The sequence below is a fragment of the Misgurnus anguillicaudatus genome, chromosome 9 (genome assembly GCF_027580225.2).
Source record: "Misgurnus anguillicaudatus chromosome 9, ASM2758022v2, whole genome shotgun sequence".
Classification (NCBI taxonomy): Eukaryota; Metazoa; Chordata; class Actinopteri; order Cypriniformes; family Cobitidae; genus Misgurnus; species Misgurnus anguillicaudatus.
In genome coordinates, this window is record NC_073345.2 from 4,468,953 (window position 1) to 4,606,305 (window position 137,353).

Genomic DNA, 137,353 nt, shown 5'->3' on the forward strand with positions numbered 1-137,353 from the left:
AAAAGATAGAGCAAAAAAATGTCTAATGTTCCACTGAAAACGAGGCATATTAGAACATCTCTAAAAGGGTAACCATAGTTACTACAGAGAATATACTACACTAGAATATTTGGCTTTGTTCAACTGCAAAATGAGTCAGCCATTTACTCACTCATGTTGTTCCCAAATAATATGCTGTTTTATAAATGCAACCCAAAAGAAAAAAAATGTTAAGTTAATTTTTAGGCTGCTATTTCCTTTAAAATACAAGTTTATAAAGACCATTATTAAAGCACCAAATGGGAAAAAGAAAATAATTTATAAAAGTAACTCGGATAGTAACTGCTCAGTTACCAACATGCAAAAACCAACAAGCATTCACACAATAGTAACATAAAGTATGATGCACAAGATCCGGTGAGAAAAGACTCTAGCGGGAACGTCTCAGTTACGGATGTAACCCTCGTTTCCTGAAGGAGGGAACGGAGACGTCACATTGTGACCGACAAATTGGGAACTCGCTTAGAGGGACCAATCTGCTTCGATAACTACTAAAACGCCAATGAACTTGGCATTGAGATATTTGCATAATGCTGGCGCCGCCCCGCCAGGTGCGTACATAGGCAGCAGGTGCAAATATGGAAATTAGCTTCTTTTCGCTGAGAAAGCCAGGAGAATGTGACCGGCTGACAGCAGGGAGCATCACCTGTGGCGAAGGGACGTGACTTCTCCTTTCCTTCCTTCAGGGAACGAGGGTTACATCCATAAATGAGACTTTCCCTTTCAGTCGGTCACTACGACGTCACGTCGTGACCGACGAATTGGGAATCCCTACCAAAACGCCACTAGGGGCTGACCTCTTCCAGTGTCTGCAAAAAAGCCCTCCAATTCCACTTAAGGAATGGAGAATAGGATAAGGCAGAAGGCCGGGCACTAGATGTTTCTTTAACCCCACAGAAGTGCCAGCGACTGGGAAGCGCCCTACCTGAGCGGGATAGGAACGCTGCGGAAGCCACCGCCCCTCTTAAAGCCCCACTGTGTAGGATCTACTCCCATCTAGCGGTAAAAATCTATATGACAACCAACTGATAATTACGCTTTAGCCCCCACCATTCGGAACGCGTTTTAACTAGTACGGTGGCCCTGTCATGTCAAGGTTAACATGGCTTCCAGTAGCTAAAGCTAAAGCAATGAAAAAATGAACAATTTGCAATCGTGTGATCCGTCAAAGCACACAGATTTATGTTTAACATGTAAAAAGTCTGATGGTCATGATATGTCCGCTTAAAATCACATACAAAAAACAACCATAAACGTAGCTTAGACACTCCTTTTTCATCCACGCGAGGAAAAATATCACAGGGGCTGTTACACTTGGTATTTAGATGTGTTTTCGTCGATCAGATCACAAGTGGACGAGAGAGACACATTACGTTTACACTTGGTGTTTAAATCCGTCTCTTTTTGTCCATTTTCGACCGCTTCTTTCCAGATTACTGAGGACGCCTGTAAAATGAAACGAACGACGCGCAGATCAGCGGCGTTTTATCAATGAAAGGCTAAAAATAGCGCTGTCACCGTGTGTTTGTGCTAGAGTTCAGAAAATATGAAAAACATTTATCTCAGTAACTTACCTCAGATTACATAAATGGGCGGAGAGACGGCGTGTGGGTGTTCGAGCACTCAAAACCACATGCGTGTTTACACTAACTGCATAACCATGCTATAGTTAGCCAAGGAACTATAAAACTTCAAGTTTACAACATAGACTGTATAGATGTAAACGAATATGCTGAATTACCTGTGGTGAAAATATAAAGTAGCAACTTCATTGTCCATTGAGGCTCATCTTGGAAAACTAACTCCAATATGACTTTGGTCTTGATGTTTTTCCTGTCCCCTTGTCGTTTAAAATACCCGTTTCGCTTCCTTGGCGACTTGTTTTAATGTCCTCGAGAATATGTCTTCAACAGGCTTTCAAAATCAAAGCATTAAATCGCAGGTTTATCACGGCGTGCGGCCGAAGGATTCAGTCTACGCAGGTCGCAGGCTGCATACGTCATCAAGCCTGGTTTATTTAAATTAACTGAGCATTACATTCGCAAGTCATAAGCATATTACATCAATTTACAATTAACTAAGAATAATTGTCAGCTTTATAATTGTTAATATTCTGAAATAAGTCTGTCTTGATGACGTATACCGCCTACACATGCAACCTCCGTGCAACTAGCGTGAGTGTTGTCTGAAAGCGCGAAAGGCGGAGCTTGAATTTCAGGAATGTCCCTCGTCGGCGAATGTATTTCAAAGATGGAGGCACAACATGGATTCAGCCAGAGAGCGCTACGGCGGTATGTATTTTAAATAGCAGATTCTACACTTACGAGAATACTTTGATTAGTGGGGTGGAAGTAATTACTTTTGAAAGAAAACATGGGTTTTTGCTAAGAATTAACTAAAAGAAGTACACAGTGGAGCTTTAAGGGCTAATGGTGGATGAAAGAATATTTTAGTTGATAAAGGACAGCCGTGGCTGGTAGGATTAACCCCACAGAAAAATACTCACAAAGGAACCCCGCTTAGGGGACAAAATGTGGAGCCCGAGCCAGACACATAGGTTCGCGAGGATACAGCTAGTGAGAGGCTGACAGCTGAGACCTGGACAAGAACAGTGGCACAAGTTGCATACAAAGATCAAACAAACAAAGACAATGTTTACAATCATAAGTTATGCATACTTCCTTCTCACTTCCTTCTTTTTGTTACGGCTGACCCCTAGCGGTCGTAACAGCGTGCATCATCCACATAAATGTATTCATGGCAAATTCACAATAGCCGTCTCTTGTTCTTCAGTGAACATGTGACCTCACCCACCATGAAACCTTCGCTTTTACACTCTGTAGAAGAATTAAGTGTGTGCCATAAACTGTAACATAATATATATAATATATGTATATTACAGTAAATTGTTGCATGCCTGTTCTTATTTCTAAAGGTTTGAATTATACTGTAAATAAACTTAAATTAGCCTGAACTCTCTGTCCAGCCTCTCTCATTGTTAAACCGTGGATGATCACATGATCAATGGCAGTAGCCGAGAACACTCTTCTTGTGGTCTTTGTCCTCTTCCTCCTCTTCCACGGCCGTCATCCTATTCCTCCATTTCCAACTCTTCCTCTTGCTCCTCTTTGAACTCCTCTAACTTGAACTCGGCCTTGTCCTTTTGCTCTTAACTTTTTATACTTTGTCTGCATTGTTTGCAACAAAAACCTATTTTGTTTGTTTAAAACCTATAACTTGACTCTTGGCCTAGTTATAGGTCTATTCTAAAGTCATGATTAGTTGTTGTTAGGTGATGAGTGCACATGTGAGGAGTTGGTGTGAGGCACTAACATTTTAGTGTGGCATTTTGAATGGTTGTGTTTGAAAAAGTCAAGATTAATCCTTATAGATTTATGTGTGTTGTGTTTTGCAAAATGTGTTTTATAAAATTGAATACTGACTCACAGACCGAGAATTTAGAAATTGTGTCACAATTAAGAAGTTTGTGTGTAAGCAGTGAAAAAAACTGTAGGCCTGCAAGGTCAAAATTCAGTCTCTTAGTTTACATTTCTTTGCATAAACTTTGCATAAATAATTGAATTAATTGTGCATTTATTTGGGAATGGCATTACTATCATTGTCATCTGCAATGTTTATATAATGTTTCATCGGATGAGATTAGCAGCATACAAATATTTTAGCTGGTTAAGCTGGGGTTTTGGCCACTTTTTAACTGGTCAGGCTGAGGGACCAGCTTAACCAGCTTTGCCAGACTGAGAGGACCGTCTTATACCATACTTGCATTTTAAACCAGCTAAGACCAGCCAACCATTTTAGCCCAGCTTCCAGCCTGGTCAAGATGATTTGAACTGGTGGGTCAGCTAATTTTCCAGCCTGATCGACTATAAGACCAGCTAAAAGGTGGCCCCTAAAACCCCTCTAAACCAGCATGCTACACCCTCTTAACCAGCCAACCATTTTATACTGGATTAGATTTTATCCTTCAGTAAGGTTTTTACATAAAGAAAGCTTTAAAATGACTTTTAAAATAAAGAAGTACTGCTGTGTGTAAACAATGCAAGAACATACATTAGCATTAACAAAACTGTAATCCCAACTGCTTTTGGAGTTATATACAGTATTTATTAATGATTGATCGATTTTTATAGATTATAAACAAAAGAAATTTTGCCTGTCAGTACATATGCATCTGATAACCCTCTTTTTTTTGGTTTCTGATATTGTGGGACATCATGGTCTCCGCTGTGAAAAAGCTAAGGCTTAATATGTGAACATGTGCAAATACATGCACTGTCAATTTGCTTTCTTGACTCAATCGTTCTCAAATAACTGCAGGAGCATTACAGTACAGCACATATATCAAATATTCATAAAAATAAGTGGCACAAACAAAAAGCAAAGCAGACCAAGCAAATAGTTGACAGTGCATTTTCCTCAACAAAAACAAATGTTTACACATTCATACATTTTTGTTTGTGTGGTTCTCTTACTGTACATAACACACGCAAGCTTACAAAATGTTCTGTTAAGATGACTAAAAGGCATTGCATTTAGCAATTATGTTTTTTTTTCAGAACCTGAGATGAATAAAACAAACAAAGTAAAATAAAGGTAATAAATAGCCTTGTAAAGATTGCATGTAAAGATGGAAAACATTAGTGAGAAACTGAAGTTAAATTAAACATACAGTAACAGTACACGTTTTCTCATTGTTGACTTCTTAAAGATAACATTCTTTTAAGACTTTAGAGCAGGCAAAAACAATAAAAAAAGTGGAAGAACTGTCAAGTGGATAAACGAGTACTTGTTTAGATATGGTAAGCAACTTGCAAAGTATTTACATTATTGATTTTTCACCAAGCATTTTCTATACAATTGCTTTGTGATAACTTCTGTGTAGGCAGTAAAGTACAAACCAGAAAGTTTAGAAATATTACAGTGCATGTTTTTAGAAAGTGTTTCATATTTACATGAACATCTGACTCCAATTGTAGTATTTCAGAATGCAATTTTAGTAGCATTCTGTATATTTATTACATATTTTTTTAATATATTAAAATAAGCCCTAATGCCCAAGTTATTCTTTATTTTCTCTTATGATATATGTTGCAAAAAAATCTCAGCTGAAAGTAGATTATCAGTGTAGTGAATGTATTTACACTCTTAAAAAAAGAAGGTGCTGCATGATGCTAGAAGAACCATTTTTGGCTGAATGGTTCTAAAATGCACCTTTAACATCCAAAGAACCTTTCTGTTTCACAAAAGTTTGTTTTAAGTGAACAAAAAGGTTTTTTACAGATTAGAAAAATGTAAGAAAGAAATGCTTCTTTTAAGGAACCCAAAATGTTTTTTGTATGGCATCATTGTGAAGAATCTTTAAAGCACCTTTATTTTTAGGAGTGCATGAATACACAAATGACCTGATAAAAATGAATGAATGTACAGAAATGAAATATACTGATCTTGAAAATGATGCAAATAATTGTTAGTATGAGTATCTTTTTACCTCAAAACTCTAAATTATTACACATAATAATTTAAAGAACCTTTATTTAATTATGGTTATTAATAAAAGTCATTAATATTTCTGATCTTCAAGTAATGAACGCGCTATTTATTCTTGTTAATTGAATGCGTAGTTCATCATAATCACGAGGGGGTTTGGCAATACCAATCTTAGAATATGTAGTCTACAGGATGATATAAATATAAAAGTGCATGCAGTAAAAGGGAAAGTTAGTGATGCATGATTTAACATAATAATAAACCGAAGAAATGTTGATTGATTTCCTGCATGCACAAGTTTATACATCCTTGAATATTATATTACAAGTATCATAAGTGCATTCAGTATTAAGTTTGGGATTAGGGCATTAAATTAAATCAATCTAAAATTAATGTAAGCATTTAAATTGTGCATTGTTTAAGCCTTGTTATTTTAGATTTTTAGGTTAAGAAGATTTTTAGTTTTGTCAAACATATTTTGATTAGATGAAATTTTTACATGCTGGTCCATCATGGTTATACATATTTATAAATCAATATAAATGTCTTTTGAAAGTCAACTGAATGTGAATGCACTGTGTATGTACAGTACTCTCCTCATTTACATCTGACCATTATTGTGCTTTTAAACTGTATATATTTTCAGGTATTGTACAACTATGAACATATGCCCTTTACACTGGTTCCTCTTTCAGAGGAAAATCATGTCATGATGAAAGAAAAGTACTGTCTCTAAACCAAGCTCCAGCAACACCATATCAATATTAATCCATATGTGTAAACACATTATGCCGTATGACATCTCACTTCATACAAATAGTATTTTTAAACAATCCTATACAAGATATATTTCCAATACATGGTGCAAGTAAATTATTTAAATACGATTTTTACTGAATAAGCCTGGGAATTGCTTAAATGCTGGGTTTTCAAAACAAAATCTCATTGAATGTGTTTATAATGGCTTGTGACATTCTAAATGTGTATGTTATGCATCTAATTCAATGTCAGACTCGAAAGGTCAGCATTTGCTATAAATTACACAAAAAATGTCAATAGTTTGGCAGTTTTAAAATCTAATCTTATTGGCAGGCTTCTATATAATTTCCAAAGATCAGGGCGCACAAATTCACCCCAAAACAAAGTTGTGCTGACACGATACCAAGTTCATAAAAGTATTTGCAAAGGGTCATTTGTGGCAATAAATCTTAAAAAAATATTGCATTTTGATGCAGATATAAGCATAGGTTTTCAAAAATAAATTTGAAGTGATGCAAGTTCTGTTTGGTCTTGGTTAGAAGATCTCTCCCTGTCTCTGTGGGTGGTGCTTGGCCAGTGTGTATGCTACAGTGTGAACCAGAATTTATGTTGATAGCTAGATGTCTGTGAATATAAGGTTTTGCTTGTTATTGTGGTCCAGTGAGCCCCTGCAGGTAAACCATAACTACACTATTCTTTCTTTATTAACAAAAGCAACTCTGTAGGTAACACAGTTACACTATTTTTGCACACTTTAGATATTCTATTAACTATAAGTAACTTTGCAAGTAACTGTTATTAGTATGTTATAGACTGTTAGGGGTAAGCCTAGAAAAATGGGTTAGGGTACAGTAAGTAATTAAAAAGTTACTTACAGTATAGTCAATAAAATATTAGCAGAAAGTAAGTCTATAAAACACCTCCCTGCTAAAAACAAAACAAAACAATAGACACCATTACAGACATTCTATTGGTTTTATTGGGAATTTTATTGGTTCTAATGGAATATGGCCCAAAACACACTACAGTGTATTGGTCTTTGTTGGTCTCTAATGGTATGTATTGGTTCTATTGGTTCTATGTATTGGTTTTAATGGAATATGGCCCAAAACACACTACAGTGTAGTGGTTTTAATGGTTAAAGCTAATGGTTCCTATTGGTATTTTAATGGAAACCATTAGAATGTTCTGTAATGGTTTTATTGTTTTTTTTTCAGCAGGGCTGATTCAACACACTAGGTTGTGTGTGTGGTAATTAGGGAAACAGGTTTGCTCGACTTCAGCTTCAATGTACAGACCAATCGCTGTGTGACATCACAGTTGTGCGAGAGTGATTTGCTTCCGTATGCTTTCTAATCGCTATTGCGGTACTGCAATGTCACACACTGCTCGTTCTGCACGGCACCGCATGAAGTCTGGGAGGTGGGTTGCGAGGACTGGAAATACTGGACTAACTGGTTCTTGCCGTGAATATAGCCATTGATGCTGGAATGGTGTTAAGAAAAAATACAATAAATCAAATTAAGAGTAAAAACATCGTCCACATCCTTTGACATCATAGTTCAGTGCAGTCACTATTGAGGACATTGTGCATGCTTAGGGGGCATAAGCCAATCAGTTTTTCTTTTGTTGCTACTCCAGAGTGATTGGCTCCAAGAAACATGGCTGCAGTATTGACTGCCCATGATTAGAAATGGCAGTGTGCAGGCAGTAACGTTTTTGAGAATTTAAAGAAGCTAATGAGAGTTAGTATTTTTTTGAGATGAGTTAGTTGCTTGTCTTAGTAGCAGACAACTTTCAAAGCATGCAGTTATCAAACATCAGACTAAACTTAATCATAAACATCAAGGGGTGGTTTCCCGGACAGGAATTAGCTTAAGCCAGGACTAGGCCTTAGGTAAATTAGGATATTTAAGTCATTTTTAAAAGCATAATTCATAAACATTACTGGTGTGCATCTTGAGACACAACACATTTTAAGATATGTTGTAGCAAGTTGTTTTCAATCAAGACAACACTAACATTTAAGTTAGTCTTGAACTGGGCTTAAGCCCTGTCTGGAAAATCACCCCTAAGTTGTTATGGTACCATGACGTGACGTAGCAGAATAATGTTTTCTAGAACAGTATATGGATGACATGATTTACCATATAAATAAAGTATCAGAACATATGTAAAGTATAACATTATATAGATGATCACCTCTATGTGGAGAAGTAAAAAATGTTAAGTATTTTTATATGGCCTGTTTTCAATAGCATTTGAAAGCAAAAATGTCCTAATATATCAAAATAATGTATTGAAACATTATTGAAATGTACCAGGTTCAATACATGTTAAACTCTGTCAATAACAGTTGTGAAATACTCTTGAATAAATAATTGTATCATTTAGTATACTCCATTTCATGGTTTGCTCTTTGTTGTAGTACTCTTAGTTTCACACAATCAGCCAAATCAGCCAGTGATCTCAACATGTTTTCATTTTTCATGTTAAAAATTAATACAAAATATTGATCAAATAAACTTTACATTACTGCTGTTAATCTGTCCAGCGGTCCTTCAACAGAGTTTTTGTACAGTACTGTGATTAGGCCACCACCAGCTTTGCTGTTTTAGCAAAGTTTTGAAGACCATCCATACTTATTTTGGTCTATTTATCAAGATTAAAACAGCCCTCACTACACCAACTCTCTAACCCTGCCTAATAAATACTATAATTTTTAATATACACTCACCTTAAGGATTATTAGGAACACCTGTTCAATTTCTCATTAATGCAATTATCTAATCAACCAATCACATGGCAGTTACTTCAATGCATTTAGGGGTGTGGTCCTGGTCAGGACAATCTCCTGAACTCCAAACTGAATGTCAGAAGGGGAAAGAAAGATGATTTAAGCAATTTTGAGTGTGGCATGGTTGTTGTTGCCAGACGGGCCGGTCTGAGTATTTCACAATCTGCTCAGTTACTGGGATTTTCACGCACAACCATTTCTAGGGTTTACAAAGAATGTTGTGAAAAGGGAAAAACATCCAGTATCCGGCAGTCCTGTGGGCAGAGGAGGTCAGAGGAGAATGAGCCGACTGATTCAAGCTGATAGAAGAGCAACTCTGACTGAAATAACCACTCGTTACAACCGAGGTATGCAGCAAAGCATTTATGAAGCCACAACACGCACAACCTTGAGGTGGATGGGCTACAACAGCAGAAGACCCCACCGGGTACCACTCATCTTCACTACAAATAGGAAAAAGAGGCTACAATTTGCAAGAGCTCACCAAAATTGGACAGTTGAAGACTGGAAAAATGTTGCCTGGTCTGATGAGTCTCAATTTCTGTTGAGACATTCAGATGGTAGAGTCTAAATTTGGCATAAACAGAATGAGAACATGGATCCATCATGCCTTGTTGCCACTGTGTAGGCTGGTGGTGGTGATGTAATGGTGTGGGGGATGTTTTCTTGGCACACTTTAGGCCCCTTAGTGCCAATTGGGCATCATTTAAATGCCATGGCCTACCTGAGCATTGTTTCTGACCATGTCCATCCCTTTATGTCCACCATGTACTCATCCTCTGATGGCTACTTCCAGCAGGATAAAGCACCATGTCACAAAGCTCGAATCATTTCAAATTGGTTTCTTGAGCATGACAATGAGTTCACTGTACTAAAAATGACCCCCACAGTCACCAGATCTCAACCCAATAGAGCATCTTTGGATTTGGTGGAACGGGAGCTTCGTGCCCTGGATGTGCATCCCACAAATCTCCATCAACTTCAAGATGCTGTCCTATCAATAATATGGGCCAACATTTCTAAAGAATGCTTTCAGCACCAATGCCACGTAGAATTAAGGCAGTTCTGAAGGCGAAAGGGGGTCAAACATGGTGTTCCTAATAATCATTTAGGTGAGTGTACACTGATTAGGCACTTTATATCCACTTTTCAAACTTTTTTTCCATTTTTATGGACAATAAACACTTTTTCAATTGATATGTGTTAGGAAAAGGGAGATGAATGAGCGGGTTTAAACCAGCGACATTGCATCAAAAGCCAGTTTCACAAGCAATATACTCTACTCCCTACATCACAGAAGCTGTTGATTTCTTTCATTAGTGGTCCAACTAGACAGTAGTGGGCGGAGCTAGTGGAAAAGCATTTGCTAACAAGGGTCACTATTTGCAAGTGTAAACAGACATTATTTGCACTCTAGTGTACAGATTTCCTCTATTGGTATTCTAATAGAGACTTCGAAATAATAATATATTGTCATTTTATCATTGCAAAAACAACAAATCTAATAGTGGCATGGTGGCCTAAGACTTTTGTGTAGTACTGTATGTGTAGTGCATTGAACCCAGAACGTTCCTTTAAATTCTTTAATTCGGCTTCTTTGTAAATGACCAAAAGGGTTGACAGTGAAATGCAGTGGATATTTTTTCCTCTATCTTACTAAAGACACTGGCATTTCTATTGGTAAAAAGATGTTGTTTTATAATAGTTATGATCATTTGGCAGCAAAGTAAATACAGCTTTGTCCTAATAGAAATAATTGTTAAAAATAAACCAAACATTTAAAAACACACAAACTCACGCACACACTAAAATCTATCACAACATAAAAATGTGATTTTTGGAGCAGGCACCATTTGTTTTAAACCCCAGAAGAACGTGTGTATCAGCCAGCAATTAAGGTGAATCCAAGGATTAAACAAAATAGTCCTGATTTAAATCTGTCCTGCTTGTATTGCAAAACCAACCGGCAGGAAAATGGAAGAATGTGCTGACTTAAAAATGTGGCATGGATTTAGTTGACGTAGTAGAGCCAGTAGATGACATTGAAAAAAGAAAATACGGTAGGAAAGATCATTCTTGACCATTTGTCAATTGAATTGACATCAGTTAAGTCAGGAATGGTGATTTTAAGCTGTGAAGTACGCCGTCGTAGTCGGCTCTTCTTCTGTGCCACATGGCATTCCAACGCATTGCGTCCAAAGTTGTGCCTGGCTAGGCCGGCTTTCCGATACTGCAACGTGGTGCTGTCATAGCCTAGCATGGTTACACGTGGGTCACCCAAACCCAGGGTCAACTCTGATGCACCCATTTCATTCTTGATTTCCATGGGACTAAGAAGAATGTTTTCATGAGGGTCCATCTAAAAGGTAAAGGCAGAAAAACAGGATAGTAAAGGTGGCTTGCACAACAACTGTTTTACATGGAAGGTATTTTTGGACTTTTTAAAATTCATTAATTAAATGATAAAATAAAAAATAAAATCGCAAAATATGTCCCAAATTTGAAAATTAAATGATAACATAAAAATTAAAACATTATATTAAATTATTTCATTTTCATTTTTAACGTGATGAAGCATCATTCCGGCCAAATTGAAAAATAAAATAAAATTGATGATTTGACATTTCATTTTCCATATAATCTTGAATCAAGACTGACAATATTAAAATAAAAAGGCAAGCTTGAAAAGGAATCTGTAAATAATATTTTTTACGGCTTTTTATTCATGCCCAAGCAAAAATAGGGACAAAATTAAAATGTAAAGTTCTAATTTTATGTTCTCTTATATTTATTGGTTTTCATTTTCTTTTTCTTTTTCAACTTGTATGCAAATTTTATGTTAATCAGTGGGTGGGGTTTACTTGCTCAAAAAAAGGGGATTGGCTGAAGCAGTGTTGCCAACTCAGCGACTGTGTTGCCAAATTGCTACATCTAGCGACTTTTAGGCCCATTAAGACAAACTAAGCGTCTGTTTGGATTAATCTTAGCTTCTCATCTCATCTGTACAGATAGGCTACCAAGTCTAGTGACACATCAGGGCCATTTTATGATTAATTGATATACATTTCTTACATACTGTTCCTTTAACTGATTTCCTTAATTTCCTTAAAGCTGAAGCCATCCAGTAGGTCTAATGCCGTAATATTCATTGCAGGAAAATAGTATCTTGCAGATCTAATAGATATGTAAAATTTTATTTTTGAAACTGAAAACTATTTTTGTGCTCTGTTTAGGAAAGCCTTCAAACAAATGAAAATGAAGAGTCATATTTTAGGTATGAAATGTGTATCAAATGTGTTGCAGTGCCGTATGCAATAACTCTCTTGATAAACATTTCAGTTAAGTACCTTATTTTTTGAATCGCCTAGTCCTAATGCTGCATCGTCCACAAAGATTGGTTCCCACATAGAGTCATGAGCGTCAATATCCCTCTGTTTCATTCGGGCGTACAGAGCATCCTCTCTCTGAACTACATTTCCCACCATCCACTGAAAGCATACAAAATCAGCACTGTCAAAGCATTTACTTTTCAAGAAAGGTGTCGACATTTACTGTTTGTTCAGGACAATTTTTATATTGAATGTCTTGGCAATTTGTGAATTATGCCTTTAAATAAAACAAATTGCAGTTTTAAAATCAAAATGTAAATGTCCCTTTCTCAGTGAAGTCCACAAAAACAACACAATTCTACTGATTCTTAAAAGCAACCAAAATTCTGATTCTTCTGATTGTTCGCTGACTGGTGTTATTCTGCCACCCCAGGTGTTGGTGTTATTCGCCATACGTATCTCTGCATAACCTGAAATATGTTTTTCCTGGTACATATCGCTCCATTTTGTCCTGTCCAATTTGATGGAAGATTTTTTTTAAATTACGAAGCATACACATACACAAATTTAAACCTGCTTGTCTTTGTTAAGTAGATTTGGTACTTATTCATGGTCCTATGTTCTGATGGCCATAAACACGCTGGTCCACCAGAGCATTTCCATTGCAGATTTGCGCCAAACTTTAAAGTTTTTTTTAAATGTGGACAAAAGACGTTGACGACTACTGCATTGACAGTGTATCCATTAATCAATGATATGCACTTGAGCGATAAGTCATTCCAAATATCAAATCGATTGATGTTGGTAGGTTTACTAATATTATATCCATCGCACTATGCATTATTTTTAACCGAATGAGATAAGAGTAAGAGTATGGGAGAAACGGGGTGAAAGTAAGGTGGGACGAAAGTATCAAAGTGATTTTCTTAGAGCCCTGACTACATTTGCATTCCAAACTATGACAGCATCTTTAGCACACAACCCTTGACAGAGCTGACAAATATAGCACTCAAAATCTATCTTGTTCTGTTGTGTTACTTTCGTCCCAGCTGACAGGGTTAAAAAATAACAATGCACTACCAAAACCAAAAGATGCAGTGATATGTTGCAGGAGCAATGTATTTCAGGTTATGCAGAAATGTAGGCAAAGGTAAGTAAATCCAGTGAGCCTGTGTACCATTCTGATGTTAAAATATAAATAAAAGACTGTTTAGAAGCAATACAAAGTTATTATGACTGCTGTTGTTGGTTATGGCAGTAAAATCTGTGGGAATCAGTGGTTACTGCCTGCAGTTATGTAAAAAAAAAACAATAGTCTTGATTGACAACATATATTAAAATAATTATGTGTCATACTTCTTCCAAATCAATCTAAACCCACACCTACCTGTTATATAGTCAGCAGCCAAAACAATCTCCAAACTCATAAAAACGCCAACCTAGACACAACGCATGCTGAAGAATCAGCAACACTTTGGTTTGACAAACAGCTTCTTTGTATGGCCTTTATATGCAGGATCATTTTTGTTTAAATACAAACAGGACATTGACATTGAAGTCATGGTGATATGAAACAGTGTTGAATGAGAAAATAATTTTCTGGTCACATTAGTAACAATTAGCATTGTGAGTAAAAATAAAGTTGAAATTTAAGCAAAAGATCAGTAGCATGATGTGGCAACTACCAATTTGAGTGCAGACATTAAAGGCTATATCACCTAAAATGATTAAGTACTTACTTGCGACCAGCAACACAGTGATTCAATTTGTTAGTGAGAATAATGTTATATACCAAAAACAGTATGTTTACTACATAGAAGAAATGTAGTGATATGTCTGGTTAACTTGTCTTGTATCAAATAAAACTGGTTAAAAAATTAATTAATAATAATAATAATAATAATAAATATGATTACAGCAGAAATTACAATAAATTAGCTTTCTAAGACAATAAAACCATCAGTTATTATACCGTAAACCCTGTTGTGAATTTCAAACATACTTTGTTTGGATCCATTCTCATTTTCTCATTGTTGGCTGTAGTGGCTTTCTCGGCTGCTTTCTTCTGCCGCTGGGGTCCTCTGCCAAAGAAGATGTAGTTGACCAGTGCATACTCCAGCAGAGCCAGAAAGACAAAGACGAAACAGCCCATAAGGTACATGTCAATGGCTTTGACGTATGGAATCTTTGGAAGAGTCTCACGCAAATGCGTGTTGATGGTGGTCATGGTGAGCACAGTGGTGATTCCTACAATCAAGAGACATTTCCGGTTAAGGGCATACTAGTATGTACGTTAAGAAAAAGATCCAAGGGTATCTACATCTGATGAATCTTCGCTTTAGGGACTTTACTATAAACATGTACATACATACATACATACATACATACATTTATACATATATATGATAATCCTACTAAATGATCCTACTATACACTATAGGATTAGGTTTCTATAGGGTATCAGTCTCCTGAAGAAAGTTCTTGCAAATAGGTCAGCCTGCTTGTGAAAACCCTGCTAAAGTATTTTTTTAGATTTACAGTTTTTTACATAAAACCATCCAACATAATGCATAGAGCAATCTGTGAAAAATATCCTTAATATCTTTAATATTGACTGACTAAGGTCATGTCAAAGATTACAATCATCACATTGTGAAATCCTGGACATAAATGAGGACAGATTACAGGACTTTAAAAGAGTTGCTTCACCTGTAGCCTGGTAAGCAAAAATGTTTGCCCTTAAAACGTCCAAATATTGCGTTTCTTTTAAAATGTTTTTTTATAAAATGGCCCGTTCTGGTTCTTCATTCTGATTGGTTGAAACGTGTTCTAAGCCATGATAAAATACACCGGTAACCCCACGGTTCAGACCGCATTACATAAGTATCACTGCGCCACTGTTGCTGCGTACTGATTTATGAAAATAAACACCACAGTCTTTAATCATATTTTTTATGTGTCTACAATTGCACAATTAACGGCGATATCCAGATAAATTTCAATAAATATTGTTGAGTCATCTCGGCGATAAAGAGAAAACATTCTCTGAGGAGTTTCTAACTCAAATTCATAGGTCCGCTATATCCACTAGATGGCGATCTTACCCAACTTAAACACGGACACATTCATTTAACACTGAAAACACAGTGTGTAAGTTTTGATGGATTTGAATCTGATCTCGTACAAAAGTTCTTCACAAAAATGGAATTATCTCCACTTTTAGCTGAATATTTGAGAGGTGACAAGAGAACAAATGAAGGTAGGATGAAACTTTTTTTTTTAAAGCGGAGCGTCTGTTCTTTCATTTGATATTTTATGTTTTATTTAAAGAAGAAAATTTTTCTGTAGGGCAATCAATTAAAACTAAAAAAAAACGCTGACGGGGAAAGAGTTAAGCATGCTTCCACGCATATTTGATCATCACTTTAACAGTTGCACGATATAAATGTTAATGTATAAATTAGATGAATGTTGATTTATAAAAATAAACACCACAGTCTTTAATCGTATTTTCATTGTGTCTTTGCTGCGTCTGTGTTGTTTGGGAACTGCGTTCTGTTGATTCTGAGGAACTACTTTGTTTGGCGAAAGAGTAATATTTGTACTAATATAATTACAACTTATTTGTGTTTTATTTAATGAAATCCTGCTAACGTTATGCATATGAAGTAACCGTTTTATAAAAGCAATAAACCCCGCAAAGCAGTGGGGTTACAGTGCATTTTATAACAGCTAAGGGGGTCGTGCCTAACAACACCCCTTAGCTGTTATAAAATGCACTGGTAACCCACTGTGTCTTGGGGCTTTTTGCTTTATTTTAATGCTGCACTGTAAAAAGTAATACCTAAATCTAACTTATGTGAATAAACATTTTAATTGAGTCCTGGCTATAACCCTGTTTTAACAATCTAAGCGCATTGTCTAAAGCGTACGGCTCACAGTCTAGAAGGGTGTGTCTGAACCTTTTTTGCTAATTTAACGACGGAAAAATGGTCTATGCACCCAGTGCACAGTCTGAAAGGGTTGTTCATATTCTTGTAATGAGTAATGGGTGTGTTTTGGGCGTAACTTGCAATAAACCAATGAGAGTCTCATTTCTCATCCCCTTTAAAAGTAAGTTTGGCTAATCCTAATGCCTAATCCCTATTTAGAAAGTGCAATTTGTAAACTGAAAAACTAAGTGGAGGAAGAAGACCACCAGTTTAAGATTAATGTTAAATTCAAATTAAAATGGTGTTGTTTTCATTTGTATTGAAATTGTTATTTTTTATTCAAACTTTTAAAATCCGTTTTCATTAAGTCATGGAAGTAAAATTAGCAGGCTTTAATTGCTGTAAATGTATTGATATCCTACATAATCATTGTAATCTCATAAAATAATTTGCAAATATGTAAGAAAAGGTTTGTACTCTAGATTTGTAACAAACAAGAGATAAAGAATTTACAAACGTGCGGAGAGCCATTTCAGCACTCGGTCTGCGCCATGAATTATTTAAAGCATTGCTTAACAACGGTTCTCATCTCATCATATCCACAGGTACAGAGTAGTGCTGGGCAAAGATTAATCGCATACAAAATAAAAGTTATTTTTTGCATAATATATGTGCGTGTACTGTGTCTATTTATTATGTATATTTAACCACACACACATTCATATATTCATTTCAAAATGGTTTTATTTATATATCATTTTTTTAATTTATATTTAATATAGATTATATAAAAATATAAATAAATATATATAAACATGTAAATGTTTCTTAAATACATACATGAAAGTGTGTGTATATATTTATACATAATAATAAGACACAGCACACACTTATATATTATACCAATAATCACCTTTATTTTGTATGCGATTAATCGCGATTAATCTTTGCCCAGCACTAGTACAGAGTCATCATATACAAAAAATCTGTAGGGTAGCATAAAAAAACATTTAAAAGTAGATGCATTTGTTTAAAGCAAAGCGTTTATTTACTTACCAGGCTACAGTTGAAGTAGCTCTTCACGCCTTCTAACGTCTCATAATCGGGCCACGTTTATGTCCAAGAGACTCAATAATAATCTTTTACATTTGAATCATTTAATTTTCCATATTTAAAACGTTTATGTGCTGCTGCGCATTCATATATATGATAAGCAAACGTGTGTTGTCCTCCTGTTTATAGGCGCATATTTCTAATGCGCTCATTAACAAAAACACTATTCTACCAATGACTTTAGACCAGCTTTTGTTGGTCAATGGCGTAATCTATTTTAGTTGCCTCAAAATAGCAGCGTGCCAGCAATGCGCCTGAACACACCTCGTTTTCAGACCAGAACGCCCATGGGCGCAAAATTGGGTGCAAATGCATTTTCTATTTAAACAACAAGGCGCTAAACTTGAAAATGTTAATTGCGCCGGATTGCAACTAGTAAAAGACACTTGCATCGCGCATTGCGCCGGGTGTATGATAGGGCCCTTAGTAGTTATGTTTGAAGTTTTAGTAGTTTAGTAGTTATGTAAAGTTTTAACAAAACATTTTATATTTGATTAGGATTATCAAAACATACACAGAGCCTAAAATTAGTAAATAATTTTTTGCTTTAGTTTTTTTATAAAATGGGTAAGTGGATAATCGCGGTATTACAGATTAGCATAAAACTTCACCAGGTCTCAAGGTGGGGAAAGAATTTATGTCAACAGGTGTCACTTTTAACAGAACAGTCTATACACAAGCACCACTTTTCTGAACAATGGCAGCTACAAAACTCAAAGAAGAAAATGTTAACAGTGTGGATTTATTGCAAATGTTGACTTTGTACCCTTTGGATATGGTGAGATGAGAACCATTTTTAAGTAATATTTTTAAAAACACTCACAGTGCTGTCTCAGTGCTAAAACGGCTCTCCACACGTTTGTAAATTCTTTATATCTTGTTTGTTACAAATAAAGTATTTTTACGACTTTTAAAGAGAACCAAAGCTTTAATTAATAAAAAAAAAAATAATAATAAATTCAATAAATCAAACACAATGCAATGTTTTTAACATCAGTCTTAAACTGGTGGTCTTCTTCCTCTGCTTACAGCTTTTCCACTTACACACTCCGCTATGTAAATAGAGTGCCGCAGGGATGATATATTTTTCTAGGCTAACCCGGAAATTAGTTTCGTTTGGATAGATTTCATAAATTATTGTGACGCCTCAGTTGTAAGGCAGAACGTTTGTATTTTTCATAAAGCAATGTTAGCAATGATGCAAAGGACAAATCATTTAATCCTCTTCAGATATTTTCACCTTACTCTGTTTACTATTATCACCATGCTGGGCTGCTAAGTGCCGAATGTGTAATCTGCATACAGGTACATACATATGAGACCAATATAGACATGATTATATTTGATCAATAGCACTGCAGGTTCTCTCCTACTCTCTACTCCGACTCATGCGTTTTAAGCAAAACACATTTATCACACTGTGGTAAATAAAACACACAGAGAAACCTATCCATGCAGACACACATGTACACATTAGCATACATTTGTTATACAGAACAATTAAATGCTTAATGATTTTAAATATCAAGGGCTTTAAACACCAACATACATCTGCTCATCCTAGACTTTCTTGCTCTACTTTTCATTAAATGCTACATCAGTTTGCTCATCTCTGAATAAATAAGGCCAGAAAGCAATCAAGAAGAGTGCTCTGTTATGAACAGTAAGAAGCCTGCACGCTACTGTCTACCATCAGCCTTGTGTATTTAATGATAACAGGAACAAGCAGAGGCTTGAAAAAAATGAGGGAGATAGAGAAAGTGAGATGTAAAAAAGGCATTAAATCACAGCATAAACTAAGGACACAGTGCTTGCAACAACACTTTTAAAATGATATTATCTGATTTCATATGGACTATGCTGGAAATCTAACCCTAACCTAATAAGAACAAGCAAAGGTCACAAACCCCCCAAACTTAACAGAAAACAAGAAGAAATACCTCTCGTTTAAAATAATCTCATTACTGTAACACAAAATATAGGGGTTATCAGATCAGTGCCTACCTAAAGCAACCCTGGCAGCTGAGGCATCATAATTGATCCAGAAGGAAACCCAGGACAGGATGGTGATAAGGATGGAAGGCATATAGGTCTGGAGAATGAAGTACCCGATGTTTCTCTTAAGCTTGAAGCTCAGGGAAAGGCGAGGATAGGAACCTAGGTGAAAATATACCCACAATGATATTATACTCTAGTAACCAAAACACTTATACATTTTTGTACAGTTTAATGTTTAGGTACATTTAGTTATAAAAGGAACAAGCTTCAGCCACTGAAGCATGACATCTACACATTTTTACAAAAAATGCATTAAAATTGCGTAAGCAAAAACATGCCATTTTGTGTCTGTCTTAATACACATGAGCTGTTCTGCCTTACACAATGCCCTACACCACACTATAGCAAGTGAAAGCCTTTTGTCTTTTGAAGGGCTGTGCTGTTCCTGGCTCCCTTTCCAGAAGAGGGCAGAGTTTCAAGAACTAATGCTATGACACACCGGCAACAACAAAAAAGGAAAATGGCATGCAACAAAACCATGAGGTGTGTTTGACTTTATGTGATGCCACGCAGACAGACTGGCATATGACATCAAAGTACCGCAAGAGCAATTATATGGAGTAGTCTGTTCTCAAATTATTTATGTTGTACTTTGCCTGTCAGTCTGTGTGGAGCCACATTAAGTCAAATACACTTAAATCTCACAAAACTCAATCTGCTACAGATACAAAATGGCAGACTCGTCGCTGTGTTTGTGGAATAAATAAGATCTTTGCCCATTGTGGGTGTGGCATCACCCTATGATCTCATCATTGTAGGGGAGAGTCTAAAATGGCTCATTTGAAAAGACTGCTTCTGATTTATGGGAATTATATAAAGTGAGTTGAAATTTTCTATTATAGTATGGTTGTTTACATACATTGTGGCCTCACACTGGTGTTCAAATAATTTTTCGAAAGTAAATTTTGCATTTAGCATGTCTGTAACCACTTTAAGCAACACTATGTAGTTTTTTTACCTTTAAATAATGTCTCTAAAATTATTTCAGTGATAGAACAACTTTTAACTAGACAAATTGTACTGTTGCTGCAACCTGAGCAGCCTCCTAGCTGCTACAAGCACACTCTGAAAGTGGCGGTGGAGGGTAGAGCACACAGCCCCGCCCCTCCCCCTGCCTGCAGAAGAGTGTCTGATACCAGGCACTGTTGCGCTTTTCAACCACATGGGGGTGCTGTAAGTCATTTTTACATGGAAACTACATAGTGTTGCTTTAATTACATCTAATAGAGGTTCAGTTCATTACATTCGTGCACTAAAATATAGTGTGGTTTCAGTAAAAGTAAATGAAAATAAATGTCAATCTTACAGTTTTTACAGAACCTAGGACACATTTCTCAATACTTAGGTCACTTTTGCAAAACTCTTAACACAGTGAGCACAACAGAAGTCTATGTGGGCTAAACTGAGGATCAATTATCATTGCTTTGCCACAAAATGCATTTAATGACTACGTCTCTAAAATTTCATGAATTCTTTTCTCTCTCAGACACAACAACTGCTAAAACTCTTCATACGTACAGACCAATTTGCACATGCTTACATACTGTTTTCAAAACTGTTAAACTTATGTTCAAGACAATAACATAATACAAAACTGAATAAGACAGCAATTTGCTACATTTCTACAGTAATATTTTAATGAAATATTTTTAAATCTTAAAATTAAATGCTATAAAAGCAATTGGACAATTGGACCAGCCACAGCTGTCCACAGCCAAGTAGATTAGCATTACTATTGTATCTATCTGTATCAGTGGGTGGTGTATATACAAATGCTTTTATTTTGGAATTACTCAGTGGAAAAAAAAATATACTACATAAAATATTGATGAATTCTGCATCATGTCTGATTCATTCCAGTAACATATATTGCAGTGAATTATAAATAGACATGCGTCCTTGTTTTACACAAGAAAAAAATTGTATATGCTACACAGTGTTTTTAGGTCGTTGTTTTTTGGGTGACAAAGTGTGTTTGTCGGCTGTCAACCTTTGCTAGTGTTCTGGAAGAATGAGTTGATTTGAGACCTGAATAAAGTGTTTTGGTAGTTGTAATGCATTTTGAAATGAACTGCTTTGCCAAGCTGAAAGTTGGTTAGGAGAACTGTGTGAAGAGTTTTACAAAAGTGACCCCTAAGTATTGAGAAATGTGTCCTAGCGTCTGTAAAAACTGTAATAATTGATATTGAATTTGATATAAAATAAATCCTCATATATGATACTTTGACATATTTATATTTAATTTATTTGTAAGTATTAAACTCTACCGGTCAGGATAACTAGGATTTCTTGGATAAGGCTTGTTATCAGTTTTAGTTGGTTGTTATTTGGAACGTTATCACCACAACTTTCTCTTCTGTAAATGCTGTAAATATTACACTATAAAAAGATTCTAATGACGCTAAAGAGTTTAAATGAAGTGCTAGATATATAGCTACATGTTTAAAGCTTGCTAACTTGATAGAGCGGTTTATTTGTCATTCGTAAGGTCAGGCACTGCCTGAAAAAAGAAAAATGCTAGAGTAAATCTAGAGTTAACCTTATGATGTGAATTTATGAATATGAAAATGTAGTCAATAAATAAACAAAGTGGTCACACGACATTTTACTAATTAACTTACAGAACACAGCTTTTACTCTGGAGGGCCATTTGCTGCTTCCACTCAGCACACCAAGGCAAATCAATGTTTTTTGCTCTTTTCTGTATGGTTATTTAACTTGCCTCAACTACTTACTACTAAATTAGATCTATATAAGAGGTCCTGGTGGTGGAAACATCAAAGTTTAAAAAGCTCTAGTAAATGGGGCAGTTAGACAACCAAGGGGACAATTCACTAAGAATGAATTGCGTCCCTTGATAGCGCTATTTTCATGTGCTGTCTTGCCTTTTTGTCATTCCCAATTCACTAAATCAGCAAACACTGCAAATGTGCTTATAAAATGTGTACAGTTTGGTCAGTACAGATTGGCCTGTCACAAAATAGATCTAAGAGCTGGGTTATGGCAGATTGAGTAGACTTTACCAGGACTGTTTCTCTCAATCGATGTACCTCTACGATCCAGGCACTTGAACTGGCTACATAAAGTGCCATTGTTCGCATAACAGATCTGGATTTGTCCCTGGCTGCCTCGCTATAATACTTTAGCATGACATTAACATACTGTCAGTATTGGCAAAATCTATAGAATAGCTATGGGGTAAAGCTTAATTTGTGAATCAAATGATGTGTTTTTAAGTGACCTGTAGTTACATTTGATTACCTGTAGAGAAAACCACATTCTTAGAGATTAGCTTGTAGTCTACGATGGAGAACTGAGGAAGCTCTATCCTTTCAACTCCTGTTACTGCATGATTTCCACCTCGCCAGTAAAACTCAATATCATCTGTAGTGTAGCCATCTGAGGGTGAGACAAAAGAAAAGATTGTGCAGGATTAATTGTTTAGAGTATGTCACAGAATAAAATGTATGCAAACAAGGCTCCAGAGCAAGTCTATAAATTAATCATATAACATTAAAGGTCATTTCCTGACATTGAGTAAATATTGTAATATTTGGTCCTGCTTCAAAAAATTGTGTGCACAACATTAACTCATGACAATATAAATCTGTGTAAAAAAATCTACATAAACAACTCCTACACAAATATCTGCAGAACACACTCACAAAGGTCAATAAGTTGCTGACCTGAAAAAATCTAAATGTTTTGTAGCCTGTCTAGTATTCTAAAGATATTTTGCCATTTAATTCAGCAATCAATTCTGATCATTAAATTGTTAATACATACAGTACACTGTGAGACTGGACATTTCGGGCATTTTCTCAGGAACACAAAAAGCAAATAGTCAGAAACACTACTCTTTATCCATTATTTAATGTGTTCAATCATTTAGGCCATGCTTAGAATTTTTAAATGAGTGGAACCACTGCACTATAAGGCTGTTTAAAGGAATAGTTCACCCAAAAATAGGGTGAGTTTGTGTTGGACAATGCGGGACATTAAACTAAAACATTGAAAGATAAGCTAAAACTGTGATATAATGTTTAATATAATAGAATAAAAACATTTGATGACACCTTGATGATGACAACTTTAATTTGTATCAATGGTAAAAAGTGGTCGGAAAAATATTCATGACCCAGTTATAATAACCTCATGACAGCTAATGTCAAAACAAAGCACATGACAGTTTAATGTAATGTTAACCCATAAAGCTAGATAGTTTCTTAAGTTTGATAATTAATCTGCTATGTCAAGTTATGTTGTCTTGGTAATGTCAAGTTGTCATGACAAGTTCTGATGTATTGGTTTATGTCAAGTTGTCATAACAACACTTCAAACAATATCATCTTTGCATTAAAAATGACACAACTGAGCGAATGACATGACAGTTGTCATAAACATGCAGGAAATCTCCTTTATGTTCATGACATGATTATGAAGGTGTCATGTCAGTCTTATGCACACCTCTTCAAGTAAAGTGTTACCAGAACGTTTTATACACTTAAATTTTCTTACTTTAAGTGAAACATTCAAGGTGAAAAAACTTTCAATTTTCTAGAAAATCTAAGTAAAAAAATATATATATTTATATGAGTTGATCCAAACCTTTTACAGTGTATATTATGCTAATTATATATAACATTTAAGTAGGATGTTTTGATACATTGTCTGCTCATAAAAAATAATGGTACTATTCAAGCACTTGAATAAGTTTTGCTAATATACATCTTGTGTAATATAATATACGTTGTAAAAAAAACTATACTCTTTATATTTCATAATGTTATATTAATTCCTATCTACTGTCTATATGTATTTACTGAAATTTTGCTGCTTTGCAACAACGCAACAACAAATTTGTCAAAAGTGCTATAGAAATACATTTGAATAAAAATAATTTCAACACATGTTTTGTTGTAAAGTGCATGATCTCCGCCTCTCTGCTGCCCTCATTACTCTTTACTAGGTTAGAAGACCTCTCCAGCTCTCTTAAATAATTTAGGAGCTGGGCCTACTCTTAACACTTGAGGGCTTTATAAATCACATTTAAAGTAAACTTCATTCTTAGATTTTTTTGAAGTGCTTACACAGGGCTTCCAACTTTTGATTTTAGCTTGGAGTGCTCAGCTCTGTATTTTGATTGGCTGAAATTAGTGCTTGGCTTAAGAAACTCCCATTTTTTTCCATTTGATTGGCTTGGCTCCTGTGAAGAGAAATCCATGTCTTCTTTAATTTGATTGGGCAACATTTTGACATTGACATTTTGTTTAATTCCCTGCAGGAGCATACTTTGTTGTGACGCATCCTAAAAGAAGTATATAATTTGTCATTCGATTTGTATTCATCTGGAATGCATCTTATTAAAGAAACATGTCTCGCTGTCATTTTAATAATAACTGGCTGGATGATGATAAATACGAACTGTGGTTGCATTGAGAATCAATAGACAAAAACAACAAAACAAAATGCATATTATTTTATATGCAAGAAAGACATTGATTTGTGCGCTCCATGATAATCAGCAGTCACCAGCCATTCCAAAGGTAAGCAGAAATAAATATTGAATTAAAGATTAGAATAATGATATTTAAAATAGTCATGTCAAATGTATTTGTGGAGTCTTTTATGTGATTATTTTTTAGAATTTAAAGCTGCGGTCAGCAACTTTTTTGATCATATTTTTTGATTATATTCACTGAAACCAACACTTTGCTCCGACAGAACAACATAAATTAGATTGTTTAAGAAAAAAAAACAGCACTTTTAGCTCCACCTAGAGCCCGTTATTTGTTTCGCAACAATCCACTGCTCTTAGTTCATTTGATCCAATCAGCGCAGGGCTGTGTAAAATCTGCCTGTCAATCACAGTTCCTGCACACGCCACAGATCCCCCGTCGTGTGCATAACAATTTCACATGCATCCGCCTGAAATTCACAGGTGTGTTGGATTAAACGCAGAGAACATTCACTAACAAACTCCCTATTCCTCGGTTAACAACCAGAGCTAGGAAACCAATGAAAAGAAGAAAACAAAGATAGAAAGCAACCGTGCCCGTAATAAAACTAGGATCAATATCGGACCAGCATTTGAAAGGTGGAGGAATCTGCAAGATTTTAAAGGGTTCAAGCTGGATGTAGAGCTTGCCACATTTCTTCTCAACAGATAATTGTGCTTTATCAACCATTGATTGTATTTCTAAGTGTTATGTAAGTAATCTAAGTATTCTTGCTAAGAATGCGTTCACAATAATACTGGTGCACACTCCTGAGGACGAGCTCGAAGGGAAGTTGCTCGGTGGTAGTGGGGCAGAAGCATGAAAATTGTAAACATTTAAAATCAGCTCAATCCTCCCGAGTTGCCAACGGCAGCTTTAAATATGTGACATATTACAGCGTTGTAGCCAACAGGCGTGAGGGGTAAAGGACCACCCACTATTATGAATATGTCCTCCAAATTATTATACAAATATTCTATTTATTAAAGCAGTGGTCTTAAATTGCCATCCCACAAGCCTTGTTTAAACTTACTCTAGTTTAGTTCCAGTCCAATTTGTAGTCTTGCTCCTGCTGCCCCAAACTAATTTTCTTCACCTGGATCTTGATACTTTGAGAAATGACCCTGGATGTAGCCAAAACCGCACTAAAGAAGTTTCCAACCGTCGGGTCGCGGTATTGTAGCTCGAGTGAAAACTACAAAAACTTGCTTACGGCAGACCTACAATCCAATCAGGGCTAAATTATTTACAACAGTGGTAATGGACAATTCCGCTTCCAACCTGTAGGAGGAGCAAAGAGCAAAAACTCTTTAGTGTTGCTTTAAATGACTTCTGTACTGGCTTCATCAGAAAGATTGAAAGGTTGGCCCTTGTTCATATATCTCTCAAAACTAGTCTGAAAAAAGTGTCTAGTTTTTCACGAGATCATACTTACAAATAAGTCAGATAGATTAAATTTGTAAACGTATTTGGCATGCTGTCGGGGGAGAGGGCTCTGAGCTCGAAACACAGGGTATCCCCCCTAGGTTTAGGGAGTAACCTAGTTAGTGAGAGGAGACGGGGTGCTGGAGGGATTCTGAAGACTGTAGAGAATCCTTAGGTGAGTTTGACTGTGATTAAATATGGGCTTGCCTTCAGGCTGATTGGGTAGATATGTTGATTACTGATTGTATACAGCTGGAGGCACTTGAGTAGTTTATTTGACATCTTCCTCCTGAACTATGTTAATAAAACACCATTTATTGTGTTCACTTTAAAAAAAACAAAATGTTCTGCTTTTCGCAAAATTAAGAAAATAAACATGCTTCGCGGTCTGTTCTCTCTCCCTCAGTGAAGTCCTTTTAGAAACGCATCACAAAATTAAATATAAATTAGCGAATACTTGTCAGACAAACATATATTATGTAGAGAAGATATATTATGTTCGTAATGACTACTTTTAACACACAGAATGTAACCACCAAGTTACACAAGTAACTGACACAAGTGGCCAGCCCTCAGACTTTCATCATATAACTAAACAAACCTCATACACCCAAGAGCAGAAAAGCTATTTGAATATATAATTACTCTGTATTGTCACTCTTTAAATAAATATTACTTGAGATAAAAAAACGAAATAAGAAAATTAGCTACTTGAGAAAGGTTTTCACACTTGCATCATATTTTAATATAACGAATATTACCACTGCAGTGTCTCTAGCACTTTATAGGCATATTAACAAGTTACATACAGATTTTGCAAACCGTTCTCATTAAAGAGATGAGGTAGCTGAATCTGTGAACATACCCCAAAAATGAGTTATTTTTGACCCATAATAGGTAAATATTGCACTCTAAAAAATATTTAACCCAGGGCTGGGTAACTATAGGACAGAACACATTTACCAAAACAACCCATTATTTGGGTCACTTTAACCCAGAAATGTGTTCTGACATATAGTTACCTAGCCCGGGGGTTAAAAACAACCCAATATTTTTTAGAGTGTGGACAGAACACATGCTGGGTTAAAAATAACCCAATGTTTGGTTGTTGTTCTTCAACCATGAGATATAATAACCCACCAATTGGGTTAAAACAACCCAGCATTTGATCAATTTTAACCTAGAGTGTGTTCTGTCCAATATTTACCCATTATGGGTCAAAACTAACCCAGCCATTTTAGAGTGCAGAAACTTACAGAAGTAAAATTCAGCCTGCAGCTAAAAACATCAACAATTGTCAATCTTAGGAAGGCAGAACAAAGTGGGATTAGAATTGTTGCGAAAAAGCAACTCTTCCACAACATCAGAGCTAGATTAACAATAGATGGGATTAGGCATGTGCCCTGGGGCACCAGGCAATAGGGGACAACAAGGGTTTCAGACTGTGACCAAATGGATTGAGTTTGTGTGTGCGGGCATGTGTGGGGCACCTGCGCGACCTGCTTTTTACCGCTCATTTGCACAGCGCATCAATCATTTTATGTCACCATACCGATGGGACTACGCAGCCCCGCGTGAAGTCAACGCGCCTCACATCTCACTCAGAACTGTGAGAAAGCGTGCAGTCATTTAAACATTGCAGAAAAAAACAAGAGAACTTCTATTAACACAAAAACATTATAGATGAGATTGAGAATAAAGGTCTAAGACTTTAGGTGCCCAGGTCAGGAAAACTGGATAGAAGACGAGAAACGTGTAAAGCAGTGGTCACCAATCCTGGTCCTGGAGGGCTGGTGTCTCTGCAGAGTTTAGCTTCAACCCTAATAAAACACACTTGAAGCAGCTAATTAGGGGCTTCTGAGGGCTATTTCATAAAACTCGCTTGGAAAAGCGAGGATTAAAGTTACAAACTCGACTTGAATTAACCTAACAAATGAGGCGAGGCTAAAGCGGTTTCAAAAAAGGTAAATGAATTTTACGCAATCCAACTAGTTTGATCCAGATTTCCCTAGTCAAGATAATTGCATGTGCACGCCCATATTATGAAACACATGTCTATATTGTATTAATTATTATTGTAACAGAATTTATCAAATTTAATATATAAGTTGATTTTCTTTAATTGTTAGATTAATAGTGGTTAATAAAGTCAAATAAAATGTCAAAGAGTTCATTGAATTTACATTTCAGTGTTAGTGGAAGTCAAGTTAAGCAACAACTGAGGCTTAGCCTGACAGTTAGGCTGCCCCGGACCAGGCTAGTTTCCAAGCATAAGTTTCCATTGTAACCAGGGTTGAAATAGTTCAAGTTTGTTTTATGAAACAAAATCCACTGGCAATAAGCCAGACTTAACAAAATAAGCCTGGCTTATTTTGAAATCTAGTTTTATGAAATAGCCCTCAGGTGTGTTTGATTAAGGTTGGAGCTAAACTCTGCAGAGACACCGGCCCTCTAGGACCAAGACTGTTGACCACTGGTGTAAAGGATGAAAGAATGTATAGCCAAGCCACTCATCTCATTACAATATGCTAACTGATAACACTGGATGTAACTAATTGTATATAGCTAAATAAAATAAATATATAGGCAATAAAATAATGCAAGTTACCAACAACAAATCTACAATCTAAATATATTGATTGTATTTACTAGCATATATACATATGTGCAAGCCGCTAAGCCCCGACGCCCACTGGAGCTATCAGAGAGGGAACGATCAAGTTGGCTCAAGTTGGCGGCAGCCACGCTCGATTCATTCCCCGGGGTGGTTGTCGCAACCCATGAGGCTGTTCCTGGAAAGCTTGAGTGTGCTTAATTGGTTCCTCTGATGGTTGAATCTTCTGGGTCGATTCCTGGGATGACCGGCGTCGTACTCGATGCGGTTCTTGGGTCGGGCGCTGTCATGCTCGATTTATTCCCTGGGATGGTCGCTGCCGTATACAAGGCTGTTTCCCAGAGACGGGTCGAGTTGGTTGCTGGGATAATCGAATCCTCGTCGGTTCCCGTTATGGTTGAATCTGCTGAGTCGGTTCCTGTGATGGTTGAATCTGTTGAGTCGGTTCCTGTGATGGTTGAATCTGTTGAGTCGGTTCCAGTAATGGTTGAATCTGATGAGTCGGTTCCTGTGATGGCCAATTTATCAGAGACTGTTCCCGTGATGGCCGTTCTGGTGTTGCCAGATTCACCCTGGTCTCCTGTTCTGCCGAATCCGCCGTGGTCTCCAAACCCTTCGTCCCTCCCCCAGAGTCGCCCTCCCAGACCTTTTGTTTATGTTTATGTTGACGTGTCTTTAAGGGGGGGGTAATGTCACAATCTATCCGTGACATGTTTTGTTTCTGTTCCGATTGTCGTCACCTGGACTCTTGTTAATTCATTACCTGCTTCATCACACCTGTGTGTCATTAGTCTGTGTATTTATACCCCTGTCTGTTCCATACTCACTCACTGCCGGATCATTGTCGCAACTTCCATGTTTGTACCTGCACTTCATGTTACATGTTACCTGTCCGTTGTTTTATTTCATGTTTTATGATTAAATGTCCTTATGTTATGTGAACTCTGCACTTGTGTCCTTACTCCAGTTCCCAGTCGCAATGCAGTCCCAATACAGCTGTTGCTGCAGTTGTAATTCTTGGAAAGTGTCCCTTTGGAGGTACAGCAGATCAACAGTAGTTAAATTATCTTGAAATTCAACAACTTAAAATAAAAGTTAAAAGGGCTGGAAGTTATCAGTACAGACAACTTATTTATTTAGTTTAAAGTAACATTATGGGGCGGTTTCCCAGACAGGGTTTAGATTAAATTTAGGGCTAGTCCTATATTAATTAATTTAAGATATGTCAGTGCAAGTTGTTTTCAGTTTAGACAGCTCTTACATCTATTTTATAGGACTAGTCTAATACCTGTCCAGGAAACTGCCCCTACGACATTTAAGTTGTTTTTACAAACAAACCTTACAAAAAACTATACTGGTGTGCATCTTGAAATGAAACAATGGCACTGATATATGTAAAAATATGTAAGTGCAAGATGTTTCGGAATTAAAGCAGCTCAAAAATGCATTTTAGTCTGGGACTAGGATAAGCCCTGTCTGGGAAACTGCCCCCAAGTCTGATTATACTTGATGACAGTGGTAGTGTTATAGCTATCCTCAAGGCAAAGCCAAAATGTATTTTTCTGTGAATAACATATACAGTACAGCCCAGCCAACAACTATATGGAAATATAGTGAAAGAAAATAGTGATGGAATGTAAGCCGCACAAAAAATGGTGTAATCCTGGTCATCTATTTAATGTGACCTTCATGATGTTTTACAAACAACTGCACTCTACTATAACCTCATAAGTCCAGTTAAAGCAGACACTTTTCTGCTTTTATGTTCACACTAATTAGGATGAGTTCCATGCCCTTTTGAGGTGGTCTCCCAAATCCCCTGTGAAGTGAAAATTTTTTAAGATCCTGTGAAATTTTATAACAGTGGTGATTTTGCTTCGATTTCACGTGGCAACATACTCTACAACATCCATAATCTGTATTTAAATGAGTGACATCAGCCCTGTAATGAATTTGTGTAAAAGTGCTGAAACTAATTTCCATACTGTAAGTTCACACATAGCACACTGTGCTCCTAGAAGCCTCTGTGATATTCACTTACAAAAAGTACAACTTTTGAACTTAGAAGAGAAAGCACTTAGAAAAGTTAAAAAAGATTTAGGATCTAACATTTTTGTAAGTAGAAGGCATTAGATATTCACAACAGTGTAGTCAGTGCATTTAAGTTCAGGGGGACAAAATTAGCAAGTGCCCTACTTGATCGAGCTGCCATAACTTTAATGACATCAGTCAATGGGCCATGGGTAACGGCAAATGTTGAAGGATTCCTGCTGGATCTCTGCTGCTTACCAGTGTACACCACATAAAAGAGTCACAATTAGTTTTGATTGAACCTTTTTTACTCATGGGTTTTGTAACGTGAAGCCTGGCATATTATCTTAACCTCTTGGCTTTATAGAGATGAAGGTCATCCCAATTTAGATAATTGTAAAGTATGACTGGATCTTTCCACCCACACTGTGTTCTTAGTAACCTCTCTAAACCACTATCTGCTTGAAACAATAAGCTTAGAGCCTTTCATTCAATATGGTTATGAGATAAGGATGAAGATGGAGATTTTGTGTGTGCATGGATTTCTCTGCGACGTCATCACTGCTTGCCCATGCAACCGAGAGGCAGAAAAAAGAGACGTGTCTCGTGTTGTTGGCTAGTAGCGGTGTCTGTAAGTCAAAATGCTAAGGAGTTGTTGCGTGGATAATAGTACCAACAGAGCCAGTGCTGAGTGCTGATGTTTAACATACAAGTAGATGCGGCTATTACGTTACTAGCCCAACATTATAATTCATACATGTATCACAGTAACACTGCAAAAATAAAGACAGAAAAACAGATCCAACTAAAATCAAGTTTTATTTATATACAAACAATAAAGAAAGCTTCAATACTTAAGGTTGTTGCAGTAGCGGACCAGCTCACCAATCGGGCTTTTTGCCTCTAGGATACACACGCACCCTGTAATGTTTGTAAACAGGAAACCCGTGTATGTGCCTGTGTACATGCATACATGCAGGTGTGTGTGTGTGTGTGTGTGTGTGTGTGTGTGTGTGCATGTCAAGGATGGGCATAGGTTGGGTTAGCTCTGACCATAATCAAACATACCTGCATGTTATCACTAATCCTTAGTGTAATGAACTCTCTCTGTGTCTTCCCTAGTCATGTCTTTTATTTTGAAGTTCTGTCTGTGTCTTTCATATTTGTAGTTTCTTGTAGTTCTTTTGTTCATTGGTCTTTATGCTGATTGTTCCCAGGTGTGTCTTGTTATCCCTAATTACTCTGTCTATTTAGCCCCAGGCTGCGTCCGAAACTGCATACTATAGACGGTTTCAGCAGTAACAACATAAGCAAGCGGCTGTCGCGGTCCGCATGAACTTCCGGTAAACTCCGCTAAGAATAAATAACAGCAAAGTACTTTAAACGTAATAAGGTTCGGATTAGTGATGCAAAGTCCGATTCATTTTCGCGAACCGGCTCTTTTCGGACAGTTCTGCTCATTGAACCAGTTCAAAAAGCCGATTCACCGGTTCCTGACGTCATCAAGAAATGACATTACTATACGCATTTATTGTATCAATGAAACATTCAAATAAAGTCGTTTGTGTCAACACATTAAAACATTTAAATAAAAATGTGTTTTTTTGAAGGCATAGCTGATTTATTGCCTTGCATTCACAAGTTAGTAATGTTTGTGGTCACAGTTTAAGTCGCGGATCATAAATAATTAATAAATCGTAAATATTTTTTGACAAACCTACAACTTGAATAAGATTCCTAAAAGACACTGATGCACAATTACAGATATGTGTAAGTATAAATAATAAATAAACTTGTGTGTTAAACTCATTGGTCTTCCTTAAACAACTACAATATGATTTGCATGCAAAATAAATCGTATCATAACTAAAGCTTTCTAATAAAACAAGCATATCAAGAAACTAATAAAACAAAAAACTTCGCGCATCAGGCTCGTTCAAATCCTCGGTGATTCACACGCAGTGTCAGCAACTCATCCGTCAGAATCGTCGGCAATCCTCGCGCCTCGGCAATCATCGACAAACTTCGTTCGGTTCTTTATGAGTCCGACGTGCTATTTTGGCTGTGCGTCCTGCGTCATCAACCCGGAACCTATGCCCAAAACTAAAGTTCGATTCAGTTCGATTTGAGAACCGGTTCGACCGGTTACTTCCTGAGAACCGGCTCAAAAGAACGATTCGTTCAAGAACCTAACATAACTAGTTCGGATCCAGACGTGTATCACCTGCGTCCGATGAAACCGTCTATTCAGTAGGTATTGAATGAGATGAATCCTAGTAGTATGAATGCGATTCAGACATACTACATCCGCCATGTTGATACATCACGTGACATACATCGTCATCACGTCATGTCATACCATAGGTATATACGCTAGATGTCGCCTTGGGGTTCTAAGCATGCATCAAAACCACTGCAATCTTGAAACAGGGGTCTTGTCATAGGAAGTATCTAGGTAAAGCTGCTATCTCTACCTGTACTTTAGAATTCATGGATGATGCCGGACTTTTGTGCTGTGTATGGATGTTAGGGCTGTTAGCACTATGCATTATAGTTAGAAAAAGTAGATTTTCAAAATATCAAAACTTTTATTTTTTCTGGAATGCTAAATACATGTCTGACTGTTGAAACGAACCAAAAGAAAACCAAGAAAATCGCATTCATGATGATTTATGGTGATTTTATTTCCGTTACACCATTGACTACAATGACACTGATTGCCTACAATGACACTGTTCCCCTGTATCAAGATGGCGGCTCCGTTTGACGCATTCGGTCCAGTGAACTGCCGAGGCCAAGGCGACATCTAGGCTGCGTCGGAAAACTCTAAATTGCTGCCTTCTGAGGGACCTTTCCAAGGCAGGAAGGCATCAAGGCATGTCCGAATTCAATGTTAGGTTTACTTCCTGTCTCCTGATATACCTATGCGTGGGCGTACAAAAAGAATGTGATTGGTCGAGCCTGGTCGAGTTCGAAAAAATGGTTGCCAAGGAAGCGACTGGAGCACAAATTTAGTGTAAATAAAGGCATATTTTCACTTTTTACACATTTTAATTGCATTTCTAGCGAGAAATGAGTATTGTAGTTTTCAAATATGTGATTAGTTATCATAAAGGCGCTCTCTGTTTATATTTCAAACACGCTGCCTGAAGTGTGCCTGAAAGTCTTTCTCTGAGCTGCCTTCATGCCTCCGAAGTCATTTCCTCATGAGGCAGCGAGGCAACAAGTCACTGCCTTGAGTTTTCGGACGCAGCCCTAGTGTACATATCTATGATGTCATACCAGCTTCTTCGCTGCAATAGTGAAGTGTCCATCGTATGCACGCTGTAAAATCTAACCGGAAGTAGTAGGTCATCCGGGTACTTTTTCGCATACTGTTTTTGGAATACTATGTATTTGGACATACTACTCGCCCTGCCTACTGCTTTTCGCCTACTATATAGTATGGAAGTAGGTGGTTTCGGAGCAGTCGTTCTGATATCAGTCATTGTTTGTATCCTGCCATGTTTGCCTGCCCTGTGTTCTTGTTTTACCTTTTGGATTTTCTATTAAACTCATTAAAACTGCAGTTGGATCCGCTGTCCTTGTCATGCCTTGCTTTGCTTCTTCATTACACTTAGATATCTAGTAGGGTTATTATTTGTGTTTAACATTGGTACACAACCGGTACAACTTGGCCTGGAGGCAAGAGCTGAAGAAGAAATGTTACTTACTATTAAATCAGAAATATGTCATAAATCTGTTTGATTAAAGGAATAGTCTACTCATTTTCAATATTAAAATATGTTATTACCTTAACTAAGAATTGTTGATACATCCCTCTATCATCTGTGTGCGTGCATGTAAGCGCTGGAGCGCGCTGCGACGCTTCGATAGCATTTAGCTTAGCCCCATTCATTCAATGGTACCATTCAGAGATAAAGTTAGAAGTGACCAAACACATCAACGTTTTTCCTATTTAAGACGAGTAGTTATACGAGCAAGTTTGGTGGTACAAAATAAAACGTAGCGCTTTTCTAAGCGGACTTAAAAGAGAAACTATATTTTATGGCGTAATAGCACTTTTGGGAGTACTTCGACTCGCCTGAAAAGTCCACTCCCCTTCTCACTCTCATAATGGGAGAGGGAGGGTGTTCCTGCGCCGAGTCGAAGTACTCCCAAAAGTGCTATTACGCCATAAAATATAGTACAATCCTTATTTAGTTGCGTCTAAGCGTATATCTCCGCACAGCACGTTTATTAAACACAGGATCACTTGCATGTGCACACATTTACTGCTTTTATGATCAACACGTGAGGTAATGGAGGCGGCTGTAAACAAACATTGATAAGTTTATCACGCTTGTCCCTTGCTGTGTTTCTACTATAATGATTACAAAAACACAAATAAGAGTCCAGGGGCCCGTTTCAGAAAGGTGGTTAAGTGACTTACCCGGGTAAGTTTAGGAGTAAGCAAGCGGATAACCTCTGCTTTCGGTTCCAAAAACGGAGGTAACTTTCGGGTTATGTAAGTAACCATAGCAACTGACTCTCTGAAGATAACCTGCTCCGGACCAGGTTATGTTGCAGGGTAAGTTCATTTTAGTTAATAAAACGAGGCTCCGGAGGATGTCTGCGCATGCGTGTACATATAATGAGGGTGCAGCGGGCGTGGAAGCATATATTTTGCATAATATTACAATGTTAAAGCATTTATTTTATTACATTTACAGTCGCAAATATTTATTGCTTTCTTAAAAAATTATGATTTTTCTTTAAAGAAACAGTTTTTTAATAACATGGATTGATATTTGTGATTGGACTAATTACTATACATTAAATTATGTCCATTATTAATAAAAATGTATTCATATTTGTGTGTGGACTAAATACTACATTTAATTATGTTCATTATTAATATATCTACAAATATCAGTGGATGTATGAAACACTTTCCATCAGTTAATTAATGTTAACAATAAAGTACATTTCCGTATCAATTTTGTCAATTCATAAATAACCTCATCTTTCACTTACTAGATAATTTGAGATTAATCTAAAGTTCCAAGGTGATACAGTGTCATACAATGGAAAGTCCAAAAACTAAACAGGGTCACACAAAGGAGCAGAAGTGAAATAAGTACAATATAGTAAATATAATCATAGTGCATTTTATGCATACACAATACAATCATATCAACAAAAAAAAAAACTGTAAATAAGCCTTATGACAGATTATGCACTTGATGTGCCACAACCTTTACGAAAATTTAACCATGGTTTTATTGGTGTAAAGTTGTGGTAACCATGTTTTTTTTTGGGGGGGGGTTGCATTGATCAGCAAAACCATGGTTTTACTACACTAACCATATGGTTTTTGAAAACCACAGTTGTCAAACCCATGGTTATTTTGTGGTTACCATGGTTTTACTGTAACCATGTTTTTTTTTTAACTGTAGTAAAACCATTGTTAATTTTTGTAAGAGAAAAGATAATCTTAATTAAGTCTAATTATATCTAATTCGATATAATTAAAATATTTAAAATCATATATAAAATCTATAATTATTTTTCCAGGCTTTTAAATAATATTTAAATAATATTGTGTATATTTTCGTTGAGACACATATAATATTGGACTTAAATGGGGTAAAATAGGTTCGTATTAATTATTTAATTAATTAATTTTATCTTTTTTGTAATCAAACACTTCTAAGCCGATTATAAAACATTGATTTTGACAGAAATTATTGGTTTATAATGTTATTTCTCATTTAAAAACGTTTAAGTTCTCTGACGTTTCCATGGTGACTCGTGAAATCTGTGATCCATTTGTGATTTATGTTGTTACCGTGAGTGCGCATTAACTCTGGGTTACTTTCAGTGGGTTGATTGAACTAACTCTTAAACTGTGTTTTGGAACCGACATACTCAGAGTAAGCAAGTTTGGGGTTGATCAACCAAAAGTTCAGGGTTAATCTGATGGTAAGTTAACCCTGCTTTCTGGAATACACCCCAGACAACTATAGGCAGTTGTTCTTTGGAGCTTTTTCCTGCACAAAAGTAAACCTCTCGCTGGCCAACCAAACACAAACCCTGTGTTCACTTTACGATGGCCAAACAGTAACTTTACCATGATTAGGCTACTATGGTTTTTAAAAGGTAACTTATACTTGTGAAATTAATATAATATCAATAGAAATATATATATATATATATATATATATATATATATATATATATATATATATATATATATATATATATATATATATATATATATATATATATATATATATACAGTTGTGTTCAAAATTATTCAACCCCCCAATGCTGTTAAGGGTTTTAGGGAATTTAGTGTACATTTGTAATTGTATTCAGAATGAAATCCTACAATGACTTCTTAAAGAACCATATGCAACTAAAATGACATCAATTGGTTTTGTAATATAGTAGTAAATGTTTCTTTTGTGAATTCTTCATTGACACAATTATTCAACCCCTTAAAGAACTACCACTCTGAAGAACAGAGGTTCATTGAAGTGTTTTCAATCAGGTATTGAAAACACCTATGGATGTCAGGGAACAGCAATAAAGCCTAATAAGCACCAGTTACACTCTAAAAATGGTTGGGTTAAAAACAACCCAATTGGCAACCCAGCGCTGGGTAAATATTGGACAGAACACATGCTGGGTTAAAGTAACCCAACACGTTGGGTAACACATTTTAACCCAGCAGGTTGGGTTGTTGAGAAAACCCAACATGTAGTCATTTTAACCATTTATGGGATTAATATTCTGGGTTTTGGGTTATTCTTGCTGGGTTATTTTTATCATGTGCTTTATTGTAAATCAAGACCATTGTTAACAGCAAATAAATGTTTATTTGATTGCAAAATAACTACAAACTCTTACATTTTTACAGTTGTAAGTTGCAAAATCATTTAAAGGACTGCTTACTGACCCAAGTATAAATATATTTATAAAATATCATAAATTATGCACATTGAAGTAACAATGTAACAGGTTGAATCAATTCGTTTGAATTTAAGACAGAATTTGTAATTTTACAGTATATATATGAAATACTGAAATGTACATAAACAAAACTACAGCAGTGTAAAAAAGAAACAATGTAATTGTTAAATTAAAAGTAAAATCATTCATAGATGTGTAAAGTTTTTTTAAAGAACAAATGTTTTAAGTTTCACAGAATGGAATGTATTTGACTAAAAATACTTCATTTATTAAAGTTACTCGTCGCGAACAAAGATGTACAAAGGAATCGAACAGGAGAGGATTCATCCATTTAAAAAATGACAGACTACAGGAATTCCCATAGAAGCACATTGCCTGGGGTATTTATTTTTTTAAGCACTTAAAATGCCTTTAAACCAGAGACTGTAAAAAATATGCAAGTAGTGTCCGTGACGTCACCTATTGGTTTGTGAAGAGCATTTTTGAAGCTTAAAGTAGGCGGTGCGTGCCGTCGCCATCTTGGCCGAATTGCAGTTTAAGTCACTTCCGTATTCAGAGAGACTGATTGAGAAAAAAGATTGAGAGGTCTGCTGCATGTTTCCCATGGCCAGGAAGAAAGGAAAGGGTTTCGAGGATTCTGTCCAGTGAAGAAATTCCACCACATTTGTTGCAATCTACAAAAGAGGAAAACACTTTTAGTGGTCTGAACTGAATGATCAGATTGAAGTATTCAGAAAACCATGTGGGCCATGTGAATTATATATTTTATAAAAATTATATGGGTTTCATTTGCATCCCTGGCCGCATTACCACCACGTGTGAGATTTTTTTTTCCAAAAATGCAATAGCCTGTTTACAGTTTGCATAAGACTTTGGTGTTACACTCCTTTAACTGTTGTGCCAACAACAAAGGCTGCAAACCACACAGACTGACAAATAGGATGATCTGATCTGACTATAAAGAATAAAGTACTGCAGAACTAAAATTTAGCAGATAATTAAGACATTCTCAATATATTTTAAATAGGAATTATTAAATGTTATACTTACTGGCTGAAGTTGTATGAAGGTCTTTCTAGCCTCATCAATGGATGGACGTTAAAACTCTGCACACTCTAAAAAAGAATAGGAAAACAACATCACATCTAATCTCTGCTAAAAACATAACATCTCTGTTACAGTATCAGCCACAGATCAGAGGGTTGGTCAATATACATTTGAAATCACAGGAGACAACCCAAAAATATTATGAAATGAATATAAAATAGTAACTAAATACGACTCAATAACACATCTAAATTCATATAACAGTACACATATACATGTTTGTTAACAGATAACGTTAGTCACTTCCACGCAGCCTCCGTCTTGGTGACAAATACGTTTATATTTTCAAGTTCATATTCAAACACTTAAATTATTGTTTCATTTTAAAAGAGAGGAACAAGCATACATATAAGACACCAGTTCTTGGAAACGCTGTTTCGTTTTAATTTATCGACGCGTTACCTGCCGTACCGACTGTGAAGTGAATGTGCTTCTTGTCTTTGCCTCAGTGACAGACGGCGGCTCCGTGATCCTCCGCCTCGGCGCCGCCGGTAAAGTTAACATGTGCTTCTGCTCGCGCCTCGCCCTTTGCGGTCTGTCTTTACATATCGAATGACAAGAAAGCAAGTCGTTTGTCGCTAAATTTAATTTAACAGCGTCGCTATCGCTTGTTAAGCTGGGAAAGGGAAAACTATGCGCGTGTGTGACACAAAAAGCCGAAGTGGGTTGCGGAGGTCCACTCGGTACCGGTTTTGACTCGCTTTGTTAAAGGCTTACAGAAATTGTCATGAGTTAACGTAATCAACCGTGTGATGTGGATTTTATAACATGTTTTATTAATTTTATATGCCATATCAAACATCTTAGAACGATTATTCAAGTCAATTTGTGTAAATGGCGATCTGAGGTAACAGTCGTCATTCCTCCAAATTACACCCGTTGTCAGTATAAATTAACACGTTGCTGTCTCGCAAAATGTTATAATCTTGTTTATATTCATGAAATGTTCACAAAAGCATATAAACTTACCTTGAAACAACTGCTTCAGTGACTCTGTCCTTTCACGACGACCATTGCTGAGCACATTCAAACATCAAGGGCGCGAAGCACGTGAGCCTCTTCAAACAACCCAACATAATAACCCAGCAGTTTTAACCCAACACCTAGAAAACTGAAACTACCCAAAAAGTGTTTAAAATGTAAAAAAATAACCCAGCAAAACAACCCAACAGACTCAACCCAGCATTTTGGGTTAAAAAATAACCCAGCCATTTTTAGAGTGAAGGCAGCTTTAAAATGACTGTGATACTCAACTCCTTCTAAACATTTACTGGTGTGGTTACAAACATGGTGAAGTCAAAAGAATGGTCCAGGAAGACAAGAGAAGAGGTGATTAATCTTCACAGGAAGGGCAATGGCTATAAGAAGATTGCAAAGATGTTAAACATACCAAGAGACACCATAGGAAGCATCATTCGCAAATTCAAGGCAAAGGGCACAGAAGTTTTGGGATAGTGTTCTGTGGAAAATTAGAACTGTTTGGGCCCATGGATCAACGCTATGTTTGGAGGAGGAAAAACAAGGCCTATGAAGAAAAGAACACCTTGCCTACTGTGAAGCATGGTGGGGGGTCAATCATGCTTTGGGGCTGTTTTGCTTCTGCAGGTACAGGGAAACTTCAGCGTGTGCAAGGTACCATGAATTCTCTTCAGTACCAGGAGATATTGGATGACAATGTGTTGCAGTCCGTCACAAACCTGAGGCTTGGGAGACGTTGGACCTTTCAACAGGACAATGATCCCAAGCATACCTCCAAATCCACTAGAGCATGGTTGCAGAAAAAAGGCTGGAACATTTTGAAGTGGCCATCGCAGTCACCAGACTTAAATCCGATTGAGAACCCCTGGTGGGACTTAAAGAAAGCAGTTGCAGTGCGCAAGCCTAAGAATGTGACTGAACTGGAGGCTTTTGCCCATGATGAATGGGCGAAGATACCCGTAGATCGCTGCAAGACACTTGTGTCAAGCTATGCTTCACGTTTAAAAGCTGTTTTAACTGTAAAAGGATGTTGTACTAAGTACTAAGATTGAATGTCACTTGGGGGTTGAATAAAACTGATAATGATGTGAGCACAGAAAAGACATTTGTGGTTATTTCATTATAAATGTTATGTTATATTTGTCTGACCTACACATGCCTCTTTGATGTAATTGTAAGCAGGATGACTGAATGATCAAAATCAATGTCAAACCGGACAAAACAATCAATTTCAGTTGGGGTTGAATAATTTTGAACACAACTGTATATATATATATATATATATATATATATATATATATATATATATATATATATATATATATATATATATATATATATATATATATATAAATAATGTGTGTGTATTTACATTATATTGAAAAGTAAACCTTATCATGGTTTTGCTACAGAGAAAGTTACATTCCTGTTGAACATCCCCACAAGGCTCATTATGTGGCTCATTATGCAACCCTTTTGTCTCTCAGCTGTCAATCACTGATTATTCAGGAGCTTTCCCGCCTCCACGCATACAGCCTTTCCCAAGCAAAACTGTCTTAGAAATTGTAAATCAATATCTTGCTTTATGTGAACGAGTAGGCCGAATGATTTTCACATCATTTTGAAGAAAAAACTCTAGACTACTAGATCCTGTTTTGAAAAGTCTTGGGAAAACATGTTTAGAATTAGTTTTGTGGACTTATATCAGTGACTTAAAATTTTTGCTTTTTCAAAAACCACGCATAAAAATTTTTCTCTCAAAAATACAAACATGTACATACATGTTGATTATATGATATTGTAGCCCAGTTTGTGATGAACGCAGTGTTATGAAACTTTTGCCATTTATATGTTTTAAGCAACTGAAAAAAGCACAAATGTCAGTGCATGTCAAAACTTCCCCAGGGCCCTAAAAACCCCTTAGACCCCAGAGGGTTATACATCAAGAGGTTTGATTTTCGAATATAATATGGCATAGGGATGATCACTTCCAATTGAAATTCACCCCAAGTGAGGGAACATCCCTCACTTATCTCTCACATTTTTACTCGTGTTTGGACCTATTAAAGTCTCATGCTTTTGTACCGCACATTACATCAGCATGTGTGTTCTCTGGGTTTATATATAATAATATACATCATAAATCTTTATTTAGTTTCAACAACTTTCTCTTATTTTGTTTCTTTGTTTGGCTCACTGGTTTGTATCTTATTTACTGTAATTACATATTTGATATGACAAACAGTATTTGCCCTTCTTCATGGCAAAAAAACATTTAAAATGTTTGTTCTGTCTTTACTCTGGAATCATCCATAAAGCTTTTGACCTTACTCCATGACTAAAATAAAGTTGGTGGCAGCAGGTGTTAAGAGCAGAGGTAGCAAGATTAGGCATGTACAACTTCATGCGGTACTTTATGGAATGATCAGCGTATGACATCAAAGTACTTAATGTCATACGATGATTGATTTGCGCAGGGCTGCAATTTGCTAATTTGATGTGACTAAAGATTATTCTCCCCTTACGATTATAATGACAGAAGAATGTAACACATTTACAAATGACTGAAGAAAAAATAGCGCCATAAAAGTACTTTTACAAAACGTACATTTTTGAACTACTTAAAAAATATATAATTCTTGAGAAAAAATACTCTTATTACAGTAACGGGACTATTTGTAATTCATTGCTTTACATCCCTGCATAATCAATTTAGAGTGTTGGCCACTTTAAGCCACATCATCCCTCTTTAAAAATTACACATGAACTGAAAATTGTACTCAGTAATTTTTAAAAGTAATGGGGTCTGGAACTGGGAACATGTGCTTACAAAAATATGATCAGAATTTTGACTTAGCAAATGATTATGCACACAGAGTAGTTCTGTGGAGGAAGAATGTTATCTCTAATGTATCCCTCATGCAAAGCCAGAGATGTGAAATCCTGGGAAACTCACAGCTTTCGATTTCCAGTGTGCAGTTCTGTTCATCTAGTGGGTATCTGCGCAGGTCCATCATGCAGGCTGCTGTGGTCGTGATCCTGTGGACACAAAGAGTGCAACTATCAGACACGAGCGGCTACATCATCTCAATGGTTTTGTACATCTGTGCTGGAGTGAGTTTCTGAAATGTGACGTAGTCTGTGAAAAAACAGCTAAAGTAGTTCTTTTGAGATTTACATAAATCATTGTACATAACATAATGTGAAAATATCTTTGACTATATTGACTAAAGCAATGCCAAAAAAAAATCGATTTTACATTTGATAGAGAGCTATTTTAACATAAAAACACAATATTTCTGTATATATACTGCATTTAAAATCTATTATTTGACATATAATAATATTTAAAAACTATAAACAGTACTTTAAATCTTTTTTTACATTATAACAGTATTTTATAACCTTATCTTAAATAACTTTTCCCTTTTAAAACCTTGCACTAAACTAATTCAATTCCTAAATACATTTATTGACTATTACTATTTGCAGCCAGATAGTGTTTCTGTTTTCATTCATTTTTAATATTAAAGTTACACAGGCATTGGAAAGAACAAAGAAGCACTTTTAGACGAGACATCTGAACGGCCCCTTAAATGTTTACACCAATAATCAACGAATATAAAACCAAGTAAATTATGTTGACAAAAGATGCTGGGACTTTGAGACCACTGGGTTACAGAGTTAGGGAGTTTGTATTTAGTGCTGCATATGTTTACTGCAGCATCCCTCCTGGATTGATAGATGAGTGAAAATATGTGCCCTACTTTCTAGCTGGGCCTGAATCACCTTGTATCTGTGTCTTGCAGATGTAGTTCCCATAGCTAGTGGGACTTCCAAAGAAAAGAGAGCAAGCAGTAGTGCTATAAATGCATGATCAGATTAATATATTATATTATTAACACCCTAGGTCAGTGTTTCCCAATCCTGGTCCTCGAGGCCTCCCTCCCAGAAAGTTTTAGATGTCTCCTTATTTAAAACACCTGATTCAACTTATCAGCCTCCTTCCAAAATGGTAAACATGTCTCCCTAACAAGCTGATGAGTTAAATCAGGTGTGTTAAATTTAGGGTGGCCATTTGTGCCAGTTCCGCCCGACACGTCCCAAACATGTTTTCGGGTTTGATCTCCGGAAGTCGCGTTGCTCGATTGTATTTCTTTTAAGAAATACAATCATTGTAGTTTCATTCTTACCTTGAAATGTAACGGTAGCTTTTCTGAAATTAAACCCGAAATATTAAACCTTGATGACGTATGCGGTCGACTAACGCGACTTCCGGAGAACGAACCCGAAAACATGTTCAGGACGTGTCCGGCGGAACTGGCACGAATGGCCACCCTAGTTAAATTAGGAGACATCTAAAACTTTCTGGGAGGGGGGCCTCGAGAACCAGGATTGGGAAACACTGCCCTAGGTACATCTAAAGCAATAAGGACTTTTGTATTTAGATTCTCCCTTTAATCTAAAGGTTTCATTATAAAACGCTGACGAATCACAGCAGGTGACTCAGAAATGAAAAGGAGTAAATACACTGCATTAATACCTATATTCTGCCTCTACACAACAACAAAAATTTACCAACTTCTGAAAAGAGGCTTGAAAGAGAGGCAGAGGCTGCTCTAGCTGAAAGTGTCGTTGATGGAAGCAGCAGCTGCAAACATGAAACTAGAAAGTGAACAGTGTACTCAGTTCCCACCTGAGCAGAGCACAAAGCAACGCACTTTAGACTATGTGAGTAAACACAGTTGTTGTAGCAGTAGCAGCAGCAGCAGCATACATTTACCCAGGGATGTATCTTCTGACAACAAATGCGTGCCTAACATGGACCAAGGGAGTCGGAGCCTATGGTGAAGTGGATGGTGCTCCGACACATGGTGGAGACGCACTTCTGGCGACCCGAGTTCGAATCCCGGCTCAAGGTCCTTTGAAAAATTCTGTCTCAATGCTGACAGGAGTTAACTTACAGGCTGAGTCCAGGCGGGAGGAATTTTGATAATGTCGGTCTTGTCCACGTCAGGACCAGGACGTAAACTGTTGCCTACAATCTGTGTGTTTGTTGTAGTCCAAGAAAAGAGATTTACGTTGGAAACGTTCTAAAATCTTCATTTGGAACACCTAAAAGTTGGAGTTAGAGAAGTAATGTCAGGCAGCCAGTAGGGTGAATCACTTACATTTGACACCTTTCCCCTCACAGAGGTGATAATGTGCACTATGCTAGTTCCAAGAACAGCGGACACTAAGAAGCTCTTCTCTAACATTTTCGATGGCAGACTCAGTGGAAGAGTTACGCCATTAGGCCTGGTACATGTGTGTATGTCCCTCTTTAGGTAAGCCTGTGTACTGTGTTTCTTCTATGCTACTTAGTAATTACTTGAAGGAGGCCACACCAAGTTTATTGTCCTAAGTTTATTTAGAGGCTTTTTGAAAGGAGACAGTATAAACTTGAGGGAATGTGAAAACAAAAAACTATTTAAAAAATTATTTGCAAACTGTGAGATTGCCTCATCCACACAAGGTGTGTTTTGTCCAAATTGAAGATAGATGTAATTAGCTTTCACATTTATTGTGATCACAAATGCTGTTTTGGTGTGTCACCGAACACAGACTGTTAAATAAATCTTTCTGATTCAGTATATTGCAGGATCAAAATGAATATTGTGACTGACAAATCTTACAGCAAATTCTCAGCAGATGGTGTTGTTCAAATGATCTGTTTATATTTCAGATGAAGCATATTCTTTCAGCTGATTTTTAATGCCATTATAAAATTACAGCAAAATCATGTCTTGTTTTATATGAATTGCTCAGTTTAATAGTTGAAAAAAGGGCTACAAAACAATCAAGGAAAATAATATGCTGTGGGTGAACCTGGGTCTAGTTAACACAGTGAGTCATGTAACTTTTTTCAATGCACTTGGTGTAGCATTTGTAAATTTTATGTCAACTATGATAAATAACACTTTTCTGATAACCAAAACTACTAATTTTTGTCCACTGTAAGTCTCAAAACATTTAGTTGTAATCTTTAATGCTAAAATGGTTGCAGTAATTTTGATTAAACAAGCTAATAGATTATATACTATATAGATAACAGGAGCACTGATGGATTTGTGAATGCACAGGATGCACTCTGAGCACATATACACACACTTCAGGTAAGTGGAATGCGCAATTGCACTAAAGACATTTTAAGTGTGTGTGCAGAGAGAGCGGATATTAATTCATAGCTCAAGTCAGAGCACACATCCAGTTTTGTGTGAAGGCTAAAAAACATCTGGGTTACATCTGTAAGCATCTGTAAGCACTGTTCCCTGAGATAGGGAACAAGACGCTGCGTCTTAAAATGACACCATGGGGAAACACGAACATTGCGCACACGCCTGAATAATGTATTGAACTATCTTGTTGGGAGATGACGTTGTGCATGACAGTGGAGCCAGAAGGTATAAATAGGGAGGTCAAAGAGAGCATACTAGCTCTTGAAAAAGCAAGCCCTACAGACATGATAATTTATGGCAATGAGATGCAACGTATTAGGGAACAGAGGTTAGAGTCGTAACCGAGACATTCCCTTTCAAAGGAACTCAACGCTGTGTCATGACATGACACTATGGGAAACAAAAATCTTACTATACCATACTGTTATGCACAGCTCAGGACATGAGAACCTGAGGTCCAGGTAAGGACGGGAGCTCCTAACTATAATATCTCATAAAATTATGCAGGGTAGGCCACCCCACAACACAACAAATATCCTGCATTGAGGGCCCAGCGAGCAGGGCCTGAGAGGAAGCCATACTCCTTGTGGAATGCACCCTAATTAGCAGAGGCGAAGGCATCCCAAGCACCTCATAAAATAATGAAATTAGCCTCTACAATCCATTTACTGATTGTTTGTTGAGATGTTGACTGACCCCTACTAGAGGATCCAAAGCAGACCAGTAAGGGGTCTGATCTTCTTCACAGATATCCTAATATAGTCCCATCCAGAAGTCCAATAAAGAACTGGAAGCTTGGCTCACCAAGGTTGACAAGTCTGGGCTGCCTGGTAGATTTAAAGCCTGGATCTACCAGCATTCCACTTGCCCCATGTCTTCTGGCCCCTGCTGGTCTATGCAGTCCCAATGACAACAGTTGAGTCCCTAGAAAAGAAGATCAGTGGCTTTCTTCAGAAGTGGCTGAGCCTCCCACGCAGTCTTACCAGCGCTGCACTGTATGGGACAAGTAACTCCCTGCAGGTACCCTTTAGTGGCCTCACAGAAGAATTCATGGTGGTACGCACCAGAGAAGCCCTACAATACAGGGACTCCAGGGAAAGCAAGGTGTCATCAGCCAGCATCGAGGTGAGGACAGGAAGGAAATGGAAGGCTGGGAAAGCAATGGAGCTGGCAGAGTCTCGCCTGAGACAGGCACTAGTCGGCACTGTGGCAACAGGCAGAGCAGGCTTGGGCTACTTTCCAAAGCCTCTTGTCAGTCAGGTCCGTAGAAAGGAAAGACACCTGCTACTCCAGGAAGAGGTCAGAGCAGGCGTGGAGGAAGCGCGAGCTCTCTGGCAGCAGGGAGCGTGGACTAGGTGGGAGAGTGCAGTGCAACGCAGGATTACCTGGTCAAACATCCTGCAGGCAGATTTCTATCTGGTCCGTTTCCTGGTACAGGCTGTATATGATGCACTGCCAAGCCCAGCAAACCTTCATGTTTGGGGAAAGAATGAGACACCATCCTGCATCCTTTGCTCTGAAAGAGGCTCTTTAGAACATCTCCTCAGCAGCTGCCCAAAGGCTCTGGCGGATGGGTCCTATCGTTGGCGACATGACCAGGTGCTCAAAGGTTCAAAACAGCTGATCATGCTGGAACTTACCATGCCCTGGGAAGAGCGTATTAAGGAAGCAAATGAGAGGAAATACTAGGATCTGGTTGCGGAGTGCAGGGACAGAGGCTGGTAAATCTTCTTTGAGCCCATTGAAGTCGTCTGTAGAGGCTTTGCAGGTCGGTCTTTTTGCAAAGTCCTCACCAATTGGGGAATTACTGGGGCGGCCAAGAAGAGAGTAATTCAATCCGCAAGTGAGGCTGCAGAGAAGGCCACAAGGTGGCTTTGGATTAAGAGTGCTGATCTGTGGACTGCTACTGGGACGCAAGTCGGGGCCTGATCAACCCCGGCTGGGTCGCTTGGGAAGGGTGTATGATGTTGCGAGACCCGAAACATCTAATGATCCCAGGATACATCACTGAGGATGCATCCCAGTTCATCCATGAGATGTTTCTTGCTTATATACATTAATTTTACACAGTAATGTTAGCTCAGTGTAAAATTTGATCAAATGGATACGTTTTAGTTCAGTTTGCTAATGTAATCACACTCCTGTCAAATACTAAGACATTTTAGAAGTGGACAAAGTTGTAGATTCATTGCTTTTCTTGAAAATCTAAATGTGTGTTGCTTTACATGTTGGACCGCAGTGCAAGGAAATAGTTCATAATAACATTCAAATGTTTGTTTATTCAACCATAATCATTATTCCAAACCTATATATTTTTATAGCACACAAACCAATTGTATGGCTTCACACAGTGGTGTAGTCTAGATTTTTGTAGTGAGTATACTCTGATTTTTCACCTCTCACCCTTATGCTAACTCGTCCCAGCGCAACGCACCACCAAAATCACAGATGCATACAGTATGGATCTTCATGTAACAGAGCATTCTGAAAGTGTACTCATGAACACATAAACTGAATGTGTTATCAACATGTCAGTTTATTATAAGAAAAAAAAAGAGTTTAACAGCCAATGGGTTTACAGCTGGGGAAACTGGACTGATTTTTAGACTGGTTTAGTGTGAATCAACATCTAACTCGGGGCCAAAACTTACTCAACTGTTAATTAAAATTAAATAAACTCTTTACAATCTTCAATACGTGGCTAACACATGCATAACTATGATAACATTACCATGTGTAATTTAATGGTGTAAATGTTTTTAATTAATACACATTTAAGATGACCATGAATTAACTCTAATACAGCAAATTCTAATAATTAAATTTGCATAGTCATTGATATAAAAAGCTTATTTTTTGCATATAATACAAGCATTGTCTAAAAATGAAAATAGGCTTTTACTTAATTATCATTACAAGACCACCATCATGTAGCCTAGACACCAAAACCAAGTGAAGAAAATTATCTCTTTAATTTGCAAGTCTGAACTGAACATCAACGCAGACATGAATTTCCTCACAGAAGTTTAAGATCATATATCATAGAAGTTTAAGATATATACGATCATATCTTGAACGTAGATATATAAATGAACACAGAGAAGGGAAGTTTAACACTGTGAAGCACAAGCAAACATGCTGAAAGAGGCTTAAAACCATCAGGACATAAACAGGCTTATTTTATTGCACTTGAAACCTTACCTCGAGATAAAGTATTAAACTGGACTGATGATTTAAATGTTTTTTACTCACATGTGCGTTGTTAACTCTCCGGATAACTCTCGTTCACTTCTCCACGGTCAAGGACTGTTTGTTTACAGTGTCGCGTGAGCAGCTACACTGCAGGTTCGAGTTCATTTGGCGCTAAGCAGACCTCTTGGTGATGTCAAAGTACCGCGAGAGCGATTCAAAGCAGATTTCTCCATGTGATAACTGTAATCGCTCTCGCGGTACTTTGTTGTCACTCGCCTGTGGGTTCTTGTGGCGCCACAGCAGTCTGCTCCCCAGTCACTCTAGCGCCGCTATAGTAGTAATTTGATTACATACGCCGATCGGATCGCGCAGTTCGGCAGGAAGTCATCAAATATATAGCTTATGTATATCCATTTAAACCCGCTAAAGCAGCAAGTGCAGCATGCTAATGGTTAGTGCTTCACATCTAAATTATGACTAAAAGTTTGAAATGTCAGAAAACCATGCTGTTACGCATCCTCACGCTATTTTTAGTGGGTATACGGAAATCCTTGACAATTTCTAGTGGGTATACGGCGTAGTCCTGCGTATCACGTATGACTACACCACTGGCTTCACAGCGTTCATAAAAATACAGACTTGAACTATAAACTTTTGATTTATAAACTGTTGATCTATAAAACCCCCATAATTCCTTTAGCTCAACCGGATTAGCAATCCTTGTGTTTGACTGCCAGTGAAAAAGGGTATGCTGTAAATTGCTTTGGATTAAAGCATTTGGCAAATCTGTAAATGTAAACATAACCCTTTGTCCCTACAAAATCATAAAGGTTTGGAATAATAGCAGAGGCAAATAGTAAAAAAATGGATGAAGTGTGCGAAGAGTAGAGCATCTGAAATACCTGAGCCCATAAAGCACTGTACCATCGGGATGGAGACGTATCATTCTGTTCTTCACAGTTACACCATGAACAAAAGATTTCTTGTCATTCAGGAAGTATGTGTCTGGCACCCACAGCTGATCAGCTACTCTGTTATCCAGTGTCAGATTGAGGGGAATCTCAGAATAGGACAGGCGCTTGTCTCTCCAAGCTTGCTGAAAATACATGGTCAATGTATAATCCTGAAAAAAAACAGAAAAGATGTAGCATGAAAGCAAGATTATTACTTTATTTCAAAGAAAAAGTTGACTTGCTGGTTAAAAAGTGTGATGTAGACACCAAGGGTTGTATTAAAACAAACCAGATAGCAATAAACATATATAAAAATATTAAAGTTTACTCTTAGCATAGCTAAAGGCGGTAGGTATCTGGGTGAAATCTCCCAAGAACTTAATCTTTTAACTCACATACATTAGTACATGCGATTCTCAAACGCGAGCTGTATGAGTTGATGATAATGATGACAAAACCGTCAAAATTTGTTTTTAAGACTGCATGCAATGTGCAGCTGTGCAGAAGGAATTATTTATGAACCTACAAAACTGTATGCTTACTGTTCAATCATTTTATATTATTTAGCTCTACAATATATCACAATACAACCAAACGGCATATTCAAATTTTAACAAACAGAACTACCTCTAAAAAATATACAAAAATATTGAAGGGTGTGCAACTGGAGACTTGCTATTGGTTGTTGTATTTGAATAAATAATGAGGTAAGTCTTAGACAGGATTATAAGGGCTACAATGGGTATGTTTTTATAAATATAATTGTTCAGTGTTTTTTTTTTGTTTTGTTATATTATTATGTTTAATATAAAAATGCTTTAAAATTTTTTATTTATATTCTAAAGATGCATTTTTTATGTTTTCTATTAGTAGTACTTTTCCGATTTAAATACTGCTGAAGAGACAAAGAGCCCCATTATACACCCAGCACAATGCATAACACAAGTGTTTTTTTTTTGTTAGTTTCAGCCCAACAAAGTTATCAATTTTCCGTCCAGCACCACATTGTTTAAATAACAAATGCATCTACACCTATTTGTGCACCCATGGGCATGCTGGTCTGAAAACTACGTGTGTTCAGGAGCATTGTTGGCGTGTGGCTATTTTGAGGCAAATGAATGGTGCAACATTTTTTTTTTTTTTTTTTTTATTTAAAGAGCGAGTTAGTAATATGCATATACACTTTGCTTAATGGATGCGCAGCAGCACACAAACATATATTAAAAATATTAAAAATTTAATAATTATAATGTGAGACTTTTTTGCATACTTGTAAATTATTCTTATAAAAAAATTTGAGATTACAGTGATAATGTATCATACTTTATAATCTTATTTTACTTATTACTTCATGATTGTAATAACGACTTTTAAAGAGAACCAAAACTTTAATTACAAAAATATCCATTTCAATAAATAAAATACAACACAATTTTTAAAATTCAATTCAATTCCCAAAACACATCTAACCCTTTTAGATCATGTGCCGGCTGTGCCAACAATTTTCCAGACAATTTTTTTCTGTCGTTAAACTAGCAGATTCAGACACACCCTAAGTTAACTTGCACAATGGCTTTAGACCATGCGCTTAGATTGATAAAATATGGCAAAATATGTGTACACACCGGCACAGTTTAAGTTGCTTATTCGCAGATCATGTCTCATCAGCGCTGATGCTTGACTAAAATTAAAAAATGTACATAGTTTTTGTCACGGAGAGCTGATTTTACCTTGTTTTACACATCCATATTTTGACACTCTAGCCCAAAGAAGAACAAACACAAACTTCTATCCAGGTCGAATTTCGATTCTGATTCTGGAATGAGATAATCTGATCCATAATCCAAAATTAAAATTCAGATTCCTTTTATCAATCCTGTGTTTGCATTTTAAAAGGATAGTTCGGCCAAAAATGATATTAAACCCATGATTTACTCAGCCCGAAGCCGTCCGAGATGCATATGTCCATTATTTTCAGTTATTTTAGAAAATGTTTTAGATCTTTCAGTTAATCAAATGTGAAGTTATTGGACTTGAAGGACGTGGAACCCGTAACTTTACTGTTTAGCAGCTGAAAGATATAAGACATTATCTAAAATAACTAAAAATGTGTTAGTCTGAAAAATAATGGATAATTTTGGCCGAACTATCCCTTTAAGAAAGTCTGTTTTTTGAAGGTTTTTTTTCAACTGTGATCTGCCAGAGCCTTTCTTGCTAGGCGAACGCATACTTTAAATGTCATTGAAGTCTGAAGTCACACTACAAGCGACCTGCCAGGACCTTCCAAGCTAAAGTCATTACGTCATTTCTGACGGTCAGCAGAAAGTGCTCCAAAGTGTAACTACATTTAGCAAAGTAAGAGGATGATTGTCTTACTATAAATAATGTTGTTAAACTATGGTTAATGTAGTAACACCATACCTTTGACTACAAAAATGTCAAAGCAATGTCGGTTCTTTGTTTAAAATTTAAAGTGCATAGGTCTCTTACAACAGAAATTATCTTGAGTCTTTAAAATATCTCTATTAATCATTACGTTGTGCTTCTTTTTCCAGGCCTACCCACACGTTCAATATTTCCAAGCATCTTCCCATCGTTTTTTATTTCTCAGAAGACATACCTCCCAGTCTGATGGAATTATTACAATGAGACTAATATATTCAACACTACTCGGGTGTACATAGCAGATGTCATTGAAGAAGAACAGAAAAAGGATATATACTAAGGGACAGAATTAATGAGCATCTCCATGAATGTTTGTTTCAGGAGAAACATTAGTAAATAAGCGATGGGATGCTCAAAAGTGATCCTTCTTAAATGGCAGAGTGAATAATATTTGCAATTTCTTAACCACTAGCATCACAGATTGCAGTTTCAAAAATGTATGTTTTTAAGAGGTTACGAGAATACTGCCTCCATATGCTATTGCTCAGAAAAATAGACCCACCCCAAACTGTAAAAAATGATTATGTGCCTTAGTAGATTTAATGATAAAATTTTGTTTGTTTGTTTGTTTTTTAACCACCTTTTGAGTTAAATAACATGTTTGGAAAGAAATTTACTAATTTCTGTTATTAATATATACATTTTTAAGTAATTCTAAATTTACACATCATTAAGGAAACTCAAATTCATCTGACCATTTTTAATCTACTTAAATTTGTATGAAAAAAGTTAATTTAAAGGACAAGTTCGGTATTTTACACTTAAAGCCCTGTTTTCAGATTGTTTATGATGAAATAGAACGGTTTTGACTGAAATTTGGACATATGATGCTGGCCCGAGAATTTTCGGGTGTTTCTTGTATCCCTCCCACCTCTATAATGGCTCTAGGTGCACAGGAACAATCCTTCCTAAAATGCATTAAACTCTCATTTACAAAGACGTGAAACTCAGCGAGTGGTCAGGGGTGTTCACTGATATGCTCACACAAAAATCGCTGCAAAATACGCATTCCAACAGGTTTTAACGTAGTTTTTGCCAACTCCATTGACTTGTATTAGATGTGCTGTGAGGTATTACTCCGCACCGGGAACCCGTTTGTATTCTTGCAATTGGCAAAGGTGGATTATCGCCACCAACTGGGCTGTACTGTCTATTATTCAAGCTCTCAGCGGAAGAATGTACAGGTGTGAGGCGTTTGGAAAAATAGGTCCACAAGTTTACAACGAATGCTAAAACAGCTGTTTGAATGCGTATTTTTCAGCGATTTTTGTGTGAACATATCAGTGAACACCCCTGACCACTCGGTGAGTTTCACGTCTTTGTAAACGAACATTTAATGCATTTTAGGAGGCACCTATACACCCATTGTAGAGGTGGAAGGTGAACAACAAACACCCGTAAATTCTCGGGGAAGCCGCATATGTCGAAATTTCAGTCAAAACCGTTCTATTTCATCATAAACAATCTGAAAACAGGGCTTTAAGTGTAAAATACTGAACTTGTCCTTTAATAATTTTATGTTAAAAATACATGAATGATTTTAGTAGATGTAAGTAACTAGGCAGTGGATTTGCTGTCCCAGCATGCTTTGCATTAGCCTGGGTGCCAGCCGAACATAGCCCCGCCCAAAACATTTGAAATTCAGTCTGGGGTCACTCCATTGCGGCGCAACTATGCTTGGGTAAAAGCAAGTCGAATCAATCAAATTGTCTTGGTTGTAGGTCTATCCAATTGAGTGCAGAGGCATTTTTTGTTGAAACACGCCCCATAATCACAACCCAATGAAGTGGTATCAGACTCATATTCTGACTAGAATTAAAGGTGCAGTGTGTAATTTTTAGAAGGATCTCTTGACAGAAATGCAAAATAATATATAAAACTATATTATCAGGGAAGTATAAAGACCTTTCATAATGAACCGTTATGTGTTTATTACCTTAGAACGCGACATTTCTATCTACATACAAAGAGGGTCCCCTTACGTGGAAGTCGCCATTTTGTGCCGCCATTTTCCTACAGAAGCCCTTAACGGACAAATTTTTTTACCAAGATGTCTCCGAAGATGACATGTTTTTCCAGTGGCAGCTACCGTAGCTTCTCTATGTGTTCTCTAAGCGAGGGGTGAGCAGTGGACTAAGCCGTTGGTTGCGATTCGCATCCTCACCACTAGATGCCACTGAAATTTACACACTGCACCTTTAAGTATGATAATGTCAGGTTAGCTCTACATGGGACTGCATTTGAAAAGTAAAGTTTGAAATTAAATGCTACTTTATGTTTTTCATGATAAAGAAAGTTGTTCATGTTAAATGGTAATTTATATTTGAGATTTAGAAGAGTTTCTGTTTATTGTATGAGTTTCGTGGTTACCATTGTTGCATTTGTTTAGACTTTGGGACTGTAGAAACATTTTTGACAATAACAAAATTTATCGTCAAAAATTTAAATTATTATAGAACCAATGATAAAAATTACATTAGGCTAAAAATCAAGCTAATCGAATTCAAGATATCGTAATGTTATAAAAAATTGTAAAACAAACGTTAAACCAATATCATAAAACCTTTAGGGGCGGTTTCCCGGACAGAGATTAGACTAGTCCTAGACTTAAACACTTTTAAGAGCTCTCCAAGCTGAAAACAACTTGCACTTACATATCTTAAAATACACCAGTGCCCTTTGTTTTACCTCAAAATGCACACAGGTAATGTTTTTAGTAGTGCATGTTTGTTAAAACTAGTTATATTTCCTAATTAAACTAAGACCTAGTCCTGGATTAAGCTAATCCTGGTCCAGGAAACCGCCCCTTAGTTTTACAATTTTGGAAAATACAAATAGTTGGCAAAGACTCCAAAAAGTTGTTTAGACTCTCCATCATTTACAAATCTGTCTGGGGCACATGGCACCAAAATAGCAGCTCAGAGTGTCTGAGAGGTGATGATGAAATTCACCTGCTGAGAATCTCAAACTCACTTTCTATCTCTTGCTGTAAACATCATTATGAAATCCCATGCAACACCAGACAGAATTTCCTGGCTCTCTTACTATCTTTAAAAGAAAAAATGTATAAAGATTAAGTCGCAGAGATTTAAAGGGTACGTTTTGTGCAAGACCTCTTTAAGGTACAATAAGTACTTTTTTCCACAGTTCACAACACAACAACAAAGGTCTAGCTTTACTATTGCAGATCGGTTGGCGCAGTGCATAGCCGCTTAAAGCCAAATACACCAATGAGTTCTATAGCAGTAAAAGCAGTAATTTTTTATTTCATTTTTTTATGAAAAATTACAGTTTTCATTAAATGATTAATCTATAACACCTTGTCCATCAACTCTTGGCAAAAAAATCACTTGTTTAGTGCATAAAAATAACAATTTATATTGCCAAGTAGGTCTACCTTTTCTTGGGATGGTTTAGTGGGATGGCGCGACAGTACATCTGCATCAATGTTGTGATGTCCTGATTTGAAGGCTGAAGTCCTAAATGGCTATGGCAGCCAGCTACGGATGTCATGTAGCAGTAAGCTTGGAGCTAGTCAGAATATAAGTTGAGGGGATTGTTATTAGTTCTAATGTTGAACTTTGCTCTACATAAGTATTCATGAAATTTATCCACAGAGACCCACTAACGTGCCAGAATTTCCAACTGATAAATTGGATAGTGACTTTCGGCAGCAATCTTTTTGGGTGTTCCTGCTTTAACAGTGCGCCTAATCCATCCAGACTCACGTCAACATGTAAGACATAAGGTTTAGTGATATGAAAAGCCTCTGTGTACCATTGGTCCCAGTGTTCACCAAATGACTTTCACTCACTACACTACTTGCCTTTCTGTACTGCTTTTGTCAGCTCAGTCAGGGGTCTCACAATGGCAGAGTAGTTTTTAGGATCTTAACGACTTTAAATCGTGGAATATCTTCCAATGAAAAGCAGCTTTCACCTTCTCAGGATCAGGAGCTATTCCGGCAGGAGATACAACGTGTCCTACATATTTGACTTGCAGGTGACAAAACACAACAGCCGCACTCTGGTGCGCACTAAACGGCCGCTTCAAGACTGCTCTAAACAGGTGGTCTCGGAGCAGCTGCCGCCGAACTCTGATGCAACCCATCTGTGGTGTGAATACTGCTCGACCTCGGGCCGAACCAAATCCAGGAAGTTCTCCACATGTTTGAACCACTGGGCTTCCGTCGTGATGTGATTTTGTGGGTTAACAACAAACAATGCAATCTTGGTCCGTTGCAGAGATTCGCTGTTTCTGGACGTTTGAGTTGATGATTTTATAAATGCACAGCTGTCCTCCACACACACAAATAGTGATGGCTCAGTGAGAAGGCTTTTAATAGAACAGTTGCGCTATTTTGCTTAAAAGCAAACAAACTTCGCAAAGACGTGCATCGTTTATCTCCATATCTGGCTAGCTTCGCTCTTCCTGTCAGGCTGGTTGTCGTGGAAACGTGGGGGTGGTCATGGGGGTAAGCACCATCAGAGACCAATGACAGCGCTGACCGTTGTCACATGGTGTAAGTTGCAGCATTTCGAGTGCAGTAAAAACAACATATGTGAACACGAACCGCACTAACTGAAAAATGATACAATGTAATTTGGTGCTCATTGAGGCCGCACCACGGTGTGCACCAACATGTGTGAAAACACCCTCAGTCTAGTTCTGTCGGCTACACAATCATGGGAAAGACTGCTAACTTTTGTCCGAAAGACGACCATTGACACCTTGCACAAGGAGGGCAAGACACAAAAAGTCATTGCAAAAGAGGCTGGCTGTTCACAGAGCTCTGTGTCCAAGCACAGAGAAGTGAAGGGAAGGAAAAGATGAGGTAGAAAAAAGTGTACAAGCAATAGGGATAACCACACCCTGGAGAGGATTGTGAAACAAAACCCATTAAACAATGTGGAGGAGATTCAGAAAGAGTTGACTGCTGTCACGGTTAGTCCGTGTCATGTTTTGTGTCTGTTCTGATTATTATCACCTGGACATTTATTCATTGATTGCTTGTCTTGTTTCACCTGTTGTCATTTAGTATGTGTATTTATACCTCTGTCTCTGCTACACTCACTGGCGGATCATTGTCTTAACTTCCATTTCTGTTCCTGTGTTCCACGTATATAGTGTTCCTGTGTTACTTACCTGATCGTTGTTATATTCCTCGTGTTTTGTTTTTCGTCTTATTAAATAAATGTCCCGTGAACTCGAGAAGGAGAGCTTCCCCTGATATTTTTTTGAGGGGGAGTTATGGACATTGGGATCTGCATTCTTCGAAGTCCTGGTGTTCCTTGGAGCTGACCTTGATGGAACGCTTGGAACTCCAGGACAAGCTCAGGCTAGCGGTCGCCACGCCCTATTCATTTATTCCCCGAGGTGGTTGCCGCGACACATGAGCCTGTTCCTATGAGGGTCGGATCTGTGCAGTTGGTTCCCCTGCTGGTCGAGTCATCTGGTCTGATTCCTGGGAGGTCCTCCGCTGTGCTCGATTCGGGGCTCGGAACGGACACCACGTCCAATTACTTTCCCGGGGTGGTCACCACCATGTGTGAGCCGTGAGCCCGTTTCCCTGAGATGGTGGGAGTCGACTTCCGGGGGGATCGGATCCCCGACGGTTCCCATGAGGATCGAGTCGTCTGCCTTGGTTTCCAAGATGGCCGCTCTGGTTTTTCCGGCTTAGTTCTGACTTCCTGCCTATTTTACCCCGGCTCCCTGCACTGCCAGTTTGCCTGGGCTTACTGATCTGCCGGCTTCACTCCGTTTATGTTCATGTTTATGTTTGGGTTGTAGTATCTGGAAGCCACTACTGTCACGGTTAGTCAGTGTCATGTTTTGTGTCTGTTCTGATTATTATCAACTGGACACTTATTCATTGATTTCTTGTCTTGTTTCACCTGTTGTCATTTAGTATGTGTATTTATACCTCTGTCTCTGCTACTCTCACTGCCGGATCATTGTCGTAATTCCATGTATTTTCCTGTGTTACTTACCTGATCGTTGTTATATTCCTCATGTTTCATTTTTCCTCTTATTAATAAATGTTACTATGTCCCGTTAACACTGCGATTGTGTCCTGATTCCTGTAACCAGTCATGGCAACTGCAGCTGGAGTCAGTGCTTCAAGAACCACTACGCAAGACATGGGTTTCAGCTGTCTTTCAAGCCACTCTTAAACAACAGGCAGCGTCAGAAGCGTCTCACTTCTGGACTGCTGCTGAATGGTCCAAAGTTATGTTCTCTGATTAAAGTAAATTTTGCAATCAGGGTCCCAGAGCCTGGAGCAAGAGAGGAGAGGCACACAATCCACGTTGCTTGAGGTCCAGGGTAAATTTTCCACAGTCAGTGAGGATTTGGGGTACCATGTCATCTGCTTGTGTTGGTCCATTATGTTTTCTGAAGTCTAAGGTCAATGCACCCGTATACCAGGAAGTTTTAGAGCATTTCATGCTTCCTGCTGCTGACCAACTTAATGTAGATGCAGATTTCATTTTCCAACAGGACTTGGCACCTGCACCATAGTATCCCTGTTCTTGATTGTCCAAAAACCCCATAGAAAATCTATGGGGTATTGTGAAGAGGAAATTGCGATATGCCAGACTTCACAATGAAGAAGAGATGAAGGCCACTATCAGAGCAACCTGGGCTCTCATAACACCTGAGCAGTGCCACAGACTGATCGACTCCATGTGACAGTGGCTGGTTTTGGGGTCTTCTACAGAAGAATAATTGACAAATATTGGACTTGAATATTGTCGAATAATGCCTGTATGTCAGTCATAGACTTTTCTTCATCAGTTAGATTTTTTGTTTAAATCACAAGCTGAAATGTCAACAGGCACCACTACCACCTTACATGAGTCTTCTCCATCAGGGCACAGCAGTTCTGCTGTAACACAGTTGGGGTGAAATGACTTTCTGACATTCACAAAGGGTACCAGGAAAGGGTCCCAACTTTATGTCTCTAACCCACACTCTTTCCAGGGCTTTTACAGTTTGCACAGTATATTCAATACATTCCACTTCAATAGTTGCAGGTACTCCTATCAACAATATAGCATGAGCCTCCACAATCTCTGCCTCGTTAAACCACTTGGAGAACTCAGTAAGCAGGAGCAGGCTAATTACAAAGGCCTCGGAACCTGAGGAAGATAACTATCAGTCAACTTATAGCTTAAAATGTAACTCAGCTCTTGTCAGTTCTCAGACATACATTTAGTTTGTTTCAGCAACATAAACAATAGATGAATCACCAAAGTTCACTTATTGGAAATAAATAAAATGTATATGATTAGTACTAACGGTCAAAGTATGTGAGTTGGCCCACACATACACCAGTCATAAACCTTAACCTGTTCCAGGCCTGTAAACAAACTTAAAAAAGGATAAATAACAATACCCTCTGAGGTAGATGGTTGGAAGCATGACGTAAAGTGGCCTTGGATCATGTATGGAAGCATTTTTAGCTATTTTGTAGATTCAGTTGCCAATGATGGTAAGGCGATGAGCAATATGAAAAGCTCAGAGGTGTATCAGTATCTGCACAGTGATCAAGTCGATCAGGTGTTATATAAGGATGTCAGCAAGGACCTTATGTATCCAAAAGCGGACATTGAGTTGAACCAGAGCCTACACATATCACATCATAAAGCTTTGATGCTAGCATCTGTGACAGGCAGGGTTTAAAATGAGCTGGGGCCGTCTGCACATAGGCTGAATGTTTTGTTCTACTTCGCGCCAGTGTGCCCGCTGGTGCGGGTGCAATGACGTGAAATGAATAATGTTTTCATTCATCTCTATAGAAGGTAGGTTTAACGCTCGTAAGTGCAGGGCACCTATGACAAAAACTAAATGTGGAAACGGGGTTTTACCGCTCGTATGCACGAAGCATCATTCGTTTCTGTCACCAATTAATTAATCTACCGATGTCTACGCAGCCTTGCGTGAAGTTGAACACAACTTAAAACATCTCATTCAGAACCTCGAGAAGGAGCAGGGTCATGTAGAGATGAAAGATAGAGAGAGATAAGAATAATCAACCCCCCCCCCAACATAACAAATTCCAGAAAAGTACAGACAACGGGTTGTTCATGCAGAGTCAGAATGCTTTTGTAGTCATGCAGCAGAACTTTTGTGGAAGGTCATTAAAAAATTGACAAATAAAGGCATGAAAATTTTTATTGTATTATGATATTATTCAATTTACTTTTATTTATATATCGCTTTTCACAATTGATAATTGTTTCAAAGCAGCTTTACATTAATAGAAGCAGGGAAACACAGAAAAATCGACAGACAATATAAGTAGCAAAATACAGCGACTATGAAAAAACTTTACAAGCGTATTAATGTCTTGTATACAAGAGGGTGCTAAGTTAAGCCAATGTCGACTGACTCCCCGTGGTTGAAAACCCCCTAGGAGAAAAAACTCCCAATTTTTTTAGCCTGGGAGAAACAAAAAGTCCTAGGAGGAAAAAAAAAACCTTGGGAAATTGACTATATATTTATATGGTATGTAAACGGTATGTAAATGGATAAGGAGATTAAACGGGTTCCGTCGGTGGTGGTTGGTCAGGCATCGGCATTATAAACTAATAAATCTAGTAGTAGTAGTAGTAGTAGTAGTAGTAGTAGTAGTCCTAGTAGTAGTCATAGTCGTAGTAGTAGTTTGTTTATAGAGCACATTTTCACCACCAGGATGTTGTACCAAAGTGCTGTACACCCATACAACAATAAAAGAGAATGCAAAAACACATCATAAAACAGCACATCATAAAAACAATATACACATAGAAAAGTCAACAATCTCAACTCACAGAGTTTATACTTAAAAGGTGAATTTTCCACTTAAAGAAGCCCGATCACCCCTACGCTTTTGTTTGGTCTTCAGAGCACAGAGGACCCCTTTTTGATCAGACCTTAGGGACCTAGAGGGCTTATGCATCATAAGAAGTTCAGAAAGATAAAAGGGAGCTACACCATTCAGACACTTATACACAAAGCATAAAAGTTTAAAATCGACTCTCAATGAAATAGGAAGCCAACCCAGAAAATCCAGAATATGGGATATTTGATAGAATTTACAGGTTCCAGTCAAAAGTCTTACGGCAGCATTCTTTACTCCTGTTAAACGATTCAAAGTTGAATGAGAAACACTAGCATAAAGTGAGTTACAATAATCTAGTCTTGACAGCACAAAGGTATGGATTAACACTTCCAAGTCTTTACAAGACAAAAAAGATTTTTCTTTAGCCAATAGTCTTAAGTGAAATGCAGATTTCATCACTGCATTGATCTGATTGTCAAATTTTAAGGAAGAGTCAAGCAAAACCACTAGGTCTCTAACCACTGGTAGCACATGTAGCACATGTAGCAGGGGAACCAAATAAGCTCTGTTTTATTCTCATTTAAAGCAACACTATGTAGTTTTTTTACCTTTAAATAATGTCTCTAAAATTATTTCAGTGATAGAACAACTTTTAACTGGACAAATTGTACTGTTGCTGCAACCTGAGCAGCCTCCTAGCTGCTACAAGCACACTCTGAAAGTGGCGGTGGAGAGTAGTGCACACAGCCCCGCCCCTCCCCCTGCCTGCAGAAGAGTGTCTGATACCAGGCACTGTTTCGCTTTTCAACCACATGGGGGAGCTGTATATCATTTTTACATGAAAACTACATAGTGTTGCTTTAAGTTTAGAAAGTTGTTCGATAATGGGTTTTCACTTCTCATAAGCAGTTTTTTAGGGAATCCAGTGTTAAAATTGGTATTGTTACACACAGGCTAATAAAGTTGAGTGTCATCAGCAAAGAAATGAAAGGAAATTCTCTGTTTCCAAAAAATAGACCCTAATGGTAAAATATGAAGAGGAAAAAGCATAGGAGCAAGAATGGAACCTTGTGGTACTCCCCAGGTCAGGGGAGGAGATGGGGAAAACGACTTACCTAAATTAACAGAGAATCTTCTATTAGCTTAAAATGATCTAAACCATTTTAGAGCAGTACCACGGATGCCTACCATATTCTCCTCTGCCTACCAAAGTGTCTACTGTGTGTCATTCATGTTCTGCAAATGTTGCTTCACAATAGCATTCACTTAAAATCTTCACTCTAAGATTGTTGAATAATAAAATGTAATTTAATTCAGATTTAGATTGCGAATGCAATCAGGCTGGGCAAGACAGGAATAGCATGCACTGATGTGTTCAAAACACACGTTTGAGCTACCGAATTAGTTTATTATGGTTATATGTACAACCACAAACAGAACATATTGTCACTGAATGACATAATGACATCTTTCCTAAAGGTTTGCAACTTTACAAAAGTAAACAATAATCCAAAAAATTCTTCACTAATTAGCAGACAAAATACCATTGGTATGCTACATCCGCTACCTCACCAGAAGTTGTACCCACATTCTTTTTTACAGTAGCGCCCCCTGGAAACTTGTGGATAGTTTGCCATAACAAGGTGCACAATTATATCAAGAAAATAAGCAGACATTTTGATATTATCTGAATCGCAAACAATCAATAAAATACTCAAATACATAGGAAAAAGTGACTCAAAATAACCCTACCTGTGCTACATATACAAACAGAAAAGTAATTGAGTAATATACAATCAATGTCATAATAAAAAATATACACTTTAATGTTTAAATGTTTGTAAGTGTTTTATGTTCCTTAGGGGTATGTAAAATAAGTCTTTAACAGTGGCGGCTCGTGGCGGCTCATCCAAGGATGCACTAATTCAAAATATGTGTTCGGATTGTCACGTGTGTGGTTCCTTTTTTTTCAAAATATGTGTCCTGCCTGTCGAGAGATCCTGTGTGCATAACATGTTTTGTCAAAATAAGTGCCTGCTGCACACGCGTCAAGACCGTTTATGATCATAAAAGAGACGCTCACATTCCGAAAATACACACTAGACACTTCCTTAACAGTAAACTCTGATTACGCATTAGATTATGCGAGTATCTGGCAAACGCGAGCGTCTCTTTTATCATAAACCCTTTAGACGCATCTGCAGCAGACACTTATTTTGTGTACTCTCAAAGAGCAGAACACATATTTTGAAATTACGAACCACACACATGATGGGCTACATACATGCTGTGACGAAGTTCGCATCATGCGCCCTCAAAAAAAGAAGTCACCAGCCGCCACTGGTCTTTAACCACAATAAAGAATTTTACTTGTTATACTTGACTGTTGTGCTTTTATTTTCATTGCCTTTATTTAAACCTGTTTTTCTCAAAATTCCGTTAAATCACGACGATCAGTCAACTTTAGATAACCATAACTTTTACAGACAAGCTATGAAAAAACTGTTTTGAAAATGGCTTGAAACTAGCTTTCATATGGTATAAAAATCTATAATTGATAAAATTCCACCATGTGATGTTTTTTCCAGATCGCATCACAATTAGGTTGCACAAGGGAGCTGATTTCTATTCAGGTACCTGTGATGCTGTAACTCTAGTTACAGATTTGTTCATAACTCATGGCAATCTAAAGCTATCCGGTAGCAAGAAAAAGTATGTGAAACCCTAGGAATGAACTGGTTTTCTACAGTGATTTGCCATAAAATGGCAATTTAGTAAAACGCATCTGTTGGTCGTATTTGAGGGAATGGACAAATGACAAAAACAATAATATGGGTTGAAGAGCATAGGTTGGCTGCATCACTGCGAAGCCCCATGTTAAGGATCTTTATCTTTGTTTTGAGCATGTCAAACTCCATTAAGGACAAATAAATAGCATTAAAGTAGTCCAGAATGTTATATTGTAAAGTGTCATTTTATGTAATGATGAATCAATACAAATCTAACACGCTTAATAATAATCTGAATTCCTTATTTTCATTGTTGCTCAGATTAAAAAACAATATGTATGTCAGTGATGCCAGTGGCTCCTGCTTGTGTCACAACTGAACATGCCTCAATATGCAGAAAATAGATGAGTCTTGAGAGTCCCAGCAAAGAGGAATTTAAATTTAAATTTCACACAAATTGGCTACACACTCAGAAAATAGAGCAATTTAATGTTTAATTGGTATCACTACCTTGTACTTTCCTTGTATGAGCTGCGCAGAGATTGTTAAAAGCATAAATGATGTCGGGTTATGACCTTTAATTTTTTGTGTGAACTATACTTTTAAGCCAGCTGTTTTAAACATTACACAGAAGTTAAGCAGATACTTTGGGAAGCGGCCATTTGTAATTAGAATGGCACCTGTTATTCAATAATACTATGCAGTATTTATTTATACAGCACTTTAAAAACACTCTTAGCTGACCAAGTGCTGTCCAAAAAAGTATACAAATGAGGCAAAACAAACATAGTAAACTCTCACATATCCAAGAAGAATTCAAATGTAAAATATGACTTTTTATTTATTTTTTTTTAAATCAATCCTTTACTTTTAGGAGCCAGTGCAATGAAATAAGAACTGGTGTAATGTGATCATATTTTTGTTTTCCCTTGAGTAGCATTTTGAACTTAGTGAAGATAAGAGGGACTAATGAAAAAAAAATCCAAAAATACAGTAATTGAGGCATGAAGAGACAAAAGCATGAATCACAGAAAAGAGCCCCGAGGTGTACACCACAACAGAAATGTGCTGCAAAAGAAGCAGGTTCAAGAAGGACAGTGAATTTTCTATATGAGCGAAACCATTTCAGGACTGTTCATGGGAGCAAGTAAAAGTACAACCCAGTCTCACGGCATGTCGTGTTATAGTAACGAAAATTTTGATTAATTTATTCGTGTTTGATGACACGAATTTCCGTTGTTTTTCGTGTCTCTGGAGACGAATGTCTTTTTCGTCCTTCCCAGCACGAATTTCTATCAATGGCTGTTCGTGTCTGTGCCACGACTTTCTTTATCGTGTCATTTTTTATATTTTGTTTTCTCATTGTTGTTTCCTATTTTTTGACCATTGTCGCTTAGGGTTTGGGTTAGAATCACTTTCTGCGACTTACTAACCCAAACCCCAGCTCTAACCCCAACTCCAGCCGAGAATAGTTTTAAAAGTGGACGAAAAACATGTAGAAACCAATGCAAAAAATAACATCCTAACGCAAACCCCGGATCTAACCCTAACCCCAAGTGAGAATGATTTAAAAATAGAAAGGAACGATGAGAAAACAAAATATAAAATGACACGATAAAGAAAGTCGTGCCACAGACACGAACAGCCATTGATAGAAATTCGTGCTGGGAAGGACGAAAAAGACATTCGTCTCCAGAGACACGAAAAACAGCGGAAATTCGTGTCATCAAACACGAATAAATTAATCAAAATTTTTCGTTACTATAACACGACTTCCCGTGAGACTGTGTTGAAAAGTAATGATTAATCAAATCAAAGACCAAACTAAGGTGAAGTCGCACCAGAGCCTTTTTCAGAATCCATAGCAAATGAGAAGATTCAGTGTTATGATGTGTTTTAAAGCCTGATACGATTCATATCCAAGTTAAAATAAGGTACAGTTGAACGTACTAAAAACATACTTACAAGCAAGTACATTAGTAGTACATTGCAATTTTTGTGCTAAATAAAAGTGTAAAAGTTATACACAAATATACAAATTAAAAGCATAGTTATACTTCAGTAGCACTTCAGTGGACTTGAAAAATATACTACACCAATAATAAATCAGTGTGTGAAAATAGGACATTTACTAAGTGTACTTAAAGTGATTTTAGTGCACTTTTTTACCTTGGTAAATATAATTTGTAAAAAATGTCTGGGGTTGTGGTAACATCGCTTTTTTAATATTGAAAGCAAATAAGAAATAGGGTGAATATAAACCAGGGTGGTTAAAAGGGAGTCCAAAATCAGCTTCCTTATGAGGCAAACAACATACAGGGCTCAAAATTAACTTTTTTATTTGGTAGCACTGGTGCTCCCAACTTTAAAGAGTTAGGAGCACCAGCAAAAATTTAGGCGCATCCATCCAAAAATTAAAAAGCACCACAACTACAATGTAAATGTTAATAGATTTATTTTATTACAAATAAAACACCACCACCGGGCTTTACACGTCCTATGGCCAGCATTTAAAAGTTGGTCTTCTATTTTATTTTATTTTTTGCTGCATAAATTCCTAAATTAATACCCAATGCTGTTGAAATAGTATAGCAGCAATAATAATTTAACAATTACAGGTAACATGATTAAGATTACATAGAAAATCTAGCAAACACGTAAAACACTGATTAATGGTGACATTACAAAAGTGACCCTAATATAGAAGGCTAATATATATTGGTATTGATAACTGCATTACCAGGATGCTTTTACTACTAAATAGGCAATGTTTTAAAAAATACAATAAAAACATACCATCAGCATTGTGGTATTCCACCGCAACATGGACCACAAGGATGTTTGTCGAGTGTCCATTCACCAGCGCATGCGCACATACACCATCAAACACACTTTGACAGACAGGAGGTCGGTGTCTCCATCAATAATAAACACATTTGTCATGACACGTTTTGTGTTTTTGGCACTTTCGCCATGTTTAAGCAAGGTACGTCTGGCGCTTAAAATGTTTTGATTCCGCCATTAACGCCGTTTTACAGGATTTACAGTAAACACAGTAAGTTACATTTTCATAGCGAAGACACTCGAAATCTTTAAGCCACTCTGAAAGGTTTAACGTCAACTCGTATTTTCCGGTGGTGGAGTTACATTTGAATCCGGATCGTCGTCAAAAAAAGACAGTAACCTTGGCTGTAATCGGCTCGCTCTCGTCATGCTCGCGACGCGTTCGTTTCACATTTCCGCGCTCCACGGCAACAAGGAATGACTGACGCTCATATTAGCCAATCTGCGGTCTTCATTAAACGCAAGAACTTAATGGTGAAATTTGATTGGTTATGTATCGTTGGAGAGAACACTGAACCTGGGACAGCGCCAGGCAGCACGCAGGATCACAATCAACTCGAGTCACAACAAAATGGGCAGTCGCACAAATGCTCCCAAATATATTTTAAGGTCGCACAGATTAAATTTCGGTCGCATATGCGACCAAAATGGTCGCAATTTCGAGCCCTGACATAAGTGCTGTACAACAGTTCACTTACTAAAATATTTAAATATTTGTTAAAAATTTCAAAAGGCTTTTTAAAGATGTCAGGGTACACATGTAAAGTTTTAGCTCAAAATACCATATAGATAATTTATTATACAGTAGCATGTTAAAATTGCCACTTGTGCCGTTTTTGGGTGTTTCTTTTTAAATGCAAGGGAAGCCACATTCAATGATCTATTTTTTCACATGCTTGTAAAGAATGGTTTACCAAAACTAAGTTACTAGGTTGTTCTTTTTTTTTACATTTTCTACGTTGATAGAAGCACTGGGGACCCAATTATAGCACTTGGAAAATGAAATGTCCCCGTTTTAACATTTAAAAGCAAATAACCATACTTACAAAATCCACATTCATGCTATAGTTCTTTTATCTTACTGTACATCAGCAATGGACTTAAATAAAAACCCAATCTTTTGAACAGATTGAGCACACTATGCTTTGGCTTCATAATGAAATGCCATATGTTTCCCCATGCATCTTACAACTGCAGCGTCTCCAAAATACGAAAAACACTCAAAGCCACTGTGACGTATAAAGGCACTCAGCTGATCATTTCATGCAGATGTTGTCTGACACTACTTAGCTAAGAATATTCCTTTGTTACATTTACATTACATCACATGTAGGCTTAATTCACGTTTATAAATACGTTTATTACAGTATTTGCCAACTAAGTTAAATGAACACTTGATTTATCTTGAAGATGGCTGCCATTACTTTAAATGTTTTTTGCAAATATATAACTGATCATACAGTACTTTGTATTGATCATGTATGGATAAAATGTATTTCAAAACTAAGCAAACTGGGCTAAGATGAAGATTAAATACAGTAGAATGTTATAAAATACAACTTTAATGAAACTCATACAGGCCAGTTGTTTTGGTGTTGGAACAATTTTCTATAACTGAAGACCATTTATTTGATAATATAAACCCATTCACCAAAGCAGTTTTGCATCCTTAGAATGATATGAAGAGTAAAGTGGCCATTTGACCACACAATGAGATGGTTATGTGTACAGAACTAAAATGTTAATTAGGCTGTTTTTGCTCTTTTCTGGATGGGCTATGATTATGACGCTATACTATAAAAATGCTGTGTTATTTTCAACCCAGCGTTGAGTCAAAAAGGGACAAACCCAGCCATTGGGTTAAAAGATCCCAGAAAATCTTTATATTTGACCCAGCAAAGAGTGTATGATTGATTGTTATAATTTGCTAACAATCATGATATTTTTAATGTTTTTACTGTTTCCGTTTAACCGAAATAACATTACAGGGATTGTAAATGGTAGATTGTACATAGGACTGTATTTGGAGACATTTTCTTAAAGAAAAATCTGAGAAGCCAGACTCCCCAGTTTGAAAGATAACTTAAACATACACCAAAGTAAACAATGACACGAGTTATCGTCTCTAACGTAAATCTCTTTTCTTGGACTACAACAAACACACTGATTGTAGGCAACAGTTTACTTTCTGGGATTTGTGATGTAGACAAGACCGACATTATCACAATTCCTCACGCTTCAGACTCACAGCCTGTAAGTTAACTCCTGTTAGCATTGCACTGTGAGCGAATCTTTCAAACATGGTAAGGAGCGTCACATTTCTGGCTGACGTCAGATGTATTCAGACCAATCACAATGTACAGATTAGCTGGCCAATCAGGGACACAGCGCTTTTCAAATCGATGAGTTTTGTACATGAATTCAGGAAGAAAGTGAAATCTGGAGCTACAAAAGTGTACGGTATGTGAAAAATAATGTGTTTTTTGAACCATTAACCACGCAAACATTGTATTATACACAATGCACAAAATAACATTTTTAGCAATGAAAAAGGTGCACTTTAAAGAAAGGCAGCACAAACATGCATTTTAGTTTGGGACTAGGATAAGCCCTGTCCGGGAAACCACCCCTTATTTGCTCAAAGAAACACTGCAAAATATATAGGCTACTATCAAATTTAAACTAGTGATGATTAAATGGGCTAATTTAGTTTTACATTAATGTTATGTTGTAGTTTATGTTGCTAGCTGTTTGTAATAAAACTTTAGATAGCATATCTTTACAGTATATCATAATCATAGCAATGTTAGCTTACCTTGTCATTGCTGGTGTTGACCACTGAAAAATGACTGAATTTTGCATAGAACACTTAAAGCAACACTAAAGAGTTTTTGCTCTTTGCTCCCCCTACAGGTTGGAAGTGGAATTGTCCATTACCACTGTCGAAAATAATTTAGCTCTCGCCAACGAGTACAGTATAAGCCCGCCCTATGTTCACTCTAGGGCGAGCTCTTTCTCTATCGTGCTCCCGTTTTCTTTTCTTCGCCTCCTCCGAAAATGAAACACTTCCTTTTCTTTGCAGGCTCCGCCATGATGACAATTGAAAAGCTGCATGAATGCTAGGTAATGGTATCTTTCTTTTATATGTACCTGCCGAGTATGCTCCACCCACAGCCTGCAGGATGCTCCACTGCCAAAAATAACTAAAACTTCTTTAGTGCGGTTTTGGCCGATAGAGGGCTGCAAAGCGAATGTGAAAGTGCCGTTCACCCTGTTTCGAGTGGATGAACGAAACTTTTTTCAGAAACATTATTTTAACTCTTTGGTGTTGCTTTAAGGTAACAGCGAGAAGTGAACCCACTGCAGAGTTCGAGCCGCCATCTTGGTATTTGCAACCAGCAGAGGGTGTCATTGACTTACATTCAAAACTATGATCTAAATTCACCCGATTACAGCGTATCAGTCACACAAGTTTGTTTTTTTAGGATATATGTACGTAAATTAATTGTTACTGTTGCTTTGACTTGCCTGCGCTCTCATTCGCTAAATTTTTTACACTGCAATCACGTGCGCCGCATCATGTCCTAGAAGCGGTTCACCAAAGATACGCAACTAGTCTATATTTGACGGGCACCGCAGTTCAAATACAAAATTAAAATCAAAATGAACATGCTGCATACAGCAACTAGAAACAGACATACTTTTTTCCCCACAGCTTTTCCCATGGCGCTGTGATGGTCTTGTGGCATTAGTCAAATCCTAAAAAATAAAAATAATACCTAATTTTACCGCGAATTACTGTAGATTGTTACCGGTATAATATTACCAAAATTGTATTAGTAATGAGTTATATTACTGTGTTACAGCAAAAAGTAATATATTACTGCGCCTTGCACCCAGCCGGGTGTATGATAGAACCCAATGTCTTAAAATTAAAACAGCAGGATATTTGTAAATGGTAGCAGGTTTTTTTTAGTTCAACAGCCCAAGACATTAACTGAGCACAAAATTGCGAAATGCAGAAACTCGAAAGGCCCTTTTGCAATTTTGTCATTTGTGAAACAAGTGCACCACATGATCCTTCTGAATCCGGTTTACTGCATTAAAGTCTAAAGTTAAATCGAGGTAAACAGTTTTCTAGATCTGTTTCTCCCACATCTCCGCCTATGCAAAGTATCCACCAATGTCTTTTTGCATGCAGTCTATTATTATATGCAGTGGGTGTCAGGTATTAGGGAATATGTGCATTGATGTATTCATAACCATGCGTTCAGAGCAGCAGGCGTTCTGCATGTCGCTGTGGGTGATTTCTGGGACCTGCTGCTGCCTGAAACATTCGGAGGAGAGATGTCCTCCTCCAGAACATTCCTCAAAAGCTATTATATGCTGTTTACCTCAGCCTCGTCTAATAATGGAATTGAGATATAGCCCTCTACAAACACATGGATCTATATTGATCTAGGTCGATAAAAGACACGATGAATAAATTAGACAAAATAATGAATATGAATTATGATCGTGTGCATTATGTCCTGGTTTTGTGCTTGTAGCAACAATGGCAGCGGCACATAGTTTGGATTTATGTACACTATGTGTATGACACACACACACACACACACACACACACTTACACAAAACACTCTTTGACCAGGACACCCAAAGAGGCAATGTCCCAACTCTGCAGGCGTGATGACTTTGATGGCTGAAGTAGGAAAAAAGCTGATGATAATAAGATAGATAGATACTTTATTAATCCCCTGTGAAGAAATTGGTTCACATGAGCTGCCATAAAATTGCTAATTTGTATGTGCATTCGGAAATAATCTGTTATGTTTAAATAAACTTAAGAATACAATGTAGATAATTCATTTAAATTCATACAAAGTGAATCATACAAAAACGTCCAATTAATGAACCCCAAATTCTAACTTAACCCATATAGACAGTATTAGGAGGGCAAAAGCAGATTATGCAAATGAGATCCCACATACTCATATAAATTATACACCTCGTAAGTGCGAATTGCCACAAAATTGTGTTGGTGTTTCCTGATTTTTTTCTTGCTGTTTTGGTCACTACCTCTTACATTCTTTGTCTGACAGTTGAGCAAATATAAATCTATTTAGCATAATCAAATGTAATCTTAAAATATATATTGCAGCCAGGGCTCAGCATCAGCCCTGGGGACAAGTGCTTCAGGGGTCAAGTGCTCAGGCCAAAATATAGGGCACTCTAATAATCATTTAAAAAAATACAGTTACATACAGGGCCGTACACAGGATTTTATAAAAACAGAGGTCCAAATATGTGAAAATATTTCCCTGCTCTACATTTATGAATTTTGTTACATCAGAAAATCAAATAATCATACAACTATATATTTCAAATCATGTCAATATGAAGTAAATGTAGTCAAGAAGATGTGTGTTTGTGTTGGTTATTAGGAATATATTATGTTGATGCTTTTCCCATCCTGGCCACACTGGGCTGTGTCAGTAAAGTAAATTTAAAGTTATTTAATAGGGCCTATTGCCTATGTTTCATGAATCATTTTCTTAGATAAGTGAATTAACAGAAGACTACCAAGAAAAGTGGCGCAAAAAGTGGGTATGCATTATATGCGGCACATAGGGGCGCAGCACCATGGGGGCGCCAAAGCAATGGTATAAAAAGCTTTTTTTTGTTTGTATATTCTACATTTAGCTGCTGTTGTGAGTTTCTGACTCATTTCTGTATTTCCTCAACATTATATAACATTTTAGATTACAAACAGGCTAGAGTAGGCACTCTCATAAGATTCCATAATAGAAGTTTGGATAATAATGGAATATCTCCAGCGGGCACGCCTGGTGGGGGGCGGGGGCGCCGTGAGAACGCTGAGCGAGCAGGTACGTACAGTTGTCACAGTACGCACACTGTTGTCGTCGAAAGATGAATAAAGCAAAAAGCTTACGGGGGCTTAAAATATAAAAAGAAAAAGGGAAAAGGAGATGGAAGCAAGAAGTAAAGCGCTCTCTTGACACTGGAACCCATCATAATGTTACTTCTGTGTTTTTTATTCGGAGTCGTTTGGTGTGCGACGAGCAGGGCAAAACAGAATCCATGCTCGCAGATTCCGCGGATTTAATGCTCGTCAAAGCACACATACCCTGCTCATGAGCGTGTTTGTGACCAGTAACCGTCATTGACAACAAGCACACATACATAGCCTATCTCTCGCATTGTGACAAACCCTGCGTGTGGTGTTCGCTGTGATTGTTTTTAATGATAGAGAGCACAAACCATTTGATACTTGAGATTAAATAAAACTTACTGCTGAGTAAAGCAGATCTCACTTGACTCTTTCGCCTATGTGACACGGCACTCAATATTATGATCATTTCAAATCCATTTAAGTTACAAGACGGATTCTCATGTTATGTTTAATATAAAGTTAACATTGTGTTGTAAAAATGATTAAATTATCTCCATACGTGCTTAATAGCTAACACTATAAACAATAATATATTTAATTTAAAAAAAGCTAAGCATCATTTTAATAGAAACCTGCCACGTTGTCCTAAATTAACAACAGGACGATTTTCTGTGTGTTTATAGTGTGTATTAGGATTAGGCTACATTAAAATGTGCATAGCACTGCACATAGCTAGGCTACGTTTTCACAGTTTGAGTTTGGATTAAGTTCTACTGCTGTTTTTACACTGTTGTTTTGCACAGCAATTTAAAATTAAGAAAAAAAAATGATTTACATGCAAAAAAAAGGTTTGTTTCACTAAAACCCCTCCCGTCATTTAAAAAAAACTGTGTCATACTTATTTCCGTTTGCGACGATGAGAACAAAGATGGGCCAAGTTGAGTAGTGATTTAACTCAAACTGCAACAAAAGTCACTGTTTATTTACTTCCATCATTGCTGGTCATCTCAAAACATACACAACAAGTTGCTGTTTCTCCTTCGTTTGTGGGTTAAACTTGCCAAGCTGCTTCTTCATTGACGGCCGTGCTGCTACTGTGGTAACCAGAGTATGTGAGCGGAGTGGAAAGGATTTGTGCTAATACAGCTAAACAATACAAAACAAATGCAATTGGGGCCAAAATATATGTTTAGAAACATTTTCAGTGCCCCTCCGTTGTCTCACAGTGTTTTTGGTTCTTGCTCGTGATTAAGCAATAGTGGAGCATTTTCGGAGCGAGAGAAAATCACGACGCTCCGACATTCCAAAAATCCGCTCCGCGCTCCTGGCAAAATCACTCCACTCCCACTCTGCACCGCTCACATACTCTGGTGGTAACACAAGTGAATACTGCCTACCAGCGGTCTGCATGTGTGTTTGCACGTTGACGCAGAAGTATATATGAAAACCGACGCATACCCTACGCCGCCATGACTACGCGGTAGGACGTACACACAACTATAATGAGCCTTTTAGGGTAGAGGTCTACATGGGTCCAAAATTCCTACCCGAGCCCGATCAGACCCGTAAATGTGCTACACTGAACCGACCCGGACCCGTCTGTTGTTTTGAAAGCTGGACCCAGAACCAACCCGGACCTGTCTATTATTTAAAAGCTGGACCTGGAACTGACGTGGACCCGTCTATTATTTAAAAACTGTACCCGAACTCGTCCGGCAAGACACAGACTCGAATGGACCCGATCAGCAAATATTCTTAAGCTAAATGCTATTAATAAGTCAATAAACAAGTAGCGAAAATTTAACTTTTTGTCTTACCCATAGAAGTTAGTCTTCTCCCTCCTTGTACCTGACTGTGTGATGCACAATCCTTATTTCCAAGAAAGTTCCATCATGTTATTCCTCTCTTGACGATTGAAATGTTTAATGCTTATTCCAGCTTTAAAAGTCCACTTTACAGTCATTTGTTGTGTATCGGGTCAAGTTGCTTAATAATGTTTGCCCATTTGGATTATAATAACGATTGCTCGTTCAGTGCCATGGCTGCTTTCGTTAGCTTTGCTTCTTTGCTATCATCTCTGTGCTCTTTGAGCAGATCGCGAAAACTTTAGATATAACAGCAAGATGGTCAATTTATAATATTATTATAAAAATGAGAGAAGTCAGTGCAAAATGCGCAGTACGGCGGAATAGGTCCCGCCTTCTAAATAAAAGAGCCAATTGTCAAAGGTAAAGTCATTGCGTCTCACTGCAGAAGCTCCTGACTGGTAGCCAGAGAAACATTACAAGAGCGCATGCGCGTTAGCTGCCTGGTTGGAGCAACCAAATATAAACTTTTTAACACAATTTTAGCGTCATAGAAAAAAATTATGCGACATTTCATCTAAGTTTTTGTTGCTGTTTTTGAAAAATTTTATTTAAATTTGAGTGTGGTTTCTCCGAGTCCGATCGACCTCGGGTATTACCCACAATGTTAAACAGACCCGGGACCCGAAGTAATAGATTGAGACCCTACCCGGACCCGGCTGATCATTTAAAATATAGACCCGAACCCGTACGGGTCTCGGGTCGGGTCCCGGGTCTTCGGTCTTCTGTATAGACCTCTACTTTAGGGTACTTTAGGGGGTCTATGGTCAATGAAAAAAATCGATGAGCAATTATTAAAAATGCATGAATTAATCTATGATTGCTGATTACTTCACATTACCCCACATTAGATAAATATTCAAATATATACATACTGTATATGGATGCTGCATAGACTTTCCGCTGAAGCGATAGCTGCTCACACGTTCAGTGTGAATGCTCTATTCTGTTAACATCAGTGCTAAAAAAAATGAGTGCTGCTAACGTGCTGTTCACGTATGCATTGTGTGCAGTTAGCAGTTATGTGTCTGAAACTGTCGAATGTAGCATCTATTTACCTAGTGCGGAAGTTTACCAGCAGAAGTCTGCAGAGGCATGTAAGTGTATCTGTTTAAAGTCTTGTTAAATAGTGCAGTCTCGTTGCTAGGAAACACTGTATTGTGTTATCCCGTGTCACATACTGAAGTCGCTATTGTTCTCATTCCTTCTTGTCTTAGTTTTGGTCCTTTTCTTGAGTTTTGTAAGGCGTGTCCTGCTGAATTCAATAATACAATTCAATCAGTTATTTAACCAGTTAGTCCACCGCAGTTAGGCAGCAGTTGCACCAGCCCCATCATGGGCAGCCCTCATTGTGTGAAGACCGAAGAGTGTAAAGGCCAGCGACACAGACAATGCACTTGAATTTTGCACTCTTTTTATTTATTTTATTTGTTTTCTTTAAAATACTTTGCCAATGTGCTTACAAATCCCGCATAATTCCTATGCTGGTTTGCTGCTGTTTTTTTCAGCAAGTTAGTATCACTTCGCAGTAGGAACGATTATAGGCGTGTCGTTATATTTGCGCTGCCTACTGCTGTGACATCATACAAGTGAGCATGTCGTTGTACATTCCCATACATTTATTTATTTCTCATTCCGCCACAAAATTAAAATTGGCCACCACAAATAGATGTTTTGCACATTACGTTTATCACTACTTCTGTCTCACATGACAGTTTCTGTTTAAACACCCGTGGCTTCAGTCGACGGCGCTCTGCTGAGCCTCATTTAAGTTGTATTTAATCATATAATGCTGACGTGCTCGTCGTGAATGTTCTGCCACAAACTGCAAGTCTGGAAAAAACTGTTATGGTGTTCCTGATTCTCAACCTGTGGATGTTTTTCATCACTAAATGTGAGTTTGGGGACTTATAGCAGAGAACAGATGACAACATGTTTGGTTGAGACAGCGCAAGCAAGCACTAAGGTAAAGCCAATCTTTTAGCGATGACGCTGGTAGTGACGATTCTCTCAGACCAATCAGTGATCTACAGTGTTTTCGTGTCACGTTTGGTATCAGCTCGGGTCGCTTGGAACCCCAACCAAGGTGGTACGAAATAAAGTATTGAGTACTACGTACTGCACCCAATTGAAAAGCTCCAAACCGTGGGTTACTATGCAATGGAAAAGCGCCAATATTTTCACTTACACCCCTCGCATTTCAGGGAGGGTTGGGGAAACCGGTCTGCTCATCTCATTTATATGATTCTTGGATAAATTGATTAAAATAAGTAATTAAACTAAATAAGTAATACATAAAAAACACAAGACACAGACAGACATCAATGGTTATATACTGTATATAAATATTAAATGATTGGTCGGAATTATTGCTAGGGACAATTAAGTGTGGATATTAGTATGGACATGTCCCTACCCAAAACAATGCCCTTGGGTAGTTATATACTTCTCTAAAAAAAAAGCCAAGTTATGGCAGATGGCTGCTTTCAGGGTGTCGCAACAACAATGCCACTCTTTTTGAGGATTTAATGAGTTAAGACAACTAAAATGATGAAAATACCACAGTCTCACTATCTATGACACTGTAATTCTCACCTTTGTAACTCACACCAGCCGAAGGCACAATTAGGATTTGGAAAATAATCTTGTTAAGTTAGCACGTGCCAACAGGAGCGTGTGAACAGAGCAGTGTAGTGTGTTTTCTCACACTTGCGCTACTATGATTAATTTACTAAAAATAAGCATAGACGGGTGCAATTCTAGACTTCTGTCTTCATTGTCAGAAAACCGTGTCGTCTTATACTTCTCCATCCCAGTATCAGTGTTAAGCATGGTAATATTACACTGGAGGACTGAGCCATGATGATCGAGAAACACATCAAAATCATTAGATATTCATAACAGCTATCAGCTCTGGGCTGTACATTTTCACAAATTATAGTCACCATTAGTCAAGTGGTAATTGGATTAACACTAATAATTAATTGTGCATCAATATCCCATTAAATTGCACTGCATGCTGTAAACAAAAGGCTGTTAAATTTTTTTTAATTGTTTGTGTCATTACCATTTAGTCAAGTCCATTACTAGAAATATTAGCGGTGAAATGAACCTATACTCAAAGCTAGCCAGTCACCATTCTCCACACAACTTTATCTGGTGCATCAGATCTTTTAAAAAGCTTACAAAGATCTCCAGACACGTGCACTAGGAGTTATTTGCACATTTCACATTCTCAGCTCTGGCCAGCACTTCTCATAGTCTCACAGTGTTCATATTTTCAAAAGTTGTTGAGCTTGTACAGCCTAGGCAAAATAAATAAATAAAATAATTTAAACAACTGTTGTTTAGGGATGAAATGCACTCTGTCCATTTAGAGCTACTGTAGAAACATGATGGCGACTTTCATATAAGTGGACTCGCGGTGTATGTAGATAAAAACGGCTCATTTTAAGGTAATAAAAACAATACAGTTCATTATGTAAGGTCTTTATACACCACTAATAATATAGTTATATTACATCCCACTTCTGTCAAGAGATCCTTCCAGTGCCAGTCTTTCCTATATGCAAATTACGCAATTTGCATAGGGCCCTATACCACTAGGGGGCCCCTTGATCTCAAAATAATTTAAAACCATTATAACAAATCAAAATCATGATTATGTTTAATGACAACAATACGCTATAATTGAAATAATTTGCAAACATGCGCATTTATGCTGGTTTTTAAAAATGCTTCATGATTTCTTTAATCACTGATATGTACTCGGACAACATGCAGGCTGTTTCTTAATCCGAAGGCTGCAGCCTTCAGATGTCACATTTGTAGGCTGCATCCGTCATAAAAACATAATTTAGAGTATTAACAATTATAAAGTTAAGTATTATTCTTAGTTAATGGGTAATTGTTATAATATGCTTATGACTTGCAAATTAAATGCTTATCTTAACTTAAATAAACCAAGCTTAATAACGTATGCAGCGCGCAAATGCGACCTCAGGTTGCAGCCTTTGCATTGAGAAACGGCCACGTGCATGACGCAGGAGAGGGATTTGCTAACCATGCGCATATTATATGCCCACCAATGCTTTAAAACGAAGCTATCCGTCTGGAGCAGAATAAAGGAAAAAATGTGAAGCAAGGGAACAAGAGGAAAGTATGTGTTAATATAATGTAATATTTTAAAGTCTTGTTTGTATTGCCAAAGTGTAATATTTTCAAAATAATACTCCAGTACAGATTTCCAAATTCCAATTTCAAAATTGTTTCGTTTGCCCTTTATAGGTAATTTTTAGCCATTAATAATATATGTCAGTAAATAAAGTTAACCACATTTATGCACTTTAATGTGTTTGTCTTTCAGTTTGTGTAGGTTTAGTTTTAAATATTTTTACTGTATGAACAGTATGTATTTATATTTAATTTGATTCATTAAATTAATTTAAATCAGGTTTATTTTTTAGTGCTTCTTCCACATTTTAAATCAAAACAGCAAATACATGTTTCATGTTATAATCAGCAAGTTTATCAGTCAGGGTTTCAAAGTTATGTGAATATGGGAATAATATACAGCTGTAAGATAATACACTATGTGGCTAGTTAACAAATAACTAACAGCAACATTGAATGGGTTTTATGAATGCACTGACAGAGGGCCCCTCACAAATGTTTGCTTAGGGCCCCCCAGCATCTAGGACCGGCAGGGGCGCTGCTAAGGATTTTGTGCCCCATGAAAATAATCTTGACAGGGCCCCCAACACAGCTGAGACTTTTTTCATATTAATTTACATAAAATCATGCGCTTTTATGGTATTTTGACTACCAATGGGGTGAGAAAATTTTACTTGAATTAAGTGTTTAAGAAAAAAGAAATCTTATTTCACAATTTTTTTCTCACCCCATTGGCAGATCATTTAGCTCATTTTAAGGACGAATTCACTTAAATTGTATATTAATTTGTCTTAAAACTAGACTCATTTAATAAGGTCATTTTGCTCATCAAGAAAAAGCATATTAATTTAAGAATTTTTAGTGTTTCTACTGAAAACAAGACAAAAATACTAAGTAAGAAAGTCATTTTTTGCAGTGTTGAATGTTTAACTAAAACTGTGTATTGTTATTTTTTCCAGCGTTTTCTTGACCTAACATGGGGAGAAAATTGAGTTCCCTTATCATGCACTTTTAACACTAAAGCGGCCACCAGTAGTCATTTTAACCGCAACATTTAAACGTATGCATTGCAAAAAATGATTTTCAAAGTATTTTTTTCTTGTTTCAGTAAAAATATCTAAAAATTCTTTAATTAAGATGCTTTTTCTTGATAAGCACAACGACCCAAGAAAATAAGTCTAGTTTTTAGACCAAAAATATTACATTTAAGGGATTTTGTGCATAAAACAAGCAAAAAAGTCTGCCAATGGGGTAAGCAAATTTTTTTGAATTTAGTGTTTAAGAAAAATGTTCAAGATTTTTTTGCTAAAAAACTAGACTTATTTTCTTGGGTTGTTTTGCTCATCATGAAAAAGCATCTTTATTTAAGAAATTTTAGATATTTTTACTGAAAACAAGACAAAAATACTAAGAATTTTTTCTTGAAAAGAATTTTTTGCAGTGTAGTAATTATCTTTAACACTAGAACAAACAAGGCGTCATTTTGACCGTTTGAAATTTGCATAGTCAATAACTTTGTCTAAATAAATCAAATGCATAAATAAACGTGCTTACTTGTTGGAAAATGCTACCGTAGAGACCTGGGGCCTCGTGTACAAAGCGTGCGCGTTAGCACAGAAAAGTGCCGTAGGCTACGAACATTGTCACGGACGGGCGGTCCACTAACAATTTAGGCCTACTTACAAACCCACCTTGGTAACATAATGTCGACCCTTTGCCTCTTTCACTTCTTATTTTTTTCTCTTTCCGTTTTTGACTTCCAGATTTTTTAGGCATTTTCACTTCCTTGTCAGTCAAGTTGATATTCTGCCGGCACTATAAGTGAAGTCAAGCTGTGTTGCCTGGATTATATAATTTGGGCGGACTGAACCATTTTATGACAATTGAGAGGGGGGAAAGGGGCCCACAGACGTTTGTGTTTCCTAAACAAATACATTTTTTGATACCAGGAAACAACATTACACATGGCCATATGGTATACCCAGATATGCTGTTCCTTTGTATTGTTTTAAAAAAATGTGTCACAGAAATTCAATTCATCAATAATTTTGAGAACATGTTAGTACATCATGTTAGCACATTTTTGGTGAATTGTGTGGTAATGCATACAAATGAACAGTGCTATCAGCAGATGCATCTCTGCTATTTCTAGAACTTCAAGCCGTCATGTCCAAACAATCATGCAATGATTTAACAGTGAACTCTTCCCAGTTAAAGTTGATCTGGTATCACAAACAAGTTCCTTTATGACCGTTCAATCTAAAAAAAGATGCTGGCAAAAAATAGCCACATCTGTTTGTCATTCTGAACTTTATTCACTGCGCTGCAATGGATTGTATTGTACCATTAGTGCATGGAATTCAAGAGACAGGTGGGAGATTAGCATATAGCATAACAAGCAGCATGCAATAATTTGCTGTCAATCCCACAGTAGCCCTCATGACATAACAAACAATCCAGAGTCTACGAGCCGCTGATAGTTGCATGGCGTACCCATCTTTCACTGTCAGCAAAACGCACGCATGCGCTGCCAAACAACACACAGTTTCAAAAGCTCATTTCCGCAGCCCTCCGGCTGGATGGTGGAAACGCTTAGAGCTAATTGACTGACAAGTAGCGGCTGAATCATTTCATAATAAGGCCTCATAAACTCTTGTAAGTACGTTAGTGTTTGTCATTAAGTGACTGAGGCATCTGTTGCCAGTTTCTACAACATGTACAACAGACAGCAAAGAAGATTTAGCATGAGCTTTTTATGTCCTAATGGGTTAAACTCACTGTTTCAGCTAAAAAAATATATGTTTCCACAGGTTTTTTAATACGAATTAGGATTCTAATGTAGCTATCTAACGTGTCTGGAATCTATACAGTAGATTGTTGATAAGCATACAGTATATGCCTACCACCATAGCCGCATGACCAGCTAAAAAAAAATAAGGAATTGTTATTCTTTAACCCGAGTAGAATAAATGACACTACTCCATTTGGGAACAAATATTTATAACAAGGATGCATAGTGACTCTTAAACAAGATACCAACTTGCCCTACTTTTATATAGTGAATTTATCTTGAATTAAGCAATATAAACACTTTTTATGTAAACATATACTCTTTTTTTGTAAATGAGTAAAAAAAAATGTCTTTTCAACCGTTGTAACATTTCCTGCAAATTGTGTAGAGCAAATCTTTAATTAAAAATTGCAGACATGGTTTGGAAGACAGCTTAATTTCACAGCTGAAAATCCATGAGTGCTTTCAGATGCTGATGATCAAAGAGCTCTGGAGACTGAGAGGAGGGGGAGTGATAAAGAGAGAGGAAGAGGAAGTGATGGGAGAAACAGCATGGTGTGGTAAACACAGATAGATGGAGATGGTGAAGGAGAGGCTTCAGGACTACGGAGACTGCTGAAGATAATAATAATCTAACAGCAGGAGAGAACGGAAAGCGCAATGTTTAGCATAACTTAATTTGCTGGTTTTAAACAAGTTTCTGGTCTTAATGTGAATTAATTGTTGTAAGCTATACACATTTTTTTTTTTATCTTCGTAAGCTTTAATTAAAAAAGCAACAACTTGCTCTGCCTTTAAACCAAATGTTGGAGGTGAATATTTAAGTAAGACACCTCGTGGTGAACCTATGAATTTTAGACCTTGGCTGTTTCTCAATGTCATGGATTCTTCCTTGCAGGACTGCTCTTTCCAAGTCACTTCCCTGAGTGGCTAGGCGAGGCTCCTCTTTAGAATTTGGAGAACACGTAAATGGAACAGGCTAGCAAGTGCACGTCATTGCATCATTACGTCAGTTAAAGTGTGTGCTTTCGTCTCTGCACGCATAGGATTGTGGGTGATTTGAGAGCGTGAAGAGCGCGAAGGATAAACATATGCATCCTTTCCTGTATATGGAATATTTTTCAAACAAAGAACTCAGTCCTTGGTTGCAATTCCGAGGTTCTTCGACATTGGAACAGTCCTTTGATGGATGTCGATGAAGTAGCATCCTCGAAATTCTGGCTTCCGAGGATCCTTCCTTGACATTGAGAAACAGCCCTTGACAGCCTTATTCAATTTCATTAAAATAAAAAATATGGACTGGATTTTCTTTTTTAGAAAAATCTTCTTTTTAACTGGGTTTGGGATGTCAGGAATGAGTGAGTGAGTGTTCCTTTTTGGGAATCTTTAAGCAGAGGCAACATTTCAGAAACTGCCACCATTCCTTCTGTGCTCTTGTAATGGAACACAGCTACCTGAACAATGTCTCACAAGACTCTAATCTGCTGTCTCAGCAGACAGAGCATCTCGATTCCCCAGACTCCTGTTCCCTGAGAACAGCTATTGCAATTAAAACATTTGGTCAAAACACTGAAAATCTCATGGGCAAAAGAAAAATATGGTTCCTTCTATAAGCTGTCAAACATCTATGCCAGAAAATATTTACATTTATGCCACATCTAAAAAAAACTAAAGGCTACACATATTATGGATACCATAGTGTGTTTGTCCACATCAGACTATAGCTGAATACACTTTCTTAATTGTTTCAGGCTAAATTAAAGATTTTGGTAAAAAATGAACTATGTTTTATTACTAAGTACATAATAAGTCTTTAAATCTGCGAAAACTGAAAACTTATTTCAGCTTTTTCTTCGGAGCAGAGTGGTTATCTGTTTTGCTCCTGCTTGCTTTTGTGTGACTGGAAGAGTCCTTCAGTGTTGGCATTAAAGCTTTGTAGCAGTACAGACCATCCCCTCTTTTGGAGTCGGCTGGTTACCCTTCTCAGCCTTAGCAACTAAAGGGCAAAGTTTTCCATGGGTTTTTTCGTGTATTTTTAAAGATGGCTTTTCACCCATGTGTTTCTGGATGAGTCTCAGGTGAGTGGCAACTTCGCCCCCAGATGGTCCAACTGATTTGGAGTTTATTCAGAGCTGCACAGGTAGACATGTTTGCATCTTCGGAGGCCGCTCACTGCCAGCTGTTTTACACACTGGCACACGGCTGGCTGCGGGGCATGTGCAAATATGCATTTTGCACAGACATTGTACAAAGTCAGGGAGGACGAGGAGCAGGTTTTGCTGGTAGCACCCTACTGGCCCAACCAAACCTGGTTCCCACAACTGGTACCTCTCACATTCCCAAAATGGCGATTGGGAATGACTTGGTACAGGTTACACGGTACTGCTAAAATTCCCCTGCATTTGTTGGGTTGGCAGGTGTTTATTTTAAGCCCTGTTCTTGTTTTACTACAGTAGTAACAGTAAATCATTCATAATTACAACTAATCAAGGCCCTAAAACTTACCCTACAACTTATTTTATATTATGTATTTATTAACATTCCTCAATACTAGTTACATTTTTGGTGTGTTATTACACTGTAATAAAGACACAAAAAAATGTAAATTTCCTGTCTAACAAATCATCCCAAGTATATGGCAATTGGATATGTGACAGAAATTTTAATCTCTTAAATGTTTGTTTTCATCATCCTGGTTTCCAAGCAACTATAAACCATAAGCATAAGAAATGTGATTCGGTCCCAGTCATATGCTCATGATCCAGTTTATATTTCACTGTTGTAATTGTAAAGTAATGCAAGCTAATTATGTTATATATAATTCAATAAAAGTCGCACAGCTTATGTAATCAAATTAAACTTTTAATATAGTGTATTTAATCATTGAATTTTTTTAAATAAACATTTATTGTAGTATTTTAATATTCTATGCCTCTTAACATTTTAGCTATGAAATGTTAGTTAATCCACCACACAATGTCACTGTTAAATTGTGCATGCACAATAAGGTTTAAAAAGCACTTTGCATGTAATCAATACTTGCATCCGTTCTTGTATAAAATGAAAAAAAGTATTGATTAAGTCCTGAGGGAAAAGCTGTAGTTCATTTGCCATTGCATGTACTGGCCTAAGTGAATTTAAACAATTATTGCTCTGCATATCTCTAAACTGAGAGTCCCTTATCTAAATACAATAAAATGCTTAGCACAAGTACTCCTGGTAATGTATTTTAAAGTCTTAGTACACATTAGTAGGTTAAGAGTATGAAATCCTGCTGTATTAAAAAGGTTTCAGCCTTGATAGATCTTAAATACTTTCTTTCTCAAAAGTTCCCTGAATTTTTTTCATATCAACATAGCTTTGGAGGATATTTTGGTCGACTTCACTTTGTCAGGCAGGTCCTATTTAAGTTATTTCTGTATTTGTTTCAGTCGGTCACTACAACGTCACACCATGGCCGATGAATTGGGAATCCCTACCAAAGGAGGGGCTGTCACGAGGAGCGTGAGTTCTGGAAACCAACTCCTGGTTGTCCAATATGGTGCAACTAATAGAATGCTCTCCTCGTCCTCCCTGACTTTGCACAGTGTTTGGCAAGAAGGCTCACTGGGGGAAACATAAATTTGCGCAGATCCTGCGGCCAGCTGTGTGCCAAAGCATCCACACAGAGTGTTCCCTCGGTTAATGAATAAAACAGGCAACAATGGGTTGTCTTTGGAGATGTAAACAGATCTATCTGCACTCTGATGAAACGTTTCCAAATCAGCTAAACCGACTGGGGGTGGAGTTGCCATTCGGCGGGACACCCAGCTCGTGAAAGCACATCTGCCGCTGTGTTGAGTGAGCCTGGGATGTGAATGGCACAAAAAGACCTCAAATTCTTCTGACTCCAGAAGAGGAGATGACGGGCGTGATGCGACAGGTGACAAGAGCGTAAATCGCCTTGGCGATTGATGTACGCAACAGTCGCAATGTTGTCCATGTGAAATAATACGTCTTTGCCCCCATACAGCCCACATTTCTTGGCAATTTATGTGCCAATGTAGCTGGGGTGTCGCCCAGACCACCGAAGCCACAAGCCTGTCGTATGTGGACGAATCTAATCGACCTCCTTCATGTCTGCGAGACACAGCCAGATGTAGCGTTCTAAGACCACCAGGTTGGACATCGCACGAGCAACGGCTTGTGTGCTGACCTTGGTCACACAGAGCGCAAGGTCAGTAGACGCATGGAGGTCCAAATAGACCGCGGAGTCATGAACTCCCTTAGAGCCTTAGCCTTGTAAACCTGCAGCAACACCATAGTGTGCAGAGCAGAAGCTGCCTCCTCACAAGCCCGGTAAGCAGACCCCATCAGCGATGTGTTATGAGCCATCATAGAGCTGACGAGAAACTGCAGCCTCATGAGGGAAGGGTCGGCTGGTCCCTAGGGATTCCAGCATAACCCTTAGGGCTACGCCTGCAAGAGAGGTGAGGGGAGATGGCTGATGCGGTCGGTTTCGGGTGGACTATGTGGTTTTCCATGACCGAGTCAGCTCATCATGGATCTTGGGGAAGAATGGCACAGGTGGTGGGGGCTGCGACGTGTGGGCAGCCCAGAGGTACCAATCGTCGAGGCGGGACATTCTGGTGGGGGAGGTTGAGTCCACACCAAGCCGACCGCCGCCACTGCTGCCGCCCGAGCAATCATGGCTGCCATTTCGGGGTTGAACACGGCTCCGCAACCCTATCCACAGGAGGTAAAATAAAAGGCCCCCCCTCCGATGCTGCGATAGACACAGAATCCTTGTGGGGACCCATAGAGTACAAGAGCGCCATAGAACGCACTCCCCACCTCCAACAGCACCTCTGGCAGTGTATTAAGGGTGCTGAGAGCTACTGGACGAACCAGCAGAACGATTCAGCACCGTTATACGGAGATCGCACCACCGCACCTTTAACGTGGCCCACAACAGAAGGGGGGGTTACCGGAGGTATGAAACCTGTCTCCGCAAATCCAGGATGGTCATGTTCACGCACGTGGAACACAAACCCTCCATGAACGCTGCATCAATATGCTGTATACCCAGGCATGAGACACAACAATCGTGGCCATCCCAGGGACCCATAATCTTGTCACATCCAGAACTAGAACACAGATGAGATGTCATCTTTAAAAAGGCACACTCGCCATGACACGAGAGAATGGCTATCTTTAAAAAGACACAAATTCCACCCATGCTGCTCTTTTAGTGGAAATCACTCTTTGTGCCTATGCTGAGTTGATGAAGCACAGAGGAGAGAAGCAACGCACACACTCAAACTCAAGTTTAAAACTGAGAAATCAAAGAGGGGGGAAAACCACGAGCCTCCACTGCAGTGCTGTCCGTCCAACCAACTTCAGGCAAGCAGTGAAATTCCAAGCAGAAAGGAATAGCTTCTCGTGAGCAGATGTCTGCTGGCTTTCAAAGCATATAAAGCTGATTTGGTAATGCACCTGCTCTGCATTTAATACCCGCTGGGCGGGGCAGCAGCGCAGATAAAAATATTTGCATGCCAAGTTCATTGGCACTTTACTTTCTCGAAGTAGATTGGTCCCCGCGGAGCGGTTCCCTATTCGTCGGTCACAATGTGGTGACGGCCTGAAAGGGAACAGCAATACATAAGTGCACCAGAACTAGTCTCATCAAGTCTAACACAGTACACATAGCCAGTATATACATATTAAAACTGCATGAAAGTAAGACATTTCAAACTGCTGAAAAGAAAATACTGTAATTTGTAGGGATAAAATTCATCACTGAAGTTAAGTTTATGTGCATGGCTATTCCAGGGTAAGCTATCTAAAAAATAGCTGTGTATCAGATGTTATCTGTTGCTGCTATTACATGGATAATGGAAAACAGATTCCCAACATGAAAGTACAGCTTTCCATGTTACAATAATCCATTTAAAATAAATCAAACTTAATGAGCCTATAGAGTCTTGAGAGCTGAAAGCAATGTTGCATTAGATACCCAACTGTAAAGCTAGCATAAAGTGATCAAGTTTCCCAGCTTCTCCTTCCTCTTGTCTGAGAATTAAATTCCCTCGACTGTTCTCAAAAATTGTGTACTCTGGCAATCTGCCGCGCACAGTCCATCCCTCTTTAACACCTACCAGCTAACGCGAAACACAACAGCATCACAGATTTCAACCACATCATGCACTCTTTCTTCTGATATTAAAAATGCATTAGCATTGATGGGATCCATTATATGGCCATATTCCGCTATCACACAGTCCATGGAGGCAAATAACCCAATAGATCTACTTACACAGTGTCTATATAAGCACAAACTTAGCTGTTTTTCTGTTAGTTAACATTTAAAGTTGAGATAATTGTTTCAGGAAATGGAAACTCCATTCAGGTACTTCGGGTTCACACCGTAATGGATGTGTTTCCTAAATCTTTTAAACCATGCTGAACCTATTGCAAACACTGTACTGAGTTGAATTCTCATCAATAATATCAAGAGGTAATACAATTTCAAGATGAGCCTTAGAGACCCAGATTGACAGTTTTAACTTGCAAGCTGTGCCAATATACCTATCTGGGTATTTTAAAATTGTTCACTCAAATAACAATTTCATCTGGTGTAAGGTTTCTAAACAGATACCATCTGACACCTGGAATGGATAATACGTTTCCTTCAGTTATTTTACCATCAGAAATAAGTGCTTTAAGTGTGATCATAATGACTGCACTTTGGCATCAGTAAAGTGTATAACTTGGTTTGTGTTGTACTTGCTCTGTTTGAAGTATTCTCATATGTGTTTTACTGTATGCAAACTTATGTGACTTTTAGTTTTTAAGTGGTAGCACCCACTTACAGACTGCACTTAAACACAATTAGATAAAATAGGGGCAGTTTCCAGGACAGGGTTTACATTAATCCAGAACTGGACCTTGTTTATATTAGGACATTTAAAATGTTTTTACAAACAAACCTTACAAAATACATAACTGGTTTGCATCTTGAGACAAAACAATGGCAGTGTTAAGATATGTCAATGCAAGGTGTTTCCTTTTACACACATGCATTTGGTATATCATCACTTTCCTAAAATAATTGACAAAAAATTTTGTTTTTTGGCATAAGTCATCTCCTCATGATCCTGGCCTTAGGTCAAAAGGTTTTATTTAAGTCAAAAGACACATTGAGACTTAGGCAATTTTACAAGCTTTTCAAAATGGCAGCTGCATCAAGAAGAACACAAATCTACTCAACTTCTAAAGTTAGTTCCATTTTTTTGTGTGTTTTCTGAGAAACCTGAAAAAATGACTTAGGAGCCAGTCACACCAAAAGCGCTTTAAACGCTTGCAAACGCAAGGCGCGACGCACTGCCTTTTTTAAAAAAAGAGCAGTGCGACGCGGCTTTTCATATTGCTAAGCAACCACCGAGTCAGCTGTCTTGTCAATCAAATATTGAAGCGTGAGCGCTCTTTTGCTGTTAACTGTCATATTAGCAGAAACTTTAAAAAGTGAAGCGAGTGGGTGTCCGGTTCTTCAAAGCAACTGTAACTTCCCTCACCACAACGTAAGGCCCGCCTCTCCCCTCATTCGATTGGACAATGGAAAGACTCGAATGACGTCGGCGCTTCTCCGCTCTCAGCGCTCCTTCAAAAACGCGTGCGCAGCAGACGGCAAAAAAACGCAAGGCGCTCGGCGTGCATAAACAGTGCGCAAACGCGCCCTGCCCATAGAATATCATTCAAAAAAGGTGCCTGCAACTGCCATAAACGCTTTTGGTGTGACTGGCCCCTTAGGCAATTGTTTTAGGAAGGTGACGATATGCAACGTACAGCACATTCCCGATATACAGTACTTATGACATTGCTGTGCTAATGCTGTTCTCTACCAGCTGAGCTAAAGCTACCTGCCTTGACTTGACGTGAGACACGATGACTTGAATGACTTGAGTGTTAATCACATCATGTTTTCAGATTGAATATAAAATATATAAATTATTTTAAAAAATAAAGTTGACACAGCTGGAGCGCAGGCTGAGAATGGTGTTGTCATGACTGAATCACGACACTATCATCAGTAATGATGATACACCATGCCCACTTAGATCAGATATCAACATGTCAGCCGGAGGGGTACCGAGGGTCATCACTTTCGGGTTCAACAAGAGGCAAAAGACGAACAGTGCGTTGCAAGACATGCAACATTAAAATCACAGGCAGCCAGACGACAACCTCCAATTTCGTCCGTCATTTGAAGAGCCTTTCTGCCCAGTAAGTGCTTGTCAATTTGTTAATATTTGGTTAGTTGGTAGTTAGCTAAAGTAATAATAGCTAAAGTAGCCATTAACCCTCGTGGTGGCTACTTTTTCTAAGTTTGCCACCTGAACATACACAGAGAAAAATGACTGGATTCTACAAATGTTAGGGGCGGTTCACATATCGCGTCTTTTGCACACTCAAGTTCGTTATTCAAATGTAGGCACGCGAACGGAAGAGATTACAATTTTGTTTGGTACCATGATGTATTTTACTGAACATGAGTATTTACAATGCAAATCCAAATGATTGTAATTTACTGATAGTTACTTATTGTATATCTTGTCTTTTCACTTTATTAAGATCAGATTCTGCAGGTAAAATTACAATAATAAGGTGACTTGACTTGGACTTGACTTGACCTACTACAGGACTTGACTTGACTTGACATAGCCTGTGACTCGACTTGACTTGACATGACCAAGGAAAAAAATACTTGGGACTTACTTGAGACTTGAAGGTTCAGACTTGAGACTTACTTGAGACTTGCACATGTGTGACTTGGTCCCATCTCTGGTTATCATTATGGTCTGCTTCCTTTTAGGAATAATGTGTTCCAACCCAAGTCCATAGAGTGGTATAAACTAGCTATAGCTGTCGCACAAGGTACTGTATTACTAACTAACTAGATTTGACTCAGGGTGTTTGAGGTTTAGGGTGTTCTAGGCTTTATTTGAATATGCAAAAAACAAACAAACAAATAATAGAAAAACAAAAAGCTTCCGTGTAAAAAAAGAATAATTTTCCTAAAATTGTATCTGTTATTAAAATCGTTGATCCTTTTTTTTAGTGGTGATATTTTATAGTCATTGTCATGGGTTATGTTATTATAAACATTGCACATGTGCTGTATGTAATTTTTGCCAAAGCTGATGAGCTTCAGTTTATACTCCAACACATGCATACAAAAATTACATACAAATGAATGCATTTTTAATAAAAGGTCAAAGCTGGTCATCACTTTTCACCACTGCGTTACACTTTTAATGTGATCACTTTGTTTGTCTCATAATTTTACCTCTTTTAATCTCACACAGTCAAATCTTACACCATTTTAAACAATTGTAACTCAACCAATAAGGCTGACTGTTAAACTTTACAGGCTAATAAAAAGATCCTGGATTTCAAATTCAGGTATTTTAAAACATTTAATTAATCAGGTAATCGTGTTGTTTTTATTACATTGATTAATGTAGTTTTCATTACCAGTTATTTAGTAATCATGAGTGTTGGCCGGTGACTTCTTTTTCGAGGGCGCACGATGCGAAGCTCATAACACTATTAATACTCTCAGTACTCTACATATGAACGGGGGAATCTCCTCAACCAATGTGCAGCATCCACCTGGATGATGCGACGGCAGCCATATTGCGCCAGAACGCCCACCACACACCAGCTTAGTAGTGGAGAATAGACAGAGTGATATAGCCCATTAGTATGAGGGATGATTAGTAGGCAAATGGGCAAGTTTGGCCAGGATGCCAGGGCACATCCCTACTCTTTTTCAAATGACATCCTGGGATTTTTAATGCCCACAGAGAATCAGGACCTCAGTTTATGGACAGTGCTTTTTTTGACAGTATCGAGTCCCCATCACTATACTGGGGTGTTAGGACCCAAACAGACCACAGGGTGAGCACCCCCTGCTTGTCTCACTAACACCTCTACCAGCAGCAACCTGGTTTTCCCAGGTGGTCTCCCATCCAAGTACTGACCAGGCTCAGCCCTGCTTAGCTTCAATGGGCAAGCTGTCTTGGGCTACAGGGTGATATGGCTGCTGGCACAATATGAGACAATATGTGTTTAGCCTGTCATGTGTGTGGCTTGTCATTTCAAAATATGTGTTTGGTGCGTCATGTGCGTCATGCGTCTTGTCAAAATAACTGCCTGCTGCACACGTGTCCAAAGGGTTTATAATAAAAGTGAAGCTCACGTTTGCCAGATACTCGCTTAATCTCATGTGTAATCACAGTTTAGTTTTAAGTTAGTGTCTTGCGAGTATTTTGTAAACGTGAGCGTCTCTTTTATCATAACCCTCCTTCTATGCAGCGGACACATATTTTGACAAGAGGCATGATGCAATTGGTTAACATGACAAAAACACACATTTTGAAATGATGAGCAATGCACGTGACACTCCAAACACATATTTTGAATTTACACCCCTCAGAAGAGAAGTCACTGGCTGGTAATCATCTATTATGATCAATAAGGACAAAGAAAAACTATATGGGGTGTTCTCAGCTTAAATGTTAAAGCGGCAACATGCACTTTATCTCTGTATATTTAACCAGCATAGCCTAGCTAGGTCAACGGCACACACATGCTTGGATTAGAAGAGATATGCCGCTTCAGCCATTTCACGCTCACAAATGATTATGTCCCTCAGAGCAGACAGTGGTACCCAAAATGGCATGAAAATAATCAGTCTGGCACTTCATTATCATAATTCCTATGCAAACAGATTAACATTTCTAAAGCTTAAGAATAATTTTTCTTCCCATATTTTTAGATTTAGACTTCAGATGTTTGGAACCCATCCTAATCTTTTTAACAACAATCCTCCATCATGCAGGCTCAGCTCTCAGCCTCACAGTTTTATGAATGCTTTCCTATCTGCAGAGGAATCCCTGTAATGTCATCAGCTCGGAAGGAAAGATGTGGAAAATTCCTCTGATTCAATCATCTCTATGTTCTGTGCACGTTGATGGGTTGACATGGTGCACTTGCTTTTCAGCTTCTATTAGCAACATATCAGGTTTTATTGGAAAAAATATATTACACTCTTAGGATTTTAGACAAAAGTTCATGTTTAAGTGCATATATATGCACTCTGTGCAGTGCTTCATTATTAAATAAAGACACTTTGTTATTACAAAAGCATCAACCAGCATTAAATTACTGAAATACTAATGGGAACTACTGACACAATTTTGTAAAGTATTATGTAGTTGGAGCTTAAATGTTAGGGTTACATTAGCAGTTCAAAGGTCATGGGTATGATTCCCATGAAGCACACATACCGTATTAATAAAATGTAAGTCACTCTGGATAAAAAGTTTGACAAATGCATAAATGTAACAAATTCGCATTATCTACAAATGTAAAAAGAATCCCCAAATATACAGTATGTATCCTAACACTAACTGCCTAACCCATGCAGCCTAGATGTTGTCAGTCATAAAAAAAAAGTTCATTTATTTTTTACAAGATATAAAGAAAACACAGACATTCACACGGTGCGTAAGCGTTAAAGGTGCAGTGTGTACATTTTAGCGCCATCTAGTGGCGCGGTTGCGAATTGCAACCAACGGCTCCGTTCACTGCTCACCTCTTGCTTGAAACACATAGAGAAGCTAACTTAGTAAAAAAGGTTGTCCGTTAAGGGCTTCTGTAGAAACATGGCTGCACAAAATGGCGGCTTCCATGTAAGGGGACCCTCTGTCTATGTAGATAAAATGTCTCGTTCTAAGGCAATAAACATATAATGGTTCATTATGAAAGGTCTTTATACACCCCTGATGATTTAGTTTTGTATATTATTTTGCATTTCTGTCAAGAGATCCTTCTAAAAATTACACACTGCACCTTTAACGCTTCCCATTCACTTTCAATGGACGACGTCATGTGTTGCCGAACTGAATTGTGGATCCGTTGGCGCCGCGTCGCAGCCATTGCTCGTGGCAGAAGTTTAACATTTCTCAACTTTTCAAGCCAATCAGATCGCCTTATGCAAATAACCTAAACAAAGCCAGCCAATTACGTTTATGAAAGACCGGAGCATGTATTGCAGCCACTGTGATTGGCTGTTGGCCACGCTTCAGGCAAGCCTTCCGTCAAGCGTTAACGCTTTTGCCCCATGCAAATGTACCGTAAGACCTGGGACTCGTCTGTAGGCAAAAAGGTACATTTTGAATACCTGGTTACTTCAATTGTGTTCAATTTTGACCAGAGTGAATTTACAAGGGGGAAAAAACGGAAAAACAATTCTAAATTTGTAAATTTATGCTCCTGTGTTAGCATCAAAAGGTCATAGGTTCAAACCCAGGGAACACATACTGATAAAAATGCATGCATGTACCTAGTAATACACTGTAAGTTGCTTCGGATAAAAGCGTCTGCCAAATGCATAAATGTAAATTTGGCACTTCAAATTCCATTAGGCTTTACATTAGCCTCTGAGCTTTGTTTCACGTTTACCTCTTTGTTTGTATTCTTTTCTCTTTGAGTGAATCACACACACACACCAAGGCGCTGTAAATAGCGTGACCTTCCCTGCAACCACACGCCTAACAGCCTCTAAGAAAATAGCGGGTTGGTAATGTCACGAAGCTTTCGCAAGTCTCTGTCGGCCAGTCATAGGCCTTGTGGCCATGTCTGACCTATAGCATCTAACACCTACTGTGGGAGGACCTTTAATGATGGAGACATGTGACTGTATACCTGAAAAAGATTGAACGTAAGTTTGTGAGTTGAAGGCAGAAAGCCTTTTGACTTCAGCGCAGCTGAGGTAGATTAAATCAGAGCTAGGCTCATATAAGTCCATGTATAATTTAACTTTTTGACACGATTATTGAATTCAATGACTGCTCTACCCCTGGTGTGAGGCTTTTATTGCACAAGAAACTGGAGAAGCAAGAAGAGTGCGTTGATGCAGGTAGCTGGAAACTGAGCACTGATTAGACTATGTATCCATCAGGGTAAGAGTTAGAAATATTGATGATAATACTGTATACAGGATTCCCACATCTTACTTAACTTTAAATTCAAGGACCTTTCAAGGACTTTCCAGGTCCAATACCCTCAAATTTAATGACTATCAAATTCAAGCAATGGTGAGGCTCAGGCCAGCTGACAGTCTTGCCTGGGCCCGGGACAAGATAATCTTAGAGGGCCCCCCACCCTTTACTTTTTACTGGTAACAAGACATTTGGCATTATCAGATTCAGGACCCACGAATATTGCATATTATACATTGTATAAAACATTTAGTTAAAGGTGCAGTGTGTAATTTTTAGAAGGATCTCTTGACAGAAATGCAAAATAATATACAAAACTATATTATCAGGGGTGTATAAAGACCTTTTTATAATGAACCGTTATGTTTTTATTACATTAGAATGAGAAGTTTTTATCTACATACACAGAGGGTCCCCTTACGTGGAGGTCGCCATTTTGTGTCGCCATGTTTCTACAGAAACCTTTAACGAACAAACTTTTTTTACTAAGTTGTCTCTGACGATGACATGTTCTACCGGTGGTGGCCACCGCAGCTTCTCCATGCGCTCCAAAAGCGAGGGGTGAGTGGATTGAGCCGTTGGTTGCAATTTGCAACCTCACCACTAGATGCTTCTAAAATTTACACACTGCACCTTTAAATGTAGTACACTGAAAAAAAATATTCATTGAATTTAATACATTTTTTAAGATAAGCGGTTGCAATCAATTTATTTAAGCTACATTTAAACAAAAAAGATTAGTAACGTAAAATAAAATATAAAACTGTTGTTTAAATGTAGCTTAAATAAATTGATTGCAACCACTTACCTTAAAAAACTGATTAAATTCAATGTATATTTTTTTCATTGTACTGACACTGTATACTGACACAAAATATCATAATCACGTATGAATTATGAACAGACTATTGGAAATATCAGTAAAACAACTTCAGCTAATATTATGCCGTGTTTGGACTAAAAATTTAATAAATATTACTCCTCTCTTTAGAAATTTGAAGTAAACATATAAACTCAATCAAAATTTCTCCAAACATGCACGCCTTTGAACCAAAAGCCCAGAGGGATATTATTTTGTAAAGAGCTTTCATGATGAGCATGCATTGCATTTTTCTCAATGAATGCGACTGAGGGTAGAGCCCTGCATTTCAGCCCAAGCCCGACCCGACCTTTTTACACACCTCAGGTCGGGTTTCGGCCAATTGTAACCTCACAGCTGATACGCGGGCGGACCTTGAGCTTATTTAGGCTTCTCCGTCTTTTTATATTTTTCAATTTAATTAAAATAACATTTTGACAGACGATGATTGCAAAACAAACGTAGTAAGACTTTTAACCTATAGCACGAGTCCGCTATAAGCACAGCCAGCCACACATTTACAATGCAGCTGTTGCGTATTTAACAGCAGTACCGCAGAGCACCGGGAAATAATATTAATGTAGGACTAAAACCTTGGATACTGCGCATAATCTATGCAAACAGCATCCAAGACATAATCTATATATGCATAGCGAAGTTGTAAGCAGGTTGCATGTTTATTCGGTTTCATGTTTATTTCGTTTCGTTTTGTAGCTATAGCCCTTTTCATTTTTATATTTCTGCCCCCGTTGCAGCTGCGAGCAGCAGAGCAACCTGCCTCCGCTTTTAAAAAATAGTGTGTGTAGATAATAAACGTTTAAACTAACACTGTGATATGCTGAAAATATATATTTTATGTAGTTGTTATTATAGACAAGTGAAGTGTTGATTTGAGAGTTCAATTCATCAAACATGTCGTCAACTTGCTGTCGGCTGCTAACCGCTTGTTGGAACAAACAAAAATACTCTAAAATGTAAATAAAAAAAAGAAATATAACTATTTTGCCATTTAAAACAAATCTGAACTGCTTTAATTGCTGCAAGAGTAGTACAGCTGTATAAGGAATCTGTGCAAGGAGTTATTTTTTGCTATTTCTGCGGATTTCTTTTGCAAAATCTATGCGGAATTTTGCAGAATAATTAAACATGTTTTAAGCACATTAAGCACATTCATTTGAGAGAATGTGCGCTGTGAATATTAAAAAACAATAAAATATTTTATAATTACATTTTATTAAAGGATTACCCTGAATTAAACTGGACCAACATGAACCAACAGATAATGAACAATGTGCTGTCACGACCATAGAGTTTTATATAAAATACATATATTACTGTCTACAGTGTAACAATAAAAAGAAAAGGCTTCTCATTAAGAATGTAGCCTATATCAAGATAATTTCATCTGTTTAACAATTTATATTTATCTTGTAAACGGATTTGAAATAATAAATAATTGTCGCGTCACTTAGCAATATAGATCTCATCTCATTATCTTCTCCGCGGTAAGTTTTATTTCAAATTCAAGTTTTACACATTAAATATTAAATAGTTTGTGCTTTCTCTCATAAAAACCTCAGAGCAAACTGCACATACTTCTAAACACTCGCGATGCAGTGACTATTTCTGCGATCACAGTTTCCTAATGGGGAGAATTAGGAATTCTATTTTCCTCTATTTTCCTCTATAAGGACTATATTTTCTTCTGTTCTTTTATTTTCTGAGCACCGGACTTGTGCTGAGTCTGACCGGACATTTTGAGCTTACTGAACTTCAAATCAAATGAATAAAATATTTTCTTTATTTTTAACAATTATTCCATAGGTTCCAGTTCTGGGCCCCCCTCTGGGCCCACCCCCACCCTGGGCCCGGGACAACAGACCCGTTTGTCCCCCCCTGTCGGCGGGCGTGGTGAGGCTTAATGACAAAGACAGGGTGACGCGGGAGCCAGAAAGTATATCACTATCTGAAATATTGCCAAAGACGCGTTACAGGGACGGATGAAGTATGGCAAGGGAGACGCAGCGTTTCGTTCCCTTCTCAGGGAACAACAGTTACATTTGTAACCCGAGACGTTTTCATGTGTCAAACACAACTATGCAAAAAAGCATTTTGGTATGAATCAACATTCACATACAGAAGATATAAGCATTTAAAGCGAACAGTTTTGGACGTGTACTTAAATATTCTGGAATTTTTATGATATTATCCTACACTACACAGGGAATGGATTTTTCCAGAAAACTTCTTACATAAAATAGATTCAAGCACTTTCAATGGCCTGTATCTATGTATGTATATTTGGACAACATGATCCTTGCCTGGAGTTGTGGTTAGAGTTGTGGTTTGGGTTATTTGACGACACTTGACCATGCGTCAATATGTTGACGCGGAGGGTATACCTTTGGCGTCATTTTTTGACGAACTGGGGACTTCAATACTATACATAATGACATCCCTACCCAAACCGACGCGAAAATGGTAAGAAAATAGGAAAGAGAATGCAACGGACGTAATAGTATTGAAGTCCCCAGTTCGTCAAAAAATGACGCGAAAGGTATACCCTCCGCGTAACATATTGACGCATGGTCAAGTGTCGTCAAATATTGACGCCATGGGGTGAGACTGTGTAGCAGAAAACAATACATAAAATGACACAAAAAAGAAAGTCATGCCACAGACATGAGAAACTATTTATAGAAATTTGTGCGAGTGTCATGAAAAAGACATTCGTGCCCATGGCACAAAAAAAGCTGAATTTCATGCCATGGACACAAATAAATTAATACAATTTTGCGTGACTATAACACGACTTTTCGTGACATCAGTCTGCCTTTGGCATGCAAGGGTTCAGAGATGGTATGTGATGTAAATACAGAGCGTTATAAGATGACAAATTTTTTTATAATTACTTTTTGATCTGCGCTTACTTCGCTCGAATAACATGCTTTACCAGCTACAGAGAGAAACATGTAGCCCGGTAACAGGTTAGTGATTATCCTGAGCGGCAATGTCAATACATGCATTCTATCAGCACAATTCAGGTAAGACAAGCGTGTTGAGAATTCCGGGCCAAAAACGGTTTCTAATCATGGAATGCCAAACCAAGCTTTTAATATATATTTAACACTTTTAATATATTCATTCAATGTGAATCTATTTATGCGTTACTAGCATGTTTTTCATGCACCTAAATATATGATATGATCTATACTGATATACCAGCTAATAAATTTTGTCTTAATTTGCATGGTCAGATTGCATTTGAAATTCAATATGCATCTAATTTAGCTAAACCAAGTAAATTTGCTCGAATTAAAGTCATTTTAGGATGCCAAAGTCAAGTTTAATCATATAAAATGTATTTTACCAGCAACAAAATTGTGGCCAGTGAAAATGCTGAGTGGCATGTAACTTGGGACAACAACTAGCCACTTTGGCTGGTGAGGAAAAAAGTGAATGTCAAGCCCTGACTGTAACCATTCCTTACCATTCTTAGAAAAGTTCATCCTGATGGTGGAAAAGCGCTATTAGATTCTTTGAAATAAAGAACTTGGCCGAGTACCAAAACACACTTGTAGGCAATCAGCAGTAAGGGGGTGTCTGCTAACCAACATCATTGCCTGTCTGGGTTGCATATGTGTGGGGCGGGTCTATCAAAAAAAGGTCCAGATTCTATTGGGGTAGGGGTGTGTTAGTTTAGGTGATATCAAATATCAACATCGGCTTTCAGAGATCATGCACCCCGCCTTTAATAGTTGGTGCAGTAAGTACACTATTTAGGTGAAAACCTCAGTTTAATGGAATAAAAATAGCCCATTATCAATGTCTAGCTCATGTAATAGTGAAGAGCCGCATTTGTGACCACTATAGATTCCTTTATATGTTCCCATTAGGCAGCAGTAATAGTTATGATATTTTTGGGGTGTCGATGACAAAAAAACACACAATGTGCTTTAAAAGACCACTTGAGTGATATGTGTGGGAGAAAATCACTTGTTTTTCTGAAGGAAATCTCTAGTAAAATACATAAAAATTCCTGTGAGACTATAGGCTAAAGAGTTAACAAATGCAGAGAATGAATTGTTCACAGAATTTAAACAGCACCACAAAATGGCAGTGCACTACATAGGGGATAGCGAGTGATTTCGGACACTGCTGCATATACACTAGAACAGATGAGCAACATAAAAACTATTTTGGCTGTTCCCCAACAAATTTTATGCATGCCATGAGTCACCTGGAGGCGGTGATATAATGATCATTTTATATGATGTATAAAAGAATCATACCCAGGAGTGTCAAAATCCAAGAGACGTCAACTTTCCAAACCTAGAGCTTTTTAAGTGAAGGTGATCTAATCTGGTCATTGTCATGGCCCCAAACCACACATCAATCTAAACTTTAAAGGGGACCTGTTATGCCCCTTTTTCCAAGATGGAATATAGGTCTCATGTCTCAAATAAGTCTCAGGTGTCCACAGAATGTGTCTGAAGTTTCAGCTCAAAATAAACAACAGGCCATTTATCATACCATGCTCTAAAACTGCCATGGACCAAACCTGTGTCATGTCTGAAATCCAAAATCACTGCTTCTCAATTCACATACTATACATCCTACATAGTATACTAAATTAGTAAGTCCCAAATCATAATATGTTGAAATGAGTATACTTAAAGGACACAGACCCACATGTATTTTTTAGATCTCCAAATTCGGTCCATCAAAGGGGTTGGTTTGTAACGCTACGTGACTTTTTTTTTTTTTTTTTTTTTTTGAAGTCTTCTGCACGTCTAATATTCATGTCTGTGGGACCTCCGTGTAAAAGGGTATAAAGTGAAAAACACATGATTGTCTCTGCATTTCACCCACCCACTGCAAGTCATGAACACACACACACACACACACACACACACACACAAATACTGGGCAACTATCACTGTAACACCGAAACACTTCAGTCACTTCCTGCCCGCTGTGGGAATCAAACCAGCAACTTCTGGGTAACAAACAAGTCTCTCTATCCACTAGGCCAGTGGTTCTCAAACGTGCGGCCCCCTTTGTGTACAGTGCATTCCTTCGCGGCCCCCCCAAAGAAAATTTATGACAAAAACAGTTCTAAAACTTCATATTTTAATTAAACAAAACATTAAATTATACAAAGTAGTGCTGCCTAATTTTTTTCAGGTTTAATTTCACAGAATTCATGATAATGTATTTTATAAAATGTCATAAAACTGGGGCCCCCCTGGCACCATCTCGCGGCCCCCCTGGGGGCCCCGGACCCCAGTTTAAGAACCACTGCACTAGGCCACCAATATTTTAAGCGGATGACTATTACATCAGTCTTAAGTGACCCTATACACTTTTTACAATAAATTTATACATAAAAAATTACCCATTTCAAGGTCAAATGTTGACCGTAAAAATGACGTCCAAGTAGGGTCATGAATAAATGTCAAGAATTAGTCATGGACCGACAGACCCAATATAGATATGATCTGCACGTCTATCCGACGTCCAGTGTTTAGTGGGGATGGTCTACTATTTCCAGAAAATAAAAATACAAAGTGAAGATCCATGAACACTCTAATGACTGATATCATCCCCAACTTATTGCGAGAGGGAGGAGTTTTGTGACAATACCCTGAATTAATACATTAAAATACAGTATATAGTTGAGATTACAGAAATAATGAATAAGGAAAAGCCTACATGCACAAAGAAATTGTATTCTGAAGTGTGTGACTGTTCACAATCATTTCTGTTACAAGTTAGTGTCTCAGTATGTGCGTACTATTTATAGCTATGCAAATGTATATACTTTCACAAACCAAAGACAAGATATTTTTGGAGCATAGTATAAATAGGCAGATTGGGACACAACGGCTGTTTCCTATAAATGAACGCACACCAGCAGCGTCATTCGCCGTCTGTCAGAAGCACTGAAATGTGACTTTGGAAGTTCGAAGCCACAGAATTAAAGTCACATACAGTTATGTCCCAAATCAACTTTGATGTACATATACTGACTTCACCCTAGGCTGAAAGATACGGTAAATATGATAGATAAGTAAGTCATATCAACAACTTTTATGTTACGTTAAATTTACAAGTTAGGTTAAGTTCATCACTAGTCAAAACTTAAAGGTATTGCGGAGGATTTTATTTTTCCGGGTGGATCATCAAGACTGTTGGTCCTCCTAGTTGTCAATCAGGAGTGTTGCGCAATTGCATTTTTTAAAAAAGTGGAGAAGGCGGTTCTTTTCTAAAATTCGAGAAAATCCTCAGCTACACCTTTAAAATAGTAGGTTGAATTGACTTGCATAACCAAGTTGATTTAATTTAAGGCTGCTTCTTTCAGTGTACACTGAATAAGAACAGATGAACATGTTGAACAGATTTACCAATGTGATATGTACTTATTGATTCATATTCAAAAGCCCCTTATTGTTCAATAAAAATGAAGGATCAAGTTAAAATTGTCCCATCTGGAATCAGGAAAATTAAGCTCACAAATATAAAATAGTTGCAATGCGTCTGATATGTTTATAGGTATGAAAATAATAGTTATTCTAAAAAAAAACCTTTCAACAAAATAATTTTTAATATTAAGGAAATTACATATATTATGTCATCTGATGCATGTTCGAAAACATTACATTCAGTGATCCTCTATTTTTTCTCTTGCATTTATTTTTGCAGATGTATGGAGTCAAAGCCATTATGGTACGATTAAACTTTTAGATAGAAAGGCCACGCCAGTTCCTCTTCCCATTATGACGATGGGCTTACATAAGCCCAAAACCAAAAATTCCTTATTGCCACAGGGATCTGACTGATCTCGTAGTTCATGGTGAGTTGGACACTCGCCCTGGCTATTTCTCCAATGCATAAGAAATGTTTGCTACAGATGAATGCGTGCAAGATCCAAGCCAGAAAAATCTAAAGGTTTAAGGGTGTAAAGCATGAATCTGTTTATTTCTGCTTTCTTTCGGCCTAAAATGAGATCATTTAAGCTTGTACACACACACAAACACACACACTCAGAAACAAAGAATGGCTTAAACAGAAACTGTACATGCATTCAATCATGTAATCGCACACATTTGCTTTGAACATTAATGACTAGTATGTGATTAAATTCCAACGAGTATAATCACAGGCAGGAGCCGCTTCCAAGCACAGGCATTTCAACCAAGTATTTCTGTTTTCTGCAGAGTAAAAATGTACATGTGCAATTCAAAGTGAATATCTATGTGTTTTCTGGGACTAATAGAAAGGCTGCTAAGAGTAGACAGAACATAATATACAACACATTCAGGTCTTGCAGTTCAAAAAAGCCCTGCCAGTTGTTTATCACTGGAACAGACATCAAACACAATGCTACTGTACATGTTGTACTCTATAACCATCACTAGGGGATGCTCTTGTATCTAAAGAAAAAACTCCCTAACCCAAAAGCTGCAAAGAATCGCCTATAAAATCCAAGTCAGATGGATTGTTGTTCCTATCCATAAGCATACAAAACTTGCAGTCGATATGCGGTATGAAAGACGCTGCCATAGAAACCACATAAATGTTCGCCTGACAATCAAACATCTCCAGAAGGTAATGTGAGCTTTATGTATGATAAAGTGGCATACATAATGTTTACAGGACATAGCAATATGCAGCATTACAAAAATGCATCATAAATGCACTGCTGATATAAAGTCATGACTCATAAATGTAACAAAGCCAAGAATGAAATATGTCAAAAAATAATTTATACAGGATAAACTCTACCACCAATAAGAACATTTACAAACACATTGACATGTATTGTATGGTTTTAATGGACGTTCCATGGGTACCCATCCCTTAAACCTAACCCTGACAACTTTTGGAAATAAATCACCTTTATTTAAGCCTATCAGTTTATAAAGACACAGGAAGTTTCCTCATAAACCATGTTTATATTGTAAATACCATGTACTATCCATGTGTTATCATCATGTAAATATCCAAGCCCCCAAACAGACTTCAAACAGGACAGCATGATACAGACTTACCATATTAACTTCTGAAACCATGTCTATGCTGGATATGTCTATGTTCATCCCCACTCCCACTGGAGGACCTAAAAACCAAATCAAATGATACAAATGGCGTTAAAGATGATTGACTTAGTTAATGTGAGCAATCTAAATTATTAACATAAAGTCAGCCTAATAACATCTAGGGTAACGTGAACAGTTAAACCACTGACAACTATACTATAACACACTTATGTGCAGTACGATATTCTAATGATCATAAAAAATAAGAACTAAATAAGTATCGATCAACTGTGATGTTTTATTGACCATTTATTGATATTAACTGATTATACAATACAGAAATCAATAAATATAATTGAACAAAACATGCAAATAGGTGCTATTATTCAGTACAGCCATCAACTTTGCGAAGCTGTACGTTAGAATAACAAACAAGTGAAAGCAAGTCGATCATCTTCACACACGAAATGCGCAAATGTCAGTGTGTGCTCGCGGAGGATTATACTGTGTAAAAGTTCAAATGTGATGTTAAAAGGCTGACATAATACGTCTATTTAAAAACCGAAATGTTTCGTGCTTTTACCTCCAAAATCTGGCCTCAAGCGAATGTCATATCCTTTCAATAGTCTATCAACAGTTTCTTTTACGAGTGACATATTGCTTGGATCATTAACGCTGCAAACAGGAAGAAAAACACCGTTAGATTAAGATGTGTCCGTAAAGAACAGTTCCGTGTGTGTGTAGAGTACAGACATCCATGTGAAGTGAGAAGAGGTTTTGGGTTAGACTTACCTCTGCGCGCACACCACGGCTACGAACACGGGAAACGTCCAGACGCGCATAAAGCTCATTTTTCTTATTCTGAAGATCGTCATACTTTTATATGTGTCCATGGTTTGCGCCAAGACAGCGAAGATCCAACTTAAGTGTGCGCTGTGCAGTAATTCCAGTGTGGCGCGCGTGCGCACATGCTCCAGCGCAGCATCCAGGAGCGGTGTGTTGCTGATGCTGCTGCTGGAAGAGCACTTCCCTAGGCAGAGACCGGGAAATATTAAAGGGGAAGCTAATGAAACACCAAAGTGAACGGGAAGATTTACAGCATTACACAGCAATGTAGGTTGATCATACAGAAGCAATCATGTCTTGGCTGCATGAAGCATTAACGTATTTTGAAAGTAGGCTACTTGCAACAGCAGAAGTGGAGGCTATTTTAATGGCACTATTTTAAAACAGACCTAGAGTGTGTGAAAATGACATCAAATAAGGAGTCAGGTTGTGTGCTGTGTTTGTTTGAGTAATGTTGTCACCTATTTCCCTACTGAAAATACAGCTAAACCACCCAGATAGCAAAATCTGCCTGGCCCACCACTGGGCCACATATTTGCTTGAGTTCTGGCCCAGTTCTGGCTGGGTCCCCGGCCCAAAACTGGCCCATACACTAAAAATTGGATCAAACTATTAAATCTGGGCCAGTTGTGGCCCACACCCAGTAAAATAGATCTTACATACTGACTTGGCCCAGATTTGGCCAGCACACTGTAAAGTGACCTAAATTGTTTATTTGGCCCAGGTCTGGCTAGCACACTGAAAAGTGACTTAAATTGCTTATTTGGCCCAGGTCTGGCTAGCACACTGAAAAGTGACTTAAATTGCTTATTTGGCCCAGGTCTGGCCAGACCCTTTGTTTTATGTGGCCCAGAAACTGGTAAATATTGTATATTTTTTATTTTTCAAGAAAAATACACCCATTTAAGAAGATTAAGAGCCTTTTATTAAAAAAATACACACATCACATTAATGTGAATTAACAGTTAACAAATACATAAATATGAACATCTTTTAACATGTACCAACAATTAACCGTAATTTTGAACATATTAATTCTTAACAAATTCAGTACACTTTACAAAAACCCAACAAATACAAACAGACATATATCTCTTACACAACACATTTTACAAGCACATAACTTCATAAACAGTTCTGGCGCATACACTAAAAATCTGTCCGGGTTTCAGCCGACACTGGCGGAAAAAAGCTAGAATCGGCCCAGAACTGACTGCTATCTGGGCAGCCTAAGCAGGTTGTATGGTTTAAGCTGGTCTTCCAGCCTGGTTAAGCTAGTGTAACAGGATGATTTTAGAGGGGTTGTGGCCACTTTTTAGCTGGTCAGGTTGGAAAACCAGCTGACCCATCAGCTTAAACCAGCATGACCAAGCTGATGGAAGTAGCTGGTTTAAGCTGGTCCTTCCAACCTGCAAAGCTGGTCGCTCACCTGGTTTTAGCTGGGTCAGCTAGTGTTCCAGCCTGACGATCTAAAAAGTGATCAAAACTCCTCTAAATCCACCACACCACCTTAACCAGGTAAAACCAGACTGAGAGACAAGTTGAAACCATCCAACCAGCTTAGGCTGGTTTTAGCTGGTCTTTTTTAGGAGGGTTTTGCATCATGGGAGAATAGTATTTACAGCATGGGTTTCACTTAGTTTTGTAAATGGCGTCATATTTCTTAACCTTAATATGATTACGCAGAGCAGACTGACTTATTAAATAAATACTAAAAGCTCTTATACACACACACACACACACACACACACATATATGTATATATTACTAAAGGAAAAGTAGACAATGAGTGCCTAGTATACAGTACATGGTATCTTCTTTGCTCCTTCAATAGTGCTTTAAAAGCATCTAATCTAAATGCAAACATTATTAATTAAAGAAGCAAAAACAACATCTGAACATATGATGTAATGAACGGGAAAATGAAATAAAGTGGTATCCAAGTGTAGGATTTTATTTAAAACACAAAAGCAGATGAATCTTAATCAGCAGGCAAGGTTAATCCATAAACCAGAACAACAATCCAACCAGACAACAATACACAAGCGTAGGCCTAATCCAATAACAGTAATCCAGTAAACAGGCACAATGGTCATAACGTAGAGCATGAAAAATGTAAAAAAAAAAAAACTTGCCAACCAAAATCGCACGACCCAACTCAGTAAACTTCATGAAATGTGACACAACTTTTCAAAAGACAAACATTTGTTTTAGTTTCAATATGAACTCACATTGCTAGACAGGAAGGGACTACAATCTGCTTAATATTTAAATGTAATATTTCTTCAAATTTATGCATAGATATAGGAGAATAATGAATATGTTTTCTATAATAATTCTTTAACAACTGTTTAAAAATTAAGTCAGAGAGATGTTGGTTTTGCCGGTTGTTAATGATTAGCAGCTGTAAATTATCATAATGCGCTTAAGCAGTCATCACAGCAAAATAAGTGAACAGTGTCCCAAGTGAGCTAGGGTCCTCACCAGTGCCCAAACCTGTGTACACGATATACTGATTCATTACCTCGGGAGCTAGAGAGCTAATTAAGAAACATTCATGGGGTGCGTTCAAAAAGGGATATTTTCAACTACGAATGGCACTTCGAAAAGGGGACGCCACATAAACAGTCGCTCTGAATAAAGAGAAAATGATGTTGTTTTTCATTACTCTGTATTTTAATCACTTTGCACAACTGCCCCTAGAGTTTATACATCAAGAGTTCTGATCTTCAAAGGGAATGGAGCATAGAGATGATGCACTTCCGATTGGAATTTACCCAATGTTTAAACAAAGCCCTTTAGAAAGAGAGTTGTGTCAACTCTATTCAGTGGAAGAGTTTTTTTTACAGCAATGGTGGATCATGGAGCCTCTCAAGATTTCCCGTCAGCCCCATAGAGCCACAGCAGAAACTTGATGAAAGTTATTAAGATGTTTAAAAAATAAGATTGTATTAGCACTACAATTGAATCAAATGTGCATCAATGCGTTTGTAGTGAATTGTTTGTCATTAAATTAGTACTTTAGGGGATGTTGGTAGAAAAGGGTCATACAGGCTGAGTATAACATTAGCAACACATAACAAACCCCGAAAAGTCTTTTAATGGTATATTTTTTCCCTAATGCAGATTCATCAATTAGTGTGTAATTAGAGAGGCTATTAACACGGTGGCGGTACACAGTGCATAGTTATGCATAAAACATATGGGTGGAGTGTTTTTGGCACTGTGATTAATTTATTATTAGCATTAGTATTTATGGGATTAATAATGAAAATGGCATCTCCCATCATATTAACAACAAAAAGAAAACGACACTGAGCTAGGTGTATTCATATAATTTATAATAAATTAAACGTGCCTTATAAGTCTTCTGTTCTTTGTATATTTATAAATCTAACAGGCACAAGATATATGCACAGCACACAGTCAATTAAAAATTATAAACATTACCATGTGATGCATTTTAACAACATGTTAACAAGGCACATACCAGCAGCTGACCATACTAATCTTCCCAAATTAGTGGAAATTATTTGTCAAAGAAACATTGTTGATAAAACTACATAAAAATATTACCTACACATATTGGTGTAATATATAAATATTGTAAATCAATGCATTTATTTGCTATTATTTAAGAAAAATCACAGCTCTTTGCCTGTAACTCTATAAATATATTGCAATGGCTCACCATGTGCTTCCAGGAACTAACTAAAGTCTCCAGGAATCACGTGATGGCCGAGAGAGGTTTCCTCCTGGTGGTATTTATACACAGAGGAGCCTATTTGTTCCCTACAAAAAAGGGAGAAAAGAAAAAAAAACTACAAAGATACTGTAAAAAGTTCTGTTAGCTTCTATACGATTAGTATTAAGGGAAATATCAGCTCAATATTAAAACAATAGAAGTCAGTGGACAGGCCCCACACTGTGAAAAAACGATTGTGTTACGGTACAAAATCTGGCAGTGGTAGCCGTGGCAGCTGTGTAATATCCCTGCTGAAAGAAACAATCAAAACCATCACAGAAATTTTAATGGTTACCATTAAAATATCATTAGCTTTTACTATTACAGTTTTTCCCAGTCCCTTTGGGGCATTTCTCAAATCATTCTAAAAATGTGCAAAATAATGCGTGCATCTTTTTAGAACAATTCTTACAAACTGCACAACATGATATATGTCCTGCAAAAGGCCGAAACCTTATCTCTTAAAAGTACATTTTTACATCAGTGAACATGTCAATCCCATCAAAATGATATCCATGTGTCATTGTTTAAGTTTACACAATTATATATGTCAGTATTTTCAACACCTATCCTTGCACAGTGTTGAAAACTGAAGTCTTTTAGCTTGAAAGAAACTATCTGCTCTTACTCTGACTCTGCCAACAAATCTTAAGAGTATTTATTTAACTTTTTTATTTTTATTTTTTTATTTGACTCACTGCTCACATCTTTTTGTTTGACTAAAAATAAAAAAATGTGATAAGTTTTTGGATATATATAAAAATATATTTCTATTGACTCCAACTTAACTTAGATAGCTTTCCTTCATTGCTTTTATATATTTATTGTTTTTTTTCCTTGATTGTAAGCTACATACCTCTTTATTGTGTTTTTTATTTTTTTATTTCTCCTTTCCCTTTTTTTGTCTGACTTGTATCTTCTTTTATTTGATAATGTTCTCCTGAAGGTGCTGGTATATTTCATCTAATTGTTTGAATAAAAAAAAAGTAGCAGCAAAAAAAAATGTCAGTATTTTCTGATTTAAACTGTGGAAAAATTTACATTTTACAATTTTTTTCTGTAAACAAATTACACACATTGTGATTTTGAAAAACATTTTTTTACAGTACACATAAAAAAATACAAAATTAGAAATGTTCACTGTATACTGTAAGAATTTTTCAGTTACTCAAAATTTATCAATTCAGTTCACATATACAAAAGACTAAAAGACAATAGAAAACATGCTCACTGTAACAGTTTATGACTAAAGGGTTAACAATTTTGCATGACATGTCTTGTATGATTAAAGGCAGGGTATCTAATTTGATTCAGAAACATTTTTAGTTATGCTGGTTAAAAGTCTCGTGACATCCTGATAGCAATCACTATTTTAAGTTGTTTAAATGTATCTGTAGAAATTAATGTTATCTGTGAAAGGCGTAGGACCAAAAAATTTTCAACTAATCACAGATCTCGGTCCGAACGGACGTTGCCTTTTTTGTCCCTCATCCGTAAGCGAATGCCACTGCACGCAGCTTGTTCACGCAGACACCATACGTCATCGGCGCGTTCACGTGCGCTCACCTCCTGTCTGTAAACAGTGAGAATGGCAAACTTTTCTGCTGAATTGACAACCTGCACAGGAACCACAAAACGAAAGACATCTTTTATAACAAACAGCAAAAACTGCCTGGATCAGCAAAGAGCAAAAACCCAAATGAACATCGGTAACTTTACTGCTTTACCACGAGATGCAAACAGCTGCAGGAGGCAAAGGGTTTGAAAGGGTCGTTGCAATGTTTATTTTGGTAAGGTAGGTACGCAATATGTTTGTATTGAGATGGATTTGATATTCTACTTTGATGAAACATTGTGTTGCTTATGAAATGTGTGTTCGTTTACGGATTAGCGTAACAATATAGTTACTACGTCTACACAACCGAACGTGTGCTTAAACTAATTCTGATGTTAAACCAGTTGTTTATGTTGGTTATTTTGGTAATGTTATTCACTTTGTACTTCAAAGTTTCCTCACTGGTGAATGAGACAAGAGATGTGACCGTCTGATCTGTGCGTGTTCATGTGCTTTAAAAGAGGCGTGACTTTGGGTGGCGATTTGAATGGAGGGTGGGATCGTGATTTCATTGCTATTCGGCTACCGTTAGCATTTTTCAAAATGTGAAACAGTACCTCTAAATAATTCCTAAATGTTTTGAGGTGTAATGGTGCATTCACACCAGCCACAGTAGAGGCGGCAAAAACGCTCTATTCGTGTGTAGTTGGTCGCTTGAACATTTGAGTTTACTTGCTTCATTCGCTTGTGAAATTCTAGTCATTCGAGACATTCACACGGAAATTCATGTCATGTGAGGGGCTTCTGCGACTCCGCTGAGACTCCGCTCGCTTCCTGTAATCACTTCACTACTACAGCAAGGTCTTGATTGGTTAAATCCGCTGAAGTTCAGATTTTTCAACTCGCGCATTTCATTCGCAACGCAGAATGCCTAATCGCATCTTTGCATTGACTTAACACGTAAATCACTCGCGCTAGCCGCCTCTACCGTGTCTGGTGTGAACCCTGCATAAGACTACAGACCCGGCACCAGACACAAATTCACGGATGGGAATTGTATTTTTTTTATGGGGGTACAAATGAGATCAACCTCATTGCAAAGCACAATATTACTAATTATGAATTAAATGGACAAAAAACGAGAAAGAACTGACGTACCTCTTCATTGACGCAATACAACGAAGGGTCTTAAAGATTGAACTTATACTGAAGCAGTCTAAACACACGTCGCAGGGCTCGACATCAATGCTTGTCCGCTTATCAGGGACAAGTGGATTTTTTAAAAGGCCAGGTGAAAGAGAATTTTGCTTGCCCGACCGGACAAGTAGCCTAGCCTGATTAAAACACCAATGTACACGGTATCCATAGCACTGGCACACGAGATCGCTCAGCTTTTTTTTATTACAACTAACGTTAAGCAGTGGTGCTATGCTTAGCAGACAACCAAACATTTCCGGGCTCACTATCGACAAACCAATCAAATACGTTTAAAATATATTTTCTTTAAAATCAGACCAAACACATTTTTATTCAGGAGTTATATATAACAGTAGCCTATTGATAAAAACATGGGGCTGGTGAACAGGTGAAGGGAGACCACAGGGTCAACCAGGGCGGGCACTGACTCACCGGGCCCCCCAGTGCCCACCATAGCGCCGGGACTTTAAAGGAATAGTCTACTCATTTTCAATATTAAAATATGTTATTACCTTAACTAAAAATTGTTGATACATCCCTCTATCATCTGTGTGCGTGCACGTAAGCGCTGGAGCGCGCTGCGACGCTTAGCATTTAGCTTAGCCCCATTCAATCAATGGTACCAATCAGAGATAAAGTTAGAAGTGACCAAACACATCAACGTTTTTCCTATTTAAGACGAGTAGTTATACGAGCAAGTTTGGTGGTACAAAATAAAACGTAGCGCTTTTCTAAGCGGATTTAAAAGAGGAGCTACATTTTATGGCGTAATAGCACTTTTGGGAGTACTTCGACTCGGCGCAGTAACACCCTCCCTCTCCCATTATGAGAGTGAAAAGGGGAGCGGACTTTTCAGGCGAGTCGAAGTACTCCCAAAAGTGCTATTACGCCATACAATATAGTTCCTCTTTTAAATCCGCTTAGAAAAGCGATACGTTTTATTTTGTACCACCAAACTTGCTCGTATAACTACTCGTCTTAAATAGGAAAAACGTTGATGTGTTTGGTCACTTCTAACTTTATCTCTAAATGGTACCATTGAATGAATGGGGCTAAGCTAAATGCTATCGAAGCGTCGCAGCGCGCTCCAGCGCTTACGTGCACGCACACAGATGATAGAGGGATGTATCAACAATTCTTAGTTAAGGTAATAACATATTTTAATATTGAAAATGAGCAGACTAATCCTTTAAGACTATTCAACGGAAACCAGTATAATGTATTTTGATGAAAATGACATAAGCAATTGAAAATTGTAGCAAACAGCAGACAATTGTGAAAGCATTTACAATTTGTCCAAAACAATGAGAATTTGCGTTTATGTTGTAACTGACTTGATGATGTGGAGGTTGAACAAAATACTTTGAAAAATGTATTTCTGATCTGAGAAATGCTCCAAAGCAACTGAGAAAAACTGTAAAACCATTGCAATCCTTTCTGTAGTGTGTTTTGGGCATTTTCCACTAGGATTTAATAGTCCAACCAATAGAATCCAACACACAACAGTGGAGACCCACAGAGACCATTATGGTATCCATTACAACCAATGAATTTCCTGTTAAAACCATTAAATCCAATAGAATTTCTGTGATGGTTTCTTTTTGTTTTAGCAGGGATAAATCATGACCTTTATGTAGATCATTGAAAATGTAATTTCTAATACAAATATTGATGGTATGCATAGAAATAATGTGGAAATTGTAGAAACACCAATTAAACAACACAAAATATAACATAAAACACCTAAATGACCATTGCATGTTTGCTTTTGCAGGTTAAAATACTACGGAGCCCCTAAGGGGACATGGAGCAAAAATTAAATAAAGTTTAGTTTCACGTCCACATGTGAAAATATCGCGTGTGCACGCGAAACTAAACTTTGAAAAAAATTCTGCACATAAAGGTTTCGCGTGACCACATAAAAGTTTCACGTGAGCACATCACCTTAGGGGCTCGGAAAAAAACATTACAGTAAAAGCTATACATTTCCTTAGATTTACAAACTGTAAAACTTTAGACAAAAAAATTAAATACAATGTCTTGTTAAATCTAAAATCTTCTCCATTTATGTGAAGGTTTTTTTGTTGATTTAGGCATTCTTTCTGTTACTAGTTATGACAACAAATCTGTTCAAGGTTTCACAAATATAAAAGTGACAATAGTTTGGAAATGTGTGATAAGCTGTGACAGCTAAAGTGGCAAAGAAAGCAAATAAAGACATTATCAAAGTTTTTCTATGTAGTGATTTCATCTTTAGTTTCTTTGGCAGCAGCATATGTGACAGGAATACAGAATTCTTAAGGGGATATGCAGTCAAAAATCACTGCTCCACTAAAGCTGAAAATTAGGTCAAACATGAATTATATCTTTGTCATTTTGAAGTTCACAATTCTTGCAATAATAAAAAATATTTAAAAAATCTAAATCCTATGTCTGGTCTTCAATTTGGATTTTTAGATAAGTGATAGATATTCTCACATTGTATGCTCTAGATTGTTTTATGTTTGGTCAAATATCTACCATTTTTGACTGGGAACGGCCATCTTGGTCATGGCAGAGGGACCAGGGAGCTCAAGAACGACCATCTTGGACAGGGCAGAGAGTCTAGAGAGTTCTGGAGCGACCAATACAGGGAACTCAGGAGTGACCATCATGGCTGTCACAGGAATCTCAAGGAACAAGGATGCAGCCCACATGGTCATGAGAGGAAACCCGGGTAACAGAGATTCAGCTAACTTTTTTGAGACAGAAAACAAAGGGGACTCAGGTTTATCCTCTTTGGCCATGACAGGAAACTCAAAAGACTCATGGCTTGCTGCAACCTCTGTGAAAATTGAAGAATTAAGTGTAGACCACACACACCACAGAGCCATCACTTGAAGTACACCTGAAAAAAAAACATACCACAGAAGCCACGAGGACCACAGGACTTGAAACCGCTGGATTTGAGACACCAGCTGCCCGTACAGACTCCAATAAAGTATCTGTCAAACTAGACATCAGAACCCTTTGTCAAAAAAACAGCATCTTGGCTGGTGAATTGTGCGTGGTGGCGGTCATCTTGTATGGGGATTCGGGCGTGGCGGTCTTCTTGGAAACTGGCTCGGGTGTGGCGGCCATCTTGGAAACTGGCTTGGGCATGGCAGTCATTAATGTGGTGCACACAGGTCTCTGCAACTAGCTTGGCTTCATAGCCTTATGGCTACTTATGCTTACTGCTCCAAAAAAAAAGTTTAGGCAAGGCATCTGCCTCTAGCTTGCCCACAGTGAAGGGATCTGCTCAACGCCAGGGCCAGCACTACAACACAAAAATAAAAAACTTCCTTTTAGGATCATATTGCGAAAGTTGTGACTTGAGTGGTTCATTTAAATTGCTGTGATAGAACACAATAAGTGACGTATCTAGAAAGTGTATCTAGAACAAGGTGGAGGAAGTCCTGGGTGTGGTCTTTAAGGGAGCGGGAGCCCTGGTGATGCATGAGAAGTCTCATTACTGTATACCAAAAAGCTGCTGGATCCATAAGTGGTGGGTTGTTCTGTAACATTTGGTAGATAAGAAGGCAGGCAAGAGCAGGGGGCAAGAGAAGGCTGTTTCCTTCCTAGTTACAATCATTCTGACAGTTCAAGGTTAGAGTCCTCCACATCTTCAAACGCTAGAATGAGACGGTCTAATAAGTGACCGAAGTGCCAACTCTTGTGAAGTTTTTTGAATGTGTGAAAAGGTTTGTACATGATTTGAGGACACAGTTCATACAGTTCAAGGATACACTTCGGATTAAGATGTCATTTGACGATGCGTGATGACGTGGCAGCCAAAATATACAGCCTTCCAAGAACACATCCTCACATTTGAGAAACACCCAACAAGACACACCTGGGAAGACAAACAGACAAGAACCAATGAACAAAAAAACTACAATCATGGCAAACAAAGACATAACTTCAAAATAAGAGATATGGAATGGGGAAACACAAGACAGGACTGTGACAGATATTTACACATCCATTCATCTATCCATCCACCCATTCATCCATCTATCTAACCATACATCTAACAATCCATCTATTTTATATTTAGGAAATAATAGAAATTTGATCTATTTATTCATACATGAAAAAGTATTCATAACTTTCTAGAGCAAATCCTGACTAACACTCTATTCGGACAAGATTAGTTTTCCAAACGACGTTCGAGTTTCAACATGTCCCACACAACGTCTGCGATTTTATGTACCGATTCGGACGGGATTAAAATTCTCAGGCTATTCCAGAGATGTTAGTGTCTTTTTAATGTGTTTGGGCGTTGCAGAAGATCACAAGCTCTGGATATGCGTGTTTGTAATGTTTGATATTTTGCTGTAAATGTAAAATTATTACAGAACATGTCATTTATTCATTTAATTTTAAAGCTCACGTAACACACACTGTTTCTGCATTTCTAAAGTTAATCTGGAGTACCTATAGAGTAGTATGACATCCTTTATATCTCTGAAGAGTCTTTAGTTTAATCAGATTTATAAAAGAAATATTAGCTTTACAGAATCTTTCCGATGTACGAAAAAATGAAGAAGGAGGAGTTATACCGCAGGAGGAGCGAGTACGAGTCATGCAACATTATACAACACTGTTTTAACTTATGATTCACTACATGTTCGTGTCATTTATATAATATGCACGCAGCTATTTCCAACATAAGACAGAAGTCTTACTTACCACGTGCAACTCTTCATGGCCCGGTTGGGAAAATCCAGCGCATCAAACACACACAAAAAACTCCGCTGCTACCCCGGATAATAATCTATATCCATTGTTTCTAAAAGGCTGGATGTCTTCTCCTTACATCCAAAAACACACTTCTTCTTTCGTGCCATTGTTGACTTTTGAAATTAAACAAAAATGAGTGGCGTGATAAGCTGTTTGCAAGCTCCAGCCTCTCCCGCTGATTGACGGGTGGGCGGGGTTTTCCGGGGGAAGTGCCCATATAAAGAAGTGATACGTATAGAAACCCCTGAAACGTCAGTTGGACCTGTAATCGAAAAAAACTTTCCGAAACTTATACGAACCCTGGCGAAGTGCATTCGGCACAGAAATACTCTGCAACATGTCCAACTGCTTTTTTGACACTTTGCCTACGTTTAGCATGAGGAAACAACTCTATAATTGTGTTAATAAATCAGAATGCTTGAAATACCATTGAACCCCCCCCCCCTTAACAAATTAAAATAACTTATACCAATCCTACTAAAGTAGCCTATGTGTTTTTTATAACTGGCTGCTTATAATAAACCCAACGAAATGAAGAAATAATGATTAAAGGAATAGTCTGCTCATTTTCAATATTAAAATATGTTATTACCTTAACTAAGAATTGTTGATACATCCCTCTGTCATCTGTGTGCGTGCACGTAAGCGCTGGAGCGCGCTGCAACACTTCGATAGCATTTAGCTTAGCCCCATTTATTCAATGGTACCAATCAGAGATAAAGTTAGAAGTGACCAAACACATCAACGTTTTTCCTATTTGGGACGAGTGGTTGTGCGGGCAAGTTTGGTGGTACGAGGTGGAACGTGGCGCTTTTCTGGGCGGATTTAAAGGAGGAACTATATTTTGTGGCGTGGTGGCACTTTTGGGAGTACTTCGACTCGCCTGAAAAGTCCGCTCCCCTTCTCACTCTCATAATGGGAGAGGGAGGGTGTTACTGCGCCGAGTCGAGGTGCTCCCAAAGGTGCTGTTGCGCCATGGAATGTGGTTCCTCTTTTGAATCCGCTTGGAGGAGCGCTGCGTTTTGTTTTGTGCCACCAAACTTGCTCGTGTGGCTGCTCGTCTTGAATGGGAGGGGCGTTGATGTGTTTGGTCACTTCTGGCTTTGTCTCTGGGTGGTGCCGTTGAATGAATGGGGCTGGGCTGGGTGCTGTCGAGGCGTCGCGGCGCGCTCCGGCGCTTGCGTGCGCGCGCGCAGATGGTGGAGGGATGTATCAACGGTTCTTGGTTGGGGTAATAACATATTTTAATATTGAAAATGAGTAGACTATTCCTTTAATAACAATTTATTATCTTTAATAATTAACATTACCATTCCGGAGTTGAATAAAATAAGGTTGGGTTTACTTTATACTGATATTACAGTGGCCAGTCTTAACAGTGTTTGATATTCAGCTCGTGTTGATTTAATTATTTTATTTCGACTTACGGCAGATCACGTTGGCCAAAAGACAACAAGAACCGCGTTTTCAAAAGATATTGCGGGCAAACACAGACATTTGCATCCGGAATTTCTCAGAGGACCTTTGCCTTTGGCAAAACTACAATTATTAGTGAAGATGATCTTAAGGTAGACTTTTATTACCTTTATTGTTGATTTTATTTATTTTTTAAGAAAGAAATAAGGAAACATTAAATCTTTGAAAAAATAATCACATCTGTGTTTTAGGTTGTTGGTGATGCATTATTAGGTGGTGCTTAGTGGCCAGTCAAAGCTGAACACCCCTGAAACACTATAATACTGAAGTGTCTTGATTATGCTTGTGGTGGTCATTCATTTTAACATCCATAAAAGGTGCAAATCTAAAATATGGTCACTTAAAAAGGTAGTAGCACATTTTCCTTGAAAACAAGATGCATGATTTTTTTTTAGCATTTGTTAATAGCACAAAGTTTAATACTTCTTTAAATCTCCAATCTTAAAGGTAACATTCTTCCTGCTCTTGTTTTTTAAACCCTAGTTAGTGTGTAATGTTGCTATGATAGCATAAATAATACATGTAAAACACAACCAAAGCTTCATAAACACAGAAAGAATGGGACTTTTAAGCATGAGCAGTAGCAAATGCGATATTGATGATTAAATAAAAATAAGTTATATTTAAAAAATCATCACTATCGCATTTGCTAAAAATTATATTTTACTATAGAACATATTATAAAATACAAAATATGTTTTATAGTAATATATATTTTTAAACATTATGACTCCAAACCCATAAATGCAGTTCACCAAGTGGATAAATGTCAGGACTACGGACAGTGGCACACTGTTAGCAGGAGGAGCCTCAGCCCTGATCATCAGAGACACATTGGCACTGCACAATGCCTCAGTAATCTTCATTTCACCCTCTACTTCTTAAATAAACACCCCTGTGAAGTAATCATTGTCAGGGCCGCATTAAGAGCTCACTGGGCCCCGGGGCTATGAATTACTGCAGCCCCCCCCCCCCCCCAACACCACTTTAGGTCACCAACTACAGAGAGAACACATTTTTCTAAAACACTGCTGAAGTTGTTTTATGTAAATATAATCTAGAATAATTCAGAATAACAGTTGCACGAAAAAAGCTATTAGATTAACACTAACCTGTAAACATGGCTTGCTAATAGCGAATATAGGGGTGGGCGATGAGCTAAATGTTTTATCATTATACGAGTCATTTTAACTAACAATAATGATATACTTCACAGTCAAGTTATATTACTTTTAATAAGAATTTTATCATATGGAAATTTAATGCCAATAACATTTCAGAATTCTTTTAACCAATTTCCATATCACAAAAAAATAATAGTCACTTAAGAAAATAATCTCAAGCTTACTGATGACAAGAGTTACAATTAATAACAATAGAACAAAGGCACACAAGAAATCGACCTACTTGAAAAACTTAAAGCACTGAATAATATTATATTGTGTAAAGTAATCAAATATACAGTACCTATCTTTCACTATAAATTCAACATTCATTCTTATTTATTTTACAAAAGTGATTCAGTCAATGGCAGTAAATTACTTTATTTCTGATGTTTGATTTATTTATTTATTTATATTTATTTAATGTTTATTTGACAGAGACAAATGGATAAAACATTGCTTTATAAAAAATACAAAGTAGATTCCATGCATACAGGTTTATAGCCAAGACTAATTTGCAACCCCTGTCCCTGGTTAGGCTTGTAAGGTTAAAACAGAGATTAAAGAGTATTGAAGCACAAATTTAAATATTAAAATATATACAATAAATACATCAAATAAGATGTGGGCTTAAATAGATGTAGTAGTCACTATAACACAGAATCTAAACAAATTTATACATTAAGTTGTAGCCTGTATAATCAGCGTTCACAAAGTTGTTTCAGTTTTAGCCATTGCTTTAAATGTGTATTAAAAACCTTGAGTCCTTTCAGTGTTTTAATTTCTGATGGTAAAGCATTCCACCATTTTATGCCATTTTAAAGTGATGTCTGACCAAATGTTGTTCTACGTTTTGCGACTATACAGCCTATACAGTGCGGCGCGGCTTTTTATATTGCTAAGCAACCACCGAGTAAGCTGTCTTGTCAATCAAATATTGACGCGTGAGCGCTCTTTTACTGTTAACTGTCATATTAGCAGAAACTTTAAAAATAGGACGCTTGCTCTGACCTTGTTTGAGGGTGAGAGGTGCACAAAGACGCAGGAGAAAGTGAGCGAGTGGAGTCCGGTTCTTCAAAACAACTGTAAACTTCCCTTACCACAACGTAAGGCCCGCCTCTCCCCTCATTCGATTGGACAATGCGCCCGACGCGAATGACGTCGGGTGCTTCTCAGCGCTTCTTCAAAAGCGCGTGCTGCGGCTGGCGGCAAAAACCTAATTTGTAGGGGGCGTGGTAAGGCTTTGGCAATCAGATGTCTAGTATCAGTCAATCTGCTTCACAGCCAATCACGGGCCCCCTACTTGTTCGGGCCCCGGGGCTTTAGCCCCGCCTAGCCCTATGGTTAATGCGGCCCTGATCATTGTGGGATAACTTTCTTGTTTCAAGGTTTGAGAATTGTATAGCGATTTTATAGAATTATATATTCATTTCTTTTTCACTCTGAATATTATATACTGAGTATTCAGAGTTTTGAAACTTACAGTATAAGGTTAAAATAAAAGTAAGACAAGCTAAAATATACACTGTCCCATAAAATTAATCTAGGTTGTCAAGCAGACAATAAAAATATCCACAGAGTGCCCTGATCCTGTCTGAGATGCCTGCCGTCTATATTGAAAATCATGATATAGAAGCCACGCAATGCTTTACTGATTTAATGTACAATGTAACAGTTCACTGGCACTTGAAATAAAATGAAAAAAGTGTCCAAGGGCATAATTTTTTGTTGGTGGGCCGTGTGTCATGAGTGGTTGTTTAGGCAATGCTAGAGTGTTGTGGATGGTTGCTTATGACAAAATATCCATGTCCTAGGTCTCAATTATATTCTTATCTATAGATGTGGCCAAGGTCTATTTTTTAATACTTTTTTTTAAAGCCCATAAGCTTTCCCTGCTGGTTTAGAAAAGTAATAGCACACATGTTTAACTTACAGATGGTCAGAGTTTTAACAAATCTCTTACATACAAACAAATTACTATTGCTAAATGACCCCTAATCGCCCACCACTGAATAAAACAATGTTCTAGCACCAACCTAAGTACAGTCTAAGTAAGTATTGCCTATATACAGATCATAAATCTACCGCACATGTGTACTTAACTCTTTCACCGCCAGCGTATTTTTTAAAAAAAGTTGCCAGCCAGCGCCAGCGTTTTTCATGATTTTCACAAAAGTTTAATGCCTTCCAGAAAATGTTCTACTAAAAATATAAAAACATACAATATATAAAATTAAATAACAGACCCTCTGATTTAAAAAAAAAAAAAAAACGTTTCATCCTACCTTCAGTAGTTCTTTTGTAATCAGCTTTTAAATATGGGTACGTTTCTGCAAAAACACCACATTTTGAGCAAAAAGCAGAGATAATTCCATTTTTGTGACGGACTTTTCATAGAGATCCCACTCAGAGCGATCTTTAAAACAGACACGGACATGCAGCAGCTTGCCATAGAGCAATACTTCCGGGTTAAAAAAGTTGTGGAAGGGCGCCACCTAGTTGATAATAGTGGTATTGCGGAAAGACGGAAATACTCGTCATTGGCGGGGAAGCGTTTTCTCTTGATTGACGAGATATCCCGTCAATGGTGGCGAAAGAGTTAATTTTAAGAAATATTGTGATTCTATAAAAATGCTGTACTGATTTTAAAAACAATTGAATTCAGCATACATCAACCCATTCACAATTAAATAAAGTTCTTTTAGGAGCTGCCTAAACATTCAGTCCCTTCAGTAATACTGTATTAAGAGCATAAGCGAGAATCTCCACGCCTTCCCAGTTAAAGTTCATCCATCATTCCTTTTCCTCTCCAATCTCGTGGAAGGGGATTGTGTTGAACTTGGAACCTCGCGTTCGCACTCCCTTTGAGAATTAATTACCATTACTTATTAAGACTAAATGGGCATGCAAACTTGAAACACCACTTACTTCTCAGTGATTCACTAGAACCCTGTCCCACTCGGGTAAAGTCATATGCTAAGAATAATTTAACTGCAAAAAAAGTAAAAAGTTGTTTATACAAGAGATAAGAAATACAACAGAAGAACCTAAAGTGACTATAAACAAGCGCCCATGTTTGTGATACAAATTCAAGCTGTGTTCTCATTGTTTTTCTTTATAAAACATGATGTAAGAGAGTGACATTTTCTTTAAAGCTTTGTGATTTTTGACAAATGTACTGTGTTTTTATTACATATTTTTCTGTATGTGTTCTGGGCTGAAAATTACATTACATTGGAATGGGTTAAAACTTATAAAATTAAATAACACGATGAAACAAAGTTGATGTTTTGCTATTCCAGATGTTTGAAATAAATGAAAAGGATTTTTTATTTCAACTTTGAGCTGGATTCTACATGTAGGGAAAGCTACTAGAAAGTTTGGCTCTTCTTATTCACATACAATATTATCTTATAGATCTTAACATAATGGTTTTCAGATTTCTAAACAGTCCACCATCCCTGTCCATATCTTATCTATTGAACTCAGAGAAACACTTTATGAAGTAGCAGTAGTTTTTGTTCATCTTGCGGTCATTTATTTTGTGATCAAGTTTATGGAATTTATTTACATTAAGGTATCAATATAAAAAGATAACATGCGATTACCAAAATACAATAAAAAAATAATTCTATATTTTAGATTATATATAAACACTGAAATAAATGTTTATCTTGGTTAATTGTTTAGTTATCTTTAGCCCATGACCCTTAATGTCCCCAGAGGCGGACAGAGTATACAGCTTCATTACTTGAGTAAAAGATACCACTTGCTAAATTTTACTCAAGTACATGTAAAAGTACAGCAGTCAGATGTCTACTCAAGTGGAAGTAAAAAGTAATTGTTTTTAAAAGTACTTAAGTATCAAGAGTACAAGAGTACATTTTTAAATATTGCATTACTACTGCCACAGTGCACATTGAACCACGTGAGATGATTGACAGCTGTACAGCAAATGATAAAGCTCTGAGGTCAAATCTGATACAAATCAGGAAGAAGACACACATCTCGCTCCTTTCGCTGTTTGAGCTCTTCAGATCGCATAATTCAGTGGAATATGAATAGAAATGTTATTCTGTATGACTAAATATTTAATCATTATTTCTCCAAATATGCACACCATTGTACTAATAGCCCTAGCCTTTCAAATGTACTTGAGTAAAGTCATGAGTATGCCCCAAAAATGATACTCGAGTAAAGAACAGATCCCTCAAAATTGTACTTAAGTACTGTACTCCGTTACTGTCCGGCTCTGAATGTCCCATTCTAATACTTATTCATTTTCAATTAGCTGATGCTTTTATCCAAAGCGACTTACAATTACAATATATGTCAGAGGTCGCATGCCTCTGGAGCAACTAGGGGTTACGGTAAGTGTCTTGCTCAGGGACACAATGGTGTGTCATAGCCCGGGTCTCTCACACCAAAGGCGTGTGTCTTATCCACTGTGCCATCACCACCCAATACACAAAATATAAGTGACATATTTACAGCTGTTTATAGAGCCTATATAGCTTTGCATGTTCTTTTTCATAACCTTGTTTTAAACTGATATACACTGTAAAAAAATTCCGTAGAAATTGCAGCTGGGTTGCCGGTAACTTACCGTAGATTTAAATTTATGTTTTTTACTGGTAAAACTTTTGTTCAAAGTTAAATGAACATTAAACATTTACAAGTCTTTGTCTTTACAGAGTAAAACTAAAAAAAAACAGCATCAAGCAAAACATTCTGGGAAACAAAATCTGAAGCAAAAATAGAAAAAGGTTGATGATGATTTCTGGTTCCCAGAACGCTTTGCATGAGGCTGTTATTGTATAGTTTTATTCTGTAAAGATAAAGACTTGTCAATATTTAAAATTTATTTAACTTTGAACAAACTCTTGGCAGTAAATTACATAAATTTAAATCTACGGTAAATTACCGGCAACTTATTTCTACTTTTTTTACAGTGTAACTATTTCCCTGGCATTCTCACGGATCTCCGCATTTTCCGTGGCATTCTCACAGATTGGTTACTCAATTGTTTTGTCCTATTTTCTTACCATTGTCGCTTTGGTTTTAGGGTTAGATTTACATAAAATGACATCCTTACCCAATCCCAACTCTAACCCAAACGCCAGGCGACAATTGTTTAAAGTTTAGAAAATATAAAAGAATAAATCCGAAAAAATGTATAAACCAATACTTATAGTGACTTACTAACGCAAACACCAAATCTAACCCTAAACCGAAGCGACAATGGTTTGAAAATAGGAAAAAGCAGTTGAGTAACCAATCCGTAACAATGACACGGAAAAAGACAGTCCGTGACAGGGCCACGGAAAAATGCGGAGATCCGTGAGAATGCCACAGAAAAATGAGCAAAAAAATCCTGTGACTATCCCACGGAACTTGTTGATTTTTAAGTTGAGTAAGTCACAGTTAAGAGGTAGTTAGTCACTATCACTTTTGTTATTACTTATAATATTTAATTGAACCCTAACTAAAAAGTTAAATTATGGCAAGTCAACAGTAAATAGTAACTCGGGTTGTGCTAGTATTTTTCTAAGGGTTAAGATTTATGATTTTTGCCTAGAGGATGATGAAACGGGTGATAAAATTCAACAGACTTACACTGAAGCAGGGAAAGGACACATATATAAGGACTAGAACATCACTTTTTTGGATCATTGTATACATTAGTATTTGACAGAAGTGCAGAAATATATCATTGTTCAGGAATGAGTGTTCAATAGCTTTAAAAAAAATCCATTTTAAAATTCATTGTATTCCTGAAGTGCTTTATAAAAGCATTTGTTGACTTTACCTTCTCCATTCCAGAATCCCGACAGTCGCACTGCATTCACACTCCTAACTGCCCTGTAATTCGATGCTTTGTAATTTTGGATGAGAGCATGTGTCACAACCAGTACTGTAGATGTCTGACACTTGCACTTCAGTTAACTATCAGCCAACCCTCATAATGTTATTTTCCTCCCGGCTAGAAGAGAAGCCACCTGGTGTTATTTGACTTTACTTATGTTCTACCAAAATCAATACTCATCAGAAGAATCATAACACGTATTTGTTGTGAGCGACTGAAAGCAGACAAAGGCAGACTACCTCTTAAATAAGACTATCTTCACTGTTATTCCAATTCACAATTGATTTTGCACGTTTAATACAAAAATCATGATTTCAGACTGACTGGGCACATTCATATTATTGATTCTTGATACATGAACAAAACATGTTCAACAATAGAAACATGAACATTTTAAAATAAACAGACGGTATTTGCATATATTAAAAATGAAAACGTCAAACTTCAGCTAAAATTTATTTATTTTTTACAGACAACAGAAAGATGTAAACACAGAACAGCTGTGGCCTATAGATAAAAGCACTGTTCCAGTAGTTCACAGTAGGTTTGTTTTAATCCACAGTGTCACTGCATTTTTTCTTAACCCCCCCCCCCCATATCATAAGTCCACCATACTAGAAAACATTTCTTCATCATGCAACATCTTTCAACACATACAACACAAGAGTAGCAGATTTACTTTCCATTTGATGACAGTTATTACATTCAACAGAATATTTCTTAAATAAACTCAACAAGAAATGAGCTATATGAGACACATAATACTCCATTAAGTATGGTTAGTAGATGTTAAAGGTGTGTATTTCACAATAAAGGTTACGCAACATTTAACTGGATAATGCGACTGCTAGCGTGAGTTTGTGTTCACACTTATTTTCCCCTTTGTCAGGGCCAACAACAAACACAATTGTTTACTGATACCCATACTGACCAAACAGAGAGGTTTCGTTGTGGGGCTGCTGTGACCAGAAGCCAAGGATCTGTGTTGGTTTGGCACACCCTTACACCGTTCATGCTCCAGTGATCGGCTCATCCGGATTTTCTTTCCTGTTCATGATATGCCTCAGTAATCAGCAGATCTGTGGTTTGGCTTGCCACGTTCTAACAACCTTATTGTTCAATAGTCAAATTAAAGCTAACCCCCTGCTATCATTCCTTCTCTTAAAGTCCATATGATTATCACCTATGCGGAAAAAACTTGGACTTGTGCAATTGAAATTGCTGAGTGTGCACAGCAGGATGGAGGAAGTGATCTGTTAGCAGCATCTCTTATTCATATGTTAAAGCCAGCCCATTCTCATGATTTGAATAAAAATAGACAAAACATGGAAAAACATATATATTAAATGACATCCTAAATCAAATCCCATATCTATCCCCAAACCCAAGTGTCAATGGTTTAAAAAACAAGAAAGCAAGAAACCAATACATAAAACGGCATGAAAAGATGTGTCGTATTAAGTGAACGAGAGGGGGTTTTGTGTTGTCTTGTTCATGTCTTTTATTTTGAAGTTCTTGTTCTCATGTTCATGTCATGTTTGTCTCTAGTTTCCCTGTTCCCCAATGTGTCATGTTCTCATTGGTTCACTGTCTGTATATGGGTATTTCCCAGAATTTGGGCCTATTTATGTCCCCAGTGTGTAATTCTATTAAAAACTAATCAAATCTAATAAATTTGAGCACCATTAATTAGTATAAACATAAACAAGCCTAGACTTTTTTATGGCTGCTCTTACTAATAATTTTATCACATTTTCTTGGTGTTTTGTGGTACAATATCTGTGTTTTGGTGTTGTCCTTCATCAGAGTTTCACATGTCGTGCCATATTTCAAACATTATTTATCACAAATTAATAAAAAAATATATGCATATATTAAATGTTACTTGAACTAATAAACTACATGCACATATTAAGCATATATATGCATTTTGTACTTTATTTTGCTATTTTGTACTTTCCCACTGTTTTTTCATCAAAAGTTTATGTGGTAGTCATGGTAACCTAATGACATAGTGGAGCACATGGATTCCAAGCTGAAAAACTGATGCCTTGATGTTCAGAAAAGTAAGTAAATCGTCTCGGTTACGGATGTAACCCTCGTTCCCTGAAGGATCTACCTGAGCGGGATAGGAACGCTGCGGAAGCCACCGCCCCTCTTAAGGGCTAATGGTGGACGAATAAAAGTAATAAAGGACAGCCGTGGCTGTGTAAGCAAAGCAGTGCTTTGCTAAGGGAAACGTGGGCTGGTAGGATTAACCCCACAGAATAATACTCACAAAGGAACCCGGTGGGACACAATGTGGAGCCCGAGCCAAACACGTAGGTTCGCGAGGATACAGCTAGTGAAAGGCTGACTGCCAATGCTCCGCAACAAAGGCTGCCAAGGCAGCGGAGGAAGAGCAATTCAAACCATTATGCATTTGTGCTCTGATGGCCTTCCATACTGAAACTCAATTTGGAGCACCAGTCGGAGGCTGCAATCTGACTTGCGAGTCTGCTCTCCGTGCCCTCCCTGGTGAGGAAAGAACACGAGAGGATACAGGCTCGATACGAACACTGTAGAATCTAATGAACGTATTAAGTGTCGCCCAACCAGCAGCTCTATAGATGTCTGTTAGCGAGGAACCACGAGCGAGAGCCCAAGATGGGGGCCTCCGGGGGCAGCGCTTGCAATCTCACCACCTGATCTCTGAAAGGAGTGGTGGGAACTTTGGGCACGTAGCCTGGTCTGGGTCTCAATGTTACGCTTGAGACAGCAGGACCAAACTGAAGGCATGAATCGTCAACAGAGAATGCATGTAAAGCATGCCAATGCTAGCAGGGTCAGAGCTTTCATTGATAAAAGCTTCAGACTCGCAGACTGCAAAGGCTCGAACGGAGGTCCCTGAAGTGCTTTCAGCACCATGGACAGGTCCCAGGGAGGAATAGAAGGAGGGCGCGAGGGGTTTAGCCTGCGAGCGCCTCTTTGAAATCTAATAACCAAATCATGCTGGCCAACTGTTCTGCCGTTGATGAGCAGAAATAGCGGCGATATCAACTTTAATGGTGGAGGGTGACAGCCTACGGTCTAACCTATTTTGAAGATATGAAAGCACAATGTTAATAGGGCATTCTCTGGGGTCCTCGCATTGCGAAGAGCACCAAGTGACAAAGAGGTTCCATTTAAACACGTAAGCCCGTCTTGTGGGCTTTAGATTAGTTCTGGAAACCAATTCCTGGTCGTCCAGTATGGGGCGACCATTAAAAGGCTCTCCTCGTCCTGCCTGACTTTGCACAGCATCTGTGCGATTAGGCTCACTGGGGGGAATGCGTATTTGCGCATCCCCTGAGGCCAGCTGTGTGCCAACGCATCCATGCCGAGGCTGTCCTCGGTTAGTGAATAAAATAGGCAACAATGGGTATCGTCCGGCGACGCAAACAGATCTATCTGCGCACGACCGAACTTCTTCCAAATTAGCTGGACCGTCTGGGGGTGGAGTCGCCATTTGCCGGGGCGCGCAGCTCGGGAAAGCGCATCTGCCGCTGTATTGAGCGAGCCCTGGATGTAAATGGCATGAAGGGACCTAAGATGCGTCTGACTCCAAAGGAGGAGATGACGAGCGAGATGCGACAGGTGACGGGAGCGCAAACCGCCTTAACGGTTGATATACGCAACGGTTGCAGTGTTGTCGGAGCGTACTAGTACATCCTTCCCTCGCAGCTCCGTAGCGAAGCGTACTAGTACATCCTTCCCTCGCAGCTCCGTAGCGAAGCGTACAAGTCCCAGATATACAGCCCACAACTCGCGGCTGTTGATATGCCAATGCAACTGGGGTGCTGTCCACACCCCCGAAACTGTAAGATCGTCGTACGTGGCTCCCCAGCCCATGTCGGCCGCATCTATGTGGACAACAGCATGCCGAGAGACCTGTCTCATGGGCACACTGGCCCTGAGAAACGCGGGGTCTGACCACGGGGGGAATGTTAGGCGACACGCAGGTGTAATGGTTACACGATGGATGCCGGCGCGCCACGCTCTCCTCGGGACTCGATCGTGAAGCCAACGCTGAAGCGGTCTCATATGGAGCAGCCCGAGCGGTGTCACGGCCGCTGCTGCTGCCATATGCCCCAGGAGCTTCTGAAATTGTTTCAGCTGGACCGCATTCTTCCCTCGGAATGAACCGAGGCAAGTTCATTCCGAGGGAAGAATTCTGTCAAACGCCCGCTTCTGTCAAACGCCCGAAAAACCGATCGAGTCCAGTTCCATACCGAGAAAAGAGATCCTCTGCGTGGGGCAGAGTTTGCTCTTTTCCCAGTTGACCCGAAGACCCAAACGGGCGAGATGCCGTAGCGTTAAATCTCTGTGCTCGCACAGCGTCCGCCGAGAATGCGCTATTATAAGCCAATCGTCGAGGTAAGCCAATATGCGAACACCGCTCTCTCTGAGGGGATTTAACGCCGCCTCCACTACTTTTGTGAACACACGGGGAGAGAGAGACAGCCCGAACGGTAAAACTTTGTACTGATATGCCCGACCCTCGAACGCAAACCGGAGAAACGGTCTGTGACAAGGGAGAATGGACACATAAAAAGTACGCGTCTTTCAGGTCTATTGCTGCAAACCAATCTTGGGGGCGTATTGAATTGAAAATTTGCTTTGGTGTAATCATCCTGAAAGACCTCTTCTGAAGAAATTTGTTCAGGACGCGGAAATCCAAGATCAGTCGTAACCCACCGCCTTTCTTGGGTACTATGAAATACGGGCTGTAGAAACCCGACCTCATCTCGGTAAGAGGGACCGGCTCGATCGCGTCCTTCGCCAGCAGGACTTCGACCTCTGCATGCAGTACATGTGCATCGGACGCTTTCACCGTGGTGAAACGAATGCCCGAGAATTTGGGTGTGTGCCGGTTGAATTGTATTTCGTAACCGAGGCGGATCGTGAGTAAAACCCAACGAGACGGGCTGGGTAGCTGAAGCCAAGCCCCCAGGGACCGCACGAGGGGAATTAACGGCACTACCGGTGTACCCGCGGTGGGGCAGCGAAACGAGACTGTTACTGCCGGTACGTCTGCTGTGACAGCATAAGCATCTACAGTATGTGTGTGTGTGACACTGACCTGAGCCCGCTGAGGGGACGGTCGTCTGGCCTCCTCAGCGGAGAGCACAGACTCCGAAGAGGGTGCCGGTGGTCCGGTCTCCTCCGTGGAGAGCTCGGACTCCTCAGGACACCCACTGGCGATAGAGGAGAGGGAGGAAGAGCATATGAATGCCCGCTCACATCTCTCTTGATTCTCTGGAGACCTGGAGAAGGAATAGGAATACACTCTTTTTGTGGTCTTGTGGGTGCCGGCTGAGAAGCCGGTGGAACAGAAACAAAACGAAACCAAAGATTCTCCACCCGGCTCTCTACCGGTGGAGGGAGCGGTGCCATCACCGTCTCACGTAGAGTGATCCCATACAAATCCAGGTCGCTCGTCTCAGGGCCGCTTTGATTTCCGTTTGCCACGAGAAGCGGGTGGGGCGGGCGGGACGGGGTGGAGGCAGCCGCCTGAGGACGCCCTCGGCGAGGAGCAGACGGGGCAGCTGGCGCTGGAGGGCGAGATGCAGGCCGCTTGCGCCGGGGCATGATCTGAGCGATCGCCTCCGTCAGCTTCTGGGCGGCGGAGAACTGCTGGGCGAAAGACTCCACAGACTCACCGAATAGACCAGCCTAGGACACTGGAGCGTCTAAGAACTTGTTCTTCTCCGCATCCGACATGTCTGCTAGACATAGCCATAAGTGGCGTTCCTGGACCACCATCGTTGACATAGCACTACCAATCGCCTGCGCTGTCACTTTTGTAGCGCGGAGAGCCAGATCAGTGGCAGCCCAGAGCTCTGATAGGACAGGCGAGTCGTGTCCTCCCTCGTGCAGATCCCTCAAGGCCTTCGCTTGATGAACCTGCATTGCGTGCAGGGCTGAAGCCGCCTCTCCACATGCCTGGTGGGCAGCACCCGTTAAACCGGACGACTGTCTGCAAGCACGGGAGGGGAGGGTTGGGCGGTCCTTCCAGGAGGGAGCGGTGGCCGGACACGGCTGCATCGCGACCGCACGCTCCACGGGAGGGATCCCCGTATAACCCTTAGCGGCTCCGCTGGTGAGGGAGGTGAGGGGGGAGGGCTGAAATGGCCGTAATCGGGTTGAAAACAACGACTTCCAGGTTCTAGTCAGCTCCTCGTGCACCTCGGGGAAGAATGGTACCGGCGGAGAGGGTTGTGAAACCCGGGCAGCTCCAAAGAACCAATCATCCAGGCGGGACGGTTCGGGCTGAGGGGGGTTAACCCACTCTAATCCTACGGTCTCCGCCGCTCGAGCGAGCACGGCCACCATCTCTGGATCGAACTCCGGCGTCCCAACCCGACCGGAGGGAGGAAGGGCATCGGGGTCCACTTCAGGGGGAGGGGGCCCACCCTCGGATGTTGCGGTTTCCGTGGATCCGGAGGGAGGCACAACAGATTCTACAGACATCGTAGAACACGGCGCTGAAGTCTCCATCGGTACATTTACCGGCTGTGGATGAGGAGGCTGAGAGCTGGAGGACGAATCCCCCGACCGGTTCAGCACAGTGATGCGGAGGTCATCCTTTGAGAGCTTAACAGCCGCACCGTGGCGGCGCTCAGCACCCGCAGGACGCGGGTTGCGTTTTTCCCGGAGGAAAGACAACCTTCTCCGCAAATCCACAAGGGACATATTCTCGCAGTGAGAACACTTACCCCCAGCAACGCTCGTGACTGTCCTTCGGACCCATGTATTTGCCGCACCCAAGATCGCACGGACAAAAAGGCATCCTGAAAAGGACGCTGATCTCCGGATATACGAGAGAGTGGCTGCCTTTAACAAGGCACAAAGCTCTCCGTATCACTCTTTTAGGGAAATTCACTCAGATGCTCAGGTGATGATGTGCACAGGGAAAGGCAACGCACACACTAAACTCAAAACAAAAAAGATGCAGAGTCGTGGAATACTGCGAAGGGTCCACTGTGGTACTGCTAGTCCAACCAACTTCAGCAATCGATACCAACAGAGTAGAGTAGCTTCTAAGTAGCAGATACTGCCGGCTTTCGAAGCGAAAAAGCTAATTTCCCTATTTGCACCTGCTGCTTATAAAGGCACCTGGCGGGGCGGCGCCAGCATTATGCAAATATCTCAATGCAAAGTTCATTGGCGTTTTAGTAGTACTCGAAGCAGATTGGTCTCTCTAAGCGAGTTCCCAATTCGTCGGTCACGACGTGACGTCGTAGTGACCGACTGAAAGGGAACTACTCTTTATTCTTTGTGTTGGGGATGTACACTTATTATGCGTCATTATGTGTTGTATTTCTGTATTTATTTTTAAACATTTTTGAAATATTTTTATCACTTTAATAGTTAAAATGGTGTACATTACATGTAGAAAGCTAGCTACATTTGCTTTGTCATTATCTTAGCTAGTAGGGCTAGTTTTTTGACAAAAATGTCATTATCAGCACAATACATAATTTTGCCAATAAATTATTTATAAATAACAAAAGCATCCTACAAGTATACATTTCTGACAATGTATTAAAACATTTTGATATATGATATTCACTTAAAATAAGCTTAGATTCCAAGCCAGGGTAGATTGATGAATCAGAAATTTAGATGCGTAACTGACTATAATTCATCTTGCAAGTAAAAATCTCATTAAGTTCAAGATAAATTAGATTACATGTGAAACCACAAAATGTTTTAAAAGCACTGATTTATATTATCATATCAAGTTTAATTTTTTACATATACACATACATATATGTATATACATAAATGTGATGGTAAAGACACATTTACTTGAGAAAATGGCAAAAAAATCATAAATTCCCTTATCTTATGGTCTCAACCAAGCTCATAACATTGCTCCTGACTTAAGGACTGATAATTTGATGTATACCAATTAGTCAAATTTGGAATTTTAATTTTCAAAATGGCAGCAACCCAATTTGGCCTATAATCTGAGAAATACCCATATATAGCACTAATGTTTCCATTGTCTTTTGGGTTGGTTATTGAATGTGGTTGCTGTGTGTTTGTACCTGTCCACATTCAGGGTCATTGTCAAGGATTTAATGGTTCATAGATTTATATTCATGTTTTGTATTATTTTCATCTGCACTTAGATCCTGCCTTCGTCTCATGTTTTGACTACACACATTACATCAAAATTGGAATTTGGCGAATTTATTGCATGACATTTAACACAGAATGGGTTGACCAGCTGAGGTACATCCTAGTAATACCATGCATGGTCATTCTCTGACAGTTATCTTGCATGGCCCATCAAATACTGTATAGGATAAATCAAATGGTGCCTGATGCATTAAACTTTGCTGTGGATTAGGATAATAACCCAGATTTTATTATTTATTTAATATAAGAAACTGACAAATATGATCCTATCAATTCTCAGAACAGACTGACCATTTTCTTATACTACATTACAGACCATGTGCAATAAATGGCATAGCACCAGAGATATGGCATTAAATGATCACAAAACAAAAATAAATCATGTTATATAAACCATCAATATTTCATACTCGTTCAAAAACGCTTTGCTTTTGTCTTCCTGAAGGTTTTTTGATATTCTTTATAATTATATGATAAAGGTAGAGAAAATTAAAAAAAACATTAAAAGTATACATCATACGGTATGCAGTATCATCTCATATGAAAATTACATCCACAAATAATTGGTTGAATTTAACAGAAAGCATAAACTATGTTTTTTATACTGTAATGGTGCATTCACAACAACCGCGGGAGAGGCGGCAAAAACGCGTTATTTGCGCGAAGTTGGACACTTGAACATTTAAGTTTACTTACTTTGTGCGTGAAATTCTAGTCATTCGAAACATTCACGTGGAAATCTGCGTAATGGGAGGGGCTTCTGCGACTCTGCTGAGACTCCGCTCGCTTCCTGTAATCACGTCACTACTACAGCAAGGATTGGTTAACGTGGTGCGGAAATCCGCCGAAGTTCAGATTTTTTAACTCGCACGTTCCGCTCAATTCGCGCGGACCGCGCCATTTCCACCGCGCCGCATGATGCCTAATCATGCCTTTGCATTGACTTCACATTTAAATCAGTCACGCTTGTCACCTCTACCGCGTCTGGTGTGAACCCTGCATAACACCTTAGTAGTTGCAGGCGAACATTACACAACACAGTTATATAATATAAAAGGGGCAATAAGTAGGATTTTCCCCCAACCTGTGGTGAAATTGGTTTTTGCATTCAAACCAATAGTGATATCTAGCGCCTCGCTTTTCCAAATGCGTGTTGGAACTACAGTAGCCTTAAGTACTCACTGATCTCTTTGTCCATTTCAGCTATTTCACGTGTTCTGAATGAAAACGCCTCGTGGAAACACATTGCCGTAGGCTAGTGCTTTTTGTCCCTCTCTGTTATTATAGTTTGTCAATATGGCGAAACAACATGGAAGCCTTCTTGGACTTACATGTTCAATGTAAGTAAAGAGAAGAAATTCCAAGCTTTCAAAGAAAAGTCAGATCATTGGCAGAGGTCATTTGACACCAATGAGGACATATTTATGAATAAAGACATTGAGTTTGACAAATAAAATATTTAAAAAACTACATATTGTCCCTTTAGGTATTAGTGAAGCAAGTAATTAGGAGTCTCTATAATCCTACTTTACTGATTCTTAACTGTATTTTGGAAATAAAGCTGACTATATTACGCTTTGCTCTGCATATCCTGGTTGTCTCAATGGTGTGATTGGAACTTCTGACTTTTTCCATGTTTAAGTGCTATTATTGGGTCCCCAGTGCTTCTATTAACCTAGAAAATGTGAAAATGTTATTTAATGCTTGGTTTAAAGGACAAAGATACTGAGTCTGAGTACCAAAATGGCACATCAGTAATGTTTGTTCTTAGTTATCATATACGTATGGTATAAGTATATCTTACACTTGCCTACAGGTACCACACACTTTTTGTGTATTTACAATTTGTAAGTACAGTAGTGTTTCTTGTTAGTTACAGTATACATACACCATATGTGCCTTTCATTAACTTACACTGGCCTACAGGTACCACACACTTATCATGTATATACAATTTGTAAGTACAGTAGTGTTTGATATTAGTTATCATATATGTACACTATAAATACCTGTCATTTACCCTAACTTGCCTGTGAATGCTGAATACTTATATTGTGCATTTACAACCCCAAAACAGAAAAAGTTGGGACACTGTAGAAATTGTGAGTAAAAAAGGAATGGAATAATTTACAAATCTCATAAATTTATATTTTATTCACAGTAGAATATAGATAACATATCAAATGTTGAAAGTGAGATATTTTGAAATGTCATGCCAAATATTGGCTCATTTTGGATTTCATGAGAGCTACACATTCCAAAAAAAGTTGGGACAGGTAGCAATAAGAGGCCAGAAAATTTAAATGTACATATCAGGAACAGTTGAAGGACCAATTTGCAACTTATTAGGTCAATTGGCAACATGATTGGGTATAAAAAGAGCCTCTCAGAGTGGCAGTGTCTCTCAGAAGTCAAGATGGGCAGAGAATCATCAATTCCCCAAATGTTGCGGCGAAAAATAGTTTTCTGAGTTTCTTAGAGAAAATTTGCAAAGAGTTTGAAGTAGTCATCATCTTCAGTGCATAATATCATTCAAAGATTCAGAGAATCTGGAACAATCTCTGTGTGTAAGGGTCAAGACCGGAAAACCATACTGGATGCACGTGATCTTCGGGCTCTTAGACTGCACTGCATCACATACAGGAATGCTACTGTAATGGAAATCACAACATGGACTCAGGAATACTTCCAGGAAACATTGTCAGTGAACACAATCCACCGTGTCATTCGCCGTTGCCAGCTAAAACTCTATAGGTCAAAAAAGAAGCCATATCTAAACATGACCCAGATGCGCAGGCGTTTTCTCTGGGCCAAGGCTCATTTAAAATGGACTTTGGCAAAGTGAAAAACTGTTCCGTGGTCCAACGAATCAAAATTTGAAGTTCTTTTTAGAAAAGTGGGACGCCATTTCATCCGGACTAAAGAGGACAATGACAACCCAAGTTGTTATTAGCGCTCAGTTCAGAAGCCTGCATCACTGATGGTTTGGGGTTGCATGAGTACGTGTGGCATGGGCAGCTTACACATCTGGAAAGGCACCATCAATGCTGAAAGGTTTATCCAAGTTCTAGATACATATGATTCCATTCAGATGTCGTCTCTTTCAGGGAAGATCTTGCATTTTCCAACATGACAATGCCAGACCACATACTGCATCAATTAAAACATCATGGCTGCGTAGAAGAAGGATCCGGGTACTGAAATTGCCAGCCTGCAGTCCAGATCTTTCCCCCACAGAAAACATTTGGAGCATCATAAAGAGGAAGACGCGACAAAGAAGACCTAAGACAGTTGAGCAACTAGAAGCCTGTTTTAGACAAGAATGGGACAACATTCCTATTCCTAAACATTGGTCCTCTTCCAGCTGTTCCTTATATGTACATTTAACTTTTCTGGCCTCTTATTGCTACCTGTCCCAACTTTTTTTGGAATGTGTAGCTCTCATGAAATCCAAAATGAGCCAATATTTGGCATGACATTTCAAAATGTGTCACTTTCAACATTTGATTTGTTATTCTATTGTGAATAAAATATAAGTTTATGAAATTTGTAAATTATTCCATTCCTTTTTTACTCACAATTTGTACTATGTCCCAACTTTTTCTGTTTTGGGGTTGTATTTGTAAGTACAGTAACGTTTCTCGTTAGTTACAGTATACCTACACTATAAGTATGTATCTGTTATTACCCAGTACTTACCTAGAGTTACATAATAACTACCAAGTATGTACTACTGGTAAGTACAGTAATGATACCAATTAATTACCAATGTAGATACCTAAAAGTAAGTACCACACATTTGTTGATAAGTACAACTTATTTACCATATATGTACAAGGTAAGTGCACGTAGCCTACTGTAAAATAAAGTGCAACCATTTGCATTTTATCAGCTCATTTCAGGGCCGCTGGAAGTCATTTCGAACAGGGGGTGCTGTGATTTTTTTTCCAAAAACATAAGCCTATGGGCCTATTTAAAATACATTTTAAAAATAAATACATTGAGTTTCACTACTTTATTGTCATATACATAATAATATTAATTAAACTTCACAATTTTCAATGACCATGCGAACAAAATTATTTTACTTTCGTTTTTAAGTAAAGATCACAGGTCTATTAACAGTGGTAAAAGCTGGCTGAAAACATTCTCACAGTAACATACCTAGTACATTTTTATATAGATCTTTTTACTAAACAGTACTTTTATTGTATTTTTTTTGAACTTATAAATAATTCATAAATTGAACAAAAATAATAATGGGTTCTGATATTGTATACCTTTTATAAAGAAATACATGGTGTATTATTACATTTTAAGAATATATTAGGCTTAAGGTTTGTACTCTAAAAATACTTTATTTGTAACAAGAGATAAAGAATTTACGAACCTGCAGAGAGCAGAAGCGTTTCAGCACTCGGACAGCGCAATGTTTTTTTTTTTAAAGCATTGCTTAAAAAATGTTCTCATCTCACCATATCCACAGGGACAGAGTCATTAGTCAGTGTCATTGCCCCCTCAGATCTGATTTG

General features: G+C 38.1%; 1 protein-coding gene, 1 long non-coding RNA gene and 1 pseudogene across 2 annotated transcripts; all 3 read right to left on the reverse strand.

The window, feature by feature from the left end:
• Positions 1 to 9,995: 9,995 nt before the first annotated feature.
• Positions 9,996 to 105,078, reverse strand: LOC129423531 (gamma-aminobutyric acid receptor subunit beta-2). Its single transcript, XM_055179853.2, has 10 exons — positions 104,833 to 105,078; positions 104,624 to 104,715; positions 104,053 to 104,120; positions 50,458 to 50,678; positions 43,102 to 43,184; positions 22,797 to 22,934; positions 19,482 to 19,634; positions 14,435 to 14,679; positions 12,451 to 12,591; positions 9,996 to 11,462 (listed from the first exon to the last, which is right to left on the reverse strand). Exons 1-10 carry the CDS (start codon positions 104,931 to 104,933, stop codon positions 11,115 to 11,117), a joined length of 1,590 nt encoding a protein of 529 aa, XP_055035828.1. The 5' UTR covers positions 104,934 to 105,078; the 3' UTR covers positions 9,996 to 11,114.
• On the reverse strand, positions 37,689 to 40,396 carry LOC141366031 (uncharacterized). Its single transcript, XR_012370970.1, has 3 exons — positions 40,137 to 40,396; positions 39,111 to 39,175; positions 37,689 to 38,734 (listed from the first exon to the last, which is right to left on the reverse strand). It is a non-coding gene; the product is annotated as an uncharacterized lncRNA (long non-coding RNA).
• LOC141366258 (5S ribosomal RNA) lies at positions 92,066 to 92,182 on the reverse strand (annotated as a pseudogene).
• Positions 105,079 to 137,353: the final 32,275 nt, after the last annotated feature.

Bases quoted from the DNA above. Each gene is read 5' to 3' on its own strand.
- LOC129423531 (XM_055179853.2), bottom strand. From the start codon at position 104,933: ATGGACACATATAAAAGTATGACGATCTTCAGAATAAGAAAAATGAGC. The intron at 50,679-104,052 runs GTAAGTCTGTAT...GTTTTTTTTCAG, and splicing joins TGGTTTCAGAAGTTAATATG to GATTATACATTGACCATGTA. The intron at 43,185-50,457 runs GTATTTCAGATG...TTGTGTCCACAG, and splicing joins ACAGTGCTTTATGGGCTCAG to GATCACGACCACAGCAGCCT.